The following is a 144179-nucleotide window of genomic DNA, read 5'->3' as shown; positions in this document are numbered from 1 at the left end:
GGGTTTTAAAGGTCAAAACCAACACCTTGAATTTGGCCCGGAAAACAACTGGTAATCAGTGCAACTCCTTCAGCACTGGAGTGATGTGATCTCGCCGGCGGCTGCCTTTAATCAGGCGAGCCGCCGTGTTCTGTACCAGCTGCAGCTTCCGAACCGTCTTCAAGGGTAACCCCACGTAGAGCGCATTACAGTAGTCTAAACGAGAGGAGACCAGGGCATGTACTACCGATGGGAGCAGATGGTCGGGAAGGAAGGGGCGCAACCGCCGTATCAGATGGAGTTGATACAGCGCTGTCCGGCTCACAGATGACACCTGAGCCTCCATGGACAGCTGGGAGTCCAAAATGACCCCCAGGCTGTGGACCTGGTCTTTCAAGGGTAGCCGTACCCCACTCAACACCAGGTCAACATCCCCCAGCCTCCTCTTGTCTCCTACCAAAAGTACCTCGGTCTTGTCAGGGTTGAGCTTCAACTTATTCCTCCCCATCCAGCCACTCACCGTCTCTAGACATTTGGACAGGGATTCTATGGACAACCTTGGTGAAGATTTGAATGAGAGGTAGAGCTGCGTGTCATCCGCATATTGATGACACCGCACCCCAAACCTCCTGATGATAGTCCCCAGTGGCTTCACATAGATATTAAATAGCATCGGGGAGAGGATGGAACTCTGTGGCACCCCACAAGTGAGTGACCACAGGTCTGAAACCTCCTCTCCCAGTGCTACCCTCTGGTACCTGCCGGAGAGGAAGGACCGGAACCACCAGAATACTGTGTCTCCAATGCCCAACCCCTCCAGGCAGTCCAGGAGGATACCATGGTCAACGGTATCAAAAGCCGCTGAGAGGTCGAGGAGAACAAGGAAGGAGCATTCACCCCTATCCAGAGCCCTCCTCATATCATCTACCAAGGCGACCAAGGCCGTTTCTGTCCCATGCCCAAGCCTGAAGCCCGACTGAAATGGGTCTAGATAATCAGTTTCTTCAAAGTGTGCCTTCAACTGCATTGCTACCACCCGCTCAATCACCTTGCCCCAAAATGGCAGATTTGAGACTGGGCGAAAGTTGTTCGAAACTTGAGGATCCAAGGAGGGCTTCTTTAAGAGCGGTCTTATCACTGCCTCCTTGAGGGCTGATGGCATCACTCCCTCCTCAAGGGAGGCGTTCACCACCGCCCTGATCCCCTCACCCAGTCTCTCTCTGCAGCCCATAATGAGCCAAGATGGGCAAGGATCAAGTAAGCAGGTGGTCGGCCTTACAGATGAAAGTTTAAGAAGGATTCAGATGAACTGGAATGAGTTCAGAGAAGGACAACAAAGATGATCCGGGTACTAGAAACTAAGTCCTATGAGGAAAGATTGAAGAAAGTAGGTATGTTTAGCCTTGAGAGGAGAAGACTGGGGGGGATATGATAGCACTTTAAAAGTATCTGAAGCGTTGTCACACTGAAGAGACCTGCAACCTGTTCTCTATTGTCCAAGACTGTAGGACATGAAATAACGGGCTTAAGTTACAAGAAGTCAAATTTCAGTTGAAGATCTGGAAAAACTTCCCAATGGTCAGAGCAGTCAAACAATGGATCCACCTGCCTAGGGAGGTGGTAGACTCTTCGTCACTGGAGGTATTCAAGCAGAGACTGGACAGCCATCTTGCAGGGATGCTTTAATCTAGATTCCTGCACTGTGCAGGGGTTGGACTCAATGGTCAAAATGTATAATTCTGTATAATTGTATACAACTGTATAATTCTGTGAATAAACTTGAAAGAATGCATTGTTCCCCACTTTTGTCAGTGAAACCACAGTCAGCAACCTAAGATTATTTACAAATTTGGTTGTCTTGATAGTTCTTTTTTTTTTTCTAAGCCTCACAGTGAAAATGTAGACCAACGTGAAGATACGGGAATGATATGAAAGTAATTATTAATCCATTTCTGGATTAATAACAAAAGGCTTGTTATAAATTGTGTGATGGCACATTGCCACAGCTGCTGTAATTACTTATGGATATATGCAGGGTAACTAACCTCAGGATGGAGCAGGGCATAAAAACAAACAGTATATTACACACACACACACACAAGGATACACAATGTAAGAATTACCAAGCATCCAAGGGCTGCTCAACATAATTTTATCTCTCTTCATTTTAGAGCTCAAACACACAATCCGTTGGTAGACTAATGTGATGCAGATTTCAGTGGAGTGTATCATTTCAGTTTGCAGGTGAGGCCTTTCAGGACAGAACGCTCCTGATGGTTAAAGGTGAATTTCTGCATATCCCAACTTCCCTTGCTCACCTATGTGGAATGCTCTGCCTTGGCAACCCTAATTTTTCAAGTGGAGTTTGGTGTTGGGCATTTGTTGTCTGAAGTTCCAAGGTGAGGTACTTGTCAGGGTTCTAGGCAAGAGAAGTGTTAGAAATGTGCTCAGGTTCCCATGTGTGTTCTGAGACCAGGCTGTTTTGTGCAAAGTACTTTTTCACCCTGTTTCTCCTGCCCAAAGTTCCCCCTGGTGAACTCTAAGTGTAAACATCATGAGGCTACATGCCCTATTGTCTAAGTTATGGTCTCCCTGTGTGGAGTTTATATAGTGGCTGGTGGTGTGCTGTGATTGTTTATTCTGAAAGCCCATCGTCATCTAGATTTCTGTATCTGAAGTGTATCCATCTGTACCTCTGGGAATGCAGCTTTTGTATTTATACACATAATATCCTTGGGGTTTCAGAGAAGTGAATACTTTCATCAGGAAAAGAAATGGAGGGGGATATTTACTATTGTCATTAGCACTTATTTGTCATATATAAGGAAAACAGGGCTCACTGAGATGTACAAATATTTCCTTGGAACAAACAAGGATTCACTCTAATAAAATGTGTGGGTATGGGTGTGTTACACACACACACTATGCTCAGCCCTCCAGGTCCTTTCAACTGATTGGAATATAAGGATAGTAGGAGCCATCTTAAACTGTGCCAAGAGCAATAGTCCATCTAGTCTGGTAATGTCAACCTGACTTGTCTAATAAAAGAGAACTCAATTTTCACCAGGGCTGAGCTTAGGCATTTTGGTGTCCTACTGAGTATGTTAAAAGCCAACTCCCATTCAGCTGCTCTCATGGAACTGGTAGCCACTCCTAATCCCTCATTCTTGCCATAAAGCCTTCTTTATTTAATATATTTCTAGGCTGCCTTTAAGGGCCAAAGCTCCCCTAAGGCAGTCTGCATAATAAAATCTCATAAACTAATCAAACAACAGCAAAAATATACAATCAATCAACACCAGCAATGACAACGAACACCCAGACCAGATAGTACTAAAGTTTAAGACACAACTGCAGCTAAAAACCAAGAATGGTCCAACACAACACACTCAAGAAAACACCAAAGAAAATAGGTAGAGCTTAAAAGCTTGAAATTATGGGGTCTGATGGACTGCAGTTGGTTTGTCTAGTTCCACAAAGCTGATGTAATTTTCTTCCTCTTTCCTCATAGTAAAGCCAGCCGAGTGATCTTCTCAGTGAGCATAAGTTTTGCATCTTGAGGTGATGTTGGTGATCATGTGTCCCCTACCTTACACTTGGTTCATCCTCCAGGGCCCACTATTCCTTGTCCCTTCCGTCTTGCTGCCATTGGGATTGCTTGTCATTTGCCTGTTCCTTTCTGGCCTCTATACAGTCTCAGGCTTTTCTTCCATCATGTGCCAACAGACATTCATGCACTAAGAAGGCCATCTACTGACACAACAATGGGCTCTCTGAGCAACCATCCAGAATTATCTGGTAACAACAGCTGTGATCCCATCAAGGCTAACCTCTGTTAAATATAGTTTTCATGTTTATTGCATACTTCAAACAGCCCAAATGACAAGCCTTATGACCAGATCATGGAAATGTAAGACCTCAGGATACATGCAAGGGCTCACATCTTTGAATGCATCCCACCTCACATCCAAATCATTCTTCAGGAGGAAAGCTAACACGCCATGGAGGATACTAGACCAGAGGACTTCTCCCTGTAGCATGAAGAGCTGTATGTTTGAATGGACACTTAACAGGAGAATACTTGCTTTCCCCTCGTATCTCTGCATGTTCATCCAAAGGTGTGAAAGATCTATGCACATATAAACTGTACCTTTACCCATAAGAATGCAAGAAGAGCCCTGCTGAATCAGGCCAAAGGCCTACCTAGTCCAGTATTCTAATCACACAGTGGTCAACCAGCTGCCTGTGTATGAAGTGGTCAACCAGCTGCATGAAGACCATGTAGAACACAAGTGCAATAGCACCATCCCACTCATGTTCTCCAACAACTGGTATACACAGCCAAACTGTCTCCAATCCTGGAGGTAATATATAGCCATCATGTGTAGTAGCCATTCATAGCTTTATCATGCATGAATCTGTCATGTTCTCTCTACCCATGTTAACCCCCTCCATATCATTGGGAACCTGTTCAGATCTTTTGTTAATCATGTAGGGATGGGGAGTGGCAGGCAGGCAGTGGGTGCAACTCTGCTCCCCTCCCTCCTCATTCAGTGAATGCACAGAGACCAATGCGAACGGGGTAAATTCTAATATGCAACCCTCCCAATGTGAATTCTGAGATGGTACAATCTTGCCAGGGCTGCATCATGTGCCCTTCCTGGATAGCTAAATTGGTTCTATGTTAAGGAGCACAGAATTCTCTCTGTGTGTGTGTGTGTGTGTCAATTTCTGCTTGTTTGTGTAACCAGAGCAGTAGAATATATTTCTCTATAAATAGAAAATTAAAAGTAAAATCAACAGCAAGCCCAGTAGTGGTCTGACTGGTATTCAGATTACTTTTGGGCAAAGATAGATAGTTGTTAAATATTGATGAGATAATGTGCTGTATGAACACAGAGAAGGTCCACAATATATCCACAATCAGAAGGGCAAGCTTTATCTCAGTGCTCTCTCCAGAGCTTGAAGCTCATTAATTTACTGTGTCCTAAGGTGTACAAAGCACTGCAAAAAACATAAAAATAAAAATGAATGTGTTGCCATTTCTTGCAAGTTGAAGAATCAAATAAGTGGATTAATAGTAATGTGACCCGCCTTAATTTATATAGGTGTACAAAAACCAAGCTCCATGAAGATTGGAGTTTGAGGTCTAAAAAACAAAAACTGGTTATTAGACTAGAAGGTCTCAGCTTTCAGGTTTATAAAGACAAATTTCTAGCTCTGTGGCTAGAGAGAAAATCTTGATAAATGCAATTGTAGCATGTGCCCAAAGCAATGTTTCTGTAATGTAGGCAAGTTTTGAGCATTTGCAGTTACTGTAGTTGGGGTAAGGGTATTTTGAGAAGACTGTAATGAGATTTGGGGTTAGGCAAGATGACCTTTTGGGGATCCTTTATAACTGAGTGACTCTGGTTATAAAAGCTTAGGGAAGTGCTTAAGAGAAAAATTGGCTTGCCCAGAAATGCCTCTCTGGACGTTAACTGAATGGTTCTCAACTGCTGCCTTTGTGAATGGACCAAGAAAGTGGGGAAATGGCTCATCCTTTGGTCCTCCACCTTGCCAGGGAAAAGGTGAGCTAAGACTGCCATTTTGAGGGCACTCCTGGGAGTGACTGGAAGGAGGCAAAGAGAGCTGAATTGTTCTCTATGAAATGCTATGGCGCTGTGGGGGGCCCTAGAAATATGATGCTGTACTGTTGGGGTGGGTTTTAGCCTGTGAGCCTGCATCTTATGCTCAATTTGTATGTATGCAAGTAAAAGCATTTATCACAAAAACACCATCGTCCTCGCAATGACCCCCTTCAAAAGGAAACTGAACTCTGGAGTAAACACTTGCACCCCTGGAGTTCTTACTGCTTGGAGAATTGAGATGTGAGCTCATAAAAATATTTCCCTCCATCTTGTCTTACAGAATGGGGAGGGGGCCATTGTTCCATGTTGCTCCACCCAGCCCAGCTTGAAATCCTGATCCTTCAGCTAAATGATCACATAGCAGGTGATGGGAAACACCTCTGCCTGAGACCTGAAGAGCTGATCTTCAGGGGCCATAGCTCTGTGGTAAAGCACATTCAGAAGGCCCCAAGGTCCTTGGCATCTCCAAATAGGGCTGGAAAAATTCCTGTCTAAAATGCTGGAGAATTGCTGCCAGTAAGTGCTGACAATACTAGGCTATAGACCAATGGTTTCGTTTGATATAAGGCAGCTTCCTATGTTCCTATTCTACCAGTCAGAATAGACAATACTGGGCTAGATGGACAAATAATATGACCTAGTATAAGGCAGCTTCCTGTGTTCCTATCAGCAATGTTAGGATCAGGACGAAGAGCCTGGGCCCCTTGCTGGCTCTGGGCCCAGAACAGAAGGTTCACCTGTAGCCCACTTTTGGCAGGCTTGACAAACCAGACGGCAGGGTCAAAGCAGGAGACAGGGTCAAGGAGGAAGCCAGGAACATACCAAAAACTCAGGAAGATCTTGTTGCTTGAGCAAGGCTCAGCAGGAAGAGGAAGCCTTTTTATACTCCTTTGTGTACAGGGGGATCCAATGGCCAGCCTGGGTGGGTGGAGTCAGTTCAGGGCCTGAAGGTACTTCACCGAGAAGCTGCCAACTCTGGTTCAGTGGCTCACCTCGTGGGGGCACCTATCAAGTTCAATATGGCCTGCTTGTCAAATCCCAGTTGTGCTGAGCCTAGAACATAGGCTTTAACCTATGGAAGAATAAATGCTGTGGCAATATTAATGAATGCAGACTTTCTAGAACTAAGTGTGGAAATGGGAACACCCACTGGTAAACCTCTCCTCAAGGAGCACTGGTGGACAAAATGCGGAAGAGGCCACTGTGAGTGCTTTGTGTCTGGACAAAAGACTATGAGATAGCAATAGCACTGGTGTTCACTTAGGCTGAGGTAAAGCAAAAATGCTGTTCCCAGCATTGTGCAACACTACAGCACCACAGCTGCGCATGACATGAAACCTCCTTGTAATTAAGTAATTTCTGTTGCTGGGTTTTTTTGTTTTTGTTTTGGTAGTGTATTTAATCTTCCACCACCCTGCCACAAAGCCATAATCCTCACTTAGGCACTTCCAGATTTACACGAAGGCTTCAAAATAGATTGTAGTCTCATAAGCCTATCATTAATTTTTATGACAGCCATGCCAGATAAATCAGACAAAGTGGTTAATAACTCTTGAACGTTCTTGCAAAATGGAAATCTACATTTCAGTCTTTGGGAGGAAGTTGACTTTTCTATTCAGCTGATGCCTTTGTGTGCCTTGAAGCATTTTAGAATGAAGACATTTTAAAAATTTGTACTAAGGTGTACAACTGAAAATTCATAATGAGCCACTGTGTGTGTGTGTGTGTATGTGCGTGCGTGTGTGTGTGTGTTTAAGCATTCAAGCTACATTCCAGATACAAACCAAATTTCAAATACAAAGCTAAGTCCAACACTCTTAAGGCACAATCCTATGCATGTTTAGACAGAAAAAATGCCTACAACTCTGGACATGCATAGGATTGTACCCTTAATAAGATTTGCTGCACCTTCAATTCCTGTCCTCATCATTTTTCTTCCCCCCCCCCACTTCTATGGTGCCCCTTGAAGCAAGTTGCTTCACCCTGCTGCATGACAGGGCTGGCCCTGGCAGGAGCTCCCCAGGGTGTCAGGTGGAGGTCTTTCACGTCCCCTGCGGTCATAGGGGAGCCTAATTAGAGATACCAGGGGTTGAACCTCAGATCTCCTGCATACAGACCATGTGCTCTTCCACTGACATATGACCCCTCCTCAAACCCTGTTTTAAGCTGCCTACATTACTTTCACTAATACAGCCTTCCTCGACCTGGTGCTCTCCAGATGTTTGGGGCAACAACTCATTCCTGACTACTGGCCAATATTGGCTGGGGCTCATGGGAGCTGAAGTCCAAAACTTTGGAGGGTGCCACATAGGGAAGCCTGCACTAATATGATACGAAAATCTTACCCATTCACTAAAAAAAACATGTTCACTCTTGACACTTAATGGATGGATCCTGCTCTTGAGTGCAGCAGCACCCTAAATCTCAAAGCAAATATCTTCCCTGTGCAATACAGTCCTATGCACATTTACTCAGAAGCAAATCTAGTGGCACCAGAAAATAATTGAAGGATGGAGCACAGAAGAAGCAAAGAGTCTTTGAGGGAAGGAAGTTTTGTCCCACATGTTACATTACTGATCAGGAAATAATGGCATATTTCACATTAATACTCCCAGCCTGAATTTACTTTCTCTGAAGTAACTCCTATTGATCTTGATGGAGTTACCTTTCAGTTGAGCATGCTTAGCCTTCTTTTAATTCTCAGTGTATGATTCAGTTATAATTTGTAATTTGTGTGTGCAAAAATGCCTTTCCTTCAAGTAACTAAGAGTATTTCTATATGAGGCATTTATTCTTCGCTCATCGTTCTCTACTCATGGTTATTTATGGGTTGTTTAGGTGACATTGTAACCTTCCAGTTTTGCTTCTGTTTTTAAATAGCACTTTCCGTGAGTTTTTTTAGAGCAAGGAAAATGCAGTATTATTTGTGAAAGTGAAAGAAAATGCTTTTTCCAATTGTATAATTGCATTATTCTGCAATAGCTAAGTGCCACCTAGAGGTTATGTAGCAGAAAAGCAGGAAAGGAAACGCTTCTTGTGTAGTGCTCAGATCTCAATTCTGCAACAAAATCAAAAGTAGATAAAGCGGATTAACAGCCTCATCTAGAAAAGTTCTAAGTGGATCCAGCAATGGGAGGGGAAAGTTCTCTCCTCATCTGGCACTGCCTAAATCCTAGGACAGAACAGGACTAACTTTCAAGTATATGCACATAGGATTGCAGCCCTGAATGAGGTGAGGTTTTAACCAGGCTTCAAGGCATGCACTCTTAGAACAGCAATAACACATCTTTTTTTTTTCTTTATGAACTTGAGCAGAAGAATAATAGAAAAAGGGAGCCCTGATTAAAGTCAATCATGCCTTTTAATGAGCACAGTGAAACAATAATACACAAAGCTTCATTACAATCCATGCAGGCACTTAATTCCCATCTCCAAAAGTTTTGTGTCACCTACTTTCTTTTAATATTGATTCTGCTCATGGGCTTTTTAAAAAAATATGGTAAATCATAACTTTCAGCACAAAAGATGACATATTTGTAAAAAAAAATATTGTCTAGTGAATAGACTGGCTCAGCAGTCTTGGTTTTGCAGGCAGTGGCCTCTCCAGAAATCAAAAAGAAGGAATTTTGCCTAATCGCGGTTACCAGGTCACAATCAAAATTCTTAGGAAGAAACAGTCCAGCTTTATTTTTTACTTTTTATGGCCTCTTCCTGCAAGGACTGAAAACTAACAGGGGACAAAAGTCTGCCCACCCCAAAACCAATTGTAAATTTTAACAAGAGTTGTTTGGAAAATCCCACAGTTGTGCATCTAGGGTTGGATCAGACTAGTGCAATCCTAACCTCCTGCTGTTGCCTCCTAGAGTGGGTGAGGATAAGGTGGAGGTGACCCTCTGCCAGTGGAGAGGAGCTCTGCGGCCGATGGAAGCCCCCACTGCTCCTGCCAAGAGCTCTGTAGAAAGAAAGCGACCACCAGTGGTGTTCCCACTGGCTGTAGTCGGTGTAAGGCCCTGAAATGGTTCTGGACTGGGGGTGGGGAGGAGCCAGCTTTGGATCAGCTGGATCCAAAGGTGCTCCAGTCCCCTGGAATGGGCTCAGTATATGCCCATCAGCTATGCTGGAGCTGGTGTAGCTAATTCCCGCCTGCCCTCATTGCTTTCATTGCGGGAAATTTAAAATACACCCCCCCACACCTTACCTCACAAACACACACATCTTCTGCTCTGGCCAGAGTTAGCCAGAAAGACGTTGTTGTTGCTGCTGTTAAATTTATATCCCACCTTTTCCTCTTGTGAGGAACCCAAGGTGGCTTACATGGTCGTCCTTCTCTCCATTTAATCCTCATAACAACCCTGTGAGGTAGAATCATAGAATCTTAAGAGTTGAAAGGGGCCATTTAGGTCATCCCTGGCAGATGTCTTTGCTTGCATACCTCCGGCAACAGAGGTACAAGACATACCTCCCTTGGCAGTTGGTTCCATTATCTGACTGCTCTGAACATTAGGGAATTTTTCCTGACATTTGCCTTCCTATAACTTAAGCCTATTATTTTGTCTCTTAGGGTGCAATCCTATGGCCTCTAGTCAGCAGCTAGATGGCCATAGGATAGGTCAGTTCCCTGATAACCGACCTCCACCCCCTCCTGCGGTGCCTCACAGGCGGCACAGAATGGCCCCGCACTCTGCATTCAGAAGAGGAGAACTCAGCAGCAAAAACAGGGCATTCCTGGGGGCGTGTCAGGGCAGGGAAGTCAGAAATGCTGCTAGACACATCCTAGGTGTTGTCCGGCTGCCACTTCCCGCAGTCCAAGGTCCCGTGACTAGACAGCCGAAAATGCAGGCTAGCCATAAATGCAGCGCGGAGGGGATGATCCCCTTCTCCTGCCCTGTGTTGGATAGGTGGTCGCCTCTGAGTTAGGAGGCGGACACCTATACCAATAGGATTGCATCCTTACAGTCTTGGATGACAGAGAACAGGACTGGGGCCTTCTTATCACCCCTCCATCAGGTAGATTAGCCTGAGAGTCAGTGACTGACCCAAAGTCACCCAGTGAGCTTCATGGGCTAGTGGAGACTAGAACCTCAATCTCCCACATCCCAGTACAACACTCTAACCACTATACCGCACTGGCAGTTGGAGAGCTGCTGCTCTGCTCCTTCCCAGCTCCACTTGAGATTGCTCTGCCAGTTAGTACCACTTGAGTCCCATTTATCTCAATTGGAGCTAATGTAGTCATTACAATAGGGATGTCGGAGAAACCCACAACAGAATCAACTGAGTTCAGATTTCTATTAATCCGACCTCTGAATTCTGCAGCACACCGGCTTTTTCCAATTATTTGGACTTGCGGACCATTTTTTTCACTTCTGCAATTTTATGCAAATTTAGTCGCAGAAAAATACAAAAAATTAAAAAAAACTAGCTTTCACCACAGAGGCGAAAGCATAAAAATGCATATTTTGGGAGGATTTGTGCAGGGGAGGGGGGCTGATTTGCACAATGCAAATTTCCACAAGTTTGGGGAAATGGAAAAAAAAATTAATTCTGCCAATGAGTGGACAACAGAACAAAAGATGCCTGGTGATCTGCTAAACATAGACAGAATAGATTTTACAAAATCCATACATCCCTAGTCACAAGTTGAACCTGCCTGTGAATTGAGATCATCAGAGGAGGCCCTTCTATACACTTTTTCTATAAGAGAAGTACATTTAAGATTTACAAAAGAGAGGGCCTTTTCTGTGGTGCTGCCCCAACTCTGCAAGGCCCTCCCATAGGAGATACACTGGGCACCAACATTGCACTCTTTTTGGCACCCAGTGAAAAGCTTTTTATTTGCACAGGCATTTTAAAACAAACTTTCAAAAGTTTTACATTTTTAGATTCACGTTTGTATCTTTTTAGCTGGCTGAAATAGTCTTATACCTCTAACTTTTACTTTTGGATGTCTAACATTTCAGATTGTTTTGATTGTACTGCATGGTATTGTTTTTAGGTCATTTTATGAAATCCTTTTTGGGATGAAGGTGTGGTTTATAAAATTCTCTAAGTAAATTAAAAAATATATTTATTTCATTTATTTAAAATAAATAACTTAGCCTGGACTCAGTTTTTAAAGTAGCTTTTACTGAAGAGAAAGCTTTAAAAATAAATCACCCAGGAGCTAGGTGTTGGAAACAGAGGTGAAGAATGGACTAGAATTATTTCTAGTATCATAAAGGAGGATGTTTCACATTTTGTTAATTTCTTCTGAAGGAGGATGCAAGAATAAGCAAATAATTAGTTTCCTATTTGGGTTGGGTTTTTTTTAAAGTCATGCCAGAGAAAGGATGGGTGGGAAATGTGGTATAAAAAGAAAGGGGGAAAATCATACTGGGATGGATATAGCTTTTCTGCCAGCCTAGCATTTGGGCTTGCAATAAGTTAGCATCAATTATTAGCATGCTTCTAATGTGCAAATGTGCAGCATCTTTTATCTGCATTGAAAACATCGATGAATGACAAGGAAATGTGTTACTATTTGGAAAGAGGGTTAATTTTCCTGTTACTTATATATCACTTATATATATAGTATGTGTGTGTGTGTACGCGCATGTGTGTGCGCATGTGGTTACAGCAACCTGAAATATATTTTAGTTCTTTGAGTTGCCTCCCATCACCATAAACCCAAGCACTAGCTCAGCTATCAGGGAGCAGAACAATTTCTTCATCCTGACTTCCTCTAATTTATGGGAACGATGTACCATCAGCCCCGGATTACTCATGTGAGACAGGCTGAGTGTCTTGATGGCGTTTGGCAGCAGATGGTGGCAACCGAATGGCAAAACCTGATGACACAGACATTATTGTGGAACAGCTGAATGCACTGAGCACTTGAGCTTCACAAGCTAGAATCAAGGGCACTGGCGGCTGCAGAAGGAGCAGAGTGAATTACCAAGAGCACTTTTCTGCTGAGGCCTGAATCTAGTTATGCACCGTTTCTTAGGTATATTAGAATTTAGGTCGGTGAGGCCCAAGCTTGCCATCCTGATAGCCAAATGAGCTATTTCAGAAGAGGTCAAGGGACCGCAACTGGAATGCTGCAGCCAATCCTTTGCTTTCCCCTGCTTCTTTTGTATGGCTCAGGCATTTCAAAGGGGCAACAAAAATAGTACCAAGCTTTTGTTGAACAAGACCCTCCATCTGGTATTCTGCACTTTTGCCTCTCCCTACTGAAGATCCTGGTAAATGGGGCATTTGGAAAGAGTCAAGAGGAAGTGCATTCATTGTAACAGTTTACTACTGGTTTACTGCTGGAACTACCACTGTATCTAACTGCATCGTTTCCAAGACACAATGCTAAATTCAGGCGACAGAAGATGCCATTTTCTGCTGTTCTTTAACTCTGACTGAAGCAGACAATAAAGCATTTTTCCTCTGCCTTCTTTCCCATATGCATAACATTGCCAATAGAAAAAGAAATGGTACTGCAATTTTGTATTTTTGCTCTTGCATGAGCTGTTCTTACCTCTGGGGAAGCAGCTCAATTGCCTTTTCTTTATTGCACACACACTGCATAACTGCCTCTTGTCCTCTTCAATAGGGGCAGCCAATGCTTTGTTTCACATAACACTAAATGAAGATGTCACAGAACTATTTGTTTATTTATTATTAACATTTGTATACCACCTTAACTACCAAAAAGCCATCAAGGCAGTGTACAGCAATTTAAAACAATAAACTCTAACACAAGAAAAACAAGAACATTAAAAACAGTATTAAAAAAACATTAAAATGACATTTTAAAGGCTGAATTTGGCTTTTTAAAGGCTTCACTATTTGCTTCTAGGAAATACAAGAAGTAGGCAAGATCATAACATAAGAAGAGCTGTGCTGGGTCAAACCAAAGGCCACAAGCAGCACATGATCACATTATAGCACCCTCCTGTTTGTGATCTCCAGCAACTGGTATTGAGGAGCACACTGCCTCCGATAGTGGAGGTAATATACAGCCATCATGACTAATAGCTTTTGCTAGCCTTATGCTCTGTAAGAACACTAGGAACATAGGAAGCTGCCTTATAGTGAGCCAGACCATTAGTCCATCTAGCCTAGTATTGTTGATACTGACTGGCAGCAGCTCTCCAAGGTTTTAGGCAGGAACCCTACCTGGAGAAGCTGGGAATTGAACCTGGGACCTTCTGCATGCAAAGTATGTGCTCTACCGACTGAGCTATAGCCCCTCCAGAGCTTTCCCCATCAACTGTTACCCAATCCTTTTTAACTGGAGATGCTGGGAATTGAAACTGGGGCCATCTGCATGCAAAGCATGTGCTCTACCACTAAGTTACAGCCCTATCATGTGAACCCGTGTCTGGCCTCGGTAATGGACTGAATGAGACCCAATAAACTGAGGCTCAGTTCATACAAGATTGAGGCTCTGCTGGTGGGTAGTTTCCCTGTTCAGATGGGGGAAGTACAACCTGCTCTCGATGGGGTCACACTGAAGGAGCAAGTGCACAGCTTGGGGGTGGTCCTGGATCCATCATTTTGTGTACTGTGGGTGAACACTTTTCATATTGTATTGCTTTTAGATTATGTTTTCATGGGTTTATTTTTACTCGCATTATTGTGCTAATTATAGTTTATATTGATTTTGGTTTTCCTTCTCTTATATTAAGTATGTATTTGTGTATTTGTAAGTTCCTTTGCAGTAGGAAACGATGCATACATGTAATTTATCATCATCATCATCACCATCAAATAATACCATGATAATGAATCTGAGACATCAGTTTAAGAAGCAGAAGCCTATGGTGTTACCTGACATAAGATGAACTTTGATAGCTCAGATCAAGGGTCTATCTAATCTAGCATTGTTTCCAGCAGGACATGAACTGGATCAGAGAGACTGGTAGCTTTTAAAAATCATTGGAACAAGAATGGTGGCTGGAAATAGATTGTATAACCTACACCTGCAATGTGTGACAAGGCACTACCAACTTTCCAATTTGGTCACATATCAGGGGGATTGCCAGTTTGCAACCCAGAGCCCATGCAGACCTTTGTATGCTCTGAGACATCACGAGGCAAGTTAAGGACATGGTCTGAAGGCACATGAGGCAACCACGTTGCTGAAGCAAAGCAGGTCTGGATCTGGTCAGTGCTTGGAGGGGAGACCAGCTGGGAATCACATGTCGCCGCCTTGAGTTCCATGATGGAAGAAAAGTGGCATATAAAGTTAATTTAAAAAAATAAAAAAAATCTAAGAAAAGCTCATCCGTTTGGAAAAAGTTCTTTCTCTTTGGAATGTTCATCCTAATCATCACAGGATAACTTAGGTACGTTAGCTATCAGCAGCATAATGGAGCCAGGCTTGCAGGGATGTAGCACCGGCACTTTTTTTTTTTTTTAGCATGGAAGCTGATGTCATCTGCCACCCCCCTCAGAATTCCCTGTTGCATCTGAGCTTACCTGCAATTCTCACGGTAGTGACAATTCTGACAGAAGGTCCCAGGTTCAATCCCTGGCATCTCCAAGTAAAACTGGGAAAGACTCCCATCTGAAACCCTGGAGAGCCACTGTCCAATCAGTATAGACAGTACTGAGCAAGACCGACCAATAGGGCAGCTTTCTATGTTTGTAAGAATAGCAATTCTGTGGCAGTAAAGACATTTCCTTAACTTGCCTCTTGATGTCTCAGAGCATTCAAAGGTACATGCATGGCCTCTGGGTTGCAAATTGGCACACCCCCTTGTCTGTGATCCAAACTGGAAAGTGTGGTAGTGCCTTGTCACACATTGCAGGTGGTAGGCTATACAATCTATTTCCAGCCACCGATCTTGTGCCAATGACTTAGAAAAGCTCCAGAGGTGTCTCCAATCCGTCAACTAAGATCTTTGTGTGTGTTGCTCCTGCTCCCCATGTCCTCCTAAAAAAAAATACATTAAAGAAAAAGAATCCAATAATGGATTAATAATTATAAAAACCAAGCTATATCTTAGCTAAACAATAATAATGCTATAGTACAGACTGCATGAAACTCTCTCCTTAAATGTAAACTTTGTTTTATTACTTATTCTATTCCCTACTTCAAAAATTCAAGAATTATCACTTCCCTACCATATTTTTTCCTATACCTTGATCAGCATATTATTTTATGAAAGACCACCTACTCTATCATGCTTACTTAACCTCTGCATTAAACAGGCTGCAAGTTCGTGACAGTAAAATGAAGCAGCAATTTTATGGTGCGATAGCCTAATTTAGGCATAGGGATTTGCTTGCTATTATGTGTTTTCTTCCTGAAAGCATTTTCTTATATTCTAGCCTCTGACCCATAAAATGCAAAAGATAACTGCCCAGGAAAGGATAATAAGAGTATGCTATCAAAATTGGAATGTTTAAAGAACAACTTAGCTGGCTAGGTTATTTGAGAGTAATTTTTAAAAAGGCATCATTAACAATACTTGAGATTAACACAGAAAAGCAAAGTAAGAAAAAGACACTTTTCATTCTGCAGACATTAGAAGTGAATCTCTAATCTCTCTGCATTCTGCAGATAAACTGGAGCAGTCTTAACAGCGCTGAGCAATGTGTGTTCTTACAGCTTGAAACTCAATCAAACACAATGTTGTAAAACTCAATTAGCGGCAGCATCTGCTTATTGCTTTGTCATTATCAGTTAAGTGTTTTGCATTATCTACTCATTGTTCAAGAACAAATTTCTCATGGATCTACTCAGAGAAGAGCAGAGCAAGTTTCCTTTCCTGACTTTTTCAGACAATCGGTTGAATTCAGAGGTTGCCATCTTGAGTGGAAGTCGTGTCTGACAGGAGTTGTAGTCTCAGAAGAAGCCCCCTTCCATGCAAGGAAGAAAACCCTTGGCTCCAACCCATAGGCAATCCCTCATTGGATGAAAAAACACAAGACTGCAACCAATATGTTCCTAGGTACATCCAATCTAACACATGTTTTAGGTAGAAGAGGGACCCCAAAAATTGAGGTGTGGCTGGATATAACAATTTGTGAATGTAGTTAGTTATATGGTTTAAATTATCTTCAGTGATTTTTGTATGTGTGATGTGTTTTGGAGAACCCGCTGCAATACAATTGTGCAAGTCCTTTAGAATAGATGATTGTTTGCCATTTGAAGCTAAATGCATTTCTCTTTTGTTTTCTACCACTTTAATTAGTTGCTGGTACAGAATGCTTAAAATTTCATATGAAGTTATATTTTTTTATTTAGGAAGTACCTTCAATGAGGGTTGGCAGTTTGGGGGCTGTGACGTTGAGTTATCACATTTATTCTGAAACCTCTGTCAGTTGTGTTCAAATAGTACCATTGATATCAATGGTGACTGAGCATTTCTACACAAGGCTTTTATCGCATGCTGGTGATAGGTCACTCATGGAAGTTTGCACGTCCTTTACATGATGTCATCAACTTCCAGGGCACATCCAGGTTTTTTAAACATTATCCTGCTTTTTAAAAGATCAGAGATAATGCACTATTTAAATGTGAATCCACTTTAATGGCTATGTGTAATTGTGCAGTTCCACTATACCACGGCCTGGGAAGAAGAAGCAAAGTGTACTGATTGGGCCGGAGCAGGAAAATCACAACTGCCCTTTTCCCCCCCCTACCTCTCCTCCAACGTGTCTGCCTGTTGACCTGGACTGGGAGGAGAGTTTTCTTGGAAGGGCTAGGAGAGGCTCAAAGCAAGCACAAAGCTGTTGGGGGGAGGAGGAAGAAGACAGCGACCCTCCCTTGTAAACAGCTGTCAGCACCTTTTGGAAGCGCCACACCGCTTTGCAAAGTGAGAGAGAGAGACTTGGATCCATCGGGAGACCCAGTGATTTACGGCTCACTTTCTCACTCTCTGTCCAAGAGGCTGCAGAGAACTTGTAGCACGTCTCAGCCTGTGTAAGGAGCTGATCTTTAATCCTGCATAGAATCTGGAAGCAGAAGCCCCGGTAAACTGCGGAATAGAAAGCCTGGTGTGGTGAAGCCCTGTGAAGAAAGTTCATTGTTAGTGGCCTGTGGTTAAATCAACCTTCTCCAACCTGGTGTCCTCCAGATGTGCTGGACTACAACTCCCAGCATCTCCCAGATAGCCATGCTTGGCTGAGGGATGTTGGGTGTTGTAGTCGAATACATCTGGAGGGCACAAAGATGGGGATGGCTGGGTTAAAGCCTAACAGAACATGCTCTCTGGGTGGAAATAGGCAAATGTTGAACTTGCCACAGATGGAGAAGTATTTTAAAAAATAGTATAAGAAAAGGCCAGGTCTAAGATCCCTTTCACTTGCACCTGCTTCACTGATCCTTTTGCAACTCATCTAAATCATCTGCCATCATCAGTTCTTCCTCCTCCCCATAGTATTTTGTTAAGAGAATACATTTGTTACACAGGCAATACTCAATGTTAAAATGATCAAATATATAACACAATAAAATATCAAACAAATGATCTAAGCAATCTTCTGGTGGTACAAAGAGATTAAAAGGTATCTTTCCTGCTGACCCCTGTATCGATTCCAGAAATAGATGAATGACTTCCATTCCTTTCAAAATTATTATTCATTCTCCTTCCATGTCTAACCCAAACCAAGTGTGTTATTTTTGTTCAGTTCAACACAGTCCATACTTTCCACAGATTTTCTATTTTTGTAGGGACATCTGTTGTTTTCCTCCTTCCCGCAAATTCTATTTTTTGCCATTGTTATTATACTCAAAAGCAGTTCAACATCCTGCTCAGCTATGAGGTCTTTCATATTCAGTGCCTAATATACTACTTTCACATATTCACACTTCATCTCCCCATCACTCTCATCCCTGCTGCTAACCCTGTCTTCTGCAAATCAGTCTCAGCTGCCCTCCGCAGATCAGTCATTGCTGCACAAATATCACCATTACCCTAGACCCTCTGCCAGTGCTCCCCACAAATTAAGTTAATATGCAATCTACACATCAGAAAACCATAGCAATACAATGAAAGGTGCAAGTACTATATAATAACATAATATACTAAGGAAAGGATAGAAAACCCCACATTTTATTTGTATACTTTTATGGGCATGGCATGGCATGGCACTTCTAATTCCATCTTGAAGTAATGGGAGTTTGTTGCAGAGCACCATTTTCTTACGTAACATCATTGTCCAGTGGAACAATCTACCCATCAGGAGCACAAACTAGACATCACTGCTGTGTTTATTAATTAACCACTTCATGTTATTATTCAAGGAAGAAATCTGTGTGAGTCTATTAAAAAAGAAACTAACTTGGGATAGTGTCCAATGGTGGCACAGCACTAGCGCTAATGACATTGCGCTAGTGTAACATGGAATCATAGAAACATAGAATAGTAGGGTTGGAAGGGGCCTACAAGGCCATCGAGCCCAACCCCCTGCTCAATGCAGGAATCCAAGTCAGAGCATCCCTGACAGATGGCTGTCCAGCTTCATCTTGAATGCCTCCAGTGTGGGGGAGCCCACCACCTCCCTAGGTCATTGGGTCCATTGTCATATTGCTCTAACAGTCAGGAGGTTTTTCCTGATGTTCAGCTGGAATCTGGCTTCTTGTAACTTGAGCCCATTATTCCGTGTCCTGCACTCTGGGATGATCGAGAAGAGATCCTGGCCTTCCTCTCTGTGACAACCTTTCAAGAACTTGAAGAGCACTATCATATCTCCCCTCAGTCTTCTCTTCTCAAGGCTAAACATGCCCAGTTCTTTCAGTCCTTCCTCATAGGGCTTTGTTTCCAGTCCCCTGATCATCTTCGTTGCCCTCCTCTGAACATGCTTGCTAATGCAAAGGGGAAAAAGCAGTGAATTTCACCAGCAAATCACTACTTTTTCTCTTTGCATTAGTGCTAGCACTGTGCCACCATTGGAAACTACTACCCTTGGAGAATAAGATCTATCAACTAGAAGGCTATATGCTAAATAAAACATTTTTGGGAAACACATTTTTGGGTGGGTTGGTGTCATGATATCCTTATTTGTGTTATTCCAATAATTGTTTCGCCCATGCAAAATATTCATCGGGGGGGGGGGGGCTGATGTTCAGACTTCAGAAAGTTATTACACAAACCTGGAACTGTATAGAATGCAAGGTGTTCGCAATCTGCCTGTCACCTTGGTCAAATTCAAATATTCAAAATTTGATATTTTTGTTCCCATGATTCTATTAATAATAGGTGTTTCTGCAACTGAGAACAATGGCTTCATATATTTCAAAATATTTTGACAGCCAGAATCATTCAAAAATCAAAGCCATATCGCATGCTGCTTATTTTACAAGTGGCATTACAGAAATAAAATTATTGTTGGTAGCAATGCGATTGAATTTATCTGTCCAACCAGCTAAAAACAAAGAATCTCTGAAACACTAATCAGTAGCACAATCGTATGCCTATCTACTCAGATGTAAGCACCACTGAGTTCAATGGGACTTACTTCCAGGTAGGGGTGTATAAAAGTGCAGTCTAAAGGTCTGATAGTTCTGAAAAATAGCAGGCAAGAGCTTATGGATTCAAAGGGATGGAGTAATGGAAAACCTATATTCAATCATATTTTAATCAATGAAAATTGCTGTAATTTCACAGACTATTTGTGAATAGTTTTATTACTGGGGCAGTGACAATGTAAGAAGGCGCATGAATTTAGTTTATTTATTTTATATCCTGCCTATCTACCAGGAAATGGCACTCAAGGCAGCTAGCAACAATAAAAGCCAACATTTAAAATAAAAACATAAGACAATAATAAAACAAATACATTCAAAACACAATTTAAAAACACAACAATAAAAGAATAAAAACAGCACCCAATGCAACAGACCAGCTTACATGCTGGCCTGCTTCAAAAAAAAATCTTTACCTGCTGCCAGAAGGGCAGCAGGGAGGAATTGTTTTTGCTTTGTTTATAGGGTTGCTGGCATCTCTCCCAGAGACTAGAAACAGTCATTGATTTTTTGCATGTATTTATTATTGTTTATTTACAGTATTTGTATACTGCTCCACATCCAAACACCCAGCAGTTCTTTCTGAATTCCCAGGAAACCATGTGACCTCACCCTCCCCAATAAACATTCAGGAAAAACTCCCAGCTGGAGAAGAGCCCTAGGCTACTGCAACTGTAGGGGGTGTTTTTAAAAATATATATAGAGAAAGAAGACCCTTCAAGAATCGCCTACACTTTAAAAAGATATGTGGAAGTCCTGTCCCCCTCCCCAAGGAGAAAATTACCCGAAATCCTCCCCTTCCCTATGAAAGAGGCAGAAAAAACAATGCCTCTTTCGCAGGGAAAGAAAAAGTTCCCCAAAACAGGGGGCAGGATTTAGCACAGCACTATCCACATCATCAAGGTGCAGCAAGTGGAACTGGTCCCACAAAATTGGGCAGGTGGTGGCATCAGACACCTTGATTGGAATCGCGTTAACAACAGCCTTATGTTCGCTGTGGAGACAAGTGATTTTGTCCTCAGAGTGTGATGCAAAAAGGTCAAATGTATTAACAGATTTACCTGCATACCTGTAAGTAAAATATTCAGTGTTTCTATATTTTCTAGCATGGGTTCAAATATGGGGAGAAAAAAAAATAGTAATGTAATGAGATTGTCTGTATATCCCATCACAGCCAAGGAAATGCATTAGAAAGCAGTCGCAAAGGAGCATATGCTCAAACTGTCGTGTGTGTGTGTGTATGTATGTATGTATGTATATATATATATATATATATATATATACACACACACACACACACACACACACCCCATCCCATTGAGGTCCAGAAGTTCCATCAGGTTAAAGCAAGAAACTCAAGAGTATAGTGCAATATTGGCAGCACTTCAGTACTAGATATAGATGTGGGAATACCAGGCATTCTGTACCTGAACAGAGCAAACACATGAGGAAAAGGAGTGTTCCAGCCCTGCCCCCTCTGTCATCACATTTGTCGCCCTCTACTCATGGAAAATCAGCATCCTAGCTCATGTGGAGAGTACCCTTTCTCCTCACACGTTTAGTCTACACAGATAAAAGCCATTTTCAGGAGTCTATATCTCTCTGACTAAGGGCATCTCTACGTTAAGGAAAAAAACCTGCACCCTTACCAGGCTTTCTTCTTCTGGGGTCTTTTCGCATTCCGTATGGGCTCATTTAGATGGCCACCACTTGATTTGGAATTGAAAACTTCCCTTCTCGGCAATGCTCCATAAGGTTCAATGAAACAGCACCATTCAGTGGCTGTATTATAGTGCAATATCGACTTTACACACTAGGGATATCCTGCAATATCCCACGATAATTTTAAATACTGCATTATCTCCAATCTTTTAAAAAGCGAGATTACCAGGGGAAGGTGCGGGAGATGTCCTGCAGCTTGACAACATCATGTGAAGGATCTGCAAACCTCGGTGAATGGCCAATCACGAGACTGCAATAAATCGCTCATGTGGAGAAGCCCTAAGCTACTGCATAGTCTGTTTTGAGGCTAAAAGCCTCTTGGAGCTCCTTGGAGATAAGGTACAATTGTAATATTTAGATATTGAAAATATACTCGTTTACTATAAGCCATTGTTCCCATTTTGTTTCTAATAATTAAGGCATACAAAATAGATAATGATTATATTTAATAAACAAAAAACCTACAGCATGGCCATCAGCATCCTCTTTTCCAGAATAAGGATAGAACATATGGGCCCTGCCGAGGAACTCCAGAACAGGTGCAACACTTTAAATAAACTTATCTTAAACCAAATGAGGAGACAACTAATGAATCTTGAATACATAATCAAAGCAGTTCAGCAGATTCCAGAATTAGTTCTCAATACATGACATAGATGTTTTCTTTATTGAATCTCAGATATATCATGTTGGGGAACTAACATGGGGGATTCTTCCTTATCTGCTGAGCCCTGTGTGATCAAGGGCAGAGCCAGCACCCAATACTCTCATGTGCAAAGTTTATTTAATAATTAATTATTTAAATGTTTCTTGTGTTTCCCCATAACATGCTACAACAGCACTGATTTCTGGCAGGTGATGCATTTCACTGCGCTCCTTTTTGCTACTCCTTCAATTGGTTTTACTGTAACTATTTTAATGTTGTGCTTTTAATGTTGTGCTTTTAATGTTGTATTTAAATGTATTTTAACATTGTGAACTGCTGAGGGATTTTATTAAATTCTAAAAGAATTCTAACTTTCTACTTCTTTTAATTCAGAAAGCCCATATGCCTTAATGCACTCCTTGAGAAGGGGCTGCTTCATACACAATAATTTATTACATGGACATTCATTTTCCTAGTCCTGTGCAGTTCATTAGCAGTAGAATTATATGCATGTCTACTCAGAAGCAAGTCCTATTGAGTTCAATGGGGCTTACTCTCATCCAGGTGTGCACAGGATTGCAGTCTAAGGGTACAAATGAAGACTGCACCATGACAGCACAGGGGGAAGAAAACAAAATTCCCAAACATCTCTGTCACCTGCAGGTATTACAACTGCAATGGTAATGTTCCCCAATCTGGTGCTCTCCAGATGCGTGGGACTACAATTCCCTTCACTGTAAGCCAGCATGATTGGGAAAGGCATCAGGTTGGAGAATGGTGTTCTAGAGCATCTTTTTTCCAGAGTTAGGGTAGAACATATGCGCTCCACCAAGGAACTCCAAAACAGGTGCAGCATTTCAAATAGACTGTCTTAAACCAAATGAGAAGACAACTCATGAATCTTGAATACCTGATCAAGGCAGTTCTAAGATAGTTGATTTAAACTGCTGCACTTCTTTTAAAGTTTCTTGGTGGATTGCATATGTTCTTTCCTAATTATGGAAAAGAGGATGCTCTGGTATAGCTTTCCACAACCTGGTGCCCTCCAGATGTTTGGGACTACAACTCCAAACATTCCTGACCACTGACCATGCTGGGGCTGATGGGAATTGAAATCCATAACAACTGGAGAGCACTAGGTTGGGGAAGGTTATGATCAGAAGCTTCTGTGTACTGATGCGAAATAGAAATTGCAAAACTAAAGTTACTTGTGAGTAAGACCCACAGAACACAATGATTCCTCCCAGCTCCTATCAGCACAGGCAAATGTTCACCTGCTTCATCCAAAACATCTCATACAGAGATGGGACTACCATCTTTCCCAGTTGAATTTCTGCCTGAGTTTCCTGGGGACCACAAAAGTGGTCCCCGCTTTTCTCACTCCTCAAGGCTAACACAGCATTGTTGACTCAAGGCTAACACAGCATTGTTGTTCTAAGCACTATACCGTACTCCCTTCAGTAAACTCCAATGCATCCTCCCAACTCATATTGTAGTAGCAATGTAGAGGGTCAGACTGATTTCAGCAACAATATCATGTTCTGTTCAGTGGGCTGGGAAAGGGGTTGAATCTGCTGGGAAACTGGAGTGTGAGGAGAATCCTCCTTACACACCAGTTTCCTAGCAGAATCTTCCCACCTCTCCCAGCAGATTGAGCCCATATGAACTCGCCAAATATTGTCATCTTCTCTTTCTCCTTCTCAGCCACTAATAACATGAGGTAAACAGCAGTTTTTTCCTTCTTTCAATCAGTTGTGGGGGGGGACTGAGAGAGTGAGAATGCTACTGAACACGTTAGTCCCATTGACTATCATTTCATGTAAAAACAAAACAAAAAACAAAGCTTATTTTAAAGCCTAAATGAAATGGAACTTTAGAAAAAAGAGTAATTTCCCACCAACTCCATTACAAGAAGAATAGAAAGCCATCATTGTTTTGGGTGAACCCTCTCTGGTCGCTTTGGGAATTGTAAGAAATGATCACCGATGTTTTTTTCAACTATTTTTTTGAAAGAGAGAGGGGTTGTTGGGTTTTTGTTTTTTGTCTTTCTCCCTCAGTGTTTCACCAATCTTCCCAAAATTTCCAGGGTATGTAAAACCAGGATTTCATTCTTGCTCCTGAAAATTTCACAAAGATTGGTGAAACTATTTCCATTTTATGAAGGTTAGAATAACCCACCCACCCCAATTACCATTTTAAATGGTGGAACCCTTCTTTTTTATGGGATTAAACAAAGGAGATACTAGCATGTTTCCTCTAATATTTTTTAACTGTATCTTTCTGAGTCAAAAGTTCTCTGTAGAGGGGCAAAAGCCTTGGAGTGGGGAAGAGCTTGCTGCCAGTGGTGTAGCTAGGACTGGAGCTTGGGATAAAGTTCAGGGCCTGACAGCCCAGGGGTAATGATCACCCAGAGGGCGTCAGGAGATGGGGGCTTCAGGGCAGCAAAACCGAGCTCCATTTTATTCCTGTAGTAATGATAGTGCTATGATATAAGTGAGTTTAAAATTCAAAACTGAACATCCCCAGAGTATTATTAGTTTTAAAATCAGGACTGGAAAAAAGTTTTGTTTTTGTTGTTCTGATATACAAGGAATGTTAGTTATAAAGCATCGAATGGTGGTTGGAGAGGGGAGAAGAGAAATTGTGTTGTGTTTCACAATTGAAGTAATGCGCATAGCCGTTTAAAGAGGAACCCCATAAGATCATTAAGTCCATTGCCTAGAATTACCTAGCTGCAACACTGCTCATCACCTTCCTGCCTCTGAAGCAGGGACAGGCAACCTCTTTTGGTCCAGGGGCGAGTTCTCCCCCTGGACCAAGCCTTGGGGGTAAACACAAGGGGATATGGCTTCACTCCAAAAACCCACTCCTTCCCATGAAGTCATTGGGTATTGCAACACACACTTTTTTTTCTCCCTGTGTGCAAAGAGAGGCACAGAGAAAGTGACTCAGCCAGCACTTGCAGGATTGGAGTGCAATCCTTGGCAACCTGATGCAGGATTAGCAGCTGCGCTACCTATTGTAGGAGTACATATTTCATTCCAGTAAGCTCTGTTTATATATTTGCAAATTTTAAAAAAATTACAAAGATGCAGTAAGTCCCTAATGTTCTCTCATACAAAGGAAACTAAACCCTGCAGAGTTACCCTTTGATAACTTCACTGCTTGGAAGTAGAGTGACATAATGGGGGGGGGGGCACTAAAGTTTAATGAAAGAACATAACGTTCATTCATTCCCACAGGAAAATACAGACTGAGACCAAAATAAAAATATTAGCTCCCACAGATCCACACCCAGCTATAAGAAGCTATGATAAAGAACACTGAGCAGTTGTACGTTACAGTTTGCTTCCTGCGTTTTTTGGCTCAATGGCAGACACAGCTTTTCCCTCTGGGAGTTGCTATCAGGTTCTAACGTTATAAAGCTCTATTATATTCCGTGGTGCAGAGGTGCCATTTAGCCAGGATAAATCAGGAAGGGTGGAGTTCTGTAGTACTAAGTACAGCCTTCTCCAACAGGGTGCCCTCCAGATGTGTTGGACTATATTTCCCATCAACCCCAAGTCATGATAGCTGGAGATAATGGGAAATGTAGTCCAACACATCTGTAGGGCACCCAGTTAGGGAAGGCAATACTAGTACATGTCATGATGTGGTTAATATCTGGCTAGAGCACTGAACACAATGGAATTTTAAGCCATAACTGGTGGAACCAGTTGGGAAAAAGAGCTGCCCATCCCCTGCCCTGACTGAATATCAGTTGAAATCCATTCACATTGTCAGAGCTCAACAGGAGGATGGGGGATGGGGGACTTGTCTTCCAATATTATGTATGTTTACTCAGAAATATTGTTCATATTAATTGCTTTTACTTCCAAGTAAACATGCTAGGACTGCAGCAGTCAGGATCTTTGAGGGGGGGGAGTAAAAATTCATTTACAGATTGAGATGGAATGATAGGGGAACAGCAACAGAATCTTTGCTAACCTAAAGAAGAACCAGTGATGCCTCCCAAATTATTATTATTATTATTAAATTTATTAATCGCCCATCTGGCTGGTCACCCAGCCACTCTGGGCGATGTACAACATACCATAAAACAATTTAAAACAATAAAATTCTACCATAATTTTTTTTTTAAAATACCCTAACCCACCCCAAATGCCTGCCTGAACAACCATGTTTTTAATGCACGACGGAAGCTCATTAAATTTCAACAAATTCTAAATTCACTTAAGGACAATTTCTGAAAACTGGCTTTTTAGGGGATTTTAATGAAAAAAGTATGATTTGCTGGTTTTAAAAACAACCACAAATAATCACAGTTCTCAAGCTTGGTGTATATTTGAAATTTTGACCTAAGGCATGATTCATAAAAGTGTTCCATTACCTGACACAACCCTTCCTTTTTCATCCAGCAGCAGAGGGATCGAAGCAGAGGCTAGCTCCCACCACCCCAGAACAGGGAGTGTAACTAGTTCCAAGTCTAAGGGTTACAGCAGGCCAGAAAGTTACATGAATATATACTGCCTGAGTTCCCTGAATTGCCACCATTACCACTGCCTCTACCCTGTTTTTTCCTTTAAACATTTGCTGCTTCCTGCTGATATAGACATGGTACTCTTCCAGGTGTTGTCACTGCAGCTCAGGGCCAAGGTCAGATGATGACATAGCTGGGCACCTCCTGAGGACCGAACATCTGCAGGTGACCCACTGCCAAAAGCCCCTGGCTACTGCTGCTCCACACCATTGCCACTTGGCCCTGTATAACATAGTGTGTGAATGGTGGTGGCAAGAAAGAGGAGATGAAACAATGGCGAGGAGCAGCGACCACAGTAGCTAGTAACCATGGTAGCAAAGAGGAAGGGGAACACTAAGATACCTTGCCCATGGGCCCTCCAGTATCTGGAGCCTTCAGTGCTACTGCTCTCAGTATTTGGCATCCTCCATTTTCTATTTTAATGTGTTGGTGAGCGCATTGCTTATTTTACCCTTTTATATCACTGTGTGCTTTATTACAAGCCCTTTTGCACAAGATGGCTAACAATAGAATTCTCCAGAATCCCCCACCCACGTGATTCCTGGGAGTATTGTTTGAATGTTAAATGAAATACAGTAGACCTCTCCATTTCTTCCAGCAAGAATGTGCAAGGCTTTGAACTCCATAGAGTTCCTCTGCAGCTAAAAATAGCCATAGGAATCATGGGAGGGAATTGCTTTTGGCTATTCATCTCTTCCCGCCCCCCCCCACCCATACACACACACTTCTTTTTCTTTCTTTTCAATCCAAATAGCAGCTTGTACTAGCCCAAATACATTCTCCAAAAATTGTAAAGTCTATATTCGCTTGAAAAAATGAAGTATTATCATACTTTATACATTGTTGCTAGGATAAAGCCTGTTTTCACATGTACATACCTTGCTTCCCTTGCACACACAAAAATGCAGATTTTTTTTAGAACATAAAAATCTGCCAAAAACGGGAACCTTTATTGCTCACAAGGCAAATTCTTCTACATTAATTATAGCAGAATTCAAGAGTGAGGTCTCCATGACAACCCCATTGTCATTTGGCACACACAACTTATTTTAAAAACCTAGCACGACAACTATCAGAATTGTACTTCCCCTTTTCTTGAGAAATGGTGAAAGAAACCAAAAGGTACATTTGATGGTGTCCTGCAGGAGTAACAAAGTCATACTATATCATTTCATAATAGCCAAGCCAAAGCCTCTAGCATATATTCGACATACTTCAATTTGACTCATACACAGCAAACAGCATTCCCACTGCCCAAGTTACTACAACAGTCTGATCTATCAAATGGCAGATGGCCAAGGAGATATTCATGACTATTAGTCATGGTGGTTATATGATGCCTCCAGGATCAGAGGCAGCATGCCCCTTCTAGGGAACATGAGAGGGGCAGTGCTATTGTATTCATGTCCTGCTTGTGGGCTTTCCATAGGTATCTGGTTGGCCAGTGAGGCAAACAGGATGCTGGATTAGAAAGGTCTTTGGTCTGATCCAGCAGGACTCTCCTGAACCTCAGAATGCTAGAGAACAAAAAGAGATTAGGAAAACAGATTACTTATTTTCACGGCATTCATCTATAGTGGGAGCTTTACTCCGCTAGCTCTTCTGTTTTGCTTCAGGCATGTAAGGGGAGCTTCACACATGAACATCATTCCTACATGGAGGTAAACTAATGCAGAAAATCCATGTTTACCACAATGGCTGAAGCCTGAAATGAGTGTTTCGCACTGGAAGTATGCAAATCAGTGGCAGGAACTGGTTCAATGCGACTTGCCTAATACTTTGCTTACACTAGCAAAACACTCACACCACACATCATGTATTATTCTCTCCCCCACTCCCTCTCCAAGGACATTACTTCCACACAGAAATAATGTAACATGTGACACAGCCCTGAGTTCTATTTTTTTTTGCCGCCACAAGCCACAACCAGTTTAAGATAATATGCATTAATTTTACAATAAAGGGCTTTTCTACACGACGCATTTATCGTGCACTCATCATTCCCTACTCACAGTTCTTTACGGGCTCTTTAGACAATGTCATGACCCTCCAGTTTCACTTCTACATCTAGCCAACACTTTTAGCGAGCTTTTTTAGAACAGAGAAAATGCTGCTTTTAAATGTGAAAGAGAGAGAAAGCACAATTTCCTCTTATGTATTTGTGCTATTATGCTATACCACAGTGCCACCTAGAGATTATGTAGTGGAAAAGGAAAGGAAACACTCCTTGTGTACTGCTCGGATCTCAATTCTGCAATGAAACCAAAAGTAGATACAGTAGATTAACAGAAAATTTTCCTCATATAGAAAAGCTCAGAGAGATTAAAAAAAAAGATGTAAAAGTTATTACAAGACCACATAGCAGGGGAAAATAAATTGTGACAGCAACTTTGCAAGAGACTCCACTGTGGTTGCTTAAAAGTTGCTTCAGAGTAGCTGTGAATGTGGGAAACATTCTGAATGCGACAAGCCATGTTAGAGATCTCCCCGAGTTGCCTTGAGTGACTGGTCCAAGTGTATTTCTTTAATACATAATTACAAGAGAGAGACCAACATTAATTTAAAACATATCTTGACGAATATGTAGTTCTCATTTATCCACCCCTCAGCGATGCGCAAACAAGAATCATTTCACTGTTATTTAGTGACTCACATCTTGCAGCTAAAGGAATCATGTATACTACGGGGATAAATTTAAAATTCCAGAACATTACCCCATTAAAACTGTGGATTTTAACCTTGAAGGGTATGTTTCATTGCATAATATGTCTGTGTGCGAGGGTGGGCAGGAGATAACTGGAGTTTTATTTTATTATATCAGCACTTATTTCAACTAGATTGAGAACTATGTTGGATAATGCAGTTATGTGCATTGTTCTTTTAATTTATGGCTTTGTAGAAAGCAAGAGAATGGAAATCTTGAGAGTGGAAATGCTCCATCTCAGGGAAATAACGTATTTATTCATACTTAATAAACCATATGACTCCCACTAGACCTATTGGTCTATCAGCTAAATGTGTAATTAGGCTTTTAAAAAGCATATTATATATACCCAGCAGACCCAAATGACAAAGCAGAATGTGCTAGAGTGGATCTGGTAAACAGGCAATTATCTCTTCTATGTTTAAGTTTCTGTTTACCACCTGAAAGGTTAGTTCAAACCCACTGATTTTATATGTAAAGAACTTTCAATAGAACAATACAGTGAATATTATTGAAGGCTCATCTCTGAAACATTCAACATTGGTGCAATATACAACCTAGGTTTATATGCTTACATGCTTAAGGAATCCTTTCTATTTAAGAAGCATGCTACTTCAAGTTTGTTTGAATGCATTATATATCTTATGTTTGTTGCATTATATTACCCACATACAACAACATTCTGGTGATCTCTCTCTCTCTCTCTCTGTCTGTGTGTACACACACACACACACACACACACACACACCATTTATATCCACAAGTTTCCATTCTGTGATTAGAACAGCTGCAATATATCTTTATATTTATTGTAATTTAAATTCAAAAGGACATGCACTGTTTGAAATGTTATTCATATAAGTGCCTACAACTAGATACAATAGGGAAATGGGGCAGAGGCTGACAATCTGGGGCCAAATTAGATGTGATGGGCTTTTTTTCTCCCACTCAGGGCAAAAAGCAGCTTCAGGGATGCCATTTTCATTAGGAAAACATCACCATGGAGAGGGTTTACTCTCCCTTCTGCATCGTGTCCCTGATCTGGATCCCTTCCCCACGCGTGCTATTTTTTTTTAAAGTTCATTGGAAATGGAAATTACTGATTTCCTGTCTCATCTAGTTTGGATCATTATGAGACATGATACAGGTAGAGAAGTATATGGAAAGGGACACAGACTTCAAAAGTTCAGTAAAAGAAGTCAGCAAGAATAACAGTAAAAAAACCCAAAAAAGATCAGACAGAGAAAGCCAGAGAAAAAGAGACTTAAGAAGTCATACAAACGAAGAAGTAGCAGAAGAAATATTCGTAGGAAATGAATTCCAAAGATAAGGCCTAATAACAGAGAAAGAATGAATATGAGAAATGGTAGGTGTTAGGGACAGCCCTTAAAACAGAGGATGCCTAGGACACATCACCCCCCTACTATCACTGCAAACTCTTCAACCCTTTGCAATCACACTTATAATAGAAAATGTGCATATGGTCTCTGGGGCAACTTTCTTGCACTTTCTGATATTTGGTACATTCAGGTGAAAGTTCCTTTTTAAAAAAATAATTTTTATTGTGAAATTTCAACAATAAATATACTTGAGGGGAAAAAGACACAGATTTGTATGTACCCATATCAATGCATACATATGAAATGCATATCTGAAAATACAACTTTCTATTAATTATACATTTGTTGATTATTCGTTCAGTTGCTACCGACTCTTCGTGACTTCATGGACCAGCCCACGCCAGAGCTTCCTGTCGGCCGTCGCCACCCCCAGCTCCCCCAAGGTCAAGTCCGTCACCTCCAGAATATCATCCATCCATCTTGCCCTTGGTCGGCCCCTCTTCCTTTGGCCTTCCACTTTCCCTAGCATCAGCATCTTCTCCAGGGTACCCTGTCTTCTCATTATGTGGCCAAAGTACTTCAGTTTTGCCTTTAATATCATTCCCTCAAGTGAGCAGTCTGGCTTGATTTCCTGGAGTATGGACTGGTTTGATCTTCTTGCAGTCCAAGGCACTCTCAGAATTTTCCTCCAGCACCACAGTTCAAAAGCATCTATCTTCCTTCGTTCAGCCCTGCTTATGGTCCAGCTCTCGCAGCCATCGGTTACTACGGGGAATACCATCGCTTTAACTATGCGGACCTTTGTTGTCAGTGTGATATCTCTGCTCTTCACTATTTTATCAAGATTTGTCATTGCTGTCCTCCCAAGAAGTAAACATCTTCTGATTTCCTGGCTGCAGTCAGTGTCTGCAGTAATCTTTGTGCCTAGAAAGACAAAGTCTGTCACTGCCTCCTCGTTTTCTCCCTCTATTTGCCAGTTATCAATCCAGCCGGTTGCCATAATCTTGGTTTTTTTGAGGTTGAACTGCAACCCAGCTTTTGCACTTTCTTCTTTCACCTTCGTCAGAAGGTTCCTCAGCTCCTCCACGCTTTCAGCCATCAAAGTGGTATCATCTGCATCTCTGAGATTGTTAATGTTTCTTCCAGCGATTTTAACTCCAGCCTTGGCTTCATCAAGCCCAGCACGTCGCATGATGTGTTCTGCGTACAGGTTGAATAGGTAGGGTGAGAGTATACAACCCTGCCGTACTCCTTTCCCAATCTTAAACCAGTCCGTTGTTCCATGGTCTGTCCTTACCATTGCTACTTGGTCGTTATACAGATTCCTCAGGAGGCAGACAAGATGACTTGGTATCCCCACACCACCAAGAACTTGCCACAATTTGTGATGATCCACACAGTCAAAGGCTTTACAATAGTCATTAAAATAAAAAGAGATGTTTTTCTGAAACTCCCTGGCTTTCTCCATTATCCAGCGGATATTGGCAATTTGGTCTCTAGTTCCTCTGCCTTTTCGAAACCCAGCTTGTACATCCGACAATTCTCGTTCCATGAATTGCTGGAGTCTACCTTGCAAGATCTTGAGCATTACCTTACTGGCATGTGAAATAAGTGCCACTGTTCGATAGTTTGAACATTCTTTGGTGCTTCCTTTTTTTGGTATGGGGATATAGGTTGATTTTTTCCAATCTGTTCGCCATTCTTGTGTTTTCGAAATTTGCTGGCATATGGCATGCATCACCTTGACAGCATCATCTTGCAAGATTTTAAACAGTTCAGCTGGGATACCGTCATCTCCTGCTGCCTTGTTATTAGCAATGCTTCTTAAGGCCCATTCAACCTCACTCTTCAGGATGTCTGGCTCTAGCTCACTGACTACACCGTCAAATCTATCCCTGATATTATTATCCTTCCTATACAGATCTTCCATATATTCTTGCCACCTTTTCTTGCTCTCTTCTGCTTCTGTTAGGTCCTTGCCATCTTTGTTTTTGATCATACCCATTTTTGCCTGGAATTTACCTCCGATGTTTCTAATTTTCTGGAAGAGGTCTCTTGTCCTTCCTATTCTATTATCTTCTTCCGCTTCCATGCATTGCTTGTTTGAAAATAATTCCTCATCTCTTCTGGCTAACCTCTTGAACTTGGCATTTAATTGGGCATATCTCCCCCTATCACTGTTGCCTTTTGCTTTCCTTCTTTCTTGGGCTGCTTCCAGTGTCTCAGCAGACAGCCATCTTGCCTTCTTGGTTTTCTTTTTTTTGGGACGTTTTTTGTTGCCGCCTCCTGAACAATGTTGCAAACTTCTGTCCATAGTTCTTCCGGGACCCTATCTACTAAATCTAGTCCCTACTTTAGTAAATCTATCTACTAAATTCTCATGATGTACTCTGCATATAAGTTAAATAAGCAGGGCGACAATATGCAGCCTTGTCGTACTCCTTTCCCAATTTTGAACCAATCGGTTGTTCCATGTCCGGTCCTTACTGTTGCTTCTTGACCCTCGTACAGGTTTCTCAGGAGACAGGTAAGGTGGTCTGGTACTCCCATCTCTTTAAGAATTTGCCACAGTTTGTTATGATCCACACAATGAAAGGCTTTAGTGTAGTCAATGAAGCAGAAATAGACGTTTTTCTGGAATTCTCTTGCTTTCTCCATGATCCAACGAATGTTGGTGATTTGATCTCTAGTTCCTCTGCCTCTTCGAAACACAGCTTGTACTTCCGGTAGTTCTCGGTTCACATACTGCTGAAGCCTAGCTTGTAGGATTTTGAGCATCACCTTGCTGGCATGTGAAATGAGCACAATTGTACAATAGTCTGAACACTTTTTGGCATTGCCCTTCTTTGGAATTGGAATGTAAACTGACCTTTTCCAGTCTTGTGGCCACTGTTGAGTGTTCCACATTTGTTGGAATATTGAGTGCAGCACTTTAACAGCATCATCTTTTAGGATTTTAAATAGCTCAGCTGGAAGACTGTCATCTCCACTAGCTTTGTTGTTACGAATGCTTCCTAAGGCCCACTTGACTTCACTCTCTAGGATGTCCGGCTCAAGTTCAGTGACCGCACTATCATGGCTATCAGGGACATTCAGATCTTTCCTGTATAGTTCTTCTGTGTATTCTTGCCACCTCTTCTTAATCTCATCTGCTTCTGTTAGGTCCCTGCCTTCTTTGTCCTTTATCATGCCCGTCTTTGCACAAAACGTTCCCTTGAGATCTCCGATTTTCTTGAAAAGATCTCTAGTCTTTCCCATTCTATTGTTTTCCACAATTTATTTGCATTGTTCATTTAAGAAGGCCTTCTTGTCTCTCCTTGCTATTCTCTGGAACTCTGCATTCAGTAGGGTATATCTTCGCCTTTCTCCCTTGCTTTTCGCTTCCGTTCTTTCCTCAGCTACTTTTAAAGCCTCATCAGACAGCCACTTTGCTTTTTTGCATTTAGCTGACTGTGGCTCAGATCATGAGCTTCTTATTGCAAAATTTTGGCTTACAGTGAAGAACGTAGGGAAAACCACTAAACCATTCAGGTATGACCTCAATCATATCCCTTATGAATATACAGTGGAGGTGTTGAATAGATTTAAGAGATTAGACCTGATAGACAGAGTGCCTGAGGAACTATGGACGGAGGTCCGTAACATTGTTCAGGAGGCAGCAACTAAATCCATCCCAAAGAAAAAGGGACAAACCTATATACTAACAAATCCTGCAGTTGCAAGTATTGCCATTCAGCCATAGCTGGCAAGTCATATTCGGCACACAGGATGAAAGTGCCTTGTCTCAAACTCCCATGCCCCGCTGGCTATATATTTGGGACTCTTCATTTTTAGATTTTGCCATATACTGTAGTTCCAGCCTATACTTTGCAATGATAATCCTTATTTTACATTAAACTAGCATTTTGCACTGAAGTTACATACATTTCTCTAATATTGTATTTGGGGATTGTATTTGGGGATCATGATGATTGTATCTGGGGATCATCTGTCTACCTACTTTTGCACAATTTACTATTACAAGGTGTAATGCTAATTAAATTCTATGCATCATATTCACAACAGAGTCACCTAAGACAGTTCAGTCTAACCAATTTTTAAAAATAAAACACATAGCTCTCTGCCAGAGCAACCAACTTGAATATGAACTATAGAAACCAATACATTAAAATAGAATTCTATCATTTTAAATAAAGAGACCACATATTTTCAAATATTCGCAGCCTAGCATTCTTTTTATAAACTATCATTCCATATGCAGCAAGATCTGGTGTCTGAACTAGTCATGACTGAAGAGTGATGCAGTATTATTTCACCCAGTTATTATTACTATTACTGCAACTCTGAAAATGAATGCCCTTTGACTATTTTTTAATGAGCAAGTATATTTATCACTCTTATACAACCAAGTTTTTTTAAAGGGAAAAGCAAATAAACAAGTTGTCTTGTACAGTGTAATGCATAGGACCAGAGATTCCTCTGTGATGTTTCTCCAAGCATGCTTCCTACAGTTCCTGTGTATTTTAAATCATTACACAGAAACCAAGAGATAGGAATCTTGACACATAGGTCACAGTCCTGTTAACATTGTTGCTCTGAATTCAAATAGACTTTTGGTATTCACTAGCAATCTAGCTGAGAATCTAAAAAGTTGAACTCCCCCCCACCTGCCGCCGCCGCCCAAAGGCTTTCTTGCTGCTGTTTAAGCAGAGTTACACTCTCATGGCCCCTTCATGGATCACTGCGTTGTTGTGGCGAAGGGGCTTGCATAACTCAGTGTAGCCATAAGTTATGCTGTGCAGGGCCGCCCAAGACGGACAGGTCATGGCAGAGAGTTCTGACAAAATGTGGTCCACTGGAGAAGGAAATGGCAACCCACTCCAGTATTCCTGCCAAGAAAACCCCATGGAACGTATCACAAGGCTATGATTTCAGTACGAATCCAAGGCAAACCATTCAACATCACAGTAATTCAAGTCTATGCCCCAACCACTGAGGCCGAAGAAGCTGAGGTTGATGGGTTCTATGAAGACCTACAACACCTTCTAGAACTAACACCAAAAAAAGATGTCCTCTTCATCATAGGGATTTGGAATGCTAAAGTAGGAAGTCAAGAAATAACTGGGATAACACGCAAGCATGGCCTTGGTGTACAAAATGAAGCAGGACAAAGGCTAATAGAGTTTTGCCAAGAGAACACGCTGATCATAGCAAACACTCTTTTTCAACAGCACAAGAGGCGACTCTACACATGGATATCACCAGATGGTCAATATCAAAATCAGATTGATTATGTACTTTGCAGCCAAAGATGGAGAAGCTCCATACAGTCAGTAAAAACAAGACCTGGAGCTGACTGTGGCTCAGATCATGAGCTGCTTCTTGGAAAATTTTGGCTTAAATTGAAGAACGTAGGGAAAACCACTAAACCATTCAGGTATAACCTAAATCATATCCCTTATGAATATACAGTGGAGGTAAGGAATAGATTTAAGGGATTAGACCTGATAGACGGAGTGCCTGAGGAACTATGGACAGAGGTCCGTAACATTGTTCAGGAGGCAGCAACTAAATCCATCCCAAAACCATCAAAGCTATGGTTTTCCCAGTAGTAATGTATGGCGGTGACAGCTGGACTATAAGGAAGGCTGAGCGCCGAAGAATTGATGCTTTCGAACTGTGGTGCTGGAGAAGACTCTTACGAGTCCCCTGGACTGCAAGGAGGTCCAACCAGTCAATCCTAAAGGAAATCAACCCTGACTGCTCATTGGAAGGACAGATACTGAAGCTGAAGCTCAAATATTTTGGCCACCTAATGCGAAGAGAAAACTCTCTGGAAAAGACCCTGATGCTGGGAAAGACTGAAGGCAAAAGGAGAAGGGGACGACAGAGGATGAGATGGCTAGATAGCATCACTGATGCAATGAATATGGACTTGAGCACACTCCGGGAGAGAGCGCAGGACAGGAAGGCCTGGCGTGCTATGGTCCATGGAGTCACGAAGAGTCGGACACGACTGAACAACAACAACAACACTGTCATGGAGCCATAAAGAAGAAAAAACAACATTTGGATGGTGAGAATTCTATTGTAAATTATAATCCCTTATTTTACATTAAAGTAGCATTTTTCACTGAAGTTACACACATCATCTGTTTCTCTAATAGATACCACAGATATTTTCTATTCTAAGCACAGAGGAAACAGCACAATCTTGAACAGAGTAAGAAGCTGTTGCAGTGTTGGAATCAGTCATCAAAAAATTAAAGGAAGAAGATATTAAAAAGTAATTTTAAAGGGCTTGAATGAGAAGTAGGACATTAGTTAGAAATTAATGAATGGCTGTAGTTATGACTTGAATACTCCCCACCTGGTTATGAGTTTAACTCAGATTGGGACTCCACACACTTCGGAGTAAATAAAAAGTAAAGGAGGAACTCCATGCTACGTAATTAACATAACATGTAGTTGGACACTACGCCTCACTGAATTCCGTGGGACTTAATTCTAAGTACACCAGCACAGAGTGTACAAAACAAACTGCTTCTTAGAGATGAAATAAAAAGTTTCTGTTTTCACTCAGATAATTTCCACACTGATTTCAAAGTTCTCTGGTATAAACACTGGACTTTATGAAGGCGCAGATTAATCTAAAAAATCAAGAGATCCAGGAAGAAACAATAGGTGTCAAAACAAAATGTGGCATGAAGTTGTAAAAGAAAAACAAGGCCTCATAAACTAAAAATATTATTCAGGATAAGCTACCACGCACAGCAGAATGGCTTTCCAAATATTCATGCTTCCTGCAAACAAAACAATTGGTTGTTGTTCAGTCGTTAAGTCGTGTCCTACTCTTCGTGTCCTGACTGACGTTCAGTCGTTAAGTCGTGTCCTGACTGATTTGACCTCCTCGCAGTCCAGGGGACTCGTAAGAGTCTTCTCCAGCACCACAGTTCAAAAGCATCAATTCTTTGGCGCTCAGCCTTCCTCATAGTCCAGCTCCCACAGCCATATGTTACTACTGGGAAAACCATAGCTTTGATTATACGAACCTTTGTCAGCAAGGTGATGTCTCTGCTTCTTACTATGCAGTCTAGGGCTGCCATAGCTTTCCTCCCAAGGAGCAAGCGTCTTTTAATTTCATGGCTTCAGTCACTGTCTGCGGTGATCTTGGAGCCCAAGAAAATAACATCTGTCACTGCTTCCATTTCTTCCCCTTCTATATGCCAGGAAGTGATGGGGCCAGATGCCATGATCTTCGCTTTTTTAATGTTGAGTTTCAAACCAGCTTTTGCACTCTCCTCTTTCACCCTCAACAAGAGGCTCTTTAGATCCTCTTCACTTTCTGCCATTAGGGTGGTATTGTCTGCGTATCTGAGGTTGCTGATAATTCTCCCGGCAATCTTAATTCCGACCTGTGATTCATCCAACCCGATGTTTCTCATGATATACTCTGCATATAAGTTAAATAAGCAGGGCGACAATATACATCCTTGTCGTACTCCTTTCCCAATTTTGAACCAATCGGTTGTTCCATGTCCGGTCCTTACTGTTGCTTCTTGACCCTCGTACAGGTTTCTCAGGAGACAGGTAAGCTAGTCTGGTACTCCCATCTCTTTAAGAATATGCCACAGTTTGTTGTGATCCACACAATCAAAGGCTTTAGCATAGTCAATGAAGCAGAAATAGACGTTTTTCTGGAATTCTCTTGCTTTCTTCATGATCCAACGAATGTTGGTGATTGGATCTCTAGTTCCTCTGCCTCTTCGAAACCCAGCTTGTACTTCCAGTAGTTCTTGGTTCACGTACTGCTGAAGCCTAGCTTGTAGGATTTTGAGCATAACCTTGCTGGCATGTGAAATGAGCGCAATTGTATGGTAGTTTGAACACTCTTTGGCGTTGCCCTTCTTTGGAATTGGAATGTAAACTGACTTTTTCCAGTCTTGTGGCCATTGTTGAGTGTTCCACATTTGTTGGAATATTGAGTGCAGCACGTTAACAGCATCATCTTTTAGGATCTTAAATAGCTCAGCTGGAATACTGTCATCTCTGCTGGCTTTGTTGTTACTATTGCTTCCTAAGGCCCACTTGACTTCACTCTCTAGGATATCCAGCTCAAGTTCAGTGACCGCACTATCATGGCTATCAGGGACATTAAGATCTTTCCTGTATAGTTCTTCTGTGTATTCTTTCCACCTCTTCTTAATCTCATCTGCTTCTATTAGGTCCCTGCCTTTTTTGTCCTTTATCATGCCCGTCTTTGCACAAAACGTTCCCTTGAGATCTCCGATTTTCTTGAAGAGATCTCTAGTCTTTCCCATTCTATTGTTTTCCACAATTTATTTGCATTGTTCATTTAAGAAAGCCTTCTTGTCTCTCCTTGCTATTCTCTGGAACTCTGCAATCAGTTGGATATATCTTCCCCTTTCTTTCTTCCTTGCTTTTCACTTCCCTTCTTTCCTCAGCTACTTGTAAAGCCTCATCAGACAGCCACTTGGCTTTCTTGCACTTCTTTTTCTTTGGGTTGGATTGAGTTGCTGCCTCCTGAACAATGTTACGGACCTCTGTCCATAGTTCCTCAGGCACTCTGTCTATCAGGTCTAATCCCTTAAATCTATTTATCACCTCTACTGTATATTCATAAGGGATATGATTTAGGTCATACCTGAATGATTTAGTGGTTTTCCCTATGTTCTTCAATTTAAGCCGGAATTTTGCAACAAGAAGCTCATGATCTGAGCCACAGTCAGCTCCAGGTCTTGTTTTTACTGACTGTATAGAGCTTCTCTATCTTTGGCGGCAAAGTACATAATCAATCTGATTTTGATATTGACCATCTGGTGATGTCCATGTGTAGAGTCGCCTCTTGTGCTGTTGGAAAAGAGTGTTTGCCATGATCAGCGTGTTCTCTTGGCAAAACTCTATTATCCTTTGTCCTGCTTCATTTTGTACACCAAGGCCATGCCTGCCTGTTATCCCGGTGATTTCTTGACTTCTTACTTTAGCATTCCAATCCCCTATGATGAAAAGGACATCTTTTTTTGGTGTTAGTTCTAGAAGGTGTTGTAGGTCTTCATAGAACCCATCAACCTCAGCTTCTTTGGCCTCAGTGGTTGGGGCATAGACTTGAATTACTGTGATGTTGAATGGTTTGCCTTGGATTCGTACTGAGATCATTCTATCGTTTTTGAGATTGTACCCCAGTACTGCTTTTCCCACCCTTTTGTTGACTATGAGTGCTACTCCATTTCTTCTAAGGGATTCTTGCCCACAGTAGTAGATATAATGGTCCCCTGAATTAAATTCACCCATGCTTGTCCATTTTAGTTCGCTGATTCCCAAGATGTCGATGTTCAATCTTGCCATCTCATGCTTGACCACCTCCAGCTTACCTTGATTCATTGATCTGACATTCCAGGTTCCTAAACAATATTGTTCTTTACAGCATCAGACTTTTTTTTCACCACTAGACACATCCACAGCTGAGTGTCCTTTCGGCTTTGGCCCAGCCACTTCACTCTTTCTGGCGCTACTTGGAAATTCCCTCTGCTCTTCCCCAGTAGTATATTGGACACCTTCTGACCTGAGGGGCTCATCTTCTGGCGTCATCTCTTTTAGCCTTGTGATACGTTCCATGGGTTTTTTTTGGCAAGAATACTGGAGTGGGTTGCCATTTCCTTCTCCAGTGGACCACATTTTGTCAGAACTCTGTCCAAAAAACTCAGAAGATTTGCTGTTTTAAATCATGCGGGATAGAAATGAAACATTCCAGAACTCTTGAAATCTCAACAGTCTTAGAGACTAGATAATGGGGTGGAGTAGCCTCACTGAAATCAATAGGACTTAGGTTAGTTAGGGCTAACCTAAGTGATATTGATTTCAATGGGTCTGTTCTACATTTGGCTATATCTGGATCCAACCCCGTATCAGTAATGTACCAATAATGTGCTAAGACCGATGTGAGGTGCTCCCATGTCATATAGATCAATCCCAATGGCTGATGGATCGTAGGGTTTTCTTAGAAAAACACAGGGGATTTGCACTTCGTTCTGCCAAATCTCAGAGGGCTGGCCTCCTTTAGGGCACAATCCTATGGCCCTTCTACATACTGGAGATTCCAACCTCAGAAGGCAGAGTCGGAGATCTTCCCCCCTCCCCTTCCTCATCCCCTTGCAGCCAGCACAGAAAGAACTGTGTTGGCTGCCCTCCAAGTTTGGAAAATTGACGTCAGAATGGGGGAAGCTGGGGCTTTCTGGGCAAGGGGAGGGGATGAGACCAGAAAGGCCAAGATACAAGTTATCCTGAGCCTTTTCCATCCTCCCCCTCCCCCCAAAGCACCCTTGCTAGACAGTCTAAAAAGCCCATCTAGCAAAATATGTAGGGTAGCTCAGGGGCTTCCTATCATCAAGGGCATAATCAATAGGATTGCACCCTTAAAGTGGCACCTCCCACTTTAATGTAGACAATGTACAATAAAATGTACAGTGTGATCCTCCCACTTTCTTAGCAAAAGGGATGGGGAGAAGATAGTACTGTCATACCACCATGGATTGCCTTGTGGCTCCTAGATTAAAGAGTAAATTTTCCCTAATTAATATATTTGCAGCTTGCAGGTTCTCTTGGACCAAACTTTACTTGATTCTCAGGTGGAAGCTGTGGTCCCAAGTGTCATTTTTTTCATCTTTGTTTAGTGAATCAACGATGTCGTCCTTTTGGTCCTAGAGACTTCACTCCATAATTGATTCTTTGGTCACCTGTATATCAAACTGTAGTTATGTACTCCATGTGCACTGCAAGGATAGACCCATGATGAATATCTGAAGGGCCATCTAGCAACTTCTGATTACTGGGATTCTTGTCAAGAATGCTGGCTCCCCCACTCCATTTTTTTGTGTTTGTTATTGTTATATCATGGGTTGTGGCAATACGCCACTTGGCAAGAGTGGCAAAAAAAGCTTGTGCTGCTCACTTTTCACAATCTCGCCAGTAACTGTCCTTCCAAAGTGCCAAAATGTCACTTTGGAAGGACCATCACGCATTCCCCAGCATTTTTTTCCAGAGTCTCAAATGCTTCTTTTAGATTTGTTCAGATTTTTTAAAAATCTTGAAATGGGAAGACTATAGTGATAAAATAATTGGATTATTTTCTCTAACAAGTTAATGGAAAATTATGTACATGTTATCTTTATTTACTAGTAGTATGCAATATGTATTTACTGTTATTGTTTTTAATCCAGTGCAGCTGTGAGCCTGAATATAAATAATATACATTTTGCAAGGAAATATAAACTTTATTCCAGAATGCATTATTCTGGTAATAATACTGCAGAATTACAGTTACTTTCTATATTCTTTTTACAGGGTACCTGTTCTCTGGCATGCTGTGCTGAAATTGTACATGGGGGGCAAGAGTGCTTTGAGGTAGATTGCCTTGTCTTGCACAAGAAGGTTGAACAAGATGACCTTTGATATTCTACAGTTGTATAATTCTAATTCTGGCTGTGGAAGTTCATATTGTTAGAAATTCGAGTGATGATAATGCATGGATAGGTGAACTATTGGGGAAATAGAGCTTGGGGGGGCACACAGGATGAAGATATGGGTAGATCGTATATAGTGAAAACACTGGGAACTGAAAGTGTTGGAGTAGTAATTCTTCTGCTGGAACAGGCATGCACACATATATATTTAAAACTCTATTAGACAAAGCCCATTCTTTCTTCCCTTTCTTTCACCACTGCAGCAGGTCTTCTACAAACAAAACCACCTGTGGATTTTTCTCATTTTTGTGTAGCATTCCATAATATTTCAAAGCACATTCCTTAGGGCATCTCTTATTACAAAGCCAGAACCATCTCTACCTTTTCCAGTGACCTGGGGTAAATATTTCCGCCTCTAGGCTCTATCTGGCTCAATTCTTGAACCACAGTTACAGCTAGTTTTAAATACAGTTACCAGAAACAATATTTAAACACAGATATACTACTTTAAGCACATATATTTTCACCACTATTGATGTACATAGTAATCTTGTCCACTGTATCCAAACTTTCTTTCCTAGATCCCACATGTTTTCTAATTAACATAAGCATAATCATAAACCATATTGTGAAATCATGCTTACTTATTCTTGAAAATATATTTAAATACAGCCTAACACCTTCCTGAAAGTAATGTGCATTCTTGTATACTTTCCAGTTTGTTCATTCTTATTCTGTAGCTACTAATCAAATGAGCCATATATATACTACATATTATGTTAGATAAGAGAAAAAGCACAAATAAGAAAATTCTTATTAGATCCAATGAAGGACCTAGGAGTACCCCTGGACTACAAACCTAAACTTTCAGAGCGAGTGCAACCTCATCCAGAACAGATAATGAGCCTATCTCATGCGCCTGTTCCCTGGACTCAGGAACCACTCACCCACAGGGCTTCCGTCTTGCCAGGATTCAGCTTCAGTTTATTGGCTCTCATCCAGCCTATCACTGAGTCTAGGCACTGATCCAGGACTTGCACAGCTTCTCCTGATTCAGATGTCACAGGAAGATAGAAGTGTTTGTCATCAGCCTACTTATGGCACTTGGCTCCAAATTCCCTAATGATTGCTCCCAGTGGCTTCATATGCATGTTCAACAACATTGTTGTTGGGTTTGGTTTGCCCCTTAGGGTTTGCCATGAGGGCGAGGGTGCCTTCTGTCTTCTCGTCCTTTTTGGTCTGCTTACATCCTGGTCATCTATTGATTGCCTGTCTTATGTGAATGAGGTGTCCCTGAGTGAGAGCAGGGATCCTCTGACAACAGCAGTTTTTCATATGTTATTGTTGCCCACCCTGGGTGAGAGACAGGGGATAGAGGCTTCATATGCTAGAATTGCTTCTCTGCCCAGGGTGGGAGGCTGTGGTAGTTAGAAGTGGAGCTTCCCCGGGTGAGAGCCGGGATGGGTGGGTGGGGAGAGAACTGCTTTGCCACCTTCCAGGTGAGATAGAATGAGCATGAACCAATTGGAAGTAGGTTACACGGCTAAGAAATAAGCACTTTACATGTTCTCTGCTTTATTTTGTTTGGTTAACAAGCCTGATGTCCTGTGACCAGCAGCTGGTCACAACCACAAATTACAAACTGTGATTGTGTTAGTTAGGGATGTACGAAAGTCACTTACCTTTCCATGGATTATGTTGATGGTGGGGGGGAGGCGTTCCGTCCCTCCACCCGGAATCCTCGACGGGTGGGGAGGCAATCCGTTCCTCCCCCCCGGAATCCTCCACGGCCGGCTGTGCTCTGCGGCAGCTCTGCAGAGCAGCCGGCCAGGCTCAGCCAGGCCAGAGCCGTCCGCAGCCGGATTTCCGGCCGCGGAGGGCTCTGGGGAAAAAAAAAACTGCGTATGCAAATGGCGGCGGCTACGGCCACCGCCATTTGCGTTCCTTATTTTTGCCGTCTTAATCTACGTAAATATTTACGTAGACTATGACGGCGAAAATCAAGGGGAACGCACATAGCGTAGCGGGAGCTATTTGCGTCCCTTTTTGAGTCACCGTTTTAGCCTACATAAATATTTACGTAGGCTAAAACGGCGAATCAAAAAGGGACGCAAATAGCGCCCGCTACGCTATTTGCATTCCCCTTTATTTTCGCCATCATAGTCTACGTAAATATTTACGTAGACTAAGACGCCCAAAAATAAGGAACGCAAATGGTGGCGGCTGTAGCTGCCGCCATTTGCGTATGCGTTTTTTTTTTTTAAACCCAGCCATGATAGGCTATGTAAATCTTTACGTAGCCTATCACGTCTTTTTTTTTTTTTTTTAACCCAGCCATGATAGGCTACATAAATCTTTATGTAGCCTATCACGTCCTTTGTGTGTGTGTTTTTTTTACAAGACTGCAAATGGCAGCAGCGACAGCCGGTCGGAAGACCAGCCGCCGCAGCCTCCGCCACCGAAGCCGTCGCCGCCCGGAAGATCCGCCCCAGGTAAGTCTCGTCCCAGGGGGGATCCACGGGGGTGGCGGGGGGGTGGCAGGCCACCAAGATCCGTGGTGGAATTCTCTGACACCCCTAGTGTAAGTTGAGTTGGGAGTAATTGTTGGATGAGTGGAGTGTATGTGTTGAATAGTTGATTGTAGACTTGAATGGTGGATGGCTGTTGAGAGTGTGTGGGTATTTTTACAGTGGTAAGGGTGTGCCTAGGAAACTCTGATACAGGGACCCATAGAGGGGGCACCACTATTCCAGAGACTTGGGGCAGAAGGAGATACGGCAGGAGGAGGGGGTTGGGACATCATAGTAGAATGGGTCACAGGTGTTTATACACTGTTCCCTTTCTACCCCCCTCCTCTAGCTCTCATGTACCCGGTAGCTCTTCCACTGTGCCCTCCTCTCTTGCGATGCTGCTATTTAACACCAGATTGGTCTGCAATAAGACCACACTCATTCATGATTTAATCATGGATGAGAGGGCCAACCTGGCATGTATTACTGAGACTTGGGTGGGTGAGCTGGTTGGGTGGAGCCAACCTGACTCAGGTCTGCCCACCTGGTAGGGATGGCGGAGAATTTCTCCCCGAAACTTCGGGGGGCCGAGCGCCAACGTGTTCAGCCCCCCGAACAAGTTTCGGGGAGAAATTCTCCGCCCCCCCCCGGGACGGGACTTACCTTTGCCGAAGGTCCCTCCCGGCGGCGGGTCCGGCCGGCAGTTCGGCGGGTGTTTGTCCGGGGCGGGGGCGGCAGCCGATCTTTTGACCGGCTGCCGCCACCACCATTGCAATAAAAGAAAAAAAAAACGCCCCCGTGATAGGCTACGTGACTATTAACGTAGCCTATCACGGCTAGATCTGTAAAGTCAGCCGTGATAGGCTACGTAAATCGTCACGTAGCCTATCACGGGTGACTTTAAAAAAAAAAAGCGCGTACGGATAATGGCGGCCCCCATAGGGAGCCGCCATTCCCGTTCCTTATTTGGTCGCTGTAGTCTACGTAAATCTTTACGTAGACTACAGCGACCAAATAAGGAACGCGAATGGCCATTATCCGTACGCGCTTTTTTTTTTTAAAGTCACCCGTGATACGCTACGTGACGATTAACGTAGCCTATCACGGCTGACTTTGCAGATCTAGCCGTGATAGGCTACGTTAATAGTCACGTAGCCTATCACGGGGGCGTTTTTGTTTTTTAAACTTTTGAGTTCGCGGCCGGGCGAGGCGGGAAGCCTCCTCCCCGGCCTGAATTTCGGCCGGGCGAGGCGGGAAGCCTCCCCCCCGGCCTGAATTTCGGCTGGGCGAGGCGGGAAGCCTCCCCTCCCGGCCTGAACTTCGCGGGGGGAGCAGTGAAGCGCCTCCCCCCCACCGCGAACAAGCTTCGAGGACAGGTAAGTGACTTTCGTCCACCCCTACCACCTGGGTACTCAGTGCAGCACCAACATAGGTTGGAGGGCCGGGGGGGGGGGGAGCTGCTGTGGTTCATAGAAGCTCCATCTCTATCACCAGGAGACCACTTCACCTTGGAGTGGGCCTTGAGGGGTTGCACCTGGTGTTGGGCCATAGAGACAGATTGGGGATGCTGCTGGTGTACAGCCCATCTTGCTGCCCAGCATCCTCCCTGACTGAGCTGGCGGAGGAAGTCACAAGTGTGGTGTTGGAGCAACCCAGGACAGTGGTTCTGGGTGACTTCAACTTCCATGCTGAGGCTCTCTCCAGAGTTCCAGCTCAGGGCTTCATGGCCTCCATGACAACCATGGGGCTGTCTCAGTATGTCATTGGCCCAACACATGAAGCAGGGCATACCCTTGATTTGGTTTTTGCTCCAACTTCTGAGATGGGTAGTCTGAAGATTGGGGGGCTCCAAGTACCCCCATTGTCATGGTCAGACCATTTCCTGGTGAGATTTGAACTTACAGCGTTACTCTCCTCCCACAGGGGTGAGGTACCTATTTGGATGGTCCGCCCCAGGAGACTGATGGAATCCAATGGATTTCTGAATGCTCTTGGGGATTTTCCAATGGAGAGAGTTGGTGATCCAGTCAAGGCCCTAGCCTCACTGTGGAACAGTGGGATGTGGAGGGCCATCGACTTCATTGCACCTGAGTGCCCTCTCCACCACCGTGGAGCCTGTTCTGCTCCCTGGTATACTGGGAAGCTGCAGTCAATGAAGCAGTCAATGAAGCAGGCGAACCAGCCAAAACTGGTAAAACTCCAAGCCGCCGTGACCACTTGGGCCTCCAGCGACAATGATGATCTAGGAGTACCCCCAGACTACGGACTTGATCTTTCAGAGGGAGTGCAACCCCATCCAGAACAGGCAATGAGCCTATCTCCCAGACCCAGGAACCACTCACCCACAGGTCTTGCCTTCTGTCTTGCCAGGATTCAGCTTCAGTTTATTGGCCCTCATCCAGCCCATTACTGAGTCTAGGCACTGATTCAGGACTTGCACAGCCTCTCCTGATTCAAATGTCACAGGGAGATAGAGCTGCATGTCATCAGCATACTGATGGCATTTAGCTCCAAATCCCCTAATGACTGCTCCCAGCGGCTTCATATAGATCTTAAACAACATTGGGGAAAAGATGGTACCCTGCAGCACCCCATAGCTCAATTGCCAAGGGGCTGAGGTATAGTCACCCAATGTTACTCTCCGAAATTGGCCCCGTAGGTAGGACTGGAACCACTATAACACAGTGCCTCCAATACCCATCCCATGGAGTTGATCCAGGAGGATACCATGGTTGATGGTATCAAAAGCCGATGAGAGATCGAGCAGAATTAACAGAGTTGCACTCCCCCTGTCCCTCTCTCGATAAAGGTCATCCATCAGGGTGACTATGGCTGATTCAGTCCCATAACCAGGTCAAAACACAAACTGGAATGAGTCTAGATAATCAATATCTTCCAAGAGTGCCTGCAGTTCATCCACCACAATCCTCTCAAGGACCTTCACTAAGAAAGGGTATTTGCGACAGGATGATAGTTGTCAAATACCATTGGGTCCAGAGTGGGGTTCTTCAGAAGTGGCCACACTAATGCCTCCTTAAGGACAGCAAGGACCACCCCTTCCCATAGGGAACAATTTGTCACTCCCTGGACCCACCCAGTCATGCCCCCTTGGCTAGCTTTTATTAGCCAGGAGGGACAGGGATCAAGAGGGCACATGGTCAGTCGCATTATTGCAAGCATCTTGCCCACATCATCAGGCCGTAACAACTGGAACTGATCCCACAAAATCGGGCAGATGGTGGTATCAGACACCTTGACTGGTACTGCACTAACAACAGTATCAAGTTCGCTGCGGAGACAAGCAATTTTGTCCTCAAAATGCGATGCAAAAAGGTCACAGCAGGTCCCTGATGGGGCCAGGGCCCCGTTTACTGGGGAAGATGTTAACAACCCCCAGACCACTCTAGAGCATGCTCAGTCATCTTCACTTTGAGTCTTACACCATTTGCGCTCTAGCCAACATCCTGCCTGTTTCACAGACCACAGCTTCCCAGTATACCAAGAAGGAATGCTGGCTCTACAGTGCCAGAGAGAGCACTCAGGTGCCTGAAGACGATAGCCCTCCACACCTCACTGTTCCACAGTGAGACTAGGGCCTTGGCTGGATCACCAGCTCTCTTCACTGGAACATCCCCAAGAGGATTCAGAAATCCATTGGATTCCATCAGTCTCTTGGAGAAGACCATCTGAATGGATCCCCCATCCTTACAGGAAGGAAGTAACTCTGTGAGTTCAAATCTTACCAGGAAATGGTCTGATCGTGACAATGGGGTTACTCCCCCCACCCCCAATTTTCAGACTATTTCTCTCACAGCTCGGAGCAAAGACGAAATCAAGGGTATGCCCCAGTTCATATGTGGAGCTGATGACAAACTGAGACAGCCACATGGTTGCCATGGAGGCCATGAAGTCCCAAGCCAGAACTCCGGAGACAGCCTCACCATGGAAATTAAAGTCACCCAGAACCACCATCCTGGGTTCCTCCAACACCACAACTGAAACCACCTCTTCCAGCTCGGTCAAGGAAGCCATTGGATGGGCAGTACACCAGCAGCATCCCCACTCTGTTTCTATGGCCAAACAGCTCATCGCCTGCTCCGAGGTGGAGTGGTTTCCTGGTGAGAGAGATGGAAATTCTGTAAACCAGGGCAACTCCCTGCCTCCCCAGGCCTTCCAGCCCATGTTGGTGCTGCGCTAAGTACCCAAGTGGGCAGAGTGGAGTCAAGTCAGCTCCACCCAGCTCACCCACCCAAGTCTCAGTAATACATGCCAGATCAGCCTTCTCATCCAAGATTAAATAGTGAATGTGATCTTACTGATGTGGACTGATGTGGCATTAAATAGCAGCACTGCAAGACAGTGCTGCTGCTGCAAGACAGTGAAGACTCTGTGGATGAGCTATCAGGTGCATGAGAGCTGGGAGAGGGAGTAGAAGTGGAACGGTGTGTAAACATCTATAACCTATTCTATTCTGATGTTCTGACCTTGTCCTCCTGCCATATCTCCTTCTACCCCAAGTCATCGGAATAGAGGTACCACCTCCATGAGTCCCTGAGTCAGAGTTTTCCAAGCATATCCTTACCACACCAAAGCTTCTCACACACTTTCAGAACCCACTCACAACTCAAACATACCCTCAAACGCTCAGAACCTCACACACTCCATTAATCCAGACAATCACACACAACCAACCCGGCACGATCACAAATTATAGCTTCTGGTTATGTCCAGCCAATGGTCACATATATGACAACAGGCTTGCCAACCCACCAAGCAACACAGAAAACAACCAAAGTATATATCTTCTAGCCATTCAAATCTACTTTCACTGGTTCATGCTCACTCCATCTCTCAAAGACTTCTCCCCCCTGGCTCTCATCCAGAGGGAATCCCACTTCTAGACACGACAGGCTCCCACCATGGGCAGAAGAAGCAGCAGCACACAAAGCCCCTAGACCTTTTCTCTCACCCAAGGTAGACAGTGACTGGGTTTGCATGATCGCGGGGGTAAAATAAGCCATTGTGGCTTCTCCTCCCACACCTGTACCCGTTGTTTACACATTTACCTGTGCTGAAGCTCAGGTTGGCATGTTGTCCGAATCCGGCACACAGCACAGCAGCGCTAGCTTCATACCTATTCCGAAACCCCTACTGCATGTCATGGGTTGTACGTTAGATATGAAGTTATCCCCACCACACCGCGTGCCGGGTTCAGATGACATGTCAACCCACATTGCAATGCGGGTAATTATGTAAACAACGGGTGTGTGTATGGCATGCGCTGGGGTGGAAGGAGAAGCCACAATGACTTCTTTTACCCCCATGATTGTGTGAACCTGGCCAACAGCTCATAAACCCAAAGGGCAGAACATAGATACAATTCTTTTATCAGCCAGTATTATCCAGTACCTGATATTATCTATGGCCCTATAAATGGACAGAAGAAAAATGAAACAAAGTTCAGGGATAAAAATCTCAAAGGTGTTTCAAAGAAAAAGGAAAACAATACCAATCCATGTAAAATGCCATACTTTCCTCTATAACAAATTCACCTGTATAATTGGTGTCAGCTCCACAAACAGGGCCCTTCACGGATCACTGCCTTGTTGTGGCGAAGGGGCTTGCGTAACTCAGTGAAGCCATAAGCTATGCCGTGCAGGGCCACCCAAGACGGACAGGTCATGGCAGAGAGTTCTGACAAAATGTGGTCCACTGGAGAAGGAAATGGCAACCCACTCCAGTATTCTTGCCAAAAAAAACCCCATGGAACGTATCACAAGGCTAAAAGAGATGACGCCGGAAGATGAGCCCCTCAGGTCAGAAGGTGTCCAATATACTACTGGGGAAGAGCAGAGGGAATTTCCAAGTAGCGCCAGAAAGAGTGAAGCGGCTGGGCCAAAGCCGAAAGGACACTCAGCTGTGGATGTGTCTAGTGGTGAAAAGAAAGTCTGATGCTGTAAAGAACAATATTGTTTAGGAACCTGGAATGTCAGATCAATGAATCAAGGTAAGCTGGAGGTGGTCAAGCATGAGATGGCAAGACTGAACATCGACATTTGGGAATCAGCGAACTAAAATGGACAGGCATGGGCGAATTTACTTCAGGTGACCATCATATCTACTACTGTGGGCAAGAATCCCTTAGAAGAAATGGAGTAGCACTCATAGTCAACAAAAGGGTGGGAAAAGCAGTACTGGGGTACAATCTCAAAAACGATAGAATGATCTCAGTACGAATCCAAGGCAAACCATTCAACATCACAGTAATTCAAGTCTATGCCCCAACCACTGAGGCCAAAGAAGCTGAGGTTGATGGGTTCTATGAAGACCTACAACACCTTCTAGAACTAACACCAAAAAAAGATGTCCTCTTCATCATAGGGGATTGGAATGCTGAAGTAGGAAGTCAAGAAATCACTGGGATAACAGGCAGGCATGGCCTTGGTGTACAAAATGAAGCAGGACAAAAGCTAATAGAGTTTTGCCAAGAGAACACGCTGATCATAGCAAACACTCTTTTCCAACAGCACAAGAGGCGACTCTACACATGGACATCACCAGATGGTCAATATCGAAATCAGACTGATTATGTCCTTTGCAGCCAAAGATGGAGAAGCTCTATACAGTCAGTAAAAACAAGACCTGGAGCTGACTGTGGCTCAGATCATGAGCTTCTTGTTGCAAAATTTCAGCTTAAATTGAAGAACATAGGGAAAACCACTAAACCATTCAGGTATGACCTAAATCATATCCCTTATGAATATACAGTGGAGGTGAGGAATAGATTTCAGGGATTAGACCTGATAGACAGAGTGCCTGAGGAACTATGGATGGAGGTCCGTAACATTGTTCAGGAGGCAGCAACGAAATCCATCCCAAAGAAAAAGAAGTGCAAGAAAGCCAAGTGGCTGTCTGATGAGGCTTTAGAAGTCGCTGACGAAAGAAGGGAAGCGAAAAGCAAGGGAGAAAGGGGAAGATATATCCAACTGAATGCAGAGTTCCAGAGAATTGCAAGGAGAGACAAGAAGGCCTTCTTAAATGAACAATGCAAAGAAATCGAGGAAAACAACAGAATGGGAAAGACTAGAGATCTCTTCAAGAAAATTGGAGATCTCAAGGGAACGTTTTGTGTAAAGACGGGCATGATAAAGGACAAAAAAGGCAGGGACCTAACAGAAGCAGATGAGATTAAGAAGAGGTGGAAAGAATACACAGAAGAACTATACAGGAAAGATCTGAATGTCCCTGATAGCCATGATAGTGTGGTCACTGAACTTGAGCTGGACATCCTAGAGAGTGAAGTCAAGTGGGCCTTAGGAAGCATTAGTAACAACAAAGCTAGCAGAGATGACAATATTCCAGCTGAGCTATTTAAAATCCTCAAAGATGATGCTGTTAAAAGTGCTGCATTCAATATGCCAACAAATTTGGAACACTCAACAATGGCCGCAAGACTGGAAAAGGTCAGTTTACATTCCAATTCCAAAGAAGGGCAACGCTAAAGAGTGTTCAAACTACTGCACAATTGCGCTCATTTCACATGCCAGCAAGGTGATGCTCAAAATCCTACAAGCTAGGCTTCAGCAGTATGTGAACCGAGAACTACTGGAAGTACAAGCTGGGTTTCGAAGAGGCAGAGGAACTAGAGATCAAAGCGCCAACTTTCACTGGATCATGGAGAAAGCAAGAGAATTCCAGAAAAACGTCTATTTCTGCTTCATTGACTACGCTAAAGCCTTTGATTGTGTGGATCACAACAAACTGTGGCAAATTCTTAAAGTGATTGGAATACCAGACCAGCTTACCTGTCTCCTGAGAAACCTGTACGAGGGTCAAGAAGCAACAGTAAGAACCGGACATGGAACAACCGATTGGTTCAAAATTGGGAAAGGAGTACGACAAGGCTGCATATTATCACCCTGCTTATTTAACTTATATGCAGAGTACATCATGAGAAACACCGGGTTGGATGAATCACAGGTCGGAATTAAGATTGCTGGGAGAATTATCAACAACCTCCGATATGCAGACGATACCACCCTAATGGCAGAAAGCGAAGAGGATCTCAAGAGCCTCTTGTTGAGGGTGAAAGAGGAGAGTGCAAAAGCTGGTTTGAAACTCAAAATTAAAAAAACGAAGATCATGGCATCTGGCCCCATCACTTCCTGGTATATAGAAGGGGAAGAAATGGAAGCAGTGACATATTTTATTTTCTTGGACTCCAAGATCACCGCAGACGGTGACTGTAGCCATGAAATTAAAAGACGCTTGCTCCTTGGGAGGAAAGCTATGGCGAACCTAGACAGCATAGTAAGAAGCAGAGACATCACCTTGCCGACAAAGGTCCGTGTAATCAAAGCTATGGTTTTCCCAGTAGTAATGTATGGCTGTGAGAGCTGGACTATAAGGAAGGCTGAGCGCCGAAGAATTGATGCTTTCGAACTGTGGTGCTGGGGAAGACTCTTACGAGTCCCCTGGACTGCAAGGAGGTCCAACCAGTCAATCCTAAAGGAAATCAACCCTGAGTGCTCATTGGAAGGACAGATACTGAAGCTGAAGCTCCAATATTTTGGCCACCTAATGCGAAGAGAAAACTCCCTGGAAAAGACCCTGATGCTGGGAAAGACTGAAGGCAAAAGGAGAAGGGGACGGCAGAGGATGAGATGGCTAGATAGCATCACCGATGCAATGAATATGAACTTGAGCACGCTCCGGTAGAGAGCGCAGGACAGAAAGGCCTGGCGTGCTATGGTCCATGGGGTCACGAAGAGTCGGACACGACTGAACGACTGAACAACAACAACAACCACAAACAGGGGGCCTAACTTCTACACATTTAAGAGAAAATGCTCAGTCAGAAAGTGACAAAGACCCTCAACAAGTCCAAGGGTCTTCTCCAAATATTTGTTGGGAATCCTTCCCAACATGTTAGCATCCCAGGCATATTTATAGTTCACCTTAGAATAAAATCAAAGAAAAACAGAGACTTATTAGACTTTTCTTCTATATGCTGTATTAGAATGGGTGTGAGCCATGCAAACTCACAAGTCCTATCACTTCAGGAATGTACTGAGCTGTCACTGGGGGTTCTAGCCAGCCAATGCTCATGTGGAACCAATGCTGTGTGGAACCCACATTGTGTGCTGTACATCCAATTGCTGTGATTGTCCTGAGCTCCTGATATACACTTATATAGGTTCACGCAATCGGCAGGTCTCCACAACTGCAGTCCAGTTGCTATCCCAATGTCATTTATGTATTTATTTACCTACAAAGTGGTGTACAAAATGAATACACTATAACACTAAAAAATCATCGAATTAAAATCCACATTACTTCCCTTTTACAAGACCACAACAATGAATAAAAAGCAGATTGAAATACAAACATTTTATGGGTTATCTTAAAAATCACCAGTGAAGAAGCCAAACATACCTCTTTGGGGAGCACATTCCATTAAATACGGTCTCTCTCAACACTCTCCTAAGGTAATTCAATGTGCATTGCCATGGTAAGTGAACTGGCTATAAGACATACATTACATTTCTGATCCAAGGACAGGAAAGTAATTTCACAAGACATAACTGAGGAGTCATTTGGGAGGAAGAAAGAGGTGTACTAATAGACTAGTTTTAGAAGATAACTGTACCTTTACAGTGGATGCAATCCTAGTATGGAGGGATTATATCGTCCAAGACTCATCACTTTCCCTAGAACAGGTAAGTGATACAATATCAGCAGTAAACTAAAACGAGTAATTCAGAGTTCAAGTAAAACTCACTTTAGAATAAGTAATTTTAAATAATTTAATCTTCAAGAAATAATTTGGCCAATTCCATAAAACCTTTGTATACAGTACAATGCCTATCTTTCACTCTTGTTTTTGAACTTTGTAATGTTTTTTTCATTCCCCATTCCTATTAGCTTAATTCTTAGCTCCCTGCTCTCTATCCTGCTTCTCCACAACCTCGTTTTCCAGATTCCTATTTGTTTAGTTCAGTGCCTACTCTGTTTCCTTCCTTCCTCGGAGGCAAAATCTCATGCATTGGGTCATGCTGGATGTTGTAGGCCTTTTTTCTGTCTAAACATCCATAGGATCGCACCTCTAGTCAGTCACCTTATTTCTGGGATCTTGCCAACTCAACTTTTCCGACTGTAGCTTCGCTCTCTAGCTCCAGTTGTAGCTAGGCCCGAAAGAGGGTAGCTAGGCATGGCAAAAGTCAGCCGAATTGACTTTTCATTTCCCTCCATCTTGTTGGTAAACTCCATATCCAGAGGAATTAGAATATTTGTGAACATTTGCATATCTCTCTGTGAACAATCCATAACATCACAGCAATTCAGGCAATGAGTTCCAATCTGAGTTTCTCTATGACTGCTACAATCCCAAAGAGGCTCAGATAATGGTCTGAGGGCACACAGTGCAGTTGCACTGTTAACATTAATTACTATATGTCACAGCCTTGACAATTCAAGGCTGTGAAAGCACTTGTATGACCCCACGTAACCTATTCCAAACTTTATAATGGAATAGTTGGATATAATAGATTTCACATTTCCTGCCCCATCAAAAAAAGCTGCATCAGGCTAATTTTCAAAACTGAAATAGGGAACTATTATTATGAAAGTGAATACTGACTTTTATTACCGTAGCTTAATATATAAATGAGATATAATGTTACAGCAACAACAAATATCCTGAGTTAAATGAAAGACATTGCTTAGCACAGCCAACAAGTAGTGGGCTATTCAAAAGTTTGTTATAAACTGAATGTTTTTGCAGTGCTACCATGTTCAGAGAAAGTGAAAGCAGTTATTTCTCAGGATAGGGTGCAAATCATTAGAAAGTCAAGATGAAAGAAGACTGGAGAGCATCACAACATCATCTTTTTGTCTGTGTTTTTATGGGTTTGATGCCTAATCAAAATGTATGAGTCAAGCATCCAAAATCACAAGTGTAACTATAAGCTATGAGATGTTAAAATATATTGAATTGCTTCTTTTCGTTTGGCTTTTAAGCTTTTAAGGTTTCCCCTTTGGAGGGAGATATATGCTTTTGCTTTTTCTGTAAACAAGAAATGTGCTTTCTGAAATGAAAGAGGAGGTTTTCACGTATTCACAGAATCCCTGGGGTTTTAACAAAACACAGGTTATTGCATGGATTGTGATAAAAACATAAGAATTGGCACCTCTGCTGCTGCTATCAGATAGTGTGTGCAATTTTCTATCAAGTAACATTTTTCCTTATTAGTCTCTTGTGCTGGCATTGTACTGCATGTTAAATGTAATTTACAATGCTGTTCCCTCCAGGCTGCAAGATATGAATGCCACAAAGTCATGGATGCATGAGATAGAAGAAATATTTAGGACTTAACCAACCCCCCCCCCCCACAAAAGAGAGATAATATATTATTTTTTAAAAAATTAGATACTGTCAATCATACAGTTTAACAGGTACATAGCTTAGCTTCATCGAGTCCTTTCTCACTGTTGCATGAGAAGGCACTTTGCTGGAAAGTAGCATGCAACATTCTGAACACAATTATTCTTGCCTCACTCCTTTAGAAATATTTTTTTGATAATGATTCCTAAGGATAAAATCTCTCCAATGTGTGGATGCATTGGGCATCCAATTGGCAAAAGGGAGGAGGCTAAGTGGATCCCTACAGGTGGAGGAACTCCTGAGGGATGTAAAAAGGTTCTGCAGGGGGGAGACACCCCATCAGCCCCAAAATGGTCCCAGCAAGGGATCACACTTGCAGTCTGCCTCTGTCACCATGGAATATCCTGAGAAACAGAGGGGATGCACAGGCATTAGTCCTTCCTATGTCAGCCCTCACCAAAGAACAGGGGTGGGGGTTATGTTGTGTTCACCTCAGAGACCGTGCAACATTTATTAATTATTATTATATATTCAATTTATAAAATTGCACCCCTTGCTTAGCAGGCACTTGGGGCAATGTACAATAAAAACATTAAAACATAACATAAAACCCAAGGGGGAAAACTATACAATAAAATTTGTGAACAGAATTAAAATTAAAGAACAGCAAAAAATTAAAAGCCTGATGGAACAGCCTAATCTTTATTGCCCATCTAGAGGAGAGCAAAGAAGGAGCCAATCTCACCTCCCTGAGGAGGGAGTTCCACAGTCGGGGTGCTGCTATTGAAAACGCCCAGTCTTGACTACCCACCTACTCAACCTCTCCAGGTGGTGGGATATATATCAGGGCCTCTGATTATGATTGTAAGTTACAGACAGTTTCATATGGAAGGAGGTGGTCCTCCAGATATTATGACTCCAAACCATTTAGAGCTTTGTAGGTGAAAAACAACTCTTGGTACACTATCTCCAAGTCCTGCATTCCTTCTCCCCGCAAGGCTTCCTTGGGAACAAATGTATGCATGGTGTGGACATTTTTCTCCCTCTCTCATAATACTAGAATCTGGGTCAATCTCATGAAGCTGATTGGTGGGAGATTCAGGACAGATAAAAGGACTTCTTCACACAGTGCTTAAACTATGGAATTCATTCATTCACAAGACGTTGTGATGGCCACCAATTTCGATGGCTTTGAAATGGGATTAGACAAATTCCTGGAGGAGGAGGCTATCAATGGCTACTAGTCCTGATGGCTATGTCCTACCTCTAGTATCAGAGGCAGTATGCCTATGCAAACCAGTTGCTTGGGAAGATGGGCAGGAGGGTGCTGTTGCACTCATGTCCTGCTTGTAGGTTCCTGGTTGACAGTGGTTGACCACTGTGTGAACAGAAAGCTGGACTAGATGGACCCTTGGTTTGATCCAGCATGGCTCTTCTTATGTTCTTAAAGGAAGATTTAGCCCTTCCCCTCTAAAGTAATTGCAGTGGCAGGGAAAATTTGGGCTGTGGGGCAGCACTTCCTTTAGTATGCTTTCTTGGCACCCAAATCTCTCTTCCCAGCACTTTGGCAACAAAGGAAGGCTGAGCCTCCCTTATCTCCAAAGTGATTATTGTGATGAAAATTCCACTGCAAATAATAAATGGGCAAACATCCATTTAATATTTATAAACTGCCTGGCAGTCTAAGCATTGTATAACTATATACAAAACAAATACAAGCTCTGCCTGCTGCCTTACAATGTAAGAGAAAAGAAAACATCTTTCACATTTACATTTTCATACTGAAACCCCTCTGCAGGCTAATGGGGGTGAGAATTGTTAAAGACAATTTCCCCAGATTTGAGAGATATATTGAAGCTGAAAGCTTTCCAATGCGAGTCTTTATGAAAATCTTATGAAAATAAATGATTTTTCCAAATGTGTGGCAGCCATTGTGTTCCAGAGAATCACACACCCTGGGACTCTAGCTATTCCCCAGGGGCCCACGCTCTTACTACCTTCAGGCAAGCTAGAATCAAAAATTGTCTTCCTAGCTTATGTGAAAGAGGGTTAGGTGCATCACTACAGCTAACAGGGCAATTCTAGGCATGTCTACTCAGAAGTCCCATTAAATTCAGTGGGATTTACTTCCAGGGGAGTATTGGATTGCAGCCTAAGTAACATACAGTACAATCCCAAGCAACTTTACTCAGAAGTAACTATCACTGCATTCAACAGGTTTCCCTGTTTATTAAGACTGCAATCCTATGCACACTTAGGTGGAAGTAAGCCCCACTTAACATAGCGAGACTTATTTATGAGCAGAAATACATAGTCTTGTAATGTTAGTTTAATTTATTTATTTATTAAAAGTATTTTTGATCACCCTTTATCCTCACGGATACCAGGGCAGCATATAGTAAATATGTATGTAACTAATCATAAAAATACAATGCCATACACCAATCTTCATAAAACAAGAATAAAAGCAAAGCAGACTAAACAATACCGTAAATTTAAAATGCCTGGGCAAATAATAAAGTCTTGACTTGGCAAAGAAAAGACTGTAAGCCTTTTCTTTGCCAGGTCATATGGGAAGGGAATTCCAAAGTCAACGTGCCACCACAGAGGTTTTCCCTCTTTTTACCACATAATGAACTTCCCCTAATAAGAGTATATGGGCAGGTTGGTATAGGAAAAGGCACTTCTTCATGTACCTGGGTCTTTAAAGGTGAGCAGTAGAACCTTGTATTGGGCTTGGAAACAAACAATCAATGTAACTCTTTCAAGAATTGCTGTAATATGATTCCACCTAGCTATAACAGTTAAACTCCTGGAAGCATTTGCCTCACTCTTAGAGCCCCCCATCTCTCCAAAAGTAACTCAGACACCTTACAATAATATTATGCAGATACAGACAATATAAAACAAGATTAAAATATCAAATTTAAAACCAGTAAAACATCCAAAGCAGATGAAAGCAGCAGATAAAGTAACCCTCCCCCCACTCCCTGAAATAAGTCTTAAGGCACAATCCTATTCATGTTTAATCAGAAAAAAGGCCTACAACTCTCAGCACAGCTGGCTGGGGCATGCTGAGAATTGTAGGCCTTTTTTTCTGTCTCAACATGCATAGGATTGCACCCTTAAATACTATTAAAAACTTCCTAGTCAGCATCCTTATGAGCTTAACAAATAAGAAAAAAGCACATATCTTCTGTGTACCTCTTTGGTATTGCTGTGTTGATTGTAGAGAATGATCTTGGATATTCAGTGTCCACTTTATCTTTTAAATATTCCCTCTCATACCCTTCCCAGGGAAAGAAGAAAAAAAGCTTTCAGCATTTTCCTTTATTCCAAAGGTGAGCAACTTGAGGCCCTCCAGATGTTGTTGGACTACAACTTGCAGCATCCCACACCACCACTGACTTGCTGGCTACAGCTGATGGGAGCTGAAATCCAGCAACATCTAGAGAGCCACAAGTTTCCCACCCTGCTATGGCAGCCTTCCCCAACCCGTGCCCTCCAGATGTTTTGAACTACAACTCCCAAGATTCCTGATCATCGGCTATGCTGGCTGGAGCTGATAGAGGGGGCCTTACTGGGGGAGGCTGTTCTATGTGGAAAGCACTGTTGTCTATTTAGCTGTAGAACATGAAAACAACTTCCGAGAACCCTTGGCAGCTGAGGCAGGTGGCAGGACAGGCCAATGGGCTCCATAAGGCAACGGGCATTATGTAGATTGGGATCTACTGGTAGAGATGTCCAAGGGTTGTACTTGTATCCAGTGTTAGTTCTATTTAGAGTAGACCCATTGAAACGTTAGGCCCACTTAAGTTACAACCCACTGAATACAACCCTGATCAGCTGGGATTGATCAGCAGGGTCTTATTGTTGTTTATTCGTTCAGTCACTTCCGACTCTTCGTGACTTCATGGACCAGCCCACGCCAGAGCTTCCTGTCGGCCGTCGCCACCCCCAGCTCCCCCAAGGTCGAGTCCGTCACCTCCAGAATATCATCCATCCATCTTGCCCTTGGTCGGCTCCTCTTCCTTTTGCCTTCCACTTTCCCTAGCATCAGCATCTTCTCCAGCGTACCCTGTCTTCTCATTATGTGGCCAAAGTACTTCAGTTTTGCCTTTAATATCATTCCCGACTCCCAATTATCTAACAACCTTATGCATTTAGACAGAAAAAAAGTCCTGCAATTCCCAGCATGCCACAGCTAGCTATACTGGCTAGGAAATATAGGACTTTCTTCTGTCTAAACATACATAGGATTGTTGCCAAAATGGCGTCTTCCCACCTGAATTAGACTGCTATGAAGAAATCATGGGGTAGCCATGAGTGGGCCTTTGTGAAAAAGGACTATGAGCTCAGTGTGTTTCCTGGTATTGAAAACAAATGCCGAAGGAAGGGGCTTTGACCGTGCTCAGAGCCACCCTGCGCCTGACTCTGGTCGGTAGGGGTCCAGTTAAATGATAATAAAATGGGAGGGGGGAGAAACACACATAGAACTGACGAGCTTGACGTTGGCTTATCGCCGGCTGCCGTGAGGCCTGCAAGCGTGAAACGCGCGAGAGCCACAGGCGCGCAGCTCTCTCTGGGCCTCTTGAAACGCCCAACGGGGCCACCCACCGAGCTGCAAAGTGGGCCCCAAAGAGTCCGAGGGCAGCAGCCAGGAGCTGGCGCTGCACCAAGACAAAGGCGAACGAGTGAGAGAAGGCGCCCGCGTGGCGTGGCGTGTCCCCATACGGCGGTGGCCACTTGAGGGACGCGCTGCGAGGCGTCCTCCACCTTCGCTTTGCGTTCGGCTCCCGCACCGCTGCCGCCTCTGGGCTCCACCCCCGGTGCTCCGCCTGCTTGGCTGGCCACGCCGGAGCGGCGCAGCTCAGGAGACCGGCTAGTGCCGCCGCCGCCGCCTACGTTGTCCCTGCCGTTTCTACCCTTCATCCTCACAGGTCAGTGGGCAGGTGGGGCGCACGTGCAGGGGCGGGACGGCCGCGGGCTTTGCTCTGGGGGCGGTTGAAGAGGTGTCGTCTGGAGTAGGTGTGGAGGGTGGGCTGGAGACGGGGAAAGTCGTGTGGGGAGCGCGTAGCCTTTTCTCATCCCCGGCCCCGTGAGCAGGCTTCTAAGTTTTAGCCTCTTCCTGTCGTACTTAAGCGTCGAACTTTGGAAGGTCCCGAATCTCTGTTTGCGGTACCTGAAACCATTTGTAGTTCTCACGGTTACATCCAACCCTTTTTCCGAAGAGCAGCACACGTGGGCTTTATACATCTGTCTAGACTCTTCCCCCCCCCCCCCCCAAGACCCAACAACTCTGTGAGATAGGTTAGGCTGAGTTTGGCTGAGTGTGAGAGAGAAATGGAGAGACTGGGCCAAGCGAAGCGTCCTTCTCTCTAGCACGCATTGTGGAGGCCTCTCTACCTCCGTGTAAGCGCGCGGGGCTTCAGGAGGGAGGCTTTAAGTCTCTCCCCCGCCACGTTTTCGTCCCGGAAGGCCCCCCCCCCCCGGGAGGGGACGACGACGATGCATCATGCTGGCTATCCAGTTTTCTTCTCCTGTTGGATGCCCGTACATAATATATATGATTCTATTTTGTGCATGTAAGGGTCATGTTTTTATTGGCGAACCCTTTATTGTACACTGCAAATGAAAAATTGGAAACATCTTTACACTTTTAAAACTAGGGATGAATGGCAGAGGACAGGGCTGAAGTAGAAACTGCAAAAATGGTCAATTTGGGATTTGGGAAATGGTCAATTCGTGTGAATGGAAAAGGGAGGTCAGGCAAGGCTATTTGCAATATAGGCTACATTCCTATACGTCAGGCATGTCAAACCTCAGGGCTGTGGGCCAAATCGAACCATCTGAGGTTCCCCAGAAAGCCACCATGCCTCTTTCTCCCAATCACTGATCACTTGGTTCTTTTCCAGCTTTTGCAGGATTTTTCCCATTCTAAACAGTTGAAATGCATAGGCTTAGTTACAGAAACTAAGAGCTTTACAGAGCAATCCTATGGCTCCTAGGCAACCCCTATGTGAGGTCATAGGATACTTTGGATTCCCAAGACTGAAGTCGAAGCCAGCACTCCAACCTCAGAGTTGGGAATCTGCGCTGCCCTCCCCCTCGCAGCTGGTGTGAAGATAACTGAGCAGAAACGCAACCTCAGAGAGGGGATAGAGAGGGCATAGGAGGCGAGGGGACTGGAGAGTCTGGGATATGAGCTATCCAGAGGCCTCTCCAGCCTCCTCTCGCTCTGCCGCACCTCAGCTAGATGGGCAGAAAAACCCATCTAGCTAAAATGCAGAGCTCCTCCAGCTCTGCACTTGAATGTTCATAACCCTCTGACTTCAGAGGCTTCAGAGCATTGGTCACAGAACTCATAGGATTGCACATTTAAACTGAAATATGCTGTTAATTTAGCTCTGCACCCTTTTGCTCCAAATACTGGAATCTGACCTCGGAAAGCTTCTTGGAAATTGAATTCAGCCCTGAGGTCGAAAGAGGTATGACATCCCTGCTATACGCACTTAACCTGGGAATAAGCCCCACTAAATACGGCTTGTTTCTGAGTAGTCATGCAAAAGGTTAAGAATGGCCCTTAACTGTGATAATGGAACGACGACGTATTCCCTAACTGGTCTTGGAGATGTGAAGGCCTGGAAAACTGGAAAAATTCAGGAAAAAAACCCTTTTTTTACCAAGGACTGTTTTTGTTTTTTTCTGAAAAATTGAACGGTTTTGGATTATGAAATATTTTCCTTTAGAATTTAAGACAAGGTATTTATATATTATTATCCGTCCTTTACTTCCCCAAAAGTTTTCTAAAAACTATGTAGTAAGAAGACTTTTATAGAAAAACTAGAGATGTAAAATGTCTGGAAATAACAAAGCCATGGGGGGAAATGTTTTTTTAATCCTCCCTGTAAGATTCCCAGTATAGTTATTTCTTTCATTCCTTGTTGAAATTATTGATCTAAAGTATATTTTACTGCTAGACATTTATGCTCAGTTTCCCAACATATGAGTAGAGCCACCATTGTACATTCTTGACAGTAAATGTGCATTCTTGACAGTTGGGGTTTTCTTCTATAGAGTCCTGTGTTTTTGATGCTGTAGCAGTCATTTAATGTAATTCAGATATATTCAGACAATAATTACAAATTTACTGACTGAGTTTTGTTTTAAAATGTAATGATAATTTTTTGAGCAAACTCAGTTATACATAAAATAACTATAGGAACAGAAAGACTGTTGGACTACAGTGCCAAGCATTCCTGACCATTGGCCATGCTGCCTGAGGCTGGTGGGAGCTGAAGTTCAGAATATTTATTATATCTGGAGGGCACCAGGTTGAGGAAGGCTGTCTTAAAGCAACAAAGTGACTTTAGATCTGTAAAGAGCGCTAAAAAAAGGTATTGCTTATTTTTCAGTCTTTCCCAAAATTTCTGTTTTCCCCCCAAAACTCCCTGGAAAAAAACTGTTTTTTTCCATTACCTCAAAATTTCTGGATATTCTATATCTCTAACTGGATTTTGAATAGGGAAAAATGAGAGGCTTGACATGCAGTTAATTCTTTGGGGTGTTGGAGTGAAGAAGTGTGCAGGTGGAACTGCTGAATCAAATGTGGGGTTATAAAATCTAACTTTACTAAATGGCACTCTGGGGTTGAAAACTCTCTCTCTTTTCTTTCTTTCTTTTTCAGTGAGTGCAGTTTTCACTCTGAGATTGCATAAGAAATCTTTTTATATTTTTTGTTCATTTCTATACTGTAGGAATCCTTTCAGGGATAGATCCTGAATAATGTAATTCAGTTTAAGGGAAATGGTTCCCCCCTCCCCCAAATTTGTGTTATCAAACACACTCACTAGAAATCTCTTGCCTGTATCCCACAGTAGACATGGATTTCTGATTGTTATAGATTTAGAGAGAAAATTACATACTTTTCTATTTCATTATAGTCCGTCTGGCATTACAGTAAATGATAGCATTTGTATTCAGGTCAACAGAAAGAGAGACAGTGTCTTGATGAAACAGGACTTATTTTGGTTCAGTGAAGGGAAGGCAAGAACCATATGATAGACTTCAAAATTATCCCTGATTCTGCATGTCTTCTTTAAGTTATTGAGAATTTTGGCTGAATATGGAATAGGTGTCCAGGACAAGCCTCTGATAAAATCTTACTAAAATGGAGTAAATCATAAAAGTCTTAGGATGCATTTTTAATCATGGTGGTATGCCACTTTATACATCCTAAATTTGTTTTTATGCAGCAGAAGATTGCTTTGCTCAGTGTGACAATAACTGCATATTGCTGTGATGGGACTACCTCCTACTGCTGCTCTTACTATGCCTATATTGGTAATGTACTCTCGTAAGTATTTACATACTTTAGGAAATTACTACACTTGGTGTTTATTATCCTGATGCTCACTCCAAGCTTAGTTCACTCAGAGATGTGTCTGCTGCATCTCTAGGAAATAAACATTTCAGAATTGTTTCCTGCTGCTGATGTCTTAAATATTTCCAGTAAAAAAACAAACAGATGGTTCCTATGATGTCCTCATTTTTTCCTCATTAGGTATTCATTGATGTACATTGGTTTGCTCAAATAAGAGGTTAGACTATGGAAAGTTTGTTCAAGCCAACTGGTTTTCTACACTAGCATGTTTCATGTATTTGTTTAAAATTTGCAGTGTCACATCCTGGTCAAAACCACTTACTAATGGTAAACTAGATGCACAGTGTTTGGTTTCTGCATATTTGATTTAATACAAACTTAATAATTTGGAATTGGGACTTAATTCGAATTTTGAGAAGGGATTTTTGTTAATGCTGCTCATATGTTGCTATAAAATTTCCATTTCTGAATCTATCGGTTACAGTTGGCGGCGGGAAATCTTATCTTAAAATATAAGAATATATTTAAATATATTAAAATAGTGACAAACCTGTATATGAGTGGATTGGACTAAGAGCAGCCCTGTGTTGTGACCACTATTGGGCACTGGTGGGGACCACAGTCCAAACTCAAGTGTCCCACAAGAAGAAAATCAGGGACTAAAAGTGCATGCAAACAAATGGCTCAAAATGACAAAAGAAATGTAAACAATACACAGCGAGACAAATACATAACATTTGCATACATACATATAGCACATATTATTTAGAGGGCACTGGTCCCATTTTAGAGGAGAATGGAGACACTAATAAGTGACTAGCCCAGGATCAGTCAGTGAATGCTTGGCGAGAATTCTTAAGTAGAAATAACAGTTCTGTAACAACAAAGTGCCTTTGAGAATATGCTGTGCTTTCCCCTCACCACTTAGCAATTCCAGCTTTCTCCTTCCACACATTTAGGATTAAGAAGAAGGGTGATGGCATATCTCTCATCCAGATTAAAATCTATAGCAAAAGAGTTATGATCTCTCTTTTTAGAAGTTCAGTACTGACTCCATTTCCAGAAAACTACAACCAGAGGACATGCAACTTTGTTCCACACAAGAGTCCACTCTTCATTTTCCTTCTTGCATCACTCGCATTCCCATCCCATGCTATCTTGCTATAGATTTGCCTATTCTTTTCCCTTTAATTTGTTCTTAGACTTCACCAGGAGTCTGTTTTCCATACGACAGCTGAGTCCTGGAATAGGTGAAAGAACATAACATCTGAGCATGTTCAGTGTTTCTTTCCTTTGCTACTGTAGCCTCCTAGCTCCCCGCACACTTAGTATTTGGGAGTAGGTTCCTTCTGACAGGGTTTTTGGTATCAGAGCAGACCCCACAATCCCTTCTCTCTGACCCCCCCCCATTTCCTCTCCCTTCGCCCTCATTACACCCAATTTCCAAACCTTTTTCCCACTCTTTTTCCCCATCTTTTCTTTTCTTTTTTGCAGCATATCAGCACAATGGGAGACGGCACTTTTCGTTTTCCAATTTCATCTTGGTGTTCTATCAGTAAATTAAGGAAGGAAGTAGAACCAGAAAACATTTCCCATGCCATCCACCACTCCTCCCTGAGAAGCAGAAAGAGGTAGTCAGCTGCAAAACCATCTAGTTTGCATTTCACTGAAGGCTTTTAGGGGAAAAGTTCAAAACAGGAGGAATGGGCAAATGCTTTTACAAAGAATATTCTGTATGCCTATTTCTTTGCTTGCCTCAGACCACATAACATAGTTTATGTGCTACGTTTTGGTCATCATAACTTATAGGGTGTCAAAGACACAGAGCTATATATGACAGTTGGATCAAGCTTTATTTGTGATTCCTTTCAAGGCCATCAGTCATCATTGTTCTCTGCATGTATAGGGCAGAAGAAAGTAAAGAAGGGGGGAGAGGAAAAGGGGCAAAGATGGCTTCACCCTAAAAATTGGGACACTTGAGTGGTATTTCTGCAAGCCAGAGCTCTGAAACGCATGGCAGTCCCAGCTGAAACAAGACACGTGAGAGTAGCATGTAAGCAATATATTCCATAGCAGGGGTGGGCACCATGCAGGGCACCCCTCCCCATTTTAAAACAAATTTATATTTAAAGCTTGGAAACAAGTTAAATTTAACTCTCGTCGCACTCTGTGGCTCTATGCAGCAGTTTGCCACCATTTTTGGCAGCAAACCAGGGTTTTTCTCTCTCTTTTTAAAACACTTTTGGGTGTCCTAGGGACTCCATGGCCCCCTATACAGTGCACCCTATTGGGGGGTGAGAAAATGCCCCCCAGACTTCCTGCAGTTGCCCCACCCTGCTTTAAATGGTTGTGCCTAGAGATGTGAAGGCCCAGAAAAACACAGAAAAAAACTTTTTTCCCAAGCACCGTTTCCGTTTTTTTCTAAAAACTTGGAAAAATTGAACAGCTTTGGATTATGAAATATTTTCATAAAGACAAAGTATTTATATATTGTGAACTGGCCCTAACTCCTCCCCAAAAAATGATTTCTAAAAACTATGTAATAAGAATACCTTTATAGAAAAAGTAGATATGTAAAGTGTCTGGAAATAACAAAGCCATGGGGAAAATATTTTTTAAATCCTCTCTGTAAGATTCCTAGCATAGTTAGTTCTTTCATTGCTTATTAAAGTTATTGATCTAAGGTATATTTTACTGATGGACATTTATGCTCAGTTTTCCAACATGTGAGTAAAGTCACCATTAGGCATTCTTGACAGTAGATCTGCATTCTTGACAGCTTGGGTTTTGTTCTATAAAGTCCTGTGTTTCTGATGCTGTAGCACTCATTTAATGTAGTTCTAATCTATACAGGCAATAATTACAAAATTACTGAGTTTATTTTTAAAAGTTTTAAAATATAACAATAATTTTATTATAAACTAAATATAAGTATGACTTAGTTTATACTAAGTATGACTTAGTATAAACTAAGTCATATGCATAATAACTTTAGGAACAGAAAGGCTGCTTTACAACCTAAAGCAGCCCTCCTCAACCTGGTGTCCTCCACATGTTTTGGACTACAGTACCCAGTATTCCTGAGCATTGACCATGCTGCTTGAGGCTGATGGTAGCTGAAGTCCAAAATATCTGGAGGGCACCAGGTTGGGGAAGGCTGTCTTAAAGTAACAAAGTGATGTTAGATCTGTAAAGAGCGCTAAAAAAAAATAAGAATTGCTTATTTTTCAATTTTTCAAAATTTCCAATTTTCCTGAAACCCCCTGGAAAAAACATCTTTTTCTATGGCCTCAAAATTTCCGGAAATTTTACTTCTCTACCCCACCCCTGCCTTGCAGGGTTTCTTTTCTCTGAAAAAGCAGGATTTTGAGTGTTCTTCTTGGTTGTAGGGACCCCCCAGCCCTATCTCTACCCTCATTTTGGCACCCAGGATGTCTGCTAGTGGGGCATGCACTTTACTAATAGAAGGACACTAGTGGGACCTACAACAAAATATTGCAGCGTGCCCTCAGCCCATAAGAGGCGTGTTTCTGTCCAGGACTTCAGCCAGCCTGTTACAGGAGTGTTATATTGCTATTCAAGCATCGGGAGCAGCGGAGTGGGGGATTACATTTCAGAAGAGAGAAAAATAACTTCCCTTTTTCTTTCCCTGCTCTGAGGCCTTCCCTTGCTGTGCTATATAGTGCTAGAGAGTTTTGAATTGGCTGCTAGTCCCAAAGCTGAACATTTTATAGCTATATAGTTGGGAAGAGGAACATGCAGTCATGGAACGTAGGAGAAGGGAACGGTGCCATTTCGCCCTTTCTCCTGGAACATCCCTGTAGAGTGCAGGAAAGGAAGCCTTTTAACCTCATGCCACACATCCCCCCAACAATATTGTGGTTTTAATGTTCCATATATTTTAAATTGTTTTATTGTGTGTTTGGTTTTAATTTTTGTGAACCGCCCAGGGAGCTTCGGCTATTGGGCGGTATAGAAATGAAATAAATAAATAAATAAATAAATAAATATTGTGCTGCTTGAGTAGGCCAATACCCAATTCTCTCCCCGCCACTCCTTACCTAACACTTCAGCATTCTGCAAACCTTGTCAGGCCGTTTGGGGTGGTTTAAATTAAAAAAACAAAACTTTACAAACTTCTATACTTCTGCATACCTAAGGAGTTGCCCAAGTATGTAGAAAACACTACCAGATTTAGTACCAAACCAGTGGCCCTGGTTTGCTTTAAAAAATGATCAACCTTCAACCACCTGAGTTCCCTATTACAGAGAATGATATTTTGGCATCAATTATCCAGTTGTTCTTGTCTCAGTTATATTAATTACTTTTGGAAATCAACCAGTAAAGGTCAGGTCACTGGTGAAATATTGGCACACAGAACAATGGGAGGACAGTGCATTACACAAACTATTCCGGGTTCGTCAATTTGGTTCCTTTTCCGAAATGACATAAAATCTGGCTCAGGTTGTTGAAATGGTAGGTGGATGTGGGCAGGTTCACTAACATTTTAGGCACAATGTAAAAGATATTACCTACAGAACTGTTTAACCTAATTTACCTGTGATCATTGAGACAGTTTTACTTGTTGAAAGTAGAATATCTGAAACTCATTACTTGGTATTCTATTTTTTTAAATTGCTGACCACATTACGGTGTGTATCCTCTACACTATTAAATTAGTTCTGCGTTTCTCTGTCTTCTTTCATCATGTTAGGCATTCACTAAGGGTATAATCAGTAATAATGAGTTCATTATCAGGGAAACAATAAGTTCTGTATTATGTGGGATATTATGAGTTGCTGTGATAACGCTATTATGTTCTATACAGTTATGAAAGGCTAATTGCAGTGGTTCTATTTTTATCTCTCAGGACAGTTTAAGATTACTGCTGTATCTCTGGGAACTATCCTTTAGGTAATTGCAAGCTTCCTCCTTAACTATACGAAGCCACTGGGAGAGACTGGCCACAGTCTGGGAGTGCAGCCATCAATACACTGATGATGTAGAGTATACTAATATAGACTAACTTCTCACCAGGAGGGGGCATGATATTCCTCCCTCACCCCATTTATTTATTTGTTTGAGAAATGTTATATCCTGCCTTTCCACGTTTAAAAAAAAACAGTGTTCAGGGGGTGTTCTTTAACTGTGCTTCACCTGTTTGCATTGCTATTCTGGACATCAAAAACTTTCAACTACTTCTTCGCTACTTTCCACTCATATGTATTCCTGAAACTCATTCAAATTGTTTTAATGTATTTACTGCTACTTCTGTGTATAACCAACTGATCAGTTCAGATGCTGTATGTCACAGTTCTGCACATAGAATGGATAAATGCATGTTCTGGACATGACAAAGAGGTAGAATGTATAGATAGCTGAATGATTGTACACTAGAACAGGTGGTCACAGGTCTGACAAGAGGGAACGCAACCCTAGACATAATCCTAAATACTGCCCAGAAGCAGTAGTGAGCATTGTGAGCGTTGTTGAGCCTATTGGAAATAGCGTGACTGCTTAGATTTATATGAAAGTGGAAAATTGCCAAGTAAATCCAACCGTCACTTCTGACTGTAAAAGAGGAAACTCCTAAAAAGAAGAAGAGGGGATTGGTAAAAAAGAAGTTGAAAGGGAAAGTAGAAAGGGTCAAATCTCTCCAGAAAGCTTGGGAGTTACTCAAAATCATAATAATAGAAGCTCAGCTAGAATGTATACTGGAGGTCAGAAAAGGTACCACTAAGTCCAGAATATCACCAGCATGGCTAATAAGCAGTGTCAAAGAAGTTTTGCTTTGGATAAATCCTTTATTCCAAGAGCAATGTACTTGTAGCTGTTGCCTGAAAATGTGAATATTGATTTCTGTATATTTAACCCATGGCTTTTTTTTAAAAAAAAGCTATCACATACTTTTCCTTAGCACCTGGGTTAAGCTTAGAGTTGAGAAACTGTATTGGCCCCAGGAGTGTAACCAAGTCACCTGTAGTGTTAGAGGGGCCTAGAGGTCCATAATGCTTGCTTAAGTTCATTATTGGTGCAGTTCCCTTGCTAGTAGGCCTCTGAGCATGTTGAGATGAGTCAAAGGCCGATATCAAGATCTGCCTGGGAAGTGAAGGTTGTATGTCTTAAACCTGCAGGTGGCTGTGCTGAGAACCAAGTGCTGTTAATCTATGCTGGAAATGAACGCTAGGGGGCGCTTGCTGCTGTCATGCTGCCTGATTGCTAACGTATATGGTATAAAACCTATTGTACCCCATGGCTCTGGGTTCAGAGAAGCTGCCTGATCCACCTTTGGGTAAGCCTGTGTGCTGTAAGTTACTCAATAAAGTACTCCTTGTAAGTAAACCTGGGTTTGATTTATCACTACATTGGCACCTCTAAATTAAGAGGTCAAAGCCCATGGCTGGGGCAATACAGAAACACAGTTTGTGTACTAAAAATTCAATTTTGGCAAAATACTGTTTAAAGCATAATAGATAATAGGTTGGAACCACCATGTTTTTTTGTTGGCAGAAGCATCCCCTGAGTGGAATTCTGTTCAGAATGGTCCCACTGGCAGAAAGGGTGGGGAGGCCTTTTTTTTTTTTTCTCTCCCTCTCCCTACAGCCCACAGTGCCGCCACCCCCCCGTTGTTCCAGAGCAGATCTTCAGAGCAGATTTGAGGGAGCACAGAGAGCTACAAAGGGAGGGTGAAATTGACAAAAAAAAAAAAAAAAAAAAGTTCCTCCTTCATTCCACGATTGGGTTCCCTCCGGAAGGAGTCCTTCCATCTGGGAGGCATATTTTGGATCCAACCCTATGGCTTTTTACTCTGAAGCTAATTAATCTAACACAATTTTCTACAGATTCCCATATATCAGAAATGTAATAGTCAAAGTTAACGATGTACTTGGGCATAACTAGAGGTGTAATATTTCTGGAAATTTTGAAGCCATGGAAAAAACAAATTTGCGGGGAAATTGAAAACTAAGCAATACATTTTTTTTAGCCGTCGTTACAGATCTTCGTTTTTTAGGATAGCCTTCCCCAACCTGGTGCTCTCCAGATATTTTGGACTTCAGCTCCTGTCAGCCTCAGGCAGGATGGCCAATGGGTCAGGAAAGCTGGCCATTGTAGTCCAAAACATCTGTAAGGCATCAAGCTGAGGAACGCTGCTTTAAGAACATAAAGCAGCCTTTATGTTCGCGAAGTTATATTATGTATAACTTCATTTGCTCATAAAATTATCATTATGTTTGAACACTTTAAAAAGTAAGCTCAGTAAATTTTAATTATTGTCTGAATAAGCTATACTTTTAAAATTTAATATACCAAACATGATTAATTTTATGAGTAAACCAAGTTATGCATAACATATTTTAGGTTCCTAGTTTATGTCTGACCATAGGGAACATCAGCAAGTAGTCCCTAAAACATCTGAATCATCCTAGAAGCCAGAAGGAGGAGGAAGAACTGGAGGCAGACGAAGACAAGTCCAAAAACACAGGACTTTGCAGAACAAAACCTAAACTGCCAAGAATGTACATTTTCATCCATATTATGGTAATAATTCACATATTAGGAAACTGAGCATGACTTGGAGCATCCCAAAATGTCTATCAGTAAATTGAATCACTTTTAATAAGAAATAACTATGCTGAGGATCTTACATTTATAAACATTTCCCCTCCATGACTTCATTATTTCCAGACATTTTAAATCTCTAGTCTTTCTATAAAAGTCTTCTTATTACATAGTTTTTAGAAATCATTTGGTGGGGAGTAAAGGCTTGGTAACAGTACATAAACACCTTGTCTTAAATTCTAAAAGAAAATATTTCATAATCCAAAGCTGTTCAATTTGGGGTGGGGGGAATCCCCCAAAACGGTCCTTGGAAAAAATGTTTTTCCCCTAATTTTTCCATTTTTTCCTCAAGCCTTCACATCTTTAATTATATGTTAAAATTAGTATTGTATCAGGAACATGGCAACTGAAGAGTTATTGATATTAACTATGGATGACTACAGAGATTCCTTGCAGATTAAAAATTGAATCACATTTTGATGGAAGCTGTACCCTGTGAAATACTGTTGTCAGTTTTGTGCTCTTTATATTTTGTTGTGTACAGTTGTTCATTTACACAGTACATGTAAGATGATTTTTCAAACAGTGAATAATTTAGTTAAGAACATGAATCTTCATGTTAAGTGAATATAATAGTTTAATCAATTAATTAATATAATTAAGACAGTAAAGTTCTTTCACTTACTGGCAAATAAATGCATTTCACAAAGATCCCAAAAGTTCAGAAAGAAGGCACTGAAGGGTTTGGTACATGGTAACCTTCCTGCTAGGGGCCGCGGTGGCTTAGTGGTTAAGACGCTGAACTGCAGACTGGAAGGTCGGCAGGACAGCAGTTTGAGACCTGAGTGCTGCGTGACGGAGTGAGCTCCTGTCTTCAGTCCCAGCTTCTGCCAACCTAGCAGTTCGAAAGCAAGAAATTGCAAGTAGATAAATAGGTACCGCTTCGGCGGGAAAGGTAACAGCGTTCCGTGCACCTCAGTGTTCAGTCATGCCGGCCACATGACCACGGAAGCGTCTTTGGACAGCGCTGGCTCTTCGGCTTAGAAATGGAGATGAGCACCACACCCTAGAGTCGGACATGACTGGTTGGGGACACCTTTTACCTTTTTAACCTTCCTCCTAATGCAAGCACTTTAAAAACATAATGTGTGCTATTCTTAAGAGACAGTATTACCTTCATTATTTCCCAAATTCATTCATTCATTCATTCATTCATTTATTAAATTTATTAATCGCCCATCTGACTGGTCACCCAGCCACTCTGGGCGATGTACAACCCACCATAAAACAATTTAAAACAATAAAATGCTACCATAAATTTTTTTTTTTAGAATACCCTAACCCACCCCAAATGCCTGCCTGAACAACCACGTTTTTAATGCACGACGGAAGCTCATTAAAGAGGGGGCATGACGGCGTTCCCTAGGGAGGGAGTTCCACAGAGTGGGGGCCACCACAGAGAAGGCCCTCTCCCTCGTCCCCACCAGTCTAGCTGTCCTGGCTGATGGGACAGAGAGAAGGCCATCTGAGGCTGATCTTGTTAAGCGGCCTGTCTGGTGTTGCTGGAGGCGCTCCTTAAGATAGGCTGGGCCGGAACCATATAGGGTTTTAAAGGTCAAAACCAACACCTTGAATTTGGCCCGGAAAACAACTGGTAACCAGTGCAACTCCTTCAGCACTGGAGTGATGTGATCTCGCCGGCGGCTGCCTTTAATCAGGCGAGCCGCTGCGTTCTGTACCAGCTGCAGCTTCCGAACCGTCTTCAAGGGTAACCCCACGTAGAGCGCATTACAGTAGTCTAAACGAGAGGAGACCAGGGCATGTACTACCGATGGGAGCAGATGGTTGGGAAGGAAGGGGCGCAGCCGCCATATCAGATGGAGTTGATACAGCGCTGTCCGGCTCACAGCTGACACCTGAGCCTCCATGGACAGCTGGGAGTCCAAAATGACCCCCAGGCTGTGGACCTGGTCTTTCAAGGGTAGCCATACCCCATTCAACACCAGGTCAACATCCCCCAGCCTCCTCTTGTCTCCCACCAAAAGTACCTCGGTCTTGTCAGGGTTGAGCTTCAGCTTATTCCTCCCCATCCAGCCACTCACCGTCTCCAGACATTTGGACAGGGATTCTACGGCCAACCTTGGTGAAGATTTGAATGAGAGGTAGAGCTGCGTGTCATCCACATATTGATGACACTGCACCCCAAACCTCCTGATGATAGCCCCCAGTGGCTTCACATAGATGTTAAATAGCATCGGGGAGAGGATGGAACCCTGTGGCACCCCACAAGTAAGTGGCCACGGGTCCGAAACCTCCTCTCGCAGTGCTACCCTCTGGTACCTGCCGGAGAGGAAGGACCGGAACCACCACAATACAGTGTCTCCAATGCCCAACCCCTCCAGGCGGTCCAGGAGGATACCGTGGTCAACGGTATCAAAAGCCGCTGAGAGGTCGAGGAGAACAAGGAAGGATCATTCACCCCTATCCAGAGCCCTCCTCATATCATCCACCAAGGTGACCAAGGCCGTTTCTGTCCCATGCCCAGGCCTGAAGCCCGACTGAAATGGGTCTAGATAATCAGTTTCTAAACGTTTGGATGCTAAACGTTTGCCTGATACCTGTTAGGAAGCTCCTGCTTGTTCTAAGAAATGGGGAAATTGCTGGTGATTTTTTTGTTTTCTGTTTTGTTTTTGGATGGGGTGTAGTAGTGGACTGCTTCTTTTTCACAATTTGGGGGGTTAGCACCCTGGTCTTTCAAGCGCCTTTAAAAAAGCAAAACACATGAAGAACTAGGTAGTTCAAGAAAATTGAAAGCAGGAGGAAGGAGAAGATGGTGATAGTGTTCCATACTTAAACCATGAACACTGCTATAGACTGCTGACAAACAATGAAAATGGATAACCCTTTACGCTGGAGTTGAATAGCAAAATTGTTTTATACCATGCGTATCTTAATATTAATTTAATTTGAACTATGAAAGGTGGGCTTAATATAGTGCATAATAAACTCAGATAGGTAAATGGTGTGGGTTAGGGCTGTGTCATGCTTTACATAGAGGGCATGTATTACGCATATGCATGTGTTGAACATCCATAATGTTGGAAGGGGACATATCTGTAAACATGATGGAAACTTACTAGGGCACTACAACATCATGCTGTTACCGTTATTTAACAGGAGACACGCAGTGCCTGCTGGAAATGTGGCTACCAAATAATGTGTGATGTAGCTGTATGACTAGTCATAAGGAAATGGAAGAGAATGTGGCATCTCCGGAGAGGTGTTTGTGGTTCATCCAATCTGAATTTGTGTTATTCTGCTGGAGCTAAATTACTACCCGAGTTCTGTCAACTTTGCAGTGGTATTGAAAATCAGAACAAGCTTGCCACCACAAGATAACAGCAATTTGGCCTCTTTGTTTCTGCTTACAGTCCTATACACCTGGGAGTGAGCCCCATTGAAAACAGTGAGTAAGCATGCGTATGATTGCACTGCATTAGTGATTACTTTGATATGCAACCATTACAGTAAGGTGGCCATGTAAAAGAAATAAATGTTACGGAAATTATTTGTTTTTTTTAAGGGAGCGAGTGATAATGCAGGAAGTAAGAAATGCTATTAGAGCAATACTATTTTAGAGTATTGTAATAGGGTATATGTCTTACATTTGCCTGAACTCAAACCCCCAGTTTTATTTGTTATCTGGGCATACTACATCCAAGCTCTACATTTATATGTAAACTGTGAGTCAATTAAACCCTTCTTCCATGGAGGCATTTGAACTTCCTATTCCACTGTATTCCTTTTTGTCTTTGGATTTACTTCTTACTTCTGAGACAGCTGGATCTGCTTATCAAAGGTTCAAAAGACTGACCACACAATCCTATGGATGTTTAGGGAGGAAAAAGGCCTACAACTCTCAGCATTCCCCAGCCAGCTGCCTGGGGAATGCTGCGAATTTAGGTCATTTTTCTGACTAAACAGAAAAATGTTTAGAAACAATCCTAAACATCCATAGGATTGCAGCCTTATATCTTCTAGTGTCCTGGGAGATAAACTACTAGCATTCTCAGAAGATTTATCAGGGAAAGAAATTCTGAAAAATTTCAGCCCAGCTCTAAGGAGAATGCTAACTGCTTGAAACAGTCTACAAAATATATCCTGGCCCATTCGCTAGGACACACAAAAAAGTATAAGATAATGACAATGTGGCGATTCCTTTCCTAATATAGGAGCATTTAAAAAAAACTGAGCAATTTGCTTCTTATATTCAGTTTGTTGTTGTTCAGTCATTAAGTCATGTCCGACTCTTCGTGACCCCATGGACCATAGCACGCCAGGCCTTCCTGTCCTCCGCTCTCTCCCGGAGTGTGCTCAAGTTCATATTCATCCTAAACAATATTGTTCTTTACAGCATCGGATTTTCTTTTCACCACCAGACACATCCACAGCTAAGTGTCCTTTCGGCTTTGGCCCAGCCACTTCACTCTTTCTGGCGCTACTTGGAAATTCCCTCTGCTCTTCCCCAGTAGTATATTGGACACCTTCCGACCTGAGGGGCTCATCTTCCGGCGTCATCTCTTTTAGCCTTGTGATACGTTCCATGGGGTTTTCTTGGCAAGAATACTGGAGTGGGTAGCCATTTCCTTCTCCACTGGACCACATTTTGTCAGAACTCTCCGCCATGACCTGTCCGTCTTGGGTGGCCCTGCACGGCATAGCTTATGGCTTCACTGAGTAATGCAAGCCCGTTTGCCACAACAAGGCAGTGATCCATGAAGGGGTATATTCAGTTACTGAAGAGCTATTACATGGTAACCACTTTTGAATGGATTGCCTGAAGCTAGAACTTTTTGCATCTCATTACAAATCCTCTAAGCTATCTAGTTTCCCCTAAAAAGTAAACTTGAATTAATATCAGTGTAATTGACCTTCAGCACCTGAAGCGAAACAACATATAATAAAAATTACACTTCAGAGTTTTGGTATAATGTAGACACATGAACTGAAGCAGATGCACTTCAGATTAAAATACATTCTTATAATGAGTTAGGAAACTCTGTGTATCTATGATTATCCTGTGTCACACTGTATGAGGCCAACAGTGCAAGTCTATGCCTTTTTACTCAGAAGTAAGTCTCATTGAGTTCAGTAGTTGCTTACTCATAGGGAACTGTGTTTAGGATTGCAGCCTTAATGTTCCTTCTGCCCCTAACCGGAATCGATATTGTGTTAAACAGATGCAAAATCTAAGAACCAAAACCTCTTGGACACTTTTGAAATCGTAGACAACATGATTTAGAAAAAAACACACATCTTAGTTCAGCCATAGTTATTTAATCTTTCGTATGGACTGCATCCTTGCTTATCCTTACATAGACTGTAGATTTATGGTCTCAAGCATTGTACTGTCAACCCAAATTATAAATGTTGTTTTCAGTGGAGTGGGATTTCCTATAAAGCTTGAAATAGAGATATCTCTATCAGATTTGTATCACTCTTCTGTATTGAATATAAAAAATATAAACCAACAATTATAACTTATTGTTGGTAGCTTATGGTTATGGTACAGTGGTTCTAGTTATGGTATAATTTTGGTGTCGTTGCTTCATGAATTCGAAGAGTTCTCTAAAGTAACCGTTTTAGAGCACTGTCTAATGTGGTAACTCCTAGTTTCTGCCAATAAGAGATGTGAAACACTTTGAGAATTATGATGTATTGCATTGAACCATAATTTAGCTGGCAATATTTTAATATACACACTCACAGTTTTCCACATCATCAGGTTAATTGATGTTTGCTCTCAGATCCGTTCTTATGAGCATCACTCATGCTCCTAGTTTTAGAATGAAATGTCAGTGCTAGAACTGAGGAGTGAAGTTGTACTGTGTGTTCATGATGGGACTTACTGGCCATGTTCAGACAATCAGATCCAGACTTAATAAGCCAGGTATGCGTAAGCTTTGTGCACTTGTATGCAGACCCTCTCATGAAATACACATTTGTTCTTCAAGACAAAAGTTTGTTTGAAGAAACATTCTCTAATCATATGAAACCTAGGAGAATCAGATACTTTTCTCCAAAGATACTATTGGGAGGTTGGTAAAACTGAGGTTGAGTGGTTGGAGAGAATATTGAAATTAATGTAGTACAACGATTTTTAATTAAAGTTAAATTAAACTTGTATACTAGATATACAGAACTATTGGCATCAGTTCTGTACATTCATATCAAATATATTTGTACTTTAATACATTTTTAATGCACATACTTTCACATCATACCTATACATAAAAACCATTAGCAGCACAATCCTATGCCTATCTTCGCAGAAATAAGTCACACTGAGTTCATTAGGACTTCCTCTAAGTTAGGTGTGTGTGGAATTGCCGTAGGCTGCAATCCTAAGCACACTTACTAGAGAGTGACCTGCTGAACTTCATATGTGGATCTATTATATTTATTCTCAGCCCTTTACACAGCATTCCCGACTCTGTTGCTTGATATGGGTTCAAACTGTACATTATACTACTTGAAATGGTTACAGCCCTAAACAGACTCACTCAGAATCCTGTGGTCTTCAGAAGAGTCCTGTTCGGATGTTCGCCTGAACTCATGATCATGGAAGAACTGGATTACAGAAGTTCCCTTTAAACTAAGTGTATTTCCATTTAACTGAGCAATGTTCATCCATAAACACACTGGATAGGAGATCTGCTAAACTATTTGCATAGTCAGTGGACAAATGTTCCAGGGTGTTTTTAATCAATACTTCCTGCCCATGCGATGAGATAGAAGAAACTCATCAGGTGTTGTGCAGATTTTTCTAGTACTGATCATGGGATTTAAGAAGTGATGAGTTTGCTTCTTCCCATAAGACATCTAGTCAAGGATTCAGCAGACCCTTTTTTCATTCTTCTACCTATGGTAGATCACTTACATGAGGCATGGAATAAATTGCACATTGTAGTAGTTCTATTGGAACTGTCAACCGTCCCTTTGGAAATGTAAAAGTTTTATGCTGTTCAGCATATGAAGGAATGACATAACAGCTCAATCCTATACATGTCTTCTCTGAAGTAAGTCCAGTTGAGTTCAATGAGGCTTACTCCAGGGTTTAAGCCCCATTGAAGTAAGGGGAATTTATTTCTGAGTAGACGTGCTGTAAGGCTCCAATTCTTTGCACAGTTATGTAGGAGTAAGTTCCACTGAACACGGGGATTTACTTCCAAGTAAACACATAGAATTGAGCTGTAACTGCATCAGATGGATTAATAATATTTCCTTTTGCTTTCAGTGGACAATGACCCTGGTATAACAACTCAAACCCATATTTAGAGCTCCATAGGCCCAGGGGCTTCACTGCTATATTCTGTCTGCAGGGAAATATGCACATAGGGCCTTTCCCATGTGTGCATGTAGTCTTCCCCTTAATAGAGCAGAAAGCTCTGCATCTACATAGTTTTAAATTGGATTGATTGGCTTTAAGCCTAAAATACTGTTTTTCTTCAAGCGGGATTTGAGTAGTGGAAAATGCAGTGGTGGTTGTAATCTGCTGAAGCTGTTCGTATTGCTGATTGTTCTCTGTACTCAGTGTATGGAATATTTGGTTTAGAGTAAAACAAGCGGAGCCTGAAACACAATGTTAGTGTACCCCATCCCCTAAGACGAGGGTTCTTTGCTGGAGAAAGAGCCCTGTTGTACTGTTCAGACCTTTTGGGTGCGGGAGGAGTTTCTGAAGTGGGGAATGGATAAGGAAACTTAACTGCCACAAAGTCACCTCCTGCTGTGTTGTATAGTGCTACAGGGATACCAGTTCACATGTTCCTATCAGTTATATTGGCTGCTGTGGTTTTAAATGCCCTTTTCGTTTAATTCACGAACATAACTACTTCTGCATATCAAGAGAGCTGGCTAGGCTGCTAACTGGTGTACAGTATCAGGACCATATTACATCTTTCCTGAAAGACCTTCACTGGTTGCCAGTTGCTTTCCGCTGCAATCCAAGGTGTCGGTTTTAACCTTTAAAGCCCTAAACGGCTTAGGACCTGGCTATTTAAGGGGCCACCTGTCTTGCTATGAACTTGCCTGAATATTAAGATCTGCAAGAGAGGCCCTTTTGAGGACATCATTAACTGCAGAGGCCCATTTGTTGAAAGGGCTTTCTCCTGTTTTGCCCCTGAACCATGGAATGCGCTCCCTCAAAAATTACGATAGATCCCCACTCTCTTGGCCTTTAGAAAGGGGGTATAGACGCATCTTTTCAGTTTGGCCTTTCAAAATGTGTAGTTTTAATGTTCTTACTTTTGTAATGTTCTTGTTTTTGCTTTAACATTTTATTGTTTTAAATTGTTGCATACTACCTTGATGGCTTTTTTGCAGATAAGGCAGAATAATAATAATAATAATAATAATAATAATAATAATAATAATGGCACCCAAGTATGGAGAAGCCACTACCATATTTTCGGATGATGCTGTTTCACTTCCAGATTGATAAGCGTTCAACCACTTGAGATTACTGTTAGTGTGAATGGTTCCTTTGATTTGGCAACAAAACATGGCTGTGTTTTGCTATGATCTGCTACAAAACAGCTGTCTGGTTGCAGGTTGGCATTTTTCTGAGAAAGTTTTCTGAGAAAGTATCCTATATTGCCGCTGAGTGTCAGGATCGCCCTAGCTGCCTCTTGCATTCCCCTCCAATAGCCAGCTCAGGACACAGACGACAAGGATTCTTTCCAAGGCTTTATTCCTTTATTCCTTTATGACTCTTTCAGATACTAATCACTAGTGACTAAATAAGGAACAGCACTGGGGAAAGATAGCAGAGTAGCCTAAGCTCCAGGTAAGGCAGTTGGTCCCCGTTTCAAGGAGAACCACGGGAAGACCCTGAACTTATGTGCTAGTGAGAGATCCTCCCTCTTTCCCTTGGGTCCTCGGGACGCGACCGTTGTTTGTGTGCCAAACGAGCGGTACGCCTCCTTTCCGCGCCCTCCATCTGTCGTTGCTCCCTGCGTCTGCGCCGAGCGTCCAGCAAGCTCCCCTCCAGCGCTCTCACACTGCCAGGGTCACTATCTCTCCCAGGAATGCTGGCAGGAGGAATCTCTGCCAGCTGCTGTGCTTGTGAGAGATGAGCAAGCTCCTCTCCCATGGATTGCTGTTCTTCCTCAGAATCAGAACTGCTCTGGGGCTCTATGGGCTCAGTTTCCACCCTGACGCTGGGCTCCTGCTTATTCTGTTGCACCAATGGGACTCACTGCTAATGCAATGGGACATTAGCACTTCATAAAGGAACCCCGGAAGCAAGCAAAACATGTTTGTTTCTGAATTGGGACAGGTCAGTGGAACTCCATTCTGCAAAATCCACTGACCCATCCCATTCTGGAAATGCGTGTTTCCACTTGTTTCCTGATTATTTATGAAGCGCTAACTCCCCGCTGTGCTTGCCATGGGTCATTCCTAATAACCTGCCCATTCTAGTAACCTGTAAAAATTTGTGTATTTATTTGACCTCAGGTGCTGGTAGCTGCTAGCCTCTCGACTATATCAGTGTTCATTAACAGCATTGGATATGTATGGGACACATCTATCAATAACCCTTATCACAAGAAGGCCAGCCTTTCTTGCTGTACTCTTCCCAATATGGAAGAGAGTAACACATGAAAACCAACCCACCCACCTTCCTTCCTTCCTTCCTTCCTTCCTTTCTTTCTTTCTTTCTTTCTTATCTCACCCTTCCTCCAAGGACTCAGGGTGGTGTACAGGGTGCTCCATTTTATCTACACAACATCCCTCTGAGATAGGTAAGGCTGAGAGAGAGTGACCAGTCCAGCATCCCCCAGGAAACTTCATGGCTGTGTGTGCAGATTTGAACTAGGGTCTCCCCACTCTTGCACTTTAACCGCTACACCTCACTGGCTCCCACTGCCACAGAACAATAGTATACCAGGTGCTTTCATTGTTTGCTATGCAGTTCTGTTATATACTGTAAAATGATTTACTCATATACTAAGTAAAATGTTGGAACATGTTGTATGACGACTTTCCATCATAAAGTATTACATTGATTATTTGGGTTGCCAGGTTTTATTACTAGAATAAATTACTTGTGAATTCTACTAATTTAACATTGTCCTGACAGGTGTATTTCACTAGCATCCCAAGATCTTCTGTGAACATAATAAGGATGCTTGTTAATGTAGAAATGCTAATGAAGATACTCATAAAACATGCACGTGGTGCAGTCCATTAACTGCAGCTTTATGAGGGTTTAATAGCTTTTATTGTTTAAATACTATGTACAGTAATGACTTCTAAGTGTTTAGCACTCCAGAAAAACATCTCCCATTGACTTAAGTGGAATTGGTAGCTTCCCAGACACTTAGTAAATCAAGCCACAGATAACTGTATCAGTGTCTCATTTTGGTATTACCTTCTATCCATGCCAACTCATAACTGAATGATCTCACTTTGCTTCTTTATTCTGAATGTCACACGTTCTTGAGGATCTCTGAGAAAATGAGAGTACACTGTATGCATTAACTGCTGTTAAAATAAACGTAGTAAATTAAAATGCAATATACCTCTTCTTTTGATTCATGTTCTTTTGCGCGATCAAGCAAGAAGTACTGGGATGGAATCCTTGGAAAAATATTACTAAATGCCTTGAAGATTTGCATATTTAAACAATTTATTCAACTATCTGCTGAATCTTTCATGACTTGGTGAAATGGAAAATATAAATCACACAGTAATTTAGTACAAATAGGGTTTCTTCACCAAGAGATAAAACTTAACTGAATATTTGTGCACTTTTGTTAAGCACAGATTTTTTTTTCCATTATAAAATATAATGAAATTAGCTGTTAATTATTCTGCTGCCATTCTTGCTGATCTTCCAAGATCAGGTGATTGTCATTTGTTTTAACTGAATTGATTACGTTTGATACTTTCCCAGTACTTGTGGAAAGAAGCCAATACCCCAACAAAGCTCATGACAAGAGGAAAGGGGTTGATTATAGGACTAGATAATAAGATGGTTTGATTGTGTGTGCTGTTACCCTGAGCAAACTTGAGTAGGTTATGCAGCTGCTTATACTATCATTTTGCCATTTTATTTCTCATATAGAGATAGGAAATTTCTTATGTTCTGAATCCCAGTGCAAATTTAGATCTCTGTTGGGATTTTTATTAGGCTGCAAGGCTTCAGTCAACAAGCAAATCTCATTCCATTGCTCAAAGGCAAATAAAGAATTTGCAAAAGATTTGGGGAGAGAGTGGTTACCTCGTTATCCCCCAAATGCTGGCAGTGGAAGAGAAACACTTACTTTCCATCTTTCAGCAGGACCAGACAGAGCAAAAGCATACACTCTTTGCATAGGGTCTGTATAAGAGTTGGAACAAGTAGAATTAAAGTAGATTCTCTTGAAGTTGCATGATTTTTACATGGGACACCCCCCCCCCCAACCACTATCAAATTTAAGCTTACAGTGCTGTCTATAAATAGCGAAGTAAAATATGGATCTGAGGCACAGATCCTTATGGATTGGATCCTCATAATTTTTACAAGGGTCACCCCCCAAACCACCATCAAATCATAGGTCACTTTTGTGTCCACAGATATGTTCTGTTTGAAATGCGGTGGGTGGGTTTGGCATTCTGTGTAAAAATCAGTGAATACAAACTGGCTGGATCCAGACTTAGTCGTGCTTAGAGGAGACCCACTGAAATCAATGAAGTTAAGTTACTCATAATTATTTAGAGAAAAAGCCATGCTCCAAAAACACTGAAACATACTAGCCTTCAATAAGACATAAATACATTAGTTGACACAGTCAGATATTTTGTGAGATGCTGATTACTTTGCATCTAAGCTAAAAATCTGATTAGCAGATTTGAACAGAATATGCAGGTGTAATACTATTAAAGTGCTCCTGTGATAACTGTTAAGTGTGTTCTTTGCATTTCCTGTAATCAGCTGTCTGTTCTGGAATAATTAAATAGTTTGGCATCTCACTCAGCATTATCATCCAGAATCAGGAATAGATTATTTGGTGTGCTTCTCTAGTATGTGTAAATGTGATGCAACAGTAAACAAGGAAAGGTACCACAACAGCATGCTAAAGATGCATGACAGTTGCTTTGAAATTGATGAGTGGCGGAAATATATGATTTGGATAGATACCGTATTCCAAAGATACGGAGAATACAATCTTTATTGCACCAATGTAACCAGAGTGGCATTTTATTCAGGCAGGCCATTGGCATGTAGGCTGGTCTGTTGCTGAAGGGAGTTTTAATTGCTTGGGTGCTGTTTATTTCTTTTATTGGTGTGTTTTTAATTGTCTTTTTAGGGTTTTGGAGGGTTAATTAAGAATTTGTTTTTAACCTGTATTTTAGCTGCCTTGAGCACCATTTTTGGCAGAAAGGTGGGATATAAATTAAATGAATAAATACATTTTGGCACAAGAGCGGCATTCTGTGTTAGACAAGCGTTCCACTATGCTGCAATTTACTGGTGTGTGTGTAGATTGAGATAAACAAATTGCTTGTTAGGGAGCAATGCAGAACTAAGGTACAGGACAGATAGGACTAACTAGGGGAAACTGGCAAAAACCGTATGTATATGAATATAACTTTGTCCATAGATTGAATTGCAGATTGAGGCTGCAACGCTATACACACTTGCCTGGGAGTATGCACCATTGAATTCAGTGGGATTTACTTATGAGTAGACATGCACAGGATTGTGCTGTCAGGCTCTCAGTTAAAAAATATCAAAACCCCCTTCAAATTGCTGAGGTTATACACTTGATTTCAAGTCTAGCACATCACAAAACTGCCTGTAATTGGGAGCAGGTACCACACTCCAGGTTGTTCAGAAATGCACGTATATCATTGAGCTTTCTATATTTGAGTACAGGACATTGAATGTGTGAATAGAATCCATTGAAAAGCATTGTATTTGAGAAGATGCGAAAGTTTTGTTTGTTATATTCCGTGCTGGCCCATTCCTATATGCAAGTCACATTTGAAGTTACAGTCCTCAACTGAAGAACCTGCATGTGTGAATCAGGCCTATGTAGCTTCACATTCTTTAGTTTTAAGATTACTGCTGGCCTGGCCAAGGAGGCCCCTCCACCCAAGGACTATCAACATCTTGTTGCATGGGTTCTGGCCAGTGAAGCCATTTTGTGGGAGTGGGGGCGAGAATATGCCCAGTGTCTGTTGTGAGTGACTCTGAGGGCACTTTTGTAGTGGTCACTTCAGGGTTGTACCAAGGGTATGATGCCACCCCTTTTACACCTGAGGAGATGCGTTTAAGGCTGCAATCCTATACATATGTACTGGTATTATACTCATGTTCCCCAGCAACTATTATGCAGAGGCATAGTGTCTCTGTTACTGGAAGTGGCATATAGCAATCATGGGTAGTGGCCACTGATAATCTTATCCTCCATGGATTTGTCTAATCCCCTTTTAAAGCTGTCTAAACTGGTGGCCATCACTACATAAAAATAATGGATTACTGACAGGAAACTGCTTAAAGGACATTTGAATTTTCTCCTTAACTCAGAAGTATGAAAAGTGATGGTTTTTAGTACTTTCCGACCCCTTCTCCCAAACCACTGTACCTTTGTAGTCCCTGCTTTTGTTTATTGCTGAATTTTGGGAAGAAAAGAGCCTGGAGACTGAATTCCTCTTAGAGATATGGCCATGTGCTGGGCTTGGAACACAATTGTGTCTTTGGAATCTTTTTTTCAAGTAACACAAAATTTCTTGGATTGAGCCTATTATTGGTAAAGAGGGTTGAAAAATAGGATTGGACCTATTTCCGTTCCTTGGATTGGACCTATTTTGCAAGTAGAGCAAGTAATCATCACTTGTTCAGCCAGCCTAGCAGCTTATTCAAGCAAACCATTAACTCCAAGAGGGAAAAAATGTAGCTTGACAGTATTAGCTAGTGGTGGTGACTCATCTGTGCTATGTTACATTTGTTATAATAGAACCTTTGAAATTGTCCCTGAATGCTTAAAATACAAGCAAGGGCAGATCAGCTGGAATGCGGTCAGGTTTGAGTATGTTCCAGGATTTGTGGATGATTATAAAGTGGCTGAATTAACAATCAGGCTGAACAGGGACACTCTAAAAAAGATGAAAACACACTTTCAAAGCTGTTTTCTCCAGCCTCTCTAAAAGGATGACTAATCAAGATCAAGTTTGACAGAATGTTGAATTAAAAGCATAAAAAATAGAAAATCAAATACTAGATAGGTAAACTCCTGTCTCACCTACATTCTTCTTTCTAAATTACTTTTTAAAAAATAGTGGATCGTGCTTCAGAGATAAGTGGCATTTACTTATGTTCCCATTATGTGTTAGAAGTCATGCTTTCCCACCAATGCTGTTTCTGACTAAACTTATAATTTTGGTAATAGGACAGAAAGATGCATTTTTCCTTTTGAAATTATTCTAACCCTTGAGGTGCATGTGCTTTGGATACAGATGCAGCTCACTAATTTCACTGTGGAAAAGGTATGCGAGTTTCTCTTTTGGACTTTACACTTGAAGTATGGTGCTTCTCCTCTCCTATATCTATATAGAAACTGAAGCCGTATAATGCTTACCATTTGTTGAACTAGTATCAGTGGAGACTTCAAATGTACTTGACTATCCCATTCATGACGAACTTGCATACAGAAAGTGTTTTCACCTGATTGGGGGATCCCCCCTTCCCTGCCCCCACAACAGCCTAACCCATTCAGCAGGGGCCCCCAACCTTCTGTGTAACATTTTGGCAGTGGAGCCATGGGGTGGGGAATGTCTTCTGCCAGCCCAGTTGCTTTTCCATGAATCTGGATACAACCCACTATGACTTCTTAAAATATTGTTCTTAAAAAAATTTTAAAACAATAATAGTAGTGCTAGTCACTATGTCATGTATGATCCATTGATCATCCATCAATGATTCAAAGGGATTTTTGCAATCACAATAGTGCGTGAGATGGCAGCCAATATATTCCATTTTGTGTGAAGCTTTTGCCTCATGGGTAATATTCCTCATAGGTGTCAGAATCTTGGATCCAAGTGGCACCTTTGAGAGGACATCAACTTTAAAAGGTCACCATGGTTGGGGAATTTGTAGCTCCCTTAGCAGTGCCATCAAGTCTTATGTTCTCTCATATTTTGAACTGCTGTGGGAGAATTATAATTCAAGGATTACCAGATGCTGTGGACTCATTCCAAAAGATGTGATTTTGGGAATCTTTAGCTTCAAGGGAGAAAAAAAAACCTCTTAAGATAGGTAGGGTCCTTATGTACCTTGTGGACTTCACTGGAATAAGACATAATATCTGTGGCCAAATGGGGGGGCCTCTTTCCACAAAACATTTCATAGTCCATAAAAAGCGGACTCCCATTTCAGGGGCATGCAAATGCTGGTGAAATAGGGATGCATTATATTGCAGTTGGTTCTGCAGATGGCCCCTTTTAAAATGACTGTTGCAACCACATTAAAGGAAATGCCCCACAGTGCAATGTACAGTATGATCCTCCCACTTGCAGAGAGAGAGAAGAAGGCTTTGTGCTGTGACTCTCCTGTGGATCACTTTCTTTAGAATGGAAACAGCCACTTTAAAGAAGGCAATCTGCATTGCAAAGCCAAGTGAAATATCTCCTCCTGTCCTGGCAAATCTTTGCCAAGAAAGGAAAGCAGATTAATATTCTGCAAAATATTTTTTCTCTCTCTAGTCATGTACTGCTTTTTTTAGAGAATGATTGATACTCTAGTGCTGCATATATGTAAGCTCAGTTTCCTCTGTATAGTTCAAAATAAGACATGCAAGAGGTTATATAACTGTAACAAAGCTTTATAATTTTCCCCATAATTAATAATGGTTATAAAGTGCTTACATAATATATAATATACATTATAGATGTATACATTATAAGCTAACAGCTAATCCAAACATTTCCGTGATTAGAAATTGTTTGTTTTAAATGATTTATGTGGTATCTTTTTGAAACTTTAAGAACTGAAAAAAGATCTTCAAAAAATATTAAAAGTGCCATGGCAGAAGAGTCATGCCTACATTGGTAGAATATAGTTTATTGAGGTTAAAAACCCAAGTGCATAATTCAGCACACAGTTAAATACACTGAAACTTCATTGTAATCACTGGAATTTAAGCAAGTGAGCAGTTACACTCCAGGTTGCCTGTGCGGCAGATTGCTTTTCTGTCACTAGCGTGCTTAAGTTAAAAAAGACATAATTCTTAAATCTCTGCCTGTTCTGTTTATGTCTCTCATATATCCATTATCTCAGCTAAGTGTCAGTTTGTATGACATATGTAAATTGATCCTAAATATTTGTTGTTCAGTCGTTCAGTCATGTCCGACTCTTCGTGACCCCATGGACCATAGCACGCCAGGCCTTCCTGTCCTGCGCTCTCTCCCGGAGTGTGCTCAAGTTCATATTCATTGCATCGGTGATGCTATCTAGCCATCACATCCTCTGTCGTCCCCTTCTCCTTTTGCCTTCAGTCTTTCCCAGCATCAGGGTCTTTTCCAGAGTTTTCTCTTCGCATTAGGTGGCCAAAATATTTGAGCTTCAGCTTCAGTATCTGTCCTTCCAATGAGCAGTCAGGGTTGATTTCCTTTAGGACTGACTGATTTGACCTTCTTGCAGTTCAGGGGACACCTAAGAGTCTTCTCCAGCACCACAGTTCGGAAGCATCAATTCCTCGGCGCTCAGTCTTCCTTATAGTCCACCTCTCACAGCCATACATTACTACTGGGAAAAACATAGCTTTGATTAGACGGACCTTTGTCGGCAAGGTGATGTCTCTGCTTCTTACTATGCTGTCTAGGTTTGCCATAACTTTCCTCCTGTGGAGCAAGCGTCTTTTAATTTCATGGCTACAGTCACCATCTGCGGTGATCTTGGAGCCTAAGAAAGTAAAATCTGTCACTGCTTCCATTTCTTCCCCTTCTATATGCCAGGAAGTGATAAGGCCAGATGCCATGATCTTAGTTTTTTTAATGTTGAGTTTCAGGGACATTAAGATCTTTCCTGTATAGTTCTCGGTACGCATACTGCTGAAGTCTAGCTTGTAGGATTTTGAACATCACCTTGCTGGCATGTGAAAGGAGCGCAATTGTGCGGTAGTTTGAACACTCTTTGGCGTTGCCCTTCTTTGGAATTGGAATGTAAACTCACCTTTTCCAGTCTTGCGGCCATTGTTGAGTGTTCCAAATTTGTTGGCATATTGAATGCAGCACTTTAACAGCATCATCTTTTAGGATTTTAAATAGCTCAGCTGGAATACTGTCATCTCCGCTAACTTTGTTGTTACTAATGCTTCCTAAGGCCCACTTGACTTCACTCTCTAGGATGTCCGGCTCAGTGCGGCCACTGAACTTATCATGGCTATCAGGGACATTCAGATCTTTCCTGTATAGTTCTTCTGTGTATTCTTGCCACCTCTTCTTAATCTCATCTGCTTCTGTTAGGTCCCTGCCTTCTTTGTCCTTTATCATGCCCGTCTTTGCACAAAATGTTCCCTTGAGATCTCCAATTTTTTTGAAGACATCTCTAGTCTTTCCCATTCTGTTGTTTTCCTCGATTTCTTTGCATTGTTCATTTAAGAAGGCCTTCTTGTCTCTCCTTGCTATTCTCTGGAACACTGCATTCAGTTGGATATATCTTCCCCTTTCTCCCTTACTTTTCGCTTCCCTTCTTTCATCAGCTACTTGTCAAGCCTCATCAGACAGCCACTTGGCTTTCTTGCATTTCTTTTTCTTTGGGATGGATTGAGTTGCTGCCTCCTGAACAATGTTACGGACCTCCGTCCATAGTTCCTCAGGCACTCTGTCCATCAGGTCTAATCCCTGAAATCTATTCCTCACCTCCACTGTATATTCATAAGGGATATGATTGAGGTCATACCTGAATGGTTTAGTGGTTTTCCCTATGTTCTTCAATTTAAGCTGAAATTTTGCAACAAGAAGCTCATGATCTGAGCCACAGTCAGCTCCAGGTCTTGTTTTTACTGACTGTATAGAGCTTCTCCATCTTTGGCTGCAAAGGACATAATCAATCTGATTTCGATATTGACCCATCTGGTGATGTCCATGTGTAGAGTCGCCTCTTGTGCTGTTGGAAAAGAGTGTTTGCTATGATCAGCGTGTTCTCCTGGCAAAACTCTATTAGCCATTGTCCTGCTTCATTTTGTGCACCAAGGCCATGCCTGCCTGTTATCCCGGTGATTTCTTGACTTCCTACTTTAGCATTCTAATCCCCTATGATGAAGAGGACATCTTTTTTTGGTGTTAGTTCTAGAAGGTGTTGTAGGTCGTCATAGAACCGATCAACCTCAGCTTCTTCGGCCTCAGTGATTGGGGCATAGACTTGAATTACTGTGATGTTGAATGGTTTGCCTTGGATTCGTACTGAGATCATTCTATCATTTTTCAGATTGTACCCCAGTACTGCTTTTCCCACCTTTTTGTTGACTATGAGTGTACTCCATTTTTTCTAAGGGATTCTTGCTCACAGTAGTAGATATGATGGTCACCTGAATTAAATTCGCCCATGCCTGTCCATTTTAGTTCACTGATTCCCAAGATGTGGATGTTCAATCTTGCCATCTCATGTTTGACCACCTCCAGCTTACCTTGATTCATTGATCTGACATTCCAGGTTCCTAAACGATATTGTTCTTTACAGCATCGGATTTTCTTTTCACCACCAGACACATCCACAGCTGAGTGTCCTTTCGGCTTTGGCCCAGCCGCTTCACTCTTTCTGGCGCTACTTGGAAATACCCTCTGCTCTTCCCCAGTAGTATATTGGACACCTTCTGACCTGAGGGTCTCATCTTCCGGCGTCATCTCTTTTAGCCTTGTGATATGTTCCATGGGGTTTTCTTGGCAAGAATACTGGAGTGGGTTGCCATTTCCTTCTCCAGTGGACCACATTTTGTCAGAACTCTCTGCCATGACCTGTCCGTCTTGGGTGGCCCTGCACGGCATAGCTTATGGCTTGACTGAGTTACGCAAGCCCCCTCGCCACAACAAGGCAGTGATCCATGAAGGGGGAAGCTCTATACAGTCAGTTAAAACAAGACCTGGAGCTGACTGTGGCTCAGATCATGAGCTTCTTATTGCAAAATTTTGGCTTAAACTGAAGAATGTAGGGAAAATCACTAAACCATTCAGGTATGACCTCAGTCATATCCCTTATGAATATACAGTGGAGGTGAGGAATAGATTTCAGGGATTAGATCTGATAGCGTGCCTGAGGAACTATGGACGGAGGTCCGTAACAATGTTCAGGAGGCAGCAACTCAATCCATGCCAAAGAAAAAGAAATGCAAGAAAGCCAAGTGGCTGTCTGATGAGGCTTGACAAGTAGCTGAGGAAAGAAGGGAAGAGAAAAGCAAGGGAGAAAGGGGAAGATATATCCAACTGAATTCAGAGTTCCAGAGAATTGCAAGGAGAGACAAGAAGGCCTTCTTAAATGAACAATGCAAAGAAATCGAGGAAAACAATAGAATGGGAAAGACTAGAGATCTTTTCAAGAAAATTGGTGATCTCAAGGGAACGTTTTGTGCAAAGACGGGCATGATAAAGGGCAAAGAAGGCAGGGACCTAACAGAAGCAGATGAGATTAAGAAGAGGTGGCAAGAATACACAGAAGAACTATACAGGAAAGATCTGAATGTCCCTGATAGCCATGATAGTGCGGTCACTGAACTTGAGCCGGACATCCTAGAGAGTGAAGTCGAGTGGGCCTTAGGAAGCATTACTAACAACAAAGCTAGTGGAGATGACAGTATTCCAGCTGAGCTATTTAAAATCCTAAAAGATGATGCTGTTAAAGTGCTACACTCAATATTCCCACAAATGTGGAACACTCAGCAATGGCCACAAGACTGGAAAAGGTCAGTTTACATTCCAATTCCAAAGAAGGGCAATGCCAAAGAGTGTTCAAACTACCGTACATTTGCGCTCATTTCACATGCCAGCAAGGTTATGCTCAAAATCCTACAAGCTAGGCTTCAGCAGTATGTGAACCCAGAAGTACAAGCTGGGTTTCGAAGACGCAGAGGAACTAGAGATCAAATCAGCAGCATTCGCTGGATCATGGAGAAAGCAAGAGAATTCCAGAAAAACGTCTATTTCTGCTTCATGGACTACGCTAAAGCCTTTGATTGTGTGGATCACAACAAACTGTGGCAAATTCTGAAAGTGATGGGAGTACCAGACCACCTTACCTGTCTCCTGAGAAACCTGTACGAGGGTCAAGAAGCAACAGTAAGAACCGGACATGGAACAAACGAGTGGTTCCAAATTGGGAAAGGAGTACGACAAGGCTGTATATTGTCGCCCTGCTTATTTAACTTATATGCAGAGTACATCATGAGAAATGCCGGGTTGGATGAATCACAGGTCGGATTTAAGATTGCCGGGAGAATTATCAACAACCTCAGATACGCAGACGATACCACCCTAATGGCAGAAAGCGAAGAAGATCTAAAGAGCCTCTTGTTGAGAGTGAAAGTGGAGAGTGCAAAAGCTGGTTTAAAACTCAACATTAACAAAACTAAGATCATGGCATCTGGCCACATCACTTCCTGGCATATAGAAGGGGAAGAAATGGAAGTAGTGACAGATGTTATTTTCTTGGGCTCCAAGATCACCGCAGACGGTGACTGCAGCCATGAAATTAAAAGGCGCTTGCTCCATAGGAGGAAAGTTATGGCAAACCCAGATAGCATAGTAAGAAGCAGAGACATCACCTTGCCGACAAAGGTTCATATAATCAAAGCTGTGGTTTTCCCAGTAGTAACATATGGCTGTGAGAGCTGGACTATAAGGAAGGCTGAGCGCTGAAGAATTGATGCTTTCGAACTGTGGTGCTGGAGAAGACTCTTAGGTGTCCCCTGGACTGCAAGGAGGTCAAATCAGTCCATCCTAAAGGAAATCAACCCTGAGTACTCATTGGAAGGACAGATGCTGAAGCTGAAATATTTTGGCCACCTAATGCGAAGAGAAAACTCCCTGGAAAAGACCCTGATGCTGGGAATGATTGAAGGCAAAATGGGAAGGGGATGGCAGAGGATGAGATGGCTGGATAGCGTCACCGATGCAATGAATATGAACTTGAACTTGAGCACACTCAGGGAGAGAGCGGAGGACAGGAAGGCCTGGCGTGCTATGGTCCATGGGGTCATGAAGAGTCGGACACGACTTAAAGACTGAACAACATATAGTGCTAAAGCTGGACATTTAACGGGTCAGAAAGGGTTTGGTCAATTGACTGGTCAAATAATTGTCGAGCAGTTGAATCCGGACTTAGTCATGCTTCGAGCAGAACCACTGAAATCAGTGGAACTTGTTATAACTAACTTGTCCCATTCATTTTAATGGGTCTACTCTCCATGAATATATCTGGATCCAACCCAAGTATTTTTGAAGCATTAACTTACTAAAAAAACAAAGGATATTTTATACATCAAAAAGATTTTAAAAGAAGTCTCTAATTACAAAAGTAACCTAGTTAACTCTTGCAGTGAAATAAATTGACTTTGCAAATAATGTAATGAATTATTACAACCTTTAACAATATGAATAATATGTTGAATAATTCTTCTTTTTTACTTTTATCCTGAAACACCAGGGTTAGTTTACAAATTAAAATGGGAATAAAGCAAAGTAACAGCAACAATTAGAAAGCAAAAGTCAGGCAGGCAGATGTGCTAAGCAGGCAGCAAGCCAAACATTATCAGCTTGATGGAATATTTGACAGTCAAATAATGGGTGGCCAACTTGACCCGCCAGTTGACAATATTTGATTTGTCAATTGACTGGCCTGCCAACCCTTTAGTGAACAGTAGTGAGGCCAAAAAAAGTCCCATAGTGTCAGCCCCGGACGGGTCATTGTTGGAGGGATTCGGGCCATGAGTCACTTAACCTGAACGGGTAATATGTACCTGAGTCAGGTGGGAGGGGATCTCTGGGAGATTGTATTGCCTTTTCCTTGTCACCTCCCTCTACTCTCTTATTCTTCTTCCTACTTCCTCTTGCAAGGGATGCTGACCATGAGGCTGACCTCAGCCAACTTACCTCGAGATGTAAGCTTGTTATATCTCAAGTAAAGTCTGTTCTTAACCCACCACTCGAGTGTGTTTTGTCTACATCCATGGCTACTGGCGGCGGCGGCCGGGGGGGGCTGATTTGGACTTCAGTCATGAGTCCTTGGCTTCAGTGACTGGCTGCTTACCAGACCACCCAACCAAGGTTTGCAGCTATACACCAGCAAAGGATTTTGTTCTACTTATGGGCTGCTTGGACAGTGCTGTCTAAGGCTGTCCTGATTAGACACTGGTGGCCTTCCTAGAGATAAAGTTTTCAGGCCTGTACCTAAGCAATAATCCACCTGGTTCTGTGCGCATACATTGAGACCAAACTTACTTTCTTCCTTTGCAGCATTCTTACACATGGCCTTGCCCATTCCGTCTGATAATTCTCCCCCCCACCACCACTATTTTATTCTTTTGCTATTACAGAGGAAACTTCCAGTAAATAAACAAAGGAAAACATTTCATCTTACATTGATTCATAAATACAAATAATAACAAAGAAGAGTTATAAGCATAATCAAACCTGTACTCCTTTTGATAATTATAATGCCTTGAATGACTTTGGTATCCAAATTGCTTGCCTGGAAAAGTAATGAACTAGGCATAGGTATCCATGGGTACTTTTCTTTATAAAGCATCCCATTTATATTAGCCTTGTTTCTTCTTTGCATTTGCAAGCTTGTGTGATTTTGGCAGTCTTTATTAGAGGTTAGCATAGCTCTTTCTGGTGGTGAAGTGTATGACTGCTTAGAGAGTAACTGCACTATAAAAAATCTTGTTATTAAAAGTAAGGCTTCCTTACTGAGAGGTTTACTTTTGCTGATATTTTTGCTAGGAGTCTTTTATTTAAAGACATACCATTGAGAAGGAAAATATATTCCATGCTGGATTCCATCTTTTTTAGAATGGTGGTAGAGAATTTCAGTCCATAGAGGATAGTTTATACAAACGATATGTCATGCAATGCAAGTCTTACTGTGGACTATAGATTATCCATATGTAACCTTACAGTAACAATTGTTTATAACTGACTCCAAACGATTTGATGTCTCTAGAGTGTTTTAAACTTTCATCTTAATTCCTCTTGACAGTTCACTCCTTTACAACTGCATCCGTCATGGACGCTTGTTTCTGCTTGGACCTTTGTTTATATAATACGTGCTTTGTGTTGAGTCTCACATTTTAATAATTCTGCCAGATATTCCAGAACAACAGTGGCTGGAAGCTTAAGGTTAAACAACTGCCATCTGGCATATTTCTAATAAATGACCCCTGATAAGTTGAAATGTAATCTGTGGAACCATATAACATGAAACCTGTTTTTGCATTTTGTAAGAAAATGAAAACATAGATCAGGGTTACTGAAAAGAACAAGGTCATTCACTTCTCATCCAGGTTACAGTTCTGGCAAAGCAAATAATAGAGCTGCAACATTCAGTTAATTTATTGCTTAGATCAATTGACTGAAAACATTTTGATAGACTAAAACAATGTCCACAATTAATTGGGCAGCAGAATTAAAAAATGTTGGGTTTTTTTTACTACAAGTACTTACTTTAAAAGTAAGTTGCTGCAGATGGCAAGCATTGTCATCATGTATGTGAAAGAACGGGGCATGTCTCTTCTACGATTATGTCTGTTGCAATTCATTTGTGCGTCTAAAAACAAAGGAAGTAACCTTTTTTTCTCTAGGGCTATTCTCCCCCCCCCCATATATGTCAGTTAATGTAGATGCAGATTGATTTATCAACTGGAATACTTACAACTAATTCACTAAAATTTCTTCAATTGTAGCATGGCAGCCCTAATAAATATTGGATTTGCATACATTTTCACTTTTGAGTAGGTTGGTTCATATGTACAAATGTACAAATAATGAACTAATACAATGCCAAATGTGATGTATCTTTGGAACTGAACAGACAAGAAATACATTATACGAAATGTTTTAAGAATCTGTTGTCAAATAAAATGAAGCCTGGAAGGGGTCCTTGAAATCTTTTATCAATTGCTATATTGATGTTGCAAATTAGAATCAAGTATAAGTTATGATACTGTCTTGAATATCACACATGCCCATATCACATGCATGCCCTTGAGAGGGTTCTTCCTTTAAAGGTGGCCTAAAAATTATTTTCAATAAATAATAAAAGTACTATAAAATATTGTGCATCTTCTTTTCTATAGTTTTTGATACGAACAGTTATGGTTTTTCATGCTGAATTTTTATTAGGAGTGATACGCTAACAAAAATATTTAATACAACAGTTGTTTTTATGAAGATGAAGAAAATTCAGTTTTTGTGGGTTAAGGGTGCAATCCAATGGCTCTAGATAGCGCCTAGTCAGCCATAGGACTGGTCGGTTTCCAGGAACCAACCTTGGAACCCACACTCTGAGCTCGGTTCCTGGAGAACCGCCTCCCCTCCCCCACCTCCTCATAGGTGGCTCAGATCATCCCTGCACTCCACGCTCATAAGGGCAGTGCAGAGTGGGGCAAAAGGGGGCATTCCCAGGGATGGGGTGAGGAGTGCAGAAGTGCCGGTACAACACTTCCTATGTGTTGTCCAGCTTCCACACCCTGCACTCCGATGTCCCATGGCTAGACCGCTGAAATCAGCTAACTAGATGCAAATGCAGGGTGGCTGGAGCACAGAGGAGAGAATCACCTCCACGCTCCTCCCACCATGCTTTCAGTAGGCAGTTGCCAATCAGTTCAGAGGTGGTGGCCATCCCCACAGGATTACTCCTTTAATATCTGAAACCAAATACTACATTTCTATTGGTTTCTGTTACACCCGCCTCAGCAAACAGGGACAGTTCTGTCTGATTGATGGGGAGAGCAATCCTATGGGCTATAGACAGCATCTGCAGGGCCATAGGATTTTTCGGATTCCTGGATCCAAGGCTGGAGAGAGCACTTGGACCCAGGAATCTGAGGTCCCTGCCCTTTCGCAGCTAGCATGGAGAAAATCGCACCTGCTGCCTCTACGAGCTCAATTGTGAGCTCGGAGAGGAGGGAAAGGGGGCGTGCCAGGGGAGGGAACAGAGGAGGGAACAGGGCGGCTTACACCATATCCCCAGCCTCCTCCCCTCCCCTCCCCCCAACGCCTCAGCTAGACAGGCAGAAACACCTGTCAACTTAAATTGCAGAGCGGGAGGCACAGGGTGCCTCCTGCTCTGCTTTGGATACTCTCAAGCCTCTGAGTTTGGAGGCTTACAAGTAACCAGGCTGGATCCAATAGGATTGTGCCATCAGTTCTTCAGTCTAGTTTGCCTGAAATCCCCCCTCCTCTGTTTTGGATAGCGGTTAATTTCCCCACTGTTCTAAACTTCAAGTGGGGTGCTTCCTCCCTACTGCAGCTCTCCAAATGTCTTTTTAAAAAAGATCATGATGATTGGCTTATGTATATGAAAAAAATAAACTGGCTTATATATAGGAATAAGTTGTATGAAAAGGCGGAATCACCTAAAAATAAATTGATGACAATTATGAACCATTTGGCAAAATTTTGGTTATAGAATCAGTTTTCTTAATTCAATAGAAAATAAAAGACTGGTATAGAAAGGATACTTACCTGGAATATAATATTTAACGGAATAACAACTACAAGGGAGAAATGTAAAATAACCCAAATCTACATATTGGGGTTATCTTCTTTCATGTTTCACTTTTAGGGTAGCTTCTGGTACATCACCATATTGTTTTCGGCAGTTTTCCAGTACTGCACCCCTGAGGAAGGTCACAGTGATTCATTCTCTTAATTTAGGAGAGAAGAATTAAGTGTTCTGTGATGGTTTGTAATAAATGAAGCATTCATTATATTATACTGCTGTTGTGGTAGTATAAAAGGAAACTTCAATTGAGATAAGAGACAGTTGCACTGACATTTTCCCATAGCATTACAAGCTTACTTCTTGCACCATTTGTTTTATGGATTGGCAACTTTGCACCCAAGGAAAAATTGGATAGATATATAAACTACGAGGTCTATCAGTCATACCTTGAAAGGTTACAGCGATTTATTTTATGATACAGATAACAGTCCTCATGCTCCTTGTATTTTTAGCTTTCGGTTAGATTTTCTTCTTGCATGGCAACTAGAGCTTCCAATTTCAGCTTCCAGGGTCTTAAATATATATCTTTAGAACTAAAAAAATCTTAAGGATACATTGGACTATGGCCATTTCATCAGGGAACAATATTGCTGAGCAATAATTAACTTGGTTTCACCACCACTATTATCTGGATTTCATAGTCTTTCCAATTTAGCAAACAGCTCGTGCTTCACAAGCAGTGTTAGGGGGCTAGACTGTGAAACATTTATATCTATAAAGAAAATGTTAATAATAAAGAAATTTAGTTTCTTCATTATTGGGATGAACAGGTAGCTACTGATACGACACAGCCACTTCACCAGTTCTGTTTGCCTTACACCAGTTTCATCCAGGTGATACATGTCAGTACTGAGACTGGTGTGAGATGCTTACATCTGAGGATGGCACTAAACTATTCAATATGGTGAAAATTGAAGCAAACCTGAAGGCCAAAAGGATTTATCCAAGCTGCAAGAGTAAGCCACAAAGGAAATTTGTGCATGTTTCTATGCATCCTCCACTCCCCCTATTTTTTCTCATCTGCTGAAGTGAAATAAAAACAGGGTAGTGCTGGCACTGCGGGCGTAAGTAGAGAACAATCCATGTGCTCCTATCAAAGAATGCCACAAAGTCCTATTGCCTATTCTGTAGTTTGTCCAGCACCCTTAGAAGGCCTTGCTTAACCTCCCTCAAACTTTCAGACTTGTTATTACAACAGAGACGGCCAGAAATATGGATTTCTTCTTTGATTTTTAGATAAAGCTTTAATTCTCAGTGTTTGATTTCCACACCAGCCTTCAGATACTTCATTTACATGGTACACACTTAGCAGTCCTGGCCAGTTTTGTCCTGAAAAGCTTTCACACATGCATATAATACAATAGGCTTTCATTTATGCACAGACCATTCATGCATGTCGAAAATAAACCAAGTCCTCATACCAAAAACTAGTTGCTCTGCAGCAGTAGCAGCTTGCAGCTCACTGCAAACAAGCTCTGGCTTCTCCTGATACATAGATTTATGGAGTACACTCAGCTCTGTCAGTCATTCTACTTGCTTCACTAAGAGTAACTTGCAGCTAGCCTGCCTTTCCTAATAACAATACAGTGGAGGGGTTGCCCCTGCAAATTACATTTTTAGTGCTTGGTACTAAAATTGATGTCATCTCTGTTTTGATCAACCAAGCTTAACGGTTCTAGCTGTGAACAACTGACACAATATCCTTTGAATTTGTCTTGTCATGTTCTTTCTATTACATTCCTGAAATCTAACGATAGGGTGGTTTTCAACTTTATAGACTTTTCTGAATAGTTTGAGTTTTGTTTCTGGAAGACAGAAACAAAATTCAAAGTGATCTGGATAGACTAGAGCACTGGGCAGAAAACAACAGAATGACATTTAATAGGGATAAATGTCAAGTTCTGCGCCTAGGAAAAAGAAACCAAACGCACAGTTACAAGATGGGCAATATGTGGCTCAACATCACTACAAGCGAGAAGGATGTTGGAATTGTTGTCGATCACAAGCTGAATATGAGCCAACAACGTGATGTGGCTGCAAAAAAGGCAAATGCTCTTTTGGGCTGCATTAATAGAAGCATAGCCGGGAAGTACTAGTTCCCCTCTACTCAGCACTGGTTAGGCCTCATCTGGAGTACTGTGTCCAGTTCTGGGCACCACACTTTAAGAAACAAAGCCCTATGAAGAGAGACTGAAAGAACTGGGCATATTTAGCCTTGAGAAGAGAAGACTGAGGGGAGATATGATAGCCCTCTTCAAGTACTTGAAAGGTTGTCACAGAGAGGAAGGCCAGGATCTCTTCTCGATCATCCCAGAGTGTAGGACAGGGAATAATGAGCTCAAGTTACAGGAAGCCAGATTCTGGCTGAACATCAGCAAAACTTCCTGACTGTTAGAGCAATACAACAATGAAACCAATGACCTAGGGAGGTGGTGTGCTCTCCCACACTGGAGGCGTTCAAGACGAGGCTGGACAGCCATCTGTCAGGGATGCTCTGACTTGGATTCCTGCATTGAGCAGGGGGTTGGACTTGATGGCCCCTTCCAACCCTACTATGATTCTATGATTCTATAAGGTTGCTTATGGACCATGCACCTCTAGCATTTGCATCTTTATGCACACAGCTGAAAGCTGCCTCCCCAAGCTACGAAAAATGATTGCAGCACTTGTTGGTTCATGAGTACATGATACATAGTGGAACAGCCTGAAGCCAGCTTGTTTTCTTAAGCAGCCCATAAAGTAGCACAAATAAATCTATTGATAATTTCATTATTAACTACTTATTTGCCCTTGGCAACCGACCTTGGATGATGGCTCTCATTATTGGCTTAGTTTAGAAACTTGGCCAGGTATCATACTTCATATATAGAATATTACTTGTTCTTCAGAGATTCATTGGATTATCCTGCAATTTTCAGCACTAGTAGAAGTTAGCAGTTCACTTGAGGCTCCCTGCAGTCTAGGGGACTTGCTCATTTACACAGCATTTTGAAGGACTGTAGGGCCCCAGGCCTGTAAGCAAGCTAACAGTAGTTTTATAGATGCTTAGTGATCCATAATGCTCTCTGCTTTGGTCCATTGTTAATTGCAATCCCTTGCAGTTGGGCCTCTCAGCTCATAAGATGAGTCAAAGGCTGGTGTAGCGCCCCTTCAGCACATTCCATGCTAACGAGCTCTGGTACCGTTTATCTTACCAGAGCCTAGGATGTGCCTGAGAGTGAAGCTATGTTTCCACAGGTGTGCATGCTGAGAAAATTATAATAGTCTTTCTTCTGCCAAATATGTTACCAAGCACTGTTATGCTATGCTGGGAAAGTTATAGATGAACTCTAATTAATGCTTGAACTTGTCATACTCCCTCACTGCTATGCCTGAATAACATGTATGATATAAAAGTCATCATGAAGCACAGCCCTTTGTTCAGAGCTTTTGTCTGATCCAGCCATTGGGTATGCCTGTGCGCTGTAAGTACTCAATAAAATCTCCTTGTAAGCAAACCTGGATCTGACTAATCACTTTCTTGGCACCTCTAAGTCTTGGAAGCCCACGGTCGGGGCATACATGGACGAGGACCGATGCATAAAATAATCCCATAAATGATTCCTTGTATCACAGTAGATGTACTTCTCGCTGTTAATCACGTGAACATTTAATTGATATAGAAGGCTAAAATACAATTTACTCCTAATGAAGGATACTAAATCTAAGGACTGGTTCACATATGCATGTATATGCATCAAGTAGCAGCTTGCATGTATAAATGATCCAGCTCAGTTCAAACACTACAGGCAGAACTGTCACAACACCTCCAGCATGATGCAGACATCACATATTCAGCTGTGAATCATCAAGTGACAATAAATCAAATGATGTACGTGCATATATGAACCTTCTCTACGTCTATTGCAGTGTGTATTTTGAACAATCAGCTTGCGCGCACTAGCTGGGATATGCACTGGTTAAGTGGTTAAAGAAGATTTGAGGACTGGCTGTCAGAAATGGCCTCAGTCTAGGCAGGGTATAGGAAAGGTAGTGGGGTTTGAATTTGGGGCCAGATACACAGAAACGTTTGGTCTGTTGTTGGTGTTGGCACATGAGAAATCTCGATTACATTAAGATGATCTGGTAGTGAAGATATAGTGAGCCATAATACGTATGGTTAATTCCAGTGGTGTGCTTATTTCTTTTAAGTATTTATATGTGGCCCTACAATCAAGTTCTCAGGGTGGCTTACAACAAGAATAAAAACAAATTAAAATACATAAATAAAACAGATCAACAGTAGAACATATAGAAGCAGCGTAAAAACAATGGCAAAGAAAAAACAAATTATAACAGATTAAAAGACCTCGGAAAATAAAAAGCTCTTTGCTTGGCACTGAAACATGATCACAGTAGACACCAAGGACTGTATGGCAACGGGCAATCATCATTGAGGGGTTGGACTCGATGGTCTTATTTATTATTTATTTATTTATTTATTTATTATTTATAAATTATAAGCCTCTTCCAACCATACTATTCTATGATTCTATGATCAAAGCTTCATTTTGTAATAACCTCTTTAGGAGCACCTTCAAACCAGTATGCAAGCCAGATGATTTAAGAAGGCATAGAAGAAGTAAGAGTTTATCTCTTGCAGATAGTTACATTAACAGTGCAGTCCTAGGTATGTTTAGTCAAAAGTAAGTCCAGCTGTTTTCAGTGGGGCTTAAAGGATTTTCCTTTTTGGTTTTGGCTAATTGCATATTTTGTTTCACCTTGCAGCTGTACGACAATAGGTGGAATCTTATTTGGCATAGTGTTTATATCGTCATGGTCCCATTAGCTGTTGTTCCTAAAGTAAAAAGTATTTTTTAAATTTATAACCTGGCCTTTCCACTACAACGAATGTTCAAGGTGGCAAACAATATTAAAATACTAAATAAAATACAAAATTATAATTAAAACTAATGCAAATCAGTTAAAATGCACCAATAAAAAGAAATAAACAGCCTCCATACACTGATTTAACATCATCTAGTTTGGCCCTTAGAAAGTTTGTCTGTCTTTACCCTAAGTCTGGTTACTGACCATCCCAGTCAGTATTATACTTTGGGGGCAAGCTTCCCAAACAGTGATCATTTCCATTTGCATACTTATTGCAGACTCTTATGTCTGTACTTTATCTTTCTCCTTTCTCTCCCATGCTTATAAACCCACTCTGGTAAACCTGGTTGTAATCATCCACATTATAGCAGCATTACTTTGCCTGATAGAGAATGAACAATAAAGGAAAGAGTCATTAGGATTCACAATAATAAAACTGCTGATCAGGCATCTTCAGCATCCACCAGGAGCTGGAAGCTAAAGAATGAAAGACAGGCTCTGAAAAAAAACCTCAGGAAGAAAAGCCTCAGACAAGAAATGCTCCTTCCTGATCTACTTTCCAGGAGGGCATCTAGAAGGGAGAGGAGGTGTATAAGTGGTTTATGAAAGTAACATGTGGAGGAGTCATCTGAACCATCTACCCTTTATTGGACCTTGTGCAATATGACTTGAGTTCCCACAGCATTAGAGAGATACCATCTGGAGATTGAAGTTCAAGTCTGCACTCTTTTACTATGGATTAATCCATCTAAAAAAATTACAGTCATTAATACGTGGTAGAATCACTGTTCCACATATAAAAAACACACTGAAAGTGTACAGGGAAATTTATCCTTTTATCATGTTACCAAAGTTCATTTGAAATATGTCAAAGAAGGGATTAATTAATGTGGGTATCCGTCCTTCGGATAAGTAGCAAGGTACTAACTAGAAGGTTACACTTCAAGTAGAGTTTTTTGATCCCAGATGTTTGGAATAACAGCATCACTTCTTTTCTACTGTAAGTACTGCTGTATCTACAAGTCATCTCTTTGTCCTAGATTCCCATCCTCTCCCTTGGAATATGATATCAAATTAAGTAAGGAGCATTTTCTCATTCATCCAACATCATAGGAAGGGCTATGAAGAATTACATCCTGTTAGGCCAAAGGTAGTGATTTTCTACATGTATGCAAAAAGACATATATGAGCTGTATGGTTCAGAATAACCTACTTTTTATGAGGATGAATGAAATAAATGTAAACTTCTTTTTAAATTGATAATCATTATGGGAATCAATAATGAAAAGGAAAGGCTCGGGTGATACTATGTTCAGGTTCAATGTTCTGGCTTTTTGTAGGTTTCCTAGTAAAGCTAATTAAAAATGTCATTTGAAATGTCATGTTTACGTTAGATCTGCCAGATAACTGAATTTGATTCTGATTATTTGTGTTTGAGCTGGTGTTTTTTTTTTTTTTCTTTTGGACACATATCTCCTATCCACCACAACCTCATTTCAGAACCCTGTTTCATTTATTCCTCAAGTAAAATCTTAGGAGTCATTGGACTTAGCTAGGAGCTGAAAGTTTCTGCTCTCCCTTTTCAAATAGAGTAGTGTGGTAAATGAAACTGTGAATATGTAAGCATTTGTTTCTTTTTTAATTTATTATTTCTTTTCAAAGTAATTTTTACTCTCCCTTCTCCTCTTATACTTATAAATATGCAATGGATTACCCAGCATCTTTGCCTCTGCTTTACACTGCAGCCCCACAGACTTCAATGCACTACTACCTACCCCCTCCATACCCTGGATACCCAAAGTAACAAACAATCCTTTGGTGCACATCTGCATAAGAACTACAACAGGCACTATCTTAACAGTCTCAGGAATAAAGAGGATGGAACCTGCTGCCAGATGTAAATATAACTATTTTGTCTCAAAATGTCTTCTGAAGGATAACAAAATGTCTGGCCACATCTGGATCATTCTATTCCACAATTAAATTAACCACTAATTAAATTACCCTCTGTGTAGAGCTACATAAAACATGACCACAGGTGCTTGGCAGTGGAGTGATGAAAATATTTAACAATTTGTTGCACAGCTAATTTCAGTTGATGACAAAAGAACAATGAACACTGAAACGTCTCATGGAGTACCATTCCTAAATTCATGATGATTCTCCCTATCAGCATGTAAGATCTGGTAAGCGAATTGTAAATTAAAATGCTATGAAAACAGCCAAAAACACCACTGTCAATTTAAGCCATTACTTTTCACCATTTCAAGCTCTTTGGAGAATATATATTCACAAAGCTTAAAATGGGTTTATCCAAAGTTTGTTGAATACAACAGTGCCTTTGGAATGTCAATACTCATTGCAATTTGTTTGAAATGACATTTTAGCCGGTTATAGTTTCGTCACATCTACTCACAGAGAATGTTGTGTACATTTTGTATTGACATACTGATTTTAATTATTTGTTTTTGAATTGTTATGTGTACTATAGAAATAATCCATTTCCTTTTAGAGCTTGATTACACAACTAAGTAGTAATAGAGCTATGCACTTTCATTGTAGGACCTTCCAAAATCATAATTTTGCAACAAAACAGGGTGTTAAGTGTACATGTCCTTCTCCAATTAGAATACTGATTTCTTACAGTGATTAAACTGTAAGAAAGCAAATGCCCCATCCCAGTAACCTGCTGCATTCCAGTCATTAGCAGTCTAGTTCATGTGCAGAACTGCTGCACCTGAAACAGCTTCCCAATTTGATTCAGCAACAGGATATAATCTGTTCCTTTGCATATGTTTCTCAGTGCAAACCCTTGCATGTGCAAGACATTGCACGAGTCTCTAGACTGGGGTAAAATAGTATATATTTGTTTTTTAAAGACTGAAATCTACCACATCAGTTGTATCCAATGTTTGCATGACTAGAAAGAAGCACAGGCAACTTGCACTTTCTCCTGCATGCCCCAAAAGCCTTTCTGGAGGGTTATGGGCTGTCCTGAACAGCATGGGCTGTGTTGTGGGGATTGCTGGAGGAGGGGGGAATTGCCTCAAATCAGGTGGAGACACCACGCACAAGGTGCCTACACCTGATTTGCGGGTGGTTCCTCCTCCCACTGCAGCCCTTCATGGCACAGCCCTTGCTGTTCAGAAGGCCCCACCAACACTCTAGAGCAGCTTTTGGGGAAGTGCAGGGAGGAGAAGGGGAGGGAAACTACAGTTGTGCAAGCTTCCATTTGCTTGCACAATCACTGGATGTAACCCCATGTGTATAAATCATATATTCAAATTACGTTTTGAATACTTCGATGCCATTATAAATGTGACCGTTTCTGCATACCTTATCCTTGATCTACTTCTATATTGATCTGTTTACTCATGAAATCCCAGTTATAAAATCTAAATGGATTGTATAAAATGAGCCTGACTTATCCACTTCCTGAAGATGAGGCTGGAATTAGTTCTAGTTATATCTTTTGCCACAACAATGTGATTGAAGCCATTGTCAACAAGATATATATAGAGAGAAAAGTGTTTCTCTCTCTGGCAATGTATGTGATTGGCTTTCTTAGATTAAGAAAGGGAAAGAGAGAAGATGTAAATTAGATTTGCTATCCTATTTAAGAATTTCTCACTCATTTGACACTGAAGTACAAACAAGTCTTTTCTTTCAGAATTAGTTTGCTGGCACTATGGTCAATGTCTTCCATAAGGAATTCTGTCAGTTTCCCCCAAACTATAATTGCTACTGGTTGTATCTCAGTGTTCAGCCATTTACTGTTAAAGGCTAAAATGGAAACAATGAATATATAAACAGTTAAAATGACCACAAACCTACCACAAAGGTTTTATCAGTACTCTTTAGCTACATAATTCTAGGGTGACTGTGCCATCTAAGGATCATGTAGCCTGCACCTGAAAAGGTATATATGATTCAATGTGTGAAGTAGTAATAAGAAATGAGAATATAACTTAGCTGGAAAACCAGGACCTTGTTTGTCAAATGTCAAAGATACTGGCATCAATTTGCAATATTGTTCACATCTATAGAGAGCTGTTATCTAAACATTTGATATTGATGCCTAGTAATTTGCAGTATTGTGCCATCATTATATTGAAAAATTAATTCAGCGCCCACCTACTCCTAGCAATCAACCAACTGAAAAACTCATACTGGTTAAGCTAGCCAAAGTCAAATCTAACATGATTTTTGTCATGTTGGCATGGGTTTTTTGTGCTGGTTGGTTGTTGTTTTATGAAGAAACATACATCCACATATTTTCCACCGTCAGACTCTTTGGCCACTACTTCATATATGCTCTTCACTTAGTTATGGTATTGTTGGAAGGATATACTCATCTTGAGTTTTGCAAAGTAATGGAGACATATGGTTGCTAATGTGACATAGGTCATACTGATGTGTTGGGAAGTGAAGAAATACCCCACTGATTTCGTCAGGATGTTTTATATGTTCTATTTTTCTTATAAAGTGAAGTATTATGCTTGCATTTACACTACGTCAGGTATAGTATAAAAATTATACAAAGGTTACATGAAAGTAACCAAATCCATACACTTAAAAAAAAAAAAAAACCTTAGTATCCTAGATAAATGTTTGCCAGACAACTGGTGTGAATTCAGCCAAATAAATGAGTGTTTATCTATCCAAAATGATTATTCTTGCTCTTAAAATAGTTGATACTGATGCTTGGATTTAAAATATCTTTCCAACCCTCTGCTGAAGACTTAATCCAAAAGCTAACTAGTGCATCCGTATAAGCTCATACTCCCCTTCATGGATCACTGCCTTGTTGTGGCGAAGGGGCTTGCGTAACTCAGTGAAGCCATAAGCTATGCCGTGCAGGGCCACCCAAGACGGACAGGTCATGGCAGAGAGTTCTGAAAAAATGTGGTCCACTGGAGAAGGAAATGGCAACCCACTCCAGTATTCTTGCCAAGAAAACCCCATGGAACGTATTTTAGAACGTATCTAAAAGATATGACGCCGGAAGATGAGCCCCTCAGGTCGGAAGGTGTCCAATATGCTACTGGGGAAGAGCAGAGGGTATTTCCAAGTAGCGCCAGAAAGAGTGAAGCGGCTGGGCCAAACCCGAAAGGACACTCAGCTGTGGATGTCTCTGGTGGTGAAAAGAAAATCCGATGCTGTAAAGAACAATACTGTTTAGGAACCTGGAATGTCAGATCAATGAATCAAGGTAAGCTGGAGGTGGTCAAACATGAGATGGCAAGATTGAACATCGACATCTTGGGAATCAGCAAACTAAAATGGACAAGCATGGGCGAATTTAATTCAGGTGACCATCATATCTACTATTGTGGGCAAGAATCCCTTAGAAGAAATGGAGTAGCACTCATAGTCAACAAAAGGGTGGGAAAAGCAGTACTGGGGTACAATCTGAAAAATGATAGAATGATCTCAGTACGAATCCAAGGCAAACCATTCAACATCACAGTAATTCAAGTCTATGCCCCAACCACTGAGGCCGAAGAAGCTGAGGTTGATCGGTTCTATGAAGACCTACAACACCTTCTAGAACTAACACCAAAAAAAGATGTCCTCTTCATCATAGGGGATTGGAATGCTAAAGTAGGAAGTCCAGAAATCACCGGGATAACAGGCAGGCATGGCCTTGGTGTACAAAATGAAGCAGGACAAAAGCTAATAGAGTTTTGCCAAGAGAACACAGTGATCATAGCAAACACTCTTTTCCAACAGCACAAGAGGCGACTCTACACATGGACGTCACCAGAAGGTCAATATCGAAATCAGATTGATTATGTCCTTTGCAGCCAAAGATGGAGAAGCTCCATACAGTCAGTAAAAACAAGACTTGGAGCTGACTGTGGCTCAGATCATGAGCTGCTTCTTGCAAAATTTCGGCTTAAATTGAAGAACGTCGGGAAAACCACTAAACCGTTCAGGTATGACCTAAATCATATCCCTGATGAATATACAGTGGAGGTGAGGAATAGATTTCAGGGATTAGACCTGATAGACAGAGTGCCTGAGGAACTATGGACGGAGGTCCGTAACATTGTTCAGGAGGCAGCAACAAAATCCGTCCCAAAGAAAAAGAAGTGCAAGAAAGCCAAGTGGCTGTCTGATGAGGCTTTACAAGTAGCTGAGGAAAGAAGGGAAGCGAAAAGCAAGGGAGAAAGGGGAAGATATACCCAACTGAATGCAGAGTTCCAGAGAATAGCAAGGAGAGACAAGAAGGCCTTCTTAAATGAACAATGCAAAGAAATCAAGGAAAACAACAGAATGGGAAAGACTAGAGATCTCTTCAAGAAAATTGGAGATCTCAAGGGAACATTTTGTGCAAAGACGGGCATGATAAAGGACAAAGAAGGCAGGGACCTAACAGAAGCAGATGAGATTAAGAAGAGGTGGCAAGAATACACAGAAGAACTATACAGGAAAGATCTGAATGTCCCTGATAGCCATGATAGTGCGGTCACTGAACTTGAGCCGGACATCCTCGAGAGTGAAGTCAAGTGGGCCTTAGGAAGCATTAGTAACAACAAAGCTAGTGGAGATGACAGTATTCCAGCCGAGCTATTTAAAATCCTAAAAGATGATGCTGTTAAAGTGCTGCATTCAATATGCCAACAAATCTGGAACACTCAACAGTGGCCACAAGACTGGAAAAGGTCAGTTTACATTCCAATTCCAAAGAAGGGCAACGCCAAAGAGTGTTCAAACTACCACACAATTGCGCTCCTTTCACATGCCAGCAAGGTGATGCTCAAAATCTTACAAGCTAGGCTTCAGCAGTATGCGAACCGAGAACTACCGGAAGTACAAGCTGGGTTTCGAAGAGGCAGAGGAACTAGAGATCAAATCGCCAACATTCGCTGGATCATGGAGAAAGCAAGAGAATTCCAGAAAAACGTCTATTTCTGCTTCATTGACTACGCTAAAGCCTTTGATTGTGTGGATCACAACAAAATGTGGCAAATTCTTAAAGTGATGGGAGTACCAGACCACCTTACCTGTCTCCTGAGAAACCTGTACGAGGGTCAAGAAGCAACAGTAAGAACCAGACATGGAACAACCGATTGGTTCAAAATTGGGAAAGGAGTACGACAAGGCTGCATATTGTCACCCTGCTTATTTAACTTATATGCAGAGTACATCATGAGAAACACTGGGTTGGATGAATCACAGGTCGGAATTAAGATTGCCGGGAGAATTATCAACAACCTCCGATATGCAGACGATACCACCCTAATGGCAGAAAGCGAAGAGGATCTCAAGAGCCTCTTGTTGAGGGTGAAAGAGGAGAGTGCAAAAGCTGGTTTGAAACTCAACATTAAAAAAACGAAGATCATGGCATCTGGCCCTATCACTTCCTGGCATATAGAAGGGGAAGAAATGGAAGCAGTGACAGATTTTACTTTCTTGGGCTCCAAGATCACCGCAGATGGTGACTGTAGCCATGAAATTAAAAGACGCTTGCTCCTTGGGAGGAAAGCTATGGCCAACCTAGACAGCATAGTAAGAAGCAGAGACATCACCTTGCCGACAAAGGTCCGTCTAATCAAAGCTATGGTTTTCCCAGTAGTAATGTATGGCTGTGAGAGCTGGACTATAAGGAAGGCTGAGCGCCGAAGAATTGATGCTTTCGAACTGTGGTGCTGGAGAAGACTCTTACGAGTCCCCTGGACTGCAAGGAGGTCAAATCAGTCCATCCTAAAGGAAATCAACCCTGAGTGCTCATTGGAAGGACAGATAATGAAGCTGAAGCTCCAATATTTTGGCCACCTAATGCGAAGAGAAAACTCCCTGGAAAAGACCCTGATGCTGGGAAAGACTGAAGGCAAAAGGAGAAGGGGACGGCAGAGGATGAGATGGCTAGATAGCATCATGGATGCAATGAATATGAACTTGAGCACGCTCTGGGAAAGAGCGCAGGACAGGAAGGCCTGGCGTGCTATGGTCCATGGGGTCACGAAGAGTCGGACACGACTGAACGACTGAACAACAACAACAACAAGCTCATACTGGGCTTAATCTATGGCACAATTGAGGTATGAAGTTTGGCTGACTTGACACCAAAGCCTTCTGTCATCATCATCAGATCAATCACTTGCTCAGGCATACCAAGGGAATATAAAGGAGTGAGAACTGGATCTCAGTAAAGCATTTGTGGTGCTGCATACATGAATAGCATAATCATATGCATATTAACATGGAAGTAAATTCCGCTATGTTAATGGGCGAAGTCCCCGGTAATTATATATAGGGTTGCAGCCTTAAAACCATAAATTTAGATTAGTTATCCTACTGCAGTTCAGCCTGTATTTTACAGGCTAACTACATATCACATGTTATTATTATTATCACATGTATTAGTGCTCTAACATATTTTTAAAAGAAGCTATTTGGGGAGTGGACAATTCAGAGCATAGAAGTTGTGGAGGAGGGAACAAGTACTCAACCCTTTCCCCACCCATCATTTATCTGCTCTAATTTCCCCTTACACACCCAGTGGTTTATCAACAACATGCATTTTTGAAAGCCTGCAGGGGAAAAACCTCCATAGGGGCATTTGACGTGGAGAAATGGCAAGTTAAGTGACCCTTCCTTATCCCACTGCTTCTCCACTCTAAATTCTCCACCTCTCTCATGAAGCAGCTCTGCTTAAAAAAAAAAAAAGCATCTGGCATTGTTAGGCCTTGTTAAATACATAATGTTTAGTTATATTTACATTTCATATGCAACCTGGAATCTTTACTTTTGCCATGAAGCTGACTCTAGAAATAAACTGTCAGGGTGAATTTATGCTGTCGTAGAGATAGTCATCCAGGTCTTTGCCAAATGATCATCATGCAAAGCACAATAATATCAACTTGTAAACTGGAAATGGGACAACCTATGGAGTGTAATCATAAGGTCAATTCTACTGGGGTATTCCAAAAAGAAAAAGTTGACATGTCTATTATCTCATGTTGCCCCTGCCCAGTGAATGCCAATCCAGAACTGTTTCATTTACAGTCTAGCAATGGACATGATGTCATGTCACATTACCCATTAACATGGATACTCTCACAAGAGACAGAGATCCTGGGAATTGTACATCTGATGCTGTGATTATAGGCTTTGGTCTAGAAACATTTGTGGCCATCTGTTAAATTACTATGTCTGCCAATGTGCCAATTTCAACTACTGGTCGGCCTGCGGAATGCAGCAGGCATCATTTTATCTGCATGTAGCCCCCACAGAACTACAGCAAGGCCGCAATGGTGCCACATGCTGTTTTACAACTGATTAAACCTACTGACACCTCTGTGCCAAGAGGGCTACCAAAAGGAATGTAAACTCTGTCTGAATTAACTACAGAATTCCTCTGCCCCCTTTCCTAGAAACTCCACACACACATATGCAAATACTACATTTCAGATTGCAATACACAGGGCCTTTTCATTAGTAGATCAGCCACATATTCCAACGTTATCCTTGAATTTTGCTGAATAGGACTAGATAGCAATACATGAGTCATTGTTGTTCAGTCGTTAAGTCATGTCCAACTCTTCATGACCCCATGGACCACAGCACGCCAGGCCTTCCTGTCCTCCGCTCTCTCCTGGAGTATGCTCAAGTTCATACATGAGTCATAGATACTCATAATTAAAACCTTTATCCTGGAATCAAAGCTAAATCAGCAATAAAATCTCTCTTTAAAAGAGTTTTCCAGAAAAAAGCATTTAATGGTTTGGCACCAACAATGGAAAGGTCATCAAAAGAACTGTTCCCACTCATCTTTGCTCACATGTAAAGACCAACAAATGACTTGGGGCATTTAAGCAGAGGTGTGGTGCACACACAGTAGATTTAATGCACCATGCTCGTACTAAAATGAGAAATAGCTACCTTTAAAATGCAGAAATTAGCTCAAGCGCTCATGCAAAGTCCAAAAATGTGAACTTTATTTTAACAGCTTTTTGTTCTCAAAAATATGCATGTACATTTATTACAGAAGAGAAAAATGGTTTAATTAGTACATGCACATGGGTTAGTATACTAGTTCTAGTTTACCTAACTAGAAATGATAAATATGACAGTTGGGGGAATTAATATTTGCCAAATGAGGAGGGGAAGGTGGTGCTACAGAAATGTAGAGCAGGGGATTGGAAGGCTATGCAACCAAAGAAGTTCTGGTGCTGGTGGCAATGGTGGATTGTGGGAGCGGAAATCGATAGATATAGGAGGAAAGAAAAATAAATAGAACAGGAGCAGCTATAATTGCCTGACTTCAGAGGAAGGGGAACCCAAAGGACTTTACTTCCTGGTTTGTTGCAAAAACTTAGAAAAAAATAAAAAATAGAGCAGTCGCCTCAAGCCTCTTAGGCACTATTGAGTAACATGTTGTCCAGGGACAACCAATGAATGGTGGATCCAGTGGCAGTCCTGACACAACTAGTACTTTAAACAATGATCAGGAAACCAATCAGAGGCTAAGTTGTTAGACGACACATAGTTAAACTGTGGAATTCACTATCACAACATGTAGTCATGGCCACCAATTTGGATGGCTTTAAAAGGGGGTTATATAAATTCCTGGAGGAGAGAGCTATCCATAGCTGCTAGTCCTGATGGCTATATGCCACCTTCAGTATCGGAGGCAGTATGACTATGTACACCAGTTGCTGGGGAACGTGGGTGGGAGGGTGCTGTTGCACTCGTGTCCTGCTTGTGAGTTCCCGGTTGACAGATGGTTGGCCACTGTGTGAACAGAATGCTGGACTAGATGGACCCTTGGTCTGATCCAGCATGGCTGTTCTTATATTAGTAAGGACCAGTTTGGTTAAAAATAGATGGAGCCACCCCATACCTTAAGCTCGTTTCTTGACCACCTCCCTTGGACTCCAAGCTGACAACTCACAGGAAGGTTACAGAATGCGTGTGTGGTCTCATATGTCAAACTGTGTTCCTATGTAGGGAGCTCATCTTTGGGATTCAGTGGGTGCTTTACCAAGAATGGTAACACTCTGGGTGTACAACATAAATGTCTCTCACTGGACAAATGCAACAATAAGATGATTCAGTAGAATTATTTGTGACCGACAATAGCTGAACTTTGTTAGCCGTTCTGATTAATTTGCCACCTGATAGATTATTGGAAGGATTGGACATATCTGCTTCCGTATCCTTTACTCTAATAAATTGCAGCCTGTTATACTAGAACTAATGCATTTAAAAAACCAAATAACCCAAGGTGAACACCCCTAGAGTTCCCTTAGTGTGCATGCCACATTTCAGCTGTCTTGCTTTCATGGACTTGGCACTGTGGTGACTTGGCACTCTTTTATTATTATAGATTCTAGCATACTATGGGGAGCCTAGGGTTGTGCACCTCAGGTTATTTGGTTTTTTAAATGCATTCTTTTATTTTAATTGAAATGTCTCCATGTGTTTGAGGCCTGCCCTACCATCTTCAGTCACTAGGAGGCAGTCGTCCCTAACTGGCACATAGCTTTGCAGTCAATACAGTTTGAAGCGGGGGGGAGCAGTCCAAGGGACAGAGTTATAAGGCTTTTTCTTCCTCCTTACTGTGGGGAAGCCCTCCAGGGGAATGAAGTGAACAGACCCCTTCCTTGGGGAGCTACAGGGGTGTAGCATGGAGGGGGCCATGCCTAGGGGTGTCAGCGGCTTCATTCACACAGGGTGGGCACAATGTGTTCAACTCTTGACAGCTACAGTACGTACATTACAGTACGTACATTTGGCTGTTCGAGCCCATCTAAAGCCAGGTCCATTCGCTAGTAATTGATAATGCAATGTAGCATTTTGTCTTGCAACTCATAATTAGCCCTTTAATCTGGTAGAGGACAATGCTGTTAGTTTAAGTCAGCCTTGAATTTACTGGTGTCACTGTTGACCTTAGGTCTCCATACACCTTGTCCAAATAATGCTATTGCCTTTGCTGTCTGCCTTTGACTAACGAGTGACTTTCTACTTCTATTAGTTCCTGTGCCTTCTCCCATGAACCACTATGAAAATACCCAGCCACAGGGAAAGAATATGCTGTGCTCTCCATCAATCATGTGTCAGTGGAGACTTCTAGTCCCCATTTCAAAGAAATTTGTGCCCTGACTGACACTGCAGCCATTAGAGACTGATCTGGATTGAATCTACAATGAAGGTGTAAATCTTGTTACAAGTTGTCCTAAAGGGCTGGGAAATAAAAAGCACATAGACAGACTTCCAAATGTATTTTAATATCATAATTTTAATCCAGATATCATTTCCTCATATTATTTCCTCTAATAGCTTAGATGTAACTGTACTCAGGGCTCTCCAAGAATCAGGCCACATCAAATTTGTTTAGCTGGATCCAGATCAGATTATTTCAGTCCTTTTGAACAGCAGTGAGGAAGGTCATTTTTCTGGATGCTTCGCAAGGCCTTCCTCAAGATGCTTCTCAAGACCTTCATTCGCACAGACTGAGTCACTTCCCATCTATGTCCGTCTTTAGCTATTAATGTGCCTGTTCCACCCAAAGAACATTTGAAACCAGTAAAAGGAATCTGTTGAAGCACTAATGATCCATTTGGGGAACTTTACCAGTTTGGTAATGATCAGCTACAGAAGGCAAAATCCAAGAAAGTTAATAACTCAGACTATCACTACTTAATGATCCATTCATCATAAAGTGATCCTTAAGATAATTACATATTATAAACCTTAAAAAAAAAGATTAAACATTGAAGATTCTAATCATTAGGGAAATAAAAACTTGCTGCTTCATTTGTCCTCTCCTAGCAGGAATGATTGATTTCTGAGAAGCAAAAGGTAAAATTGCAAACATAAAGTATTTTTTAAAGTTAAATCTTTCATGCTTCTAAGACCCTTTGGCAAACCAAAAGAAGAGATATATCATCATAATATGTGTCCAGTGATGTTTTATAAACTGAACATTATGTCTCATCTTCAGCCAACCAACCTTTTTTAAATAAATGATGGCCTGTTGTTATGAGCCGCTCTGCTGGTACAGTTAATAACATTGGCTATCAAAGTACCAATACTGGTATGAGTTACAGTTAGTGACCTTGCTCAGATACCCACTCCCTGCTGGTTGCTGCTGCACTAGGTTTCTGTAGTCATCACTGCTGAGAAGCAGAGATGAAATGTGGTCTTGGAGGCCCCAGTGTACAGGATCCTGATGGCTGAACAGCCGCTAGGATTACAGGAAATCAACTGTAATCCTGCACCCAGGTTTTCTGGAGCTTAGTTGCTGGGAATGGAACGTGCACTGGTAGGGGCAGATTTACCAAGGTGCTTACCACACTTTGGCTGCAGAAGATAAGCCATTGTCTGCAGTGATGCTAGCAGTGCGCTGATGGATCATACTCCAAAATAATAAATCTGCCCCTATGTAACCTGTAGAAGAAGATCATAGGAAAATAATTGAAGGAAGTGACTAAGCAGGCTATCAGTCTGCTTCTAGGCCCTGTTTGCTAGTTTTAGGCTGTAAATGGCCTGGGACCAGGGTATCTGAAGGACCATCTTTTATAGGGCCTTTTCAAGTGCCCCCTTTCCACCTAGGTTTTGCCAGTTGGCTACCAGAAAGAGGTCTTTGGGTGGTGTCCAAACTGGAACTCCTTCCTGAGTTATGTTCACCAGGCACTGTAAAAATCCTGACCCTGAGCAGCAACCAAGACTCTGACACAGAACATCTGGATTGGGAAGACCACTGGTGCAAGCTGTGGCTGCACAGGACCACAACACCAAGCTTGCCAGAGCTTGTCACCCAGGAGCCCTTGATCTAGAGAGCCCAGAGGGCAGCACCCCCTGAGCCAGATTCCCCTCATGCTTGCCAGGAGGCAGTGCAGAAGGTCGAGAGGTGATGGGCTGCTAGGCTCCAGCCCAGAAGACTTAAGGCTTTAAAGCTGCACTCTTCAGGAAGGGAGGGGAGCCTGAGAGGGATAGCATGGCCCAAGAAGGATACAAGGCCTCAATTGGGTTCCACAACTTGTCAGACCCAAGTTGTCTGCTTGGTGCTATCCAAGGTCCTGCAACTCTGGCTGATGCTTCCTGCTAACAACTGGCAGGCTAAACAGTCCTCAAGTATCTTTTGTACCCTGTGCACATCCACTCATGGCCAGGACAGGACAGGCCTTCATTATTTGTTATGCATCCATCTATTCAGCTTTTAATGGCATTTTATTGATTTTATGGTTTTCCCCCCACCCCTGAACAACCCCCCCCCCAATCTGGAATATCCTTTAATGGGAAAGATATCACTAATGTTGGCTAGTGCTTTACTTGCACTAGCCAGTGACCATGAAATACCTGTTCCCAATGGCCGTGGTGCCATCAGGACAGGTCTTTGGGTAGAAGTCCGGGGCCCTGCCACGCAAAATGAGCAGGAGGGCCCCCAAATGTGGTGGGACAGGCTTACTACATTTTGAAGTAATGTGAAGTAATACATATTATTGTCTAAAGAAGGTGGGGGCATAAGACCAGTAAGTCCAAAGTCAAAAATTACTCAACTGCATCACTGCCCAGTGGATGAAGGGGGTGGGGCTAGTCTTGCTTCCCAAGATACTCCTTTTAATATTAACGGAGCATGGAATGTTACCATTTAGTTAAGGCAAGTTGCGGAAGGGAAAGGGAAGGTTCTACCATTATAAGACTCAAAACTCTTTATAAAAATGAATGCCTACTGAGCTATAACATGAAACTTGGCATCTTGACATGTTTCATTACAGGTATCAATCACAGTTGGGCTAGGAAACATGGGTATACGAACCACACTTCAAGTCATTAGCAGCAGCACCACTCTCATTCTTACTGCATCAGAGGAGACCCAGCTCCCACTTTTTAACCTAGCGGTGGGGAACCATTTTCAGTCCATGGGCTCTGGAAAGCGTAAATCTTATCAGAAGTGGGTAGGGCCACCTCACTCCTGGCAGGTTGCCCCCGATGTGATTGCCCAGACCTGTCTGTCTGTCTGTCTCTCTCACACACACGCACACACACACCATACAACACACACTCCCCCCTCCTGAAAATGCCCCCTCACTGCAATTAGGCTTTTTAAAAGCCTGATTGCAGCAGGGGAGGGGCAGTTCTTTGAGGAGGGTCACAGCATGACCGAGGGGAGAGTTTGCCCTTTCCTTCCAAAGAGAACCAGTGGAGACTTTTAAAAAGGCTTAATGCAGTGTGGTCGGGTAGGAGGAGCAGGGAAAATTTCTATGATCAGCTGCTGATGAGAGTTAAGATTTTTGTCTTGGGGGAGTGAGGAGGGGCCCAGAGGAGAAGCTGTTGGTCTGGATGGGGACCTCCCATGGACAGTAGCCAGCCCTCAGGCCAGAGGTTCCCGATCCCTGCCAGCTACTGATGTAAGCTACAAACAGGCATGTTCCAACTCTCGGAAAAATTCTAGCAATACATTAAGGCCCAGATGCTTCATAAGGCAGTAAGGGACCAGAACAGTATGTAGTCAGTTCTAGATGAAATGCAGTTATCACAGACTGGAATTGTACTGATCCTGGGAATAAAGTGATGCTGGAGTGCCCCAATCTCCTGCACTGCCTCAGTATGGGCTATCCCGTATCATTGCTGAGGCTATCCCTTGGCACATCAAGCCTCCGAGTCCCTTAACCTCTCCATATTCCAATTGCATGGTCACCCAGCCTCCCAGAGTGGCACCTGCTGGCCTGTCAACCTAGTGGCATCTCTCTAGCAGCTGGTGAGGGTGGGAGCTGGCCTTGACCAGCACTTGAACAAAGATGCTGGCTGTGATTACACCCTCTTCCATCAACCATCTGGATCCTTTTTAAGCCCTTCATGTTACAAATTCAGCTGGGATGACCCTGTGAAAAGTGCACTGCATGTCTTGTGGGCGGTGGGGAGCTATCTGAATATAGTTATACAACAAAGACCGGAACAAAAATATGTTCAGTCTTGTTCAATCTCCTTGGCTTACTCTGAGCATCTCCAAAGTAATAGGCAACTTTATGTTATGGACTTGAATAATAACATACACTGTACTTCTTCAGAACCTGCACAGGCCCTTTCTGAGGTTTGTTGCTGTGTAATGTTTCACAATAACATCTGTTTAACAGAGAGGGCCAGAACAGTTTGCCTCTTCCTTTTTCCCCCCATTGTCCCTCAGAGGTCACTGTTTCAAAACAAACAGCTCCTAGAGTTTTGCAGAAACCTGTCTTGCCTTGACTGTGTATTTCCCTGGTGGCTACCACGCCTTATCTCCTCTCTTGCGTTGTCACATTCTATTGCTTTGTGCATGATATATATTTTAATTGACAGTGAGAAACATGCATTGCAATCTCACTGAAATGGCTCTTTATGGCTGCTGTAGATGGAAGCCATAACGTGAGGATACATCATTTAGTTCTGGAGTATGCATAATTTATACTGAACATAATTCCTCTTTATGGGTTCTATTCATTAGGGGGGATTGAGAAGGAAGGCACATGCGTTTTGTGTTATTTGCCTTGAGGTGGGACTAAGCAGTCCTTATGTGATTCGGGAGGGAGGAAAGGAGGGAGGGTAAAAAACCAAACACTTTTAAAGGAAGCCCTTTAACAGGCATCATGGGGTTTGTTCCTTAACCAGCATGAGTAAATATATACCATAAAAACATACTCAGCAGCACAATATAACACTGTGAATCACTTATTTCCTGTGGCCAAAAGGCACCTTGATACTTTAAACTGTTGTTTAGAATTTTTAGGGCACATTCCAGAAAATTACAGAGGCTAAAGAGTGGCAGAAAGGCACTAAGAAAGATCCAGAGAAACAAACCTGCCCTCATACCTACTAACTAATTTACTTATTTATTTAATTGCCCAAGCAGTTTGTGGTTCTCCCCCTGCCCTTGATGCATATCCTCACATCAACCCTATAAGGTAGGATAGTCTGGGAAATAGTGACTGACCTAAGGTCACTGCAACAAAATTATATGGCAGGCTTGGTAGTTGGGCCTGAGGAGCTGTCTGTCAAGAGGGAGGCCCCCTCCTCCAGAATATAATGAGGGAAGAGAGGGGGAGAGAGCACAACCTCTTTGGCTGCTAAGATTTGACAGTTGAAACTTGTAAGTTGGCAGTTAACCTGAACGAGAGAAAGTGGTGGATTCAGTCCTTGCCTGTCCGTGGTCCTGTTCAGATGTCACACTCAGCCACCATTGTTCATGTTTTTGAGCAAACCATGGTGGCTTAATGTGTCATGTGTGGGGTCAGAATCCCAACCACAATGGCTAGTTAATCACCCTCGCTAGCCATCCCTATGCCATGCAGTTAAGGGGCCCGGAGTGGCTTCCCCTCTTGTCGCAGGATCTCCATTATTAAAAACAGCCATTCCATGTGAAAACATGGCAACCATAGAGACGACAGCCTAGAGCATCCCCCACTTCCAGTGACACTTAGGCAGCACAACTAGACCCACTGGTCGCTGTGACATAGCGATGACTGGAGCGGCCAGCACACACCATTTCCCAGCGCGACGACCACTGGGATAACTGGCAGCAGCAGCAGGAGGACAACATGGTAACCAGGGAGCAGGGATGGGCAAGTAAACCATGGTGCACCACACTGTTCCCAGTCATATGACCGTCGCACACATCGTGGTTAGTCTAATCCTCCCCGCTCCATAGTTACCCTAACCACCCTTCCTCCTTTTGCATGTGAATAGGGCCTGTGTCATGCACATATATAGCTGCACTACCCAAATGTCCTCAGAGTTAGAGTCAGTAAGAATTGCAGTAATTTTGTTTCTTTTGTTCCTGAGTATATGTTAATCCTTGATTTCCATCTGTAAACCCTGCCTTTTGTCAGTGAATACATAAGCCCCACATTGAGTAGTCAGTAGATCCTGTGGCATAATTTTAAACATTCCTTCCTCACAGACCACCCAGTCCATGATGCCTTATCTTCGACCTTTCTTACGTATTCAGATGTATAAATATCAAGGAGTTCCTGGCCCGGCCAGAAAAATGTGGTAAATGTGGAAGTGGTGGCAGGAATATTAGCTGAGCAGACATTGAATATAATTAGTTATTAATGTTGGAGATTCTCCTAAGTCATAGATGCATGTCATAGTCACCCATAGGCTTCACGGCTGAGCAGGGATTAAACTTGGGGCACCCACAGGATTGTCGGACATGCTAACTGCTTACACAACCACACTCACACTGTGGAAGGTCCACTTTCACTAGTGTCTGATGCACAGTTGCTAGTATATGACTCAAGAGTGCCAGCCTGCCTGCTTTCAATAGATTGTGTAAAGCATAAGAATTGGATCACTGGAGCTTTCTCCTGGAAGTGGGCGAGCCTAGATAGGAAGCCTTTCCAGTGCCAACAGGTGACAAATATCACACCATGTAATGTTGGCAGAATTTCAAATAGCTCCTGCCACAAACCACCCTTCTGGCCTCTCATCATAAATAACTAGCTTGCAAATAGCTTATGCCCCTTCATCGATGTTTGGAGTCCTGAATGTTACAGAGGTAATACTGGGCAAGAAGGTGTTAAAATGTAGTACAGTATAGTGGTTAGAGTGACCAACTAGGACTGTGGAAACCCAGGTTTAAATCCCCACTTAGCCATGAAGCTCACTGGGTGACATTCGGCCAGTCACTATCTCTCTCAGCATAACTTCCCTTACAGGGATGTGAAGATAAAATGGAGTGGGGAGCACCATATACAATACCCTGAACTCTTTGGAGGAGAGGTGGGATATAAATATATTTGCTGAACTGGGCTTTCTTAGTTTGTCAACACAGCAGGCAATAGCTTGCTTCTTGATACCAGGTTGACATGACAATTGCCATTCAGGAGTGCCACTGAAGAAGCACACAGTTTGAAATGCATTGAGCATAATAAATTATTAATAGAAGAAATAATATTTACTCAATAAGGGACAGGGTTGGTAATCTTCCCCCTTGTGTCATGACATATTCTAGAAAGTAAAACCTAATAATGAATTGGGTCTTTGTATCTTTTGGGGGAGGGGGGTATAAACCCTAAAGACTGAAAAGGGCCAAAGAGAATGCCTGTTTTAGAGGTTTCTGAGATAATGCTATGATAGGGAAGGGGTGCCACTGACATCTCTAGGAAACAGTAGGATTATGCCCTCCCTGACTGACGTCATGTCATTCACAGTAACTGGATTCACACAACACGCTAACCCACACTCGGTGGTTGAGTGTGGGTTGTTGTTGAACCATGGGTCAGCATGTTGTCTGAACTCAGGACATTTTTCACTGGGTGGCTTGTTAACCATGCAGCATGGCTTATTTTTCTTGAGCAGGCCACCCATGGTTTGTTGTTGGCTTGTTCAGGGTGGATAACAAGCCACACTGCGGAAAATGTCCCGGGTTTGGACAACATGCTAACCCATGGTTCAATGACAATGCACACTCTACCACTGAGTGTGGGTTGTGTGAAAACCCCCAATATGGGTGAATCATTTGTGACAAAATTGTGCTAGTTTGCATGATCAAATAATGGCTTAAATAAGTCACAGTGACCCAGTTTGCATGATCTCAGTGAGGGAAATATGCCATGGTGACTTATTTCCCCTGCTGTGTGTATTGGCCTGATGCCAGCTGGATTTCCCTAATTACCCTCATTGGCACAGCTTGCCATGTTGCCCGAACCCGGGTGGCATAGCTTGTTTGGAGGGGCAGCTACCTTCAAATAATGCAAAAGCAGCCCATGGTTTATTTGGGGGTTTCTGCCCCCTCAGACAAGCCGTATCACCCAGGTTTGGATAACAGAGCAAACTGCACCAGAAAGGGTAATTAGGAAATTCTGGCTGGCAAGCACAGTGGGGTTAATAAGCCACCATGGCTTGTTAACTACGCTGTGATGATGCGATCTGGGTCCGTGGCTTGTTTTAATCTTTTGAACGCAGTATTATAAAGTGAGACTTCTATTTAGTCTTCATGGCCTAATTACCATCCAACAAATGGTTGTGGGGGAGGGAAAGAAGATTATGTTGCATTTAAGGACAGAGAATTAACTTTAAGTACAACACGGTCTCTGGATTTCCTCTTCCTCGCTTCCCTGGTAATAGCAGAAACCTTTTTGCGGGCCTGCATTAAGAGCCCTGCCAGGAAGCTGCGTTTAACCCTGTTAATAAACCCCTTGGGTCACCATCATCTCTGTGGAGCCTGAATCAGTAGTTAAGGTTCAACAGACAGCACAGTGCTGGAAGTACCCATGGTTGTAGATGTGCTTCCAGATGAAGCTTTCATCGCACCATTGCCCTGCCTCATTCACGGAGTTTTATGGGGGGGGGGGGGCAGACACTGTTGTCATTCAGTTGTAATCCTTCTGTCTTTTTGCTTACAACAGAAAATCCATTAAGCACAAAATAAACAGAAAAGATGGTATAGCTGTACAATGCCTTCTAATTGGTACTGCTAGCAGCCTCCATCTGGAAGCACCCTACGAGAGCATATAGGTGCTTTCACACATGGTGTTGTGTTTTCTCTCTTTCTCCCTCTATGAGGGATGATTCAAACAACACACACACACACAGGCCAACAAATCTGCTTCCACTTAGCAATTCTGCATACAGGTGCCATAACATCTGAAAGACCATTTACCACACCAAACTGCTGTAACTTCCTAGTACTTGCACTGAGACATTCTGCCAAAAAGACAGTAAGACTAGAGAGGAGCCCACCAGAGGGGGCAGTTTCCGCAAAGCCTCTTACTGTTGCAAAACGTGATCCTCCTTTTTGGTGATTTGTTTGCAGTCCTTTGCAAAAGAGTGAGAAACGGTTTGCAGAGGGGTGGATATTGGGGAAAGAGGGGACACATGCCCATTGCTGAGTCAACTGGGCTGACATTCCCTCACCCTGTTCCAGTCACACATAGTTGGCTAGCTGAGGCACAGTGGGGATGTTTATCTAAATGTGGATCCCCTCATCCCTTTCAGAGGGATGCAGATCTGAATGCATATCCCCATCCATATCATGCCACAACTGATCGTGCATAATTACCTGCAATGAGAGCAGGATCAGGGAAAAGGTCTTGCTGGTTGGCAATGACAGCTGCAGTACAGCACAGATAGAACCAGCCAGTTGCCTCAGCAATAAGGATGTTGATCCCCTCTCCACCCCTACTTGTCACGATTCCCTTGTCTTTCCTTAAGCACTCACAAACACACAAAAGGAGAGGCTTCAGTCTCACTCCTTTAATTCATTATTCACAGGTTCATTACAGATGCAAATCCTGGAAGACTCTCTGGCTACAAAGGAATGCCTCCAGGGGATTCAAATGGGATGAAAGGGAGGCAGTCTGGCTAGGCTAACTTGGGGAGGGAGGTCTCGCCACTCGCGTGCTGCTTCCCTGCGTAGCCTCTCACGCATCGCTAACCGGGTCGACCGCCTGAGCTCCACCCCTGACGCTTCCCTCTTAGCTCTGCACAGCCACCTCGAGTCTCTTAGGTCACAGTCCTCAAGCCCCTCCTCCTCCTGCTCGCTGCTTCTCACGGGGGGGGGGGGAGCTTTATGCCCAGCATCTGGGAGTTGGTAAGCTGAGAAGCACGTCTACCAATATCTGAACTGGCCTGTGAAAAAGCCTCCCCCAGTTCTGGCAGCCCCTCTTCTGAATCTGAGCTGCTAACTATCTCCCTGCGCCCAGAATCAGTCCTGACACTACTATTCCAAGTAAGGCTAAAGCCAGGACTATGTTTGCCCTTGGCTATGTTGTCAAGTGGCTCTATTTATTTGGCTACATGGTGCTGAAGCAGCAGTGCAAACAGCCACAGAGAATCTAAACCATTACTAAGGCAGAACAGCTTGGAGGGTGTTTTGTGCCCCTTGAAAGGCCACTTTTTGCCTTGAAATTGTTCAAGTCCAAAATGTAGTAAACTACTAAATAAGCTCCCCTTCATGGATCACTGCCTTGTTGTGGCGAAGGGGCTTGCGTAACTCAGTGAAGCCATAAGCTATGCCGTGCAGGGCCACCCAAGACGGACAGGTCATGGCAGAGAGTTCTGACAAAATGTGGTCCACTGGAGAAGGAAATGGCAACCCACTCCAGTATTCTTGCCAAGAAAACCCCATGGAACGTATCACAAGGCTAAAAGAGATGACGCCGGAAGATGAGACCCCCAGGTTGGAAGGTGTCCGATATACTACTGGGGAAGAGCAGAGGGTATTTCCAAGTAGCGCCAGAAAGAGTGAAGCGGCTGGGCCAAAGCCGAAAGGACACTCAGCTGTGGATGTGTCTGGTGGTGAAAAGAAAATCCGATGCTGTAAAGAACAATATTGTTTAGGAACCTGGAATGTCAGATCAATGAATCAAGGTAAGCTGGAGGTGGTCAAACATGAGATGGCAAGATTGAACATCCACATCTTGGGAATCAGCGAACTAAAATGAACAAGCATGGGCGAATTTAAATCAGGTGACCATCATATCTACTACTGTGGGCAAGAATCCCTTAGAAGAAATGGAGCAGCACTCATAGTCAACAAAAGGGTAGGAAAAGCAGTACTGGGGTACAATCTCAAAAACGATAGAATGATCTCAGTACGAATCCAAGGCAAACCATTCAACATCACAGTAATTCAAGTCTATGCCCCAACCACTGAGGCCAAAGAAGCTGAGGTTGATGGGTTCTATGAAGACCTACAACACCTTCTAGAACTAACACCAAAAAAAGATGTCCTCTTCATCATAGGGGATTGGAATGCTAAAGTAGGAAGTCCAGAAATCACCGGGATAACAGGCAGGCATGGCCTTGGTGTACAAAATGAAGCAGGACAAAAGCTAATAGAGTTTTGCCAAGAGAACACAGTGATCATAGCAAACACTCTTTTCCAACAGCACAAGAGGCGACTCTACACATGGACGTCACCAGAAGGTCAATATCGAAATCAGATTGATTATGTCCTTTGCAGCCAAAGATGGAGAAGCTCCATACAGTCAGTAAAAACAAGACCTGGAGCTGACTGTGGCTCAGATCATGAGCTTCTTGTTGCAAAATTTCAGCTTAAATTGAAGAACATAGGGAAAACCACTAAACCATTCAGGTATGACCTCAGTCATATCCCTTATGAATATACAGTGGAGGTGAGGAATAGATTTCAGGGATTAGACCTGATAGACAGAGTGCCTGAGGAACTATGGACGGAGGTCCGTAACATTGTTCAGGAGGCAGCAACTCAATCCATCCCAAAGAAAAAGAAATGCAAGAAAGCCAAGTGGCTGTCTGATGAGGCTTGACAAGTAGCTGATGAAAGAAGGGAAGTGAAAAGTAAGGGAGAAAGGGGAAGATATATCCAACTGAATGCAGTGTTCCAGAGAATAGCAAGGAGAGACAAGAAGGCCTTCTTAAATGAACAATGCAAAGAAATCGAGGAAAACAACAGAATGGGAAAGACTAGAGATGTCTTCAAGAAAATTGGAGATCTCAAGGGAACGTTTTGTGAAAAGACGGGCATGATAAAGGACAAAGAAGGCAGGGACCTAACAGAAGCAGATGAGATTAAGAAGAGGTGGCAAGAATACACAGAAGAACTATACAGGAAAGATCTGAATGTCCCTGATAGCCAGGAGAGTGCGGTCACTGAATTTGAGCCGGACATCCTAGAGAGTGAAGTCAAGTGGTCCTTAGGAAGCATTAGTAACAACAAAGCTAGCAGAGAAGACAGTATTCTAGCTGAGCTATTTAAAATCCTAAAAGATGATGCTGTTAGAGTGCTGCATTCAATATGCCAACAAATTTGGAACACTCAGCAATGGCCACAAGACTGGAAAAGGTCAGTTTACATTCCAATTCCAAAGAAGGGCAACGCCAAAGAGTGTTCAAACTACCGCACAATTGCGCTCCTTTCACATGCCAGCAAGGTGATGCTCCAAATCCTACAAGCTAGGCTTCAGCAGTATGCGAACCGAGAACTACCGGAAGTACAAGCTGGGTTTCGAAGAGGCAGAGGAACTAGAGATCAAATCGCCAACATTCGCTGGATCATGGAGAAAGCAAGAGAATTCCAGAAAAACGTCTATTTCTGCTTCATTGACTACACTAAAGCCTTTGATTGTGTGGATCACAACAAACTGTGGCAAATTCTGAAAGAGATGGGAGTACCAGACCACCTTACCTGTCTCCCGAGAAACCTGTACGAGGGTCAAGAAGCAACAGTAAGAACCAGACATGGAACAACCGATTGGTTCAAAATTGGGAAAGGAGTACGACAAGGCTGCATATTGTCGCCCTGCTTTTTTAACTTATATGCAGAGTACATCATGAGAAACGCCGGGTTGGATGAATCACAGGTCGGAATTAAGATTGCTGGGAGAATTATCAACAACCTCAGATACGCAGATGATACCACCCTAATGGCAGAAAGCGAAGAGGATCTCAAGAGCCTCTTGTTGAGGGTGAAAGTGGAGAGTGCAAAAGCTGGTTTGAAACTCAACATTAAAAAAACCAAGATCATGGCATCTGGCCCCATCACTTCCTGGCATATAGAAGGGGAAGAAATGGAAGCAGTGACAGATGTTATTTTCTTGGGCTCCAAGATCACCGCAGACGGTGACTGTAGCCATGAAATTAAAAGACGCTTGCTCATTGGGAGGAAAGCTATGGCAAACGTAGACAGCATAGTAAGAAGCAGAGACATCACCTTGCCGACAAAGGCCCGTCTAATCAAAGCTATGGTTTTCTCAATAGTAATGTATGGCTGTGAGAGCTGGACTATAAGGAAGGCTGAGCGCCGAAGAATTGATGCTTTCGAACTGTGGTGCTGGAGAAGACTCTTACGAGTCCCCTGGACTGCAAGGAGGTCAAATCAGTCAATCCTAAAGGAAATCAACCCTGACTGCTCATTGGAAGGACACATGCTGAAGCTGAAATATTTTGGCCACCGAAGAGCCAAAGAAGAGCCAAAGAGCCAAGAGAATATTTTGGCCGAAGAGAAAACTCTGGAAAAGACCCTGATGCTGGGAAAGACTGAAGGCAAAAGGAGAAGGGGATGGCAGAGGATGAGATGGCTAGATAGCATCACCGATGCAATGAATATGGACTTGAGCACGCTCCGGGAGAGAGTGCAGGACAGGATGGCCTGGCATGCTATGGTCCATGGGGTCACGAAGAGTCAGACACAACTGAACGACTGAACAACAACTATGTGTGTGCATCAGCTTGTATATGGAAGACAAGCATCAACAATAATATTCAGTCTCCCACACAGGCCAGATCTTTTGCCATTGACCTCTAGCAACAGATCGCCAAACCAGACACGATGCTTTGTATGAATGAAACTAGCGTGTATGTTTCTGTTACATAAATAGCAGCCATGGGTATGCCTGAGAAGTCTTGGGACCACAGAGTGGGGAGAGTGGGAAGGACAACATAACTATTTCTCTCTTTACCACTGAGCACACTCCGGGAGAGAGTGCAGGACAGGAAGGCCTGGCGTGCTATGGTCCATGGGGTCATGAAGAGTCGGACACGACTGAACGACTGAACAACAACAACAACTAAATAAGCTACAGCAGTGCCACTTAGGCAGGGGTGGCCAACTTCTGGTCCTCCAGAGGTTTAGCCTACAACTCCTATCGTCCCTAACCATGGCTGTGCTGACTAGGGCTGATGGGATTTGTAGGCCAAAATAACGAGGAGCACAAGTTTCCCATGCCTGCACTAAGGGCTTAGAAAATTTCTGTTTCTTTCTACATCATTGTATAAGCAGTAAGTGGTATCCTGCATTTCTAGGATACCAACCCCAGATCTCTATGTTTATGCCTGATACTTAGTGTTTCAATGTTTTTGTTTTGTTTTTTTGTAAGGTGCTCTAGGAGTCTTGGATAAAGAGTGCATTCAATCAATCAATCAATTAAAACCTAGATAACACAATTATGTTAATGTAAGCATTTCTCCTGGAACTCATCCAGCTATGCTTTGAAGGTAACTGTGCTTATACTGTCTGCCAAATAAAGGCAACCTGTTTCCTTTCTCCATAAATGACGGCATGATTCATACACTTACCTGGCTGTGGATATTTCAAATGTGGTAAAATGGTTTTAGAATAACTATTACACTAGATTTTAAAAAATTTGCATCCTGCCTACCAAAAACCTTAATGTATCCTCTCCTGAAACAACTCTTGTGTAAATTGATTTCAATTTACCTAGACCCAAGGCATCTATACATATAATTTTCATAATAAATGAAGTTTATCACACACAAATAAAAGCCAGACTTTTCTTTCTCTCTTTTCCTTTCTCTCTTTTTTTAATCCCTTTATTTACATCATATTATACATTTATGGTTAGTGATAAGGAAGGGGATTCACAGGAAGTACAATGTGCTTAAGGAAAGGAGTTAAATCAGTTAAAGGAATTTGATCAGTTAAAACATTACGAGTCTTTAAAAAGCCATTCATTTTTTTAAAAAAATGCTTAAACTATTTTACATTTTTCAGCTCTGCTACGTGGAGTCTTTCCCCATTCGCAGAGTAATTTACTCAGCTTTAAAAAGGAACTGGATATTCCAGCTGCAGTTTCTTTAATGTATAATGTTGACTGTAGAATAGAGAAGGGAGGCAGCAGTTAGCGCCCAGATCAGGCAAAGGAAAGGCAGGGAGGTTTAATAATGCATCTGTAATTATCATTATGCTGCTGGATCCTTTCCCTCTGTGACTGCCCACAATAACTCAAAACAGCACTCTCATGGACAGGCATAATTGCAAATTGCCTGCTGGGCTCTACACTGTGCAATGTAACTGTTTATTTAGAAGCCATGCTCTATCAGCTGTGATTCAGGAAAGCCTTAATAATATGACATTAATTTTCTATATTATGTCTCACTTATAATTAATATTTCATTAGCAAAACATGCGACCAGCTATTTATTACAAACCATATCTTAGAACATTTTCATGGTATGAGAAAGCATGCTGTCTAAAATGCACTGATTAGCTTACAACCTGCCATTTTCATTCCCCTGCTTGATGGTTGCTTGAAATGAGAGAATGTGAGTACATAGTTTTGTTTTTTAATGTTTTTATAAGAGAAAGCTAACTGTGGAAAGTGAATGGAAATGCTTTCAGCAATTGAACTTTCTAAATAATAACTGGATATTACAAAGTACTTCACATTTTGAGTATGGATGAATTTTCTCAATTTACCTGTGAAAAAAATGGGGGGGAAAGTCCAGTTTTTCATGTGTTTGCTCAAGTTGCTATGATATTTAGAGGCAATGAGATTGAAAGCTGATCAGAAATGTCAACTTTTAAAAAATCCATCTACTAAGCAGAGCTTGGTTTGGTTCAACCAATTAAGCATGGCTGGAATCCAGCTTGGCACACAATTTAAGCCACAGTGGGTTGAGCCGTGTGCTGGCAGCCACTGTGAATATTCAAGCCACAGCGGATGGTTGCCACAGCTTATCAGGACATCCAAAGCTGGCAAGGGTGGGTTGTTGCCATGGGCTGTTTTTGGGTCGGGGTGGTTTATGGCAACAACCCACCCTACATCAGGTTCCAGTGTCACAATAAGCCATGATGACCACCCGCCATGGCTTGAATATCAATTGTTACTATCCTGATGCCTGTATGGCTACCTCTAGAATCAGAGGCAATATACCAATATACATGAGTTGCTGGGGAACATGGGCAGGAGGGTGCTGTTGCAGTCATGTCCTGCTTGTGGGTTTCCCATGGGCAGCTGGTTGGCCACTGTGTGAACAGAATGCTGGACTAGATGGACCCTTGATCTGATCCAGCATGGCTCTTCTTATGTACTTATTCATAATGGCTGCAGCATGTGTCACAACCCACTGTGGTTTACATAAGCCATGGTTGGCTGCAGCATGTGTCACAACCCACTATGGTTTACATAAGCCATGGTTGGCTGAATACATGGAGGTGAAGTGGTGTTGTGCCTGATGGCTCCATCCCTGTCCTATGCATTCAACTTTAGTTATGTCCTATGCATTTCAAATTTAGTGAAAGGTGCCTATGCGCATATACATCCTCCATGGGATTGGGAACTCTGATTGCTTCAAGGTTCCAGATTGCATAAAAGGACCTAAACTAAAATGACAGACAGGGATGCAAGTGAATCAAATTATAGCTTTCATTCATTCATTCATTCATTCCAAATATTTATATGCCCCCGCCCCATATCATTAGGATTTCAGGGCGGCATACAGAAAAAAACAGTTTCGACACTATAAAGCAATAAATAATTTAAACAGCTAAAACATATTAAACCATTAAGCAAGCTAATACCAATTTAAAATCTAAAACAAAACAGTTAAAACAGTGTGCTACTTTAGGGAACACATTTAGCTCTCAAAAGGCTTTGATAAAAAGCCATGTTTTAACTTAGTGCCAAAATGAAACTAATGTCTGTGCCAATCGGGCCTCCAAGGGGAGGGCATTCTACAACTGGGGTGCCACAGCAGAAAAAGCCCTCTCCTACATCCCACCATAGTGTATGTCTCGCAGTGGTAGGACGCAGAGGAGTGCTCCTCCAACAGATCTCAAACCTCGGGCAGTCATATATAGGGGGAGGCGCTCCCTCAAATATCAAGGCCCCAAGCTGCTTAGAGATTTAAATGTCATCACTAGCACCTTGAATTCTGGCCGGAAATAATAGCTAGTGAATTCTGGCCGTATTTATAGTCAGTGCAATTCCTGTAACACTGGTGTTATGTGATCTTTGCGAGATGTTCTGGTCAACAGGCTAGCTGCTGCATTTTGCATTAGCTGCAACTTCTGAGTCAACTTCTGAGTCATCTTGCATTAGCTGGCGGATCAGCCAAAGCTGGCCCCAAGTACTCCGGGCCATGGAGTCCACCTGGGGCTCCAGTGACAGGGATGGGTCTAGGAGTACTCCTGAAATGTGCACCTGCTCCTTCAGGGGGAGGGCAACCCCATCCAGGACAGGTCGCTTACCCAGTTCTTGGAAACCAGCAATCCACAGACCTTCCATCTTGTCAGGATTCAACTTCAGTTTATTGGCCCTCATCCAGCTCATTACAGCCTCCTAGGCACTGGTCCAGCACTTTCACTGCCCCAGCTGACTCTGACGACAAGGAGAAATAGAGCTGAGCATCATCAGCATACTGGTGACACCCCACCCCAAAGCTCCTAATGATCTCACCCAACGGCTTCATATAGATGTCAGCCCTGTCCCTTCCTGCTTAATTCCTCTTGCTCCTCCTCTTGGAAAGTTAAGAAGGAGCCCTGCAGCGAGGTGCTTACAACTAGGGCTGTGCAGGGACTCCCCAATCTGACTCAGAAGCCGCTTTTCAGCTTCCGAGGCGGGCCTGATCTGGCTTGGGCAGATTCAGGGGGCCCCCGACCCGCCTCAGCCCTGAACCCAAAGCAAAGTTCGGATGACGATCCTTGCTTTGGGTCCCCCGCCGATGCCCCTGCACAAACCCCCAGCTCCTTACCTGGGCCACCTCCTCCTCTGCTGCTTCCACAGCCGTCACCTTCTCCGCCTCCGCGTCTCTGCTGCCTTCTCTGTCACACTGCCATCGCCTTCGCTGCCGCTGCTGTTGTCTTCGCCACGGCTGCCATCTCCTGAAGCCTGGACATGCGGCGACTTGTCTTCTTCCAGAGAGTTGCCATTTTTAAAATGGCAACCTCCTGGAACTTCCAGGAAGTTGCCATTTTAAAAATGGCAACTCCCTGCAAGAAGAGTCGCCATGCATCCAGGCCTCAGGAGAAGGTGGTAGCACGGCGGCGAGGAGAAGGCAGCGACGGCGGAGAAGGTAGCTCAGTTAAGGACCTGGAGGTGCTGGGGAGTCTGGGCCGGGGGCCGATGCTCCAAAGTGCACCGAGTGCTTCGGTGAGCCCACGACCCACTCTGGGCCATTTCGTGCCCCCTCCGCTTCATCTTGGAAGAGGCACAAAGTGACCCGAAGCAGCCCGCTTCGACTTGGGGTTCGGGCCTCTGACCGAAGTGGTGCACAGCCCTACTGAAAACCTTAACCTCCATATCCTCAGCAACCTTTTATGCCTAGCCTGTGGCTTTTCATTCCCAAGCCAGCATGGCTAGCTGGGGCATACTGGGAGTTGTAGGACTTCTTTCTGTCTAAATATGCAGAGGATTGTGCCCTTTGAGGTTGTTTTAAAAATCATCTGTTGTGCAACATCTAGGCTCATTTCAATACCCAATTTGTTTGTATGTTCAATGGATGAATGGGAAGTGGAAAGGCACTGAAAAAGTATTGCTGTAACCACATGTGAAGTATCTAGGGGTCCCCCACAGGGCTCTGGCCCCTACATGTGTTGGGGATGGGGCCCACTGGGAACAGTCCTTCTCCCCTCTTCATGAGTTAACTGGTTTACATGGACTGGGAACTGCAAATGACTCAAAATAGTAATCAGAACCTGAAACATACTGAAATTCCTTCTGCAGCCTTCCCCAACCTGGTGCCCTCCAGACGTGCTGGACTACAACTCCCAGCAACCCCCAGGCAGCCATGCTGGGAGGTGCAGTCCAACACATCTAGAGCATACCAGTTTGGTGAAGGCTGCTTTATAACAACGTCTAAAATCGTAGTTTGCTTAAATTCATGCCAAAATTTGCAAATCTTACAAAGAATGAGATGTCAGGGTGCTGCTTGATGTCATTCTCACTTCCAGTGATATCATCCTAAGTTAATTGTCACTCCTCCTCATCTACACTTTCATATTTTGCTAAAACTGTCCCATACGGACATGCATATGCCTCCACTTTCCACCTCTTGTTCCAATTATATTTTTTCCACCATTATCAGAGTTTAGGTTTTTTCAAGAATAGGTATTCTTGGTATTCTTTGCAATGTTGCTATGCAGATATGACATACATATCCTTAGAATGTCACATTTACTATCATAAAAGGCAACACACACAATGTTTTGTTAACGACTGTGAGAGAAAATATCACTCTGACTATATGATGGGTACAAATGATGCTGACCATATGATGCTGCCCTTGAAAGTACCTCTGAATATTTCTTCTGCCTTTGGGTTATAAAATGTGAAAGAACATTGACAGCTGGGGTGGAGGGTGGGAACATGGATATTTCATATCTCGATGGTTTAAACTGGGTCTGGCTGAATTGGGAATATATCTTGTGAAGCTGCGTATAAAGAGAATGTCGACTCTCAGAGGGAGCAGCAAGCAGATAGCCCAGATGTTAGCAAAAAGCAGATAATGAAAACCTAATATATACTAGGGTAGGGACGAGATATTTGTTTCTAACCCCTGTCTGGTTATGCTATTGCTGCTTTGGATAAAATGGGCATTATTAGGCCAGGTACAAGCCAGTTTGCTTTTATTATAGCTTCTGCTCCTTAGTAAATGCCTGCTATGAAGGAGATGATTTAATAAATTAACACCAATTCACATCTTTCTCTGATTCATTTTATTTAATCTTGGAAATTAATTATCTTATGTGGTTTTGCCTGAATTATGTGTAGTGGTGAGCAGTGCTGGGTAGATCGAGAATCTTGACTGAATATGCAATCCCTGGGGCTTTTGTTCCTTCCCATTAAGACTAATTGGGTCTCCCCAATACAAGGTGGTTTCTACACCACCAGGCCAGCCCCTTCATGGAACAAGGTGGCCAGAAGCTACCATTACATTCTAGGGTGGCCAGGGTCTTCTTTTACAGAGGACAGTCCTCTGTTTGAAGGGCTGCCAGAAGACTGTCCTCTATTTTGAAGGCATCTCTATTTGAAGGATTGTCTAGTCCAAGTGTGTTTTAAAGAAAAGGAACCATCAAAAGGAAGAGCTAGGTCTTGAAGTTGCCATCAACAGCACCTAGATAGCTGACTAAGCAAGGTATGCAGGTCACCAGGTGGTAGTCTTCCACAGTATGGTGAGATGTACTGTATTTCTATTTAAATTATAATATTTTTTTCTAAATGTGCATCTATACATATAAATTAGTGTATGCATATTCTATGCAAATGGGTGTTGTCTTTTGTCCTCTTTTTTTGGCAATTCACAAGTGGCCGCCATACCGCCATCACTAGCTGGGAATCTACCTGACCTGTTTCTTCCCTTGTTCTCCCTACCTGGCCTGCCCCCAACCTCAATATAGTGTTTCTCTTTTTCATTTAAAAAGATACCGAAGGTATTATTCGCATTCGTTTTGCCACTACAACAACAGCAGCTGCTGCTGTTGCCACTGCACACTCAGCGAGGCCTAGTTTCTGAGTGCTCAGCAGTGACCTCTCCACTGCTGAAAGAGCAGCTCGATGGGGAAGAGTAGGATTTTGTATTTCTATGCCCTGCCACCACCCAGCATGCTAGATTTGCAGCCTGTCCATTTGCCTTTTCCCCTTTGTGTGCAAAAATACCGCAGCGATCCACCTGTGAACCCTGGGGCAGGATAAGTACTGGCATTTTGTAGAGTTTGATCATCATCTTTGTAGACACTGAAGATGTGTTTTTAGCACGGCATATATCTTGATGGAATCTAATGATTTACAAAACCTGTTCAAGAAATGTCGTTTCTAGTTATGTTTTCCAAGCCTCTGAGAATGCCCACAGGAGATGTCTTTTTGGCTTTTGGCTAGTTCAATTTGTGCAACCATTCGTTCAATATTGTGAACTGATCCAGGTCCTGGATATTTCTCTGCGCACATTTTTGCCCCCACACGGAGTGATTGCATTATAGAATTGGTAGTTTTAAGGCCACATAAATATTTTTGATGGTCTTGTGTATACTTATTTCACTCTAGGTAGCACCTGACATTGTGGGAACTGGTGAGATTATAGGAAGTCATTGTGGCTGGTTTGATGCAAAGGTGTTCAGACAATGCAGGTATCATGAGAATATATGACAATTTCTCTCATTGCACCATGAGAACAGTGAACATTTCTGCATTCAGAATAAACACACAATACAGATCTCTAGAAAACATGCGGGATTTTAGTATGGCTGCCCAAACTTTGTGGATCAGGATTCAGAAATGCCAGAGGACCACAACATTTGATCTGCCTTTGATTTCTGAGAATTTTGGTGGCAAGTCTAGAATTTATGAGTTTTAACATGATATCTGAGGCACTCTTAATTGCCTTTGTTTGTTTTTACTTTTTAATGCATAAAAACAAATAGCAAATTGTCTAATATTCTCTTAATGGTCTATCAAAATGGATTTGCTGAACTAACTTCTTTAGAGCTATATAGCAAATTGTTCTTAACAATACAGCGGCCACCAAAATAACCACAGTAATTTTTAAGGTTGGCTTCTGATTTGGAAGCAATTTTTTTAAGGACTTTGAACCAATTATTCACTGTTCACATAAAATGTTCAATATATGTATTAAAGAGGTCTGAGTATGTAAACCGAATAACAAAATAAGATTAATAGAATGTCTTCCTTATCAGATTTAAAGGCATGTGGCACCCTACCAAATAGCTTGCCCTTGTGGAGAAATACAACAATCTTTGTAAATTCTTCGCAAGTGTACACTTAATATCATTCATTTATTAGAATTGGTCATATACTGTATGTAGCCTTCCCTAATGAGCTACAGTAGGGGTGGGCAACTTGGTGCCCTCCAGACATTCTGGACAATACCTCCCATAATCTCTGACCACTGGCCATTCTGGCTGATGGGAATTATAATCCAAAGCATCTTGAGGTCATCAGGCTCCCTACCCTTGAAGCTACAGTTTCTAAATCAATCTGAAACTTAAATGTTTAGTAGGGATGTACGAAAGTCACTTACTGTTTCGCGGATCTGCTTCGCAGTGAGGGGGGAGGCGCTCTGTCCTTCCCCCCAGAATCCTCGACGGGGGGGAGGTGCTCCGTCCCTCCCCCTGGAGCCCTGCCTGGCTGGCTCCATCCCGCGGGGATTCCGCGGAGCCGCCAGCTGGCTCTGCCAGCAGCCGGACATCCAGCCGCTGGGTAGCAGGGACGCAAATGGCGGTGGCTACGGCGGCCGCGATTTGCGTTCCGTATTTTTCGCCGTTTTAGTCTACGTAAATATTTACATAGACTATTACGGAGAAAATAAAGGGGAACGCAAATAGCGTAGTGGGCGCTATTTGCGTATGCGTTTTGTTTTTGTTTTTTACCCAGCCATGATAGGCTACGTAAGTCTTTACGTAGCCTATCATGTCTGGGTAAAAAAAACAACAACACAAAAGACCAGACTGCAGATGGTGGTGGCGGCAGCCGGTTGGAAGACCAGCCACCGAAGCCGCTGCTGGAGCCGCCGCTGTCCGGAATATCCACCCCAGGTAAGTCTCGTCCCTGGGGGGATCCGCGGGGGAGTGGCAGGCTGTTCCGCCACGGATTTCGGGGGGCCGAATGCCAGTGCATTCAGCCTCACTGAAATCCATGGTGGAATTCTCCGCCATCCCTAATGTTTAGACCACAGTTTTTTATAAACTACACACAGCACCTGAAGGGGGCAGAGGGGCGGGGGAGAATCAGAACTTCTCTGCCTGTCCCCAATAATTCGAAGACTGATCTGTGGGCTACACACTACCCTGTGATTGAAACACTCTGTTGTCAGTGACTAAGGATATTTTTTGAGCACAAAGACAAATGTGAGGGGCTGCTTCCAGCAATACATCTCAGCATTCACACAAAGTGAAAATCATACATTCACTTTTACTCAGTGATGTGGATTTTCCAGAATAGGGTCATTTGCATAGGAAATTTTTCGGTTTTAGAATCCAACACTGCCACTCTGCTTATTCCATTGACATGGCGCTAGCATAAACAACCTCTAGCACAACACCAACTCGGCAAACCTGTTGTGCCAGCGTACCCTATTGGCATGGCTCTAGAGGTTGCTCATGCTAGTGCTATGTCAATGGCATAAGGGGAGTGGCAGCATTGGAGGCTGCCCAGTAGCATGTATTTCCTTATATTGTTTAAATTTAAAGGGAAAAAACAAAGGTACTGAAAAAGTCCTAACACACTAATTAATTTTAGAATCCCAAAGAACTGTGCATGATATTTGACAACCACTCATCTATTTCAACAGAGTTGAACTCTCTTCCACTAAGTTTGTTGGGGCACCTTCAGTTTCGCTGTCGCTATTTGTTCTATTTCACTCTGAGACATATATGTAATTCAGTGACAATGACATACATGTACTCACATACTTGCTAGAGATAATCATCTGGAAAACATTAATTACAACTTGGAAATTGCTAAGCTTGCCTAATATTGAATTTTCAATTGCCATATGTTCAATTTTACTAATGAACTTATGAAGCAGAAAATTTTCTGCACGCCTCATATCACTGCTTTTACAATTTCAGACAGACTTCAATGTTCAGGTTTTGTCAGTGCCAGATGTTGGGGCCTGCCAGTCTAGATCTCAGGCTTTGGAGGGGGATATCTATCTATCTATCTATCTATCTATCTGAGCTATTGCAATGGGCAGGCAAGCTTGTTTGGGGAAGGTGATCCATTAGATATCCTGGTCCTAGGTCATTTCTCTAGTGCAGAGACAGGCAGCTTGGTGCCCTCCAGATGTTTTGAAGTACAACACCCATAATCCCTGGCTGGCTGGGGCTTATGGGAGTTGTAGTCAAAAACAGTTGGTGGGCACCATGCTGCCTACCCTGCTGTAGTGGATGTGGGCTCTGGGCTGTTGAAACATGAGGTAGAAGAGCAATCCCTGGCTGTCTCCTATTTGTCATATTTCTACATGGTAGCTTGTGATGTCACATGTATATATGTTATGAATCTATGTGTATATATGCATTAATGTAATGACTGTATTTTTCTGGTAAGTAGGTCTAGAGTGTGAGTGGTATGAGTGACAGGAGGTATGGTGTATTTGCATGTGTGAGACAACTAGCTGAGCAAGTGGGGAGGAGTGAAATGGTGTGTGGTATATATACCAGGAGCAGTGCCTGTGGAGTTTAGATAGGGAATGGACAGAGAAGAAATAGGGATTAGGTTTGATTGTGAGGAGATAGATAATGCCTAGGTACTGTTTTTCTAGGGTTGGAGTGGTGATTGAGTGTGTGTGTGAGAAAGAATATATAGAAGGTTTATAGTGACTTATTACTGTAACTCAATTATGTACGTGCAGGAGGTGAGTAAAGTAGTTTACTCACTGTTTAACGCCTTAATTCTGTCACTAATAAATATTTCTCTGTTTATTAAAATCTTACGCTTACAGCTCGTAGCTACCAAAGGGTAAAACCAATAAAGAGAATAGTATATGTCAAAATAAAGAGCCAGGGTGTCCTCACGTCTCGAGAAGTAAAGGTGCTGGACTTGAGGTAAAGTTCCTGGTGGCAGTGTTACTGTGTATGTGGTGAAAAGTGTTGTCTGTTGTGGGAAAGGCCTTATAGAAAAGATACGCTGGTAAATAGGAAGGAACGCCACATAGCTCATCATGGGTCCTTTGATCATGCTGGGCTCTAGTACAGTATAGTGCATTCTCCTTTTCTTTGGACTCCAGCCTTCCCCAGCCCAGTGCCCTCCAGATGTGTTGAACAATTGAACAATCTAGACTGAAGCAGGGAAATATCTGCTGAGATCACAAAAGCCTCTCATTAAAATAGCTGGAATTATAGTTATAGTTGCTATGGAAAGTGTTTGCTCTGACAGCATCTGCAGGTAATAATGAACTTTGCATTCAGAACCTGGCTCTAAATATTTTGTAAGTGTTTGCTTTTAGCAATGACTAGGATTCATGTTTAACTTTTGAGATATAAAGCAATCCTGGTCTTTAAAGAGATTCAGTTGTCACATACATCCTAGGAGAGATATTGCTGCCTTCTCTTTATGGACTATTTTCTAAATTACCATATGTTCTCTCCCTTCTATGATTTGCACATGGCCAGGTGTCGGATAGCCGTGTGTGTGTTATTTCAGGAAGCTGGCACTCATATGGCTTATCTATCATACAGTTACACATATTTCCCTTCTCACAAGTATTCAGGGATGCCATTTACTGAGAGGGTGAATCTGTCCCTTCCCCGTGTGCTAGAATATACGTGTTTATTCCTGAGGTGGTTGCTAGCTCAACTTGAGTATCTATTTAGGATGTGTGTGTGTTTTTAAATGGGCCAATGTACAAGGCTTGCATGCACAAGGCACATATCTTTGTGGCTGAAAATGGGTGATTATTACACATTTTTAACTTTGCAGGCTCAGCGCAAAGACTCTTACAGCTGTTTACCAGATTTTAAGACATATTTAAAAAGAAACATTATGACCAAAAATACTGTAACAACTACAATGCAAAAAAAGGGAGAAAAGAACAGTGAAAAACAGACCTTAAAAAACCCCCCAAAAAACAATATAACAGCTAGCTACTGCAGCGGCCCAAATGTCAGGTGCCCAGCCCCTGGCTTTCTTTGTAGTCAAGCTGACAAACCATGTTTCCAGTCAATTACCTTTATTATGCAAACTACAAACAAGCAGGTATTGCCTCAGGTTACATCCAGTATCCTCTTTCAGCTATCAGCTACAAGCTTTTCTAGCAGGTTTTACATAATACAGTAGGCTTCAGGTAGCTCCCCAGGATAAAGCACCATGAATTAGAGTTGCTACAAAACTGCCAATGGCTACTACAGACCCCTGTTCTCAAACTGAGTGGGCTACCGAGTCCCGGCCTCAAGGTGGGTCTTTCCACAGGGTTGCCTCCCTTTCTGCAAGTCTCTTGGAGCACCTCATGACCCTGCATTGCTCCTCCCTTTATATATGATGTCTAACTCTTGGGTCCCTTATTCCCATCTCCTCCTCTTCATTAGGAGCCTGCATTATCACAGGTTCAGAGGGCCCGGCCTGACTATCATCCAAACATTATATGGCAGCTGGGCTTCATCCTCTCTGTCACTGTTATTCTCACCAGCCCCCCACTCCTGCAACCTTTACGCTTTGACAATTCCTTCTACCTCCCTCTCCCCATCTGACTCAGCATCAGCTCGTATGTCTTCTAGGGGCACATCTGCAGAGGTATTCGGCCCAACCCCTACTCCAAATGCCTTCCTGAAAAGGAAAGTTTTGACAAATCTTTAAAAACCATGATGCACCTTCCTCCTTGGGGAGGAAGTTCCAATGAGACGGTGCCACCATGGAGAAGTCTCAAGATCTGGCTCCTGCCATTGGTGCCACAAAGAATAAGAGGACCTAAAGCAATTTAGATGACCTCCAAGTATGTGGAAGAACATAGATACAGTCAGGGCCAGAAATATTGGAACAAGGATAACTCTTTTGGCAGTTGGCCTCTGTACACCACCACATTGAAGTTGAAAGGAAACACACCCAGATGGGAGCGAAGTCAGGACTTTCAGCTGTAATTCAAGGGGTTTGACAAAAGTGGGGCACTAACCATTCAGGAAGGACAGCCAGTGGCATACACATACCCCTGTTGTTGATGGCTCATAAGTAATGGAACAAACCAGCATCATTTCAAACTTAAGGATCGCCTTTAATACCTGGATGAAAATCCTTTGCAATCAATGACTGCCTGAAGTCTGGAACCCATGGACATGACCAAATGCTGAGTTCCCTCCCTTGAGATGCTTTGCTGCCAGGTCTTTACTGCAGCTGCCTTCAGCTGCTGCTTGTTTGTGGGTCTTTCTGCCTTCAGTCTTGTCTTCAAGAAGTGAAAAGCATGCTCTATTGGGTTAAGATCAGGTGACTGACTTGGCCATTGAAGAACATCCCACTTCTTTGCCTGGAGAAACTCTTGGGTAGCTTTTGCTGTATGTTTTGGGTCATTATCCATCCGCAATATGAAGAGGCGTCCTGTCAGTTTGGCAGCATTCGGCCGAATCTGAGAAGGAAGTATAGCCCTATACATTTCAGAATTCATCCTGCTGCTTTTATCAGCAGTCAGGTCATCAGTAAACACCAGTGACCCGGTTCCAATGGCAGCCATACATGCCCATGCCATAACACTGCCTCCACCATGTTTGACAAATGATGTGGTATGCTTTGGATCATGAGCTGTTCCTTTCCTTCTCCATACTTTTCTCTTCCCATCATTTTGGTACAAGTTAATCTTGGTTTCATCAGTCCAAAGAATCTTATTCCAGAACTGGCAGGCTTTTTTAGGGGTTGCTGGCAAAGGCTAATCTGGCCTTTCTGTTCTTGAGCGTTACCAGTGGTTTGCACCTTGTTGTGAAGCCTCTGTATTTACATTCATAAAGCTGTCTCTTGACTGTAGATGTTGACAATGACATGCCTACCTCCTCAAGAGCATTCTTGACCTGGCTAGATGTTATGAACAGGTTCCTCTTCACCATGAGCAGAATTCTGCGGTCATCCACTTTAGTTGTCTTCCGTGGTCTGCCAGGCCTTTTGCTGTTGCTGAGCTTGCCAGTTAATTCCTTCTTTTTCAGGATGTTCCAAACTGTTGTGTTGGCCACTCCCACTGTTTTTGCTATCTCTCTGATGGGTTTATTTTGTTTCCTCAGCCTAATGACAGCCTCCTTCACTCGCATGGACACCTCTTTGGACCTCATGTTGGGGATTCAAGTGAACAGCTACCAAATGCAAATATAACACTCAGAACCACCTCCAGGCCTTTTATCTGCTTGATTGGTCATGGGGTACCCAGGAAGCAGGCCACACCTGGCCATGCAGCTGCTTGTCAGCCATTCGTTCCATTACTTATGAGCCACAAACGATGGGGGTGTGTGTATGCCACTGGCTGTCCTTCTTGAATGGTTAGTGCCCCACTTTTGTCAACCCCCTTGAATTACAGCTGAAAGTCCTGACTTCGCTCCCATCTGGGTGTGTTTCCTTTCAACTTCAATGTGGTGGTGTACAGAGGCCAACTTCCCTTCCAAAGGGAACCAAATATGTTCCAATATTTCTGGCCCTAACTGTATGTGTTTATAACATTGCTATAGCTGTTTTCGTGAACCACCCAGACAGCTTCGGCTATCAGGCAGTATAGAAATGTAATAATACAAAAATTGTTTGGTATAAAAAAAAAAAAGAACTTTCAACAAATGCTTATACATTGCTTTGTATAGTTTAATCTTTAATATACTAGCATAAAGCCCATGTCACCATGGGCACTAGTAGTCTGAGGGCCAAAGATACTGTTTGCCCTCTATGTCAGTCATCCAGAAGCTGTATAGAGGTTACTTTCCTTCAACCACACCTGTCACTGCTGAACGACATTAGCTTCTTTCGCTCAGGCCTCAAGCCCACGTCCTTCCCCTTCCCCCACATGTTTAAACCTGGCTTTTCCTAGGGCCGCTTCTTTTCCTCCTCCGCTGCTGCCTCAGACTGTTCACTGCTGCCTCCACCACCATCTGTGCTGCCAATATGGCTGCCCTATGAGCAGGCCCAACTCACAAAGCCCTCCCTCCGTCCCCACCTCTGTGTTTTTCTCCCTGCGTGGCACGGAGCTACTGTATGTGGGAGCTGTAGTTCCCTGACCACCTCAGGCTCCTGGCCAGGGTGTAGAAACGTACTGTTTGGCTATTAAAGCTTGAGCTTTGAACTTTTTCAGACTTTCAAAATTTTCTGCACTGCTCAAGCTTCAGCTTTTTTTAAAAAAATGAGCAAAATCGGCCTGGTAAGTCTCTAGTAATAAGTGTTACACTAACATATTCTTATTTAAGATGTCAGAGTTAACCTTTAAACTTTCCTGAAAATCTTGACATCCATCTCCCTTCTATTGAAATTGGCCATGCACTGGAATCTGAAATGATGCTGTTGTGTTATGCTTTAGCAGCGTTTAGACTCATTAATACTACTGAAAGATTCAGGGGTTGGACTGGAGAAGGTTAGTGGGCTGGAAGGAATGCTTACGGCTGGAAGGAATGCTTACAGTTTGTTAAACCTGCTGGCCAGGCACATCTTTTTGTCAGGTAAACTACAGGCAATGCATTACTATGGGAACGAAATGGTTCAACAATTGCTTCTTCATACAGGATCATTTTGGTAATGTTCTGAATACAAAAAAAAAAAAGACCAAAGAAGGCAACAGATCTCTCCTCCCTCCCCACCACCCCCACCAAGGGTGATGTAATTCAGGTGTCTGTGTTAAAAGGTCAGACAGCAGTTTTAAATGAAACATAGGGATAGGGACAGAGAGCTGGGTTTGGGCTCTGTAAGCATTTTAGGATGGTGCCTGCCTCCCTCGAGATGTGATGTGAGGGCACTGGGCTTTAGCTGTCTAAGCTGTGCTGGTAAAAGCTGTAGAATTAACACAAATATTACTAAACACCAATAAGTCTACAGTGACCTCCTTCCAAAGGGAACCAAACATGGGAAAGCGCTGCAGCCCTGGATAAGTGCTTCTCGTCACCCAGAGCA

The 144179-nt window shown here is 42.5% G+C and overlaps 1 long non-coding RNA gene across 1 annotated transcript; it reads left to right on the top strand.

The window, feature by feature from the left end:
• Nucleotides 1–60916: 60916 nt before the first annotated feature.
• LOC146349822 (uncharacterized) lies at nucleotides 60917–115184 on the top strand. The gene is made up of 4 exons (XR_014788822.1): nucleotides 60917–61323; nucleotides 64639–64739; nucleotides 105043–105143; nucleotides 114944–115184. It is a non-coding gene; the product is annotated as an uncharacterized LOC146349822 (long non-coding RNA).
• Nucleotides 115185–144179: the final 28995 nt, after the last annotated feature.

Source organism: Heloderma suspectum, chromosome 3 (genome assembly GCF_057233095.1).
Source record: "Heloderma suspectum isolate Gila_16-S chromosome 3, 16-S_ref, whole genome shotgun sequence".
Taxonomy (NCBI): domain Eukaryota; kingdom Metazoa; phylum Chordata; class Lepidosauria; order Squamata; family Helodermatidae; genus Heloderma; species Heloderma suspectum.
This window is presented reverse-complemented; position numbering and strand designations above follow the sequence as displayed.